Genomic DNA, 144,179 nt, shown 5'->3' on the forward strand with positions numbered 1-144,179 from the left:
TAAGTGTCTGAGACCACATTTGAATTCAGGTCTTCCTGAATTTAAGGCTGGTGCTCTATCCACTGTACCACCTAGCTGCCCCCATTGTGGATTATTTCTAATTCTTTAGTAGAATCTCTGGGGTTCTCTAAGTATATCATCATATCATCTGCAGAGTGATAATTTGGTTTCCTCATTACCTATTCTAATTCCTTTAACCTCTTTTTCATCTCTTATCTCATCTCATTCATATCATTCATCTCATTTCTAACACAGTATTGAATAGTAATGGTGATAGTGGGTTTCACTCCTGATTTTATTGGAAATGATTCTAGTTTATCACCATTACATATGATGCTTACTGATGGTTTTAAATAGATGCTACTGACTATTTTAAGGAAAAGTCCATTTATTCCCGTACTCTCTAGTTTTTTTAATAGGAATGGGTGTTGGATTTTATCAAATGCTTTTTCTGCATCTATAGAGATGATCATATGGTTTTTTATTACTGATATAGTCAATTATGTTAATAGTTTTCCTAATATTAAACCAGGCCTACATTCCTGCTATAAATTCTACTTGGTCATGGTGTATTATCCTGGAGATGATTTTCTGTAATCTTTTTGCTAATATTTTATTTAAAATTTTTGCATCAATATTCATTAGGGAAATTGATCTATATGTCTGTATCATAAAAGGAATTTGCTAGAACTCCTTCATTCCCTATTTTTTCAAATAGTTTATATAGCATTGGAGTTAATTGTTCTTTAAATGTTTGGTAGATTTCCCATCAAATCTATCTGGTCCTGGGGATTTTTTCTTAGGGAATTGATTAATAGCTTGTTCTATTTCTTTTTCTAAAATGGGACTATTTAACCAATTTACTTCTTTTTCTGGGCAACCTATATTTTTGAAGGTATTCATCCATTTCATTTAAGTTATCAAATTCATTGGCATAAAATTGGGCAAAGTAACTCCTAATTATTGCTCTAATTTCCTTTTCATTAGTGCAAGTTCTCCCTTTTCATTTTTAAGACTAACAATTTGATTTTCCGCTTTCCTTTTTCTAATCAAATTTACCAACAGTTTATCTATTTTGTTAGTTTTCTCATAGAATCAATTCTCAGTTTTATTTATTAATTCAGTAGTTTTTTTTTTTTTTTACTTTCAATTTTCTTAATCTCTCCTTTTATTTTTAGAATTTCAAGTTTAGTTTTTGATTGGGGGTTTTTCATTTACTATTTTTCTGGCTTTTTTTAGTTGTAAGCCCAATTCATTGATTTTTCTCTTTCTCTATTTTATGCAAGTAGGCCTCTAGAGATATAAAATTTCCTCTTATTACTGCTTTGGCTACATCCCATACATTTTGATATGTTGTCTCATTATTGTCATTCTCTTGGGTAAAATTATTAATTGTATCTATGATTTGCTGCTTCACCCATTCATTCTTTAGGATGAGATTATTTAGTTTCCAATTACTTTTTAGTCTATTTTCCCCTGGCTTTTTATTGAATTATTATTGCATTGTGATCTGAAAAGGATGCATTTACTATTTCTGCGTTTCTGCATTTGAATTTGAGGTCTTTATGTCCTAATATATGGTCAATTTTTGTATAGGTTCCATGAACTTCCGAGAAGAAGGTGTACTTCTTTCTGCCTCCATTTAGTTTTCTCCAAAGATTTATCATACCTAACTTTTCTACTGATCTATTTACCTCTTTGACTTCTTTCTCATTTATTTTATGGTTTGATTTATTTAGGTTGTCTAGTTGGATTCTGCTCCAACCTTTTACCTTTACTCTGTATGTATTGCCCTGCTTCAAGTGTGTTTCCTGTAAACAATGTATTGTAGGATTCTGGATTTTAATCTATCTACTCTCAGCCTCTACTTTATGGGGAAGTTTACCCCATTCACATTTATGGTTAAGATTACTAATTCTGTATTTCCTGCCATATTGCTAACCCTAGATTATGGTTTTCTCTTTTCTTTTTCCCCTTTCCTCCCTCTCCAATATTAAACTTATGAGCACCACTTACCCCATGCAGCCCTCCCTCTTTAAAATTCCCTCCCCTTAAGTCCCTCCCTTTTTCTTAAACTTTTCTCTTTCAATTTCTGTATTCCCGTCTATTTATCCTACCCCTTCCTTTTTTGCTTTTCCCCTCCAACTTTTCAATAAGGTGGAGAAGTTTCTCTGTAAACCAAATGTCTAATTTTTTTTTGAGTCAATTCTGATGAAAGTAAGATTCACACTATGATCACTCCCCTCCCTTCTTTCCCTTAGATATAATAGGTTTCTTTTGCCTTTTCATGAGATGTAGTTTCTTTCTTTTTACCTCCACTTTTCCTTTTTTTCCGGTACAATTTCCTTTCTAGCTCTAGATCCTGTTTTTTATTTATTTATTTTTATTATAACAGTAAACCAAATTATACATATACTTTTTTGTATACCCATTACAGAAATACAGTTATCAAGAGTTCTATTTACTTTTTTTATGCTTCTCTTGAGTCTTATATTTGAAGGCCAAACTTTTTGTTTAATTCTGTTTTTTTCATCAGAAATATATGAGATTCACCTATTTCATTAAATGTCCATCTTCTTCCCTGGAAGAAAATGCTCACTTTAGCAGGGTAGTTTATTCTTGGCTTTATACTAAGTTCCTTTGCCTTTTGGAATAGCAGATTCCAGGCCCTTTGATCTTTTAATGTGGAAGCTGCTAGATCCTGCTAGATAAGTTATCTTTATTGTGGCTCCTCAGTATTGAATTGGTTTTTTTCTGGCTGCTTGTAGTATTTTTTCCTTGGTCTGATAGTTCTGGAATTTAGCCACAATATTTCTTAGAGTTTTAATTTTGGATTCTCTTTCTATAGGTGATTGGTGAATTCTTTTTTCTTTTTTTTAAATTTTTTATTATATATATTTTTATAATATTATCCCTTGTATTCTTTTTTCCAAATTATCCCCCCCTCCTTCTACTCCCTCCCCCTGATGACAGGCTATCCCATACATTTTACTTGTGTTACAATATAACCTAGATACAATACATGTGTGTAAATACCATTTTCTTGTTGTACAATAAGCATTAGATTCTGAAGGTACATGTAACCTGGGTAGATAGACAGTAGTGCTAACAATTTACATTCATTTTGGTGAATTCTTTTAATGTCTATTTTACCTTCTGTTTCCATGACATCTGGGCAGTTCTCTTTGAGGATTTCCTGAAAAATAGTGTTTAGGCTCTTTTTTTCATCATATATTTCAGGAATTCCAATAATCCTTAGATTGTCTCTCCTAGATCTATTTCCAGGTTGGTTGTTTTCTCATGTAGGTACTTTAATTTTTTTTTCTATTTTTTCATTATTTTGGTTTTGCTTAACTAATTCTTGTTGCCTTATTGAGTCATTCATTTTCATTTGTTCAATTTTGAATTTTAGTGTGTTATTTTCTTCATTTACTTTTTTTAAAATTATTTTTGTATTTGTCCAATTGAATTTTTGAATGAATTGTTTTGGTTTATGGAATTTTTTCCCATTTCACAAATTCTGTTTTTAGGCAGTTTTTTTCTTTTTTTCCTTTTTGCAAATTTTGTTTTTTTAAGAAGTTATTTTCTTTTTCTGTTTCAGAAAAAAATCTGTTTTTCTGGGAGCTGTTTTCTTTTTTCAGTTTATGAAAGCTATCTTTTAATAAGTTATATGCTTTTTCCATTTCACTATGTCTATTTTATGTTGCCTTTTCCAGACTTACTAGGAAGGCTTTCATTTCCTTTCCCTATTTTTCCTGTAGCTCTCTTTTAAGATCCTTTCTAAGTTCTTCTTAGGAAAGCCTTCTGTGATGGAGATCAGGTTATTTCATCCCTTGGAGCTTCATCTGGAGACAATCTTCCTTTACTTTACTCGAGGTTTGAAATCTGTTTTTTTCTTTCACCATAAAAACTGTCAATTGTTAGAGTCCTCTTTATTTTTTTACTCATTTTTTTTTTTAAGATAAGTTAAGGTCTGCCTTTAGGGCGGGAGAGATTTTCCAAACAATGGCAGCTGAGCTGGATCAGTGCTGATTCATTCCTGGTGCTGGCTCTTCCAAAGCAATGCCCTGGGTTCTGTGCTGTATGCCCTGGTGTTTGTGGTCAGCTGCCTGGGGCCTCTCTCTCCTGCTTCTGACTGAAGCAGAGCTTCTCTGGTCGCTGCTTCCTCCCACAAACTCTCTGCCCCAGGGAAGTCACACAGCCACACTGAAACTGCTCTGCCCCCAGGCTGTGCTCTGTGCTGCTGGTGTTTGTAGTCAGCTGTTTGTGCTTCTCTGCCTCTCCCTGTTTCTGATTGAAACAGACCTTTTTTGGCAATCTTTGAAGTTATCTTCTGCTGATAATTTGTTGCACTTCCAATATTTGTTGATTTTGCCTGTCCAGAGCTAATTCAGAAGCTGAATTTTGTAATTATTGTGAGGGTTGTAAAAAAGATCTCCCCCATCTTGGATCTGCCTCGGGAAGCCCCAACAATATTGTTTTAAGAGTAACTTTAAATGAATAAATTATTTTGACTAGTATAAGTACCCAAATTAAAGGACATGTGAAGACAACTGCATCCAGAAATAAGTATAGAATAATATATGTGAGTATACATGTACATATATATGTATATATGTGTATATAATATGTTTATTACATATAATATATGTATGTAATATATAATATAATATCTGTATATAAGCATATTTACTTACTTGTGTCTAATGATAACTATCTCTAGAATAGGGGATAGTAAGGAGGATTTCCATGACAATTTTGTAGAATAATTGAAAGGAATAAAAAGTTGTACATAGTATATTGCTGGTTCATATGCAATCATCTTTTTATTGTACCATTATAGACATGCTTGTTTTGTTCTATAAATTAAAATAATATTTAAAAAAAAGATGCTAACTTTTAGATCTTTGGAGTCAATGATATTCTGACTCAGCAATACCAGTAGAATATTTGTATTGAAAAGGTGGGCTTTTGCTCTTTTGTTCAATTATATGAAATGAAAGGCTTTTGCAAGAATAAAATCAAAATATCTAGGATAAAAATGGAAACTATTATCAATTGGGGAAAAATAAATTGTATAAAATATGTTATCAAGATCTGATATACAAGTTACAAACATGCATCTTCCAGTAACTATGATATCAAAACAAGTTATCGACAAAATTTTTTTTAAAAATAAAAGTTATGGGAAGGGAGAAAAGTTCCCAGAGATATTATCCAAATCAGATATCATGGAGAGTAGCAGGAATAGCATAGGAGAAAAAAATTAGTGGGCAGGACCAGTCTTTGACAGGAGATGATATATAAGAAAAAAAGGCAAATAAAATAATAGCAATAACAAAAATTGGATTACTAAATGAAAATATACTTAGTACGGATAATACATAAAGTGAAGTACAGATTTTTATCTGGGGAGGTAAATTTATCTTCCTAGGTGTCATCAAGTCTTATAGGATTAGAGGGCAATATAGTATGTTTTAAAAGCTATACTAATTTGGGAAAATCCAGGGATCAAAGAGGGAGAGGTGGTAGATTTTTAAAAGAAAGATTTATGTAATGATCAACAGATTGCTGAAAAGAACAATGTTGCATAGAGAATACACAGAAAACCACCTGAACAAAATAAGGAAATACATAAATAATTTTGAGAAACTTATATAATATAGTAGTGATGTAGAACTTCAATTATCCAGAAATAGGTACAACTTTTAGAGCACCATTTCTGCCAAAATCAGAGCAAATGATACTTTGCATTTTTTTTCCCTTTTTTTGTGAGGCAACTGGGGTTAAGTGATTGGCGTAGGATCACACAGCCAGGAAATGATGTCTCTGAGACCATACTTAAATGCAGGTCCTCCTGACTCCAGGGCTGGTGCTGGATCTACTGCACCCTCCAGTTGCCCCTTTCTTTGCATTTCTTAATGATCCTTTCATTCTTTAAAAGCTGGGGGAAATGATAAGATAGTTTCTACTTTTTAATGAACTGACCAAAAGGAAGATCTGGTTGCTGATGTAGAAAAAATGGGACTTGGAGGGAAGTGACTATTCTATCTTGGAATCCTTGAGAGGCAAAGAGAGAAAAAGTAAATGTAGTCTGATATGCACCCTAGATTTTAGAATAGGATATTAAAAATTAATCAGAAGCATAAGTAGTATTCTATATAAAATTTTATAATGCAAATATTTAAAAAATGAAACTTGGAAGACCCAAACAAAAATGCAAACCCTATTCTTATTTCAAGAAAAATACCTTTAAAAAATCCTATCTTGTTAAATGATTAATCTATCAATATTATATGAAGAATATACTGGTTCATTATTAAAACATCAAATGGCATCCTAAGATCATTTGTTGTCATATTAGCCTTCAAGTTGCTACTGTTGTTGCTATTTGACATTTAGATATTTAGAGGTACAGTGTGGTGGCACAGTGGATAAAGGGCTGGTCCTAGCATCAGGAAGATAGAGTTCAGAATCTTGACTCAGACATTTCCCAGCTTTATAATCCAGGACAATTTATGTAAACCCTCTAGGCTGTTGGTAATTCTCTAGAAAAAGATACTGATCTGCATGAGCAAGGGAGGCTTCTTCACTATAGAGTTCCCTATTTAAATCACAGCTCCAGTCTCTTCTTGTGTCATCATTATCATCCTGCTACTTAGCACAATATGTCCTTTGTCTTTTCCTCTTCCTAAACCAATTTCTCTCCTAAATTGGCTGGATTTAGAGTTAAAGAATGTGGATTCAATCCTTCGTAGCTATATCATTGGGAGTGAGCCCCTTAATTTCACAATGGCCTCATTTGTCCTATTTAAAAAAAAAAATCGGACTTGGACTTTTAAGGAGCTTTCCAATTCTAAAGTTTAAAAACTTAATGAATCTGAAAGATACCCTGAAGCAAGTTGTAGCTACCTGCTACCCTTTGCTACTTTATTTAACCCATTATCAAACACTGTTTTGATGAGCTTTTCCTTTTTCACTAATACTAACAAGAGCCTTTTAGTTTCCTTTGGAATGATGGCTCTGCCAGTCTATGCAAAACCAATGTTCCCTGAAGAACTTGGAGTTTATTGAGCCTGCATTCTGAAATGGTTTGCAGTAACTCTGTCCATGAAAGGATTTACCATGTGTTCTGAAGTGATATTGTAAAAGATTAACAAAATGTATTTAAATGGGCACCACATTTCCTTTTGGATTGATCTCCCTGCCTGTGCTTAAAGCAGGCTGATTCTGACATGTCCCAAAATAGTTATAACAAACTAAAAACAAGTAATGAAATTTAGAGAAAAACTTTAGAACCATCTTATAGAGTAGATTAGCAATGTGCCCTTTAAAAGGAGTATGTAGATAAGGTAAAATATTCTCTAAGAGTAGATTGGAAAAAATGTAATTTTTTTTCAGTCATAAAAGAGGTACATAGAATTCATACTATTAAAAAGATCAATCGTCCATCTCATCCAATATTCTGTCTTCCACAGTGGCCAGGCCAGATGCTTTAGAGAAAGCCATAAAAATCCATTAACATACCTAATTGTAAAACCTTGTACCATGGGAGATATATATATTTTTTTCCTGACCCCAGTTGGCAATCACCCTCTGCTCTGAATATTTAACATTTTTGTCTTTAAAATATTCTACAAAAGATAACTAATTTATCTCTTTTCCTCCTTGGGGTTTATTTATGCCCAGTCATTGTACCTCCAACCTCCTTCTGTGAGCTTAACATTTTATACTTTTTAATCTTTCTTGAAATTGTTATTTTTTTTTCTGAATGTAATTGACTGCTTTTTTGAATGACTTGTTTTTTTCATTTAAGCATCATTTGTTTTATAAACATCACGGGATCCTATAGGATAGGGACTATGCCTATATATTAAGATGAGGTTGTTTTTGTTTGTTTTTGTAGTTAATAAAATAACACTTGAGGTATTTTTTTTAACAAGTTATATAGTATTTTGGTAGTGGTATGGAAAAAAGTACTGAAATTTGAGTTAAGGGTTCTAGTTCTAATCTTACTATATACTATTTGTTACATGTGTGACCCCAGGCAAGTCAGTTTACCTTTATGGATCTCAGTTTTCTCCCTTGTAAAATGGAGACTAAATTTCTAAGATCCTTTTTAGCTTCAAATTCCATGAAAAAGCTGTCTCAATAGAATGGTCATTACAATAATTATCCTTGTTCATCAATCAGGTAGTCAATCAGCCAACATTTCATAAATGGGTATTATGTGCCAGTCTGGGTTTTAGGTGTTAGAAATACAAAGATACCAAATGAAACACTTCCTGCTTTCAAGAAGTTTTTAATTTAACAGAGGAGACAATTAGTACACACACACACACACACACACACACACACACACACACACACACACAGAATCTATTTTAAAATATGATGTGGTACCCAAAATGGGTATAGAAATCTATCTTACTGTGAAGGAAGGTGATATGAGAAGAGGGAGGGGTAATAAAAGAGAGGGCATAGTGGAGGTAGGGGTGGTCAGAAGCAAAACACTTTTGAGAAAAGACAAGGATAAAAGGAGAGAATAGAATAAACACAGGGAAATATAGGGAACAATAGTAATTGTGAAAACAATTTTGAAGTAGATTTCTCTGATAAAGGCATTATTTCTCAAATGTACAGGGAGCTAAATCAAATTTATCAAAAAAATAAGTCATCTCCCAGTTAATAAATGATCAAAATATGAATGATGCTTAAAGGGCTATGCCATATGCATATACTTTGACCTAACAATAACACTACTAGGTATGAATCCCAAAAGAGATTTTTTTAAAAAGGAAAATATTTATAGCAGCTTTTTTCTCAGGACAAATAATTGAAAACTGAGGGGATGTCCATCAATTACTGATTGACTAAATAATTATGGTAAGTGATTTTGATGGAATATTATTGCTCTATGGGAAATGATGAGCAGGAAAACCTGGAAATTCCTCTCTGTTTTTTTTTCAATTGGGGTTAAGTGGCTTGCTCAGAGTCACATAGCTAGGAAGTGTTAAGTGTCTGAAGCCAGAGTTAAACTCAGGTCCTTCTAACTTCAAGGCTAGTGTTCTATCCATTGTGCCACCTAACTGCCCCCAAGTCCTCCATGATTTTTAAGAAAAGTGTTCTGTGTACAAAATATTAGCAATGTTGTGGGATGATCAGCTGTGAATGATTTTGCTGTCTTCAGCCATACAATAATCCAAGACTACTCTGAAGGACTCATGATGAAAAATGTTATCCCTACCCAGAGAAAGAACTGATTATGTTTGAAAACAGATCGAAGAATACTTTTTAAATGTTTTTGAGGGTTTAGAGGAGAGGCTGGAGAGATCTATGTTTTCTTAAGAAATATGACTTATGGAAATGTTTTGCAAAATTTCACTTCTCAACTTTCTCTGCTCTCTGAGAGGTTTGCAGATAAGACTCCATCTTTACTCCTCCCAATTTCTAATTTTAAATCTACTCCAGGTGTTTTGTCCTTGTGTTTGTTGGTCACAATAGGCTTTCCCACACTCAATCTAAATCCCAGCTCTTTTACTTTGACAACTGCATTAGTGCATCTGTATTTTGGTTGCTATACTCCAACCTTACTTCATCTTGTCTCATCTAAATTGATACTGTGTTCCTGGCCACTTGAAAAAATTAAAAGTTGTATTAATGCCTTTTTTGAAAGTCATTGTAAATAAGGAAATAAGTTTAAAAGGATTATACATATTTAACCTATTTCAGATTTCTGCTGTTTTGGGGAGAGGGAGGTAAGGGAAGGACAGAGAGAGAATAAATTTAGAACACAAAGTCTTACAAAAATGAATGTTGAAAACTACCTTTACATATATTTTGAAAAATAAAATACTACTGAAGAAAAAAAAAGTCATTGTAAATTTTGGTTATACTCCTCCTTTCTGCTACCATTTACTTCAGGATAGAATCCTCCTTTGTAAACAAATGCAGCTGTTTGTGTGTGACAATGTATTAAATCCTTTTCCATCATAGTACTCTGTCTGCCTAGAGGAGGGAGACTTGTTTCATTATCTGTTTTTTAAAACCATTATTGGATTTTTTAATAAAGTTTGGCTTCTCTGTTGTCATTTTGTACAGTTTTTCTATATTTATTTAAATGTGCATTTGTTCACACAAATATGCTCGTGTTTTTAAAGAGTTCCTAATATTCTCCATACAAAGATATTCCATTCCATTCATCTAGTACCATTTTGTTTAGTCATTCTCCACCTCATGGACTTCTATTTTTTCCCCTGTTATTTGTTAGCTCCTGTGATCATTTTTGTACCTTTCCTCCCAATGTCTTCCTTATGATTAAGGGGATATGCTGTGTGTCAATGCCTTTCCTCATATCATCTTCTATTTACATTATTGTGAGGTGATTAAACATATGATTAAAAACTGGATGGGTATATGTGCATTCCATTGAGAAATTTCCATACTGAATCCTGAATCCTAAGCCTGAACTTGCCTTTAGTTAACATATTCTTGTAGTTCTTACCACAGAGCAATTTTATCTTTTTGTGACCATTATAGAATGAATGAACAAGTGCAGCTTAGAAAACAAATGCTGCTATATACCAGTGGGACTTGAGCTCTGGTTCTACTACCTACATCAGACTATTTCATTCTAACTATATATAGTCTACAAAAGATCTGTGGTTATTTTTGTTAATAATGGATATGCATGTAATTGCATAACCCCCCTGAGACATCTAGATATTAGAGAGCTGGCTTTAAATGTAGGAATGTTTTCATCTTGTTCCTTACACAAACTGTGTGAGCCTGGGCATGTTACAATTTCAGAGTGTCTTCCTGATATTCTTGATATGACTGTATGTTGTAGATACTGTTGCAAGTTGGGAGAGTTTTCTCATCTGGAATTCACTATACCAAAAAAATCCCAGTCTTGGTCACTGTTAAAGAATATTATAATTATTTTATCTCTCAAATAGTAAGTTCCTTGAAGAATTATATTGTTTGTTTATATATATATATGATTCTCTGGCTGGGACTAATTTTCTTTGTAAATAGTAGATCCTTAGTTAAAAGAGGGTGATTTAAACATGGGATCTCCTAATCCATTTTGAGAATCCCTGCAATCAACTTGAAAAGTTTAACGTTTATCTGTAAACCATAGTAATTATTCTGATTATCTCCCAGCAAGTGGGGATTCCCTTAAAAATCACAGAGTTTTAACATCTAGAGTTGTAAGGAACCTCTGTATCCAGCTAGTCCAACTCAAGACTGGAAAGGAATACTCATCTAACTCCAATGAGTTTGATCAATTGGCTTCAGCTTAAAGACCCTCCAATGAGGGAAAACTACTATCTCCTAATATAACCTGTTTTATTTTTTAGGCAGCTTTAATTATTAGGAAGTTTTCCCTAACATCTTACCTCTATTTGCTTCCTTGTTAGTTCCATCTATTGCTTGTGGTTCTGCCTACTGGGAACAACTGAAGGATTCTAAAGTCTTTCCATGCGACCTTATCAATATTCCAAGATCAAATTTGGTCTATGAGTCAGAGTGTGGGGTGCAGAATGAAAAGGGATGTGTGTTATTTCTTTCTCCTAGAGACATAATTAGGAATGTTTTCATAGGGGAAAGAGTTGGGAATGTATATGGAGGGAATTGTGTGAAGAAATGGTGTTGCTTGTTGAATCAATGAAAAAATGAATGATAGGCTGACTGTAGATGTAGTTGAGAGAAGAAAAGAGGTGCTTCTTGCAATAAGAAACATGAAGTGATCCCTGTGGATGATAGCCCCAAGGCTGTTAAGCATACAACCTGGTTGTCAATAGAGAACCATGAGGTGAAGTGCAGGGAGAGCAGTCACTTCAGGGAGAAAACCACCACTCATGGTTTCCCTATGTCATTACCATGGGACACAATCGCTCTCTTCTCAGATGTTATTATTCCTGAGATGTTTGCTTCTAATTTATTTTATAAATTATTGGAAGGAAGAGTTTGATTTGCACGTATACCCAATTTAGCATAGTTTGTGGAAGTAACAAAAACTATTCAATGACAATATCTGAGTGTATAATGTTTAACAGAGGAAAATAATGATTTTAAAGATTAATTATGATATTAATATTTTTCTTTTTATAATTTAATTGCAATTTCTTCTTATTGTAGATATTTATTTCTAAAGGCAAATGCATATTGTAAAAGGTGATAACAAATTGAAGAACGACAGATGCAGCTCAAATCCTTCATTCCTTTGCCAAATAACCTGCAACATTAGGTCCCAGTATGGAGTCACTGATGTTGGACCTTCTCCACAGAGCAAGAGGAAACAGTTGTTGAGTTTCTAAGACTTAGTGCTCCAGCAAAGAGGCCTTGCAGATTATGTCCACAACCCTCTCCTTTCACAGATGGAACCGTTGTGCTCAATCTCTTTGGTACAGGACTTTCTCCTTAGTGACAGAGATGAATGGCCTGTAGTGCCTAAGCAGCATCGTGATATTGGCAAGAGTGCTTTCAGAGAAATGGAGAAAAATCAAACTCTGAAAGGGACCATAAATTACAACTTAATCCCATTCCAACAGTTAAAGGAAGGAATAAATATTCATAGCCTGCTAAGGTCCAGGCTAGCTCCTCTGAAAGGCTCAGAATAAGTCTTTGTCAGGATAAGCAAAAGTCCTAGCCCTACATTAGAAAGATTAGAAAAAGGAAATTAGATAGATTAACTGCCTGGGAGAGAGGGTTTGCTTGTATTTCTTCCGAAGGAGACAGAAAAAGAGAAAGACCTCAAAACAAAGGAGAAGATCTAAGAAACATCTGACACTGAAAGAGCATGGCTAATAAAAAGACTGTTAAAGAACTTTAAAACCAGCAGGAATCATTGGATTTCCTAACATAAGATGAGACTAATGGACAATGGACTTATGGACATTTATAAATTCTCAATTTATGATTATTTGATCATGTTATTTGTTACATACTTCTAGCATGTATTATGCTACTATGTGTTTATGTAATCTATATAATTATGTGCAATACCTCCCATATTGATGGATTTAGATTTCAAGGTCATGACTACCCTATGTTCTAAATCAAAAGAAAGGGGGAGATGTTAGGTTCTTAGTGCTAATGAGATAATGAGATATTAAGTTTTTACTAAGTGCTAACTCGGTACTTAACAATTCTCTGGTTCTGGCCTTTAAGGGGAGTTTTGAACTTCTGGGGAGGAGCTTACATGTTTAAGAGGAGCAAGTTCATTGGTTGAAGTATTTTTCCCACAAGCCCCTGAGGAGTTATTCCACACCCATTCTCTGGGAAGATAAAAGAAGAAGTTAGAGTCTGGAAAGTCAGTTCTGGATTGGATCAAGGAGAAGACTTCCCGTGGATTGGCAAGTGAAGAGGACAGAGAAAAAGATTCACAGAGAAAAGAAACCTCCTCCCAGAGAAGGAGTACATCTGAGAGATGATCAGAACTTTACACTAGCCCAGCCCCACTGGCAGGAATGAAAGCCTCCCTCTGAGGAGGGAGAGGGGTGCATCTGGATGACTGGCCATCACTGGATGGGCACTTCTCTACTTGGGGGGTGGGGAGTAGGAGTGGGATCCTAACCAGATGAGGAAAATAAATCTATTGTTATTGTTATGGAATCCTTTCAGTAGTTTCTTCATTACCTCATTTGGGGTTTTCTTCCAAAAGACTGCAGCGGTTTACCATTTCTTTTTCCAGCTCATTTTACAGATGAGGAAACTGAGACAAATAGGGTTAAGGGCCTAGGCCAGGGTTGCAGAGCTGTTAAAGTGTGAGGGTGGATTTGCACTTAGAAAGAGGAGACATCATCCAGGCAGTAATGGGCAGAGCTAGGATTCAAATCCAGGGCCTTCCCTGGATTAACCTTTAAACCTGACTTAAAGTCTGGAAGACTTCGATTCAAATATTGTCCTATACTTCTTAGACGTTTGACCAGACAAGTCACTCTCTGTAACTGAGGGCTTACAGCTCAGAAACTGGGGGACATGCAGGGCCCCATAGGTGCTGCTCCATGCTCCCTGGCCCCTCAACATGGTGATCTCTGGATGCATAGGGCTGGAGTCTAAACCTTCAGGGCCCTGGAGGTAGGGGAGGGTGCTCAGCGATTAAGCAATGGGGGGGGGGGTGTCAAGTTCCTCCTTTTACAGAGGAGGAAAAGTGACAGAATGACCGGAGAATTTACGGGAATTGCCCCATTACTGAGTTGATTAGAGGCAGAACTCGAATCCAAAGCTCAGAACCCTGAGGGAGATCAGAGTGACCACTCCCTTGCCCCCCACCACAGGAGCTGTTGTGACCCCGCCCCAAACGGGAGCAGTTCCCTAGCCCTTCCCAGTTCCAATCCCCACTAAAACCGCTCTACGGGGGCCGGGCAGGCCCAGCCTCGATCTCCGCGGAACTGCGCGGCCTCAGCTCGGGAAGCGCCCGGACTTTTGTCGGCACCGGACGGAGGGACTGACGGAGGTCGGACGGAGCACGGCGCTTCCGCCGTCCGCTTCCTTGTTGCCGGGGACCTGGGAGCCGCTGTTGCGCCCGGGCTCGCTGCTCCTGCCCCTAGTCTTGCAGAAGCCTGGCTCGGGATCCGGGCCCAGGAGATGTTGCCCTGCACGGTGAACATCAAACTGTCGGCGCGGACGCTCACTGGGGCCCTTAACGCCCACAACAAGGCGGCCGTGGACTGGTAAAGGAGGAGCGGAACGGGCCGGGCCGGGGAGGCGGGGCCGAGACCTGAATCCGAGGAGGGGCGGGGGTGGGGGCAGAGGAGTAGACCCCCAGGCCTCCTACGTCAGGAAACTAGAAGGAGCTCTTATTAAGCGCCTAAGGTGTGCTAGGTACTGTGTGCCGCGCCTCTCTGATGTTCTCTCTTTCGAACCTCAAAATCACTCCGGGAAATGGGTGCTGCCTTCGTCACCTTTAAATAGTTTGGGAAAAGGAGGCGGTGACAAGCCTCGGCCCTTTCAACCCTGCACCGCCTTGCTCCAAAAATTCAGCGTTTCTCTCAGCATAGCAGTGGACAATTTCATCCGAAAAGGGGAGCCTCTGGTCTGGCCCCTATATTTTACAGATAAAGAAACTGAAGCCCAGAGAAATTGAGTGATCAGCCAATCAACAAGCCTTTAAGCTCAGCCTTGTGTTAGGGATTCCAACAATGGTCAGAGAACCCCCCCTCCCTCCCAAGAGGGATCCCGGAGAGTCCAAAGGGAGGTTGTAAAGGTCCTAAACAGAGAACATCTGCAAGCAGATGGGGTGTTCTCCCAAATAGGCGCTCTCCAGTTTGAGGTGAAAGTGACATGTCTGCTGAAATACGGACGGACCTGGTGACATTTTTCCTTAGCAAGACTTTTTTTTTTTTTTTTTTTTTTGGTAACTGAAACAGAAATTGACAAAGTTACTCATCCTAGAAACATTGTATAGAAGAAAGAGTAAGACAATGTTGTTCTTAATACGTGCACATGGTTAGGACTTCTGAGTTTGTTGACCCAGGAGTGGTCAATTTTTATTTTATTTTATTTTAAATGGTCTTAGAGTTAACGATAGGAGAAAGTTTAATTTTATTTACAATTTTTAGAGTGCTTAGCTTCACTCTGATGTTTCATGTTATTTTTGGTTTTGTTTAAACTATAATTCTAGTAAGCTCAGAAGTTGTCAGGCAGCAAGCATTATAAAGTGTTTCCTATGTATTAAGAACTGTGCTAAGCTCTGTAAGTACCAAAAAAAAAAAAAAAAAAAAAAAAAAAAAAAAAATAAAGGCACAAATATGGCAGCGGTGCTCAATGAGCTACATTAATTTTTTTTTCTTTTGTTTATTAGGGGTTGGCAAGGTTTAATTGCTTATGGATGTCATTCCCTTGTGCTTGTAATTGATTCGAATACTGCCCAGACTCTTCAAGTTTTAGAAAGGCATAAAGCTAATGTTGTCAAGGTAAGTCAAACTTGAAGATGATTTCAGTACATAGCATGTTCCTTAAAGTTGCAGGTATTTTTGTCACTATTATCTTATCAGCCTGTGTTCAATATCAATCTGTTTGAATTCATATTAGACCCACCTGTGGGGCATCCCATCTTTCAAAGTGTAATTGACTTAATGTTAATCTAGGTTGAGTGAAATGACAGTCCTTAATGAGTTAGACTTCATGCTGTTTCAAAGATGATTGAAGGCAACAATGCTGCTGATTCCTCAACTGTTTTTGCATCATATCCCTCCAATCCCTTTCTCTAATATTATCAGCATAGTAACACTGTTTCATGGCAACACATATTTTAATTCCAAAAGTAATTAAAAATTAAAAGTAAGTGTTTAATGGTGCAAGAGAGCAATAGAAAATACTGATTTGAAAAGATTATCTGGATGAAAGATGAGTTTGAGACCACTGTACTTGGTTTGTTATTGTCCAGTGTGTAGTATATCTATAATACTTTAACATTTTAACATTTATAAACCCTTGTTATTATTAGTAGACTGATTTTTAGGCACCCAAGATTTTACTCTGGGGAAATAAACATTATGTAATAACCCATTTTTCTAGATCTCTGCATATTTGATCCATTAAGACAACATTTAAACCATTTTGGTTGAAATCTTTCACACAATATTATGGTGGTAACTTTCTTTCCACACAGTTCCCCTCTAAAAGTGTTAGGGAATTAAAGAGTTATTTGAATTATATTTGTTGTTCACTCAGGGTCATAGCTATGTAGATCGTCTTTATGCTGCTGAATCAGTCAAGTAACAGGCATTCAATAAGCATCTGGTATATTTCAGACAGTATAGTAGGTGTTAAAAGAAACAAATACAAAACTAACAGCTCTTGTCCTCAAAGGGTTTGTATTCTGCTAGGTTCAGGGCCTACATTATATTCATTGGTTATACACTAAATAAATGCAAAGTAATTTGACATAGGAAGCAGAAGAGGGTGGTAATTAAGTTGAACCTTGAAGCAAGCTAGTAATTTTCTAGGACAGAAAAGAATCCAGAGAATATTCTAGGCATGGGGGGCCAAGATCCTATGAAAAGAGATATTAGTGGCAGATAGAATGTCATCTAGGGGAATAAGTAAACAAATTTGGCCACAACCTAGATTTTTTTTCCCTCCCAAAATATTGAATGGATATAAGTGGTAGAATATACATGGGAAGACAAGTTTTTAGGGAGCAGAAAACTGCTGTTTATGTTTTTTTATGTGTTTTGCCAGTTGTTTTGCTTTTTGGTTTTTTTTCCTAAAAAAAATTCAGAAAGAAATTCTGATTAACACAAGTGGCTTTCAATTAATTTAGATGTTGTTATAGTCTTATTTAATTGGTATATTTGAATGTTCACTTGAATTTGAGTAAACTTCACCTTGATTTATTGCTATGTACATTTCACTATTTCTCTTGAGGATTTTAGCTTTTGAGTAAAATAATAAAGTGCTATCAATAGTAAAAGTACATTTCTTTAAAGATAGACTCCATCTTTTTGTTCATTTTTAGTAATTATTTTACAATATAAAATTGTTTTCTAACTCGGTGAATTTTTCAGTAAATATGGTATTTAATCCAGAATATAACTGTGATAATGATTTGATTTGTTCTTGTCACTAGGTTAAATGGGCCAAAGAAAATTATCACCATAATATTGGCTCTCCATATTCTTTGCGCTTAGCTTCTGCTGATATCAATGGGAAGATCATTGTTTGGGATGTGGCAACTGGTGTTGCTCGATGTGAAATACAAGAACACAACAAACCTATTCAGGGTAGGTAGGAAAATTTGTGTTTGTTGCATATATATTTCTCTCATAATAGAATTTTTGTTCCTAAAATGTGAATTGTTTTATCAAGGCCTTTCTTTCCATTAACATTATTGTAGTCATTGTGTTTGTTTTCCTGACTAACTTTTCTTTACATCAGTTTTTGTAAATGTATCTATTCATTAATTATGTTCATAGTTTCTTAGAACACAGTAATATTCCATTACTTGGAGTCCCTAATCATTACGCATTTATTTGTTTTTTTTGTGTTTTTGTTTTTGTTTTGTTTTGTTTTTTCAATATCCTCATATGCTGAGGTAAATATTTTATGGTGTGTAGAACCTTTCTTTTTGCCACTGACATCTTTGGAGGAGAAAGTAACATTTTTGTCACTTTCTTTGTGTAATTCCAAATTTCTTTCCAGAATTTCACAGCTCAACCAAAAATGCATTAATTTTTATGTCATTCCACAAATACTCCAACAATCAGTCTTTAGTTAGCTTTGTCAATTCACTAGATATCAGGTGAACTTTAGGGTTGTTTGGATTTGTGTATTATTAGTGATTTGGTGAATTTTTTATATGTTGATAGTTTTTCATTTTTTGATAACTATTCCTTTTATTTACTAGGGAACAGCTATTTGTCATATACTTCTATTAGTTTTTTATATGTCTCAGATAATCCAACCCTTATTAGAAATGTTTGATGCAAAATCCTAAGAAAAATAAAGTACTCCAAAAAACATCCTATGATATATCTTTTCTGTGGTCATCTGTTTCCCCATCAATTAAATGGGGATGATTGGACAATATGAGTTCTAAGATCTCTTCCAGTGTTATCATTTGATGTTGTAAAGTTTAATAACTTTTGTAGTCCTGGTATTATAGCATCCTATTTTATTTTTTGTTTTTTTATCATAGCTTTTTATTTACAAGATATATGCATGGTTAATTTTTCAGTTTTGACCCTTGCAAAATCTTCTGTTCCAATTTTTCCCCTCCTTCCCTTCACCCCCTCTTCTAGATGGCAGGTAGACCAATATGGTAAAGTATATGTCAAATGTAATATATGTATACATATTTATACAGTTACTTTATTTTGAAGTAAATTTAAGTGAATTGGAATTATTTGCTGACTTGAATCATCTATTGTTAGTTCCTTTCTTTAATAGGGGATAGGAAAGAGTTAACCGTGTGCTATTGTCAAGTTACCTAATTTAGGAAAATAAGAACATTTATTCAGTTCTTGATTTTAAACTAGTTTTCCTGTGAAAGTTTGTTGAAGTGAGTATACATGCAAATAGAGAGAGAACACAGTCCTCAAAAGTGCTATAGGGAGAAAAAAAATTAGATGGCTGTGCTATACCAGGAGGGTATTGACAACAACTTATCAAAGTCTGTTAAATTTGGATGACATTAAATCTTCCTTAGTATGGATTTCTGTTTATTACAAGTTAACTTTACATTTCAAAATTCTAATAGATTTGATATTTGATTTTTAGGAAGGTCATAAAGATTTTATGTAAAACCAGATTATAAAGACGAATTAGAAAAATAATCCTTTTGGGGGCCTGAACCTGTTATTTCACTGATTTAGGAAATTCCTTCCATGAATGCAAACCAGCTCCTGCTTTCTAACAAATAGTCTTTCAGTGTTTCCTTAGGAACCAAGAATGTCAATGGTTTGTTCCAGGTTACCTGGATTTCCTCTTCAAGACCAGTTCTTTGTCCTTTGTGCTGTCATGCTTCTCAAAATAATTTAAATGTTATTTATTCAGACATTTTTCTCCTATGTGATGTCTATAGACATGCAATGGTTATGGAATCAGGATGCTTCCCGAGATTTGCTACTTGCTATTCATCCACCCAACTACATTGTATTATGGAATGCAGACACTGGCACCAAACTTTGGAAGAAGAGTTATGCAGAAAACATACTTTCTTTTTCCTTCGACCCCTTTGATCCTTCACATTTAACTTGTGAGTTTTATTTATTTGTCTCAAAGAATTAAGAAAAATATTTTTTTATAAAATATTTGTCTCAAAATACTGATGTAACTCTTAAAATGACAGTAACAAATTGGAAGAAGTGAGGTGGAAGGTGGATGTATGTCTATGGCCATACTTTAAAGAACTCTTAAAGTACATAACAATGGTTTTTTAGTTTCAGGTTTTTTCCATATAACTCCTGGGTTTTGATAGTTAAAATACAGTGCTGATATGCAGTATTTTAATAGTTGCTGATAAAAAAAAAAAAAAAAAAAAAAAAAAAATTGGGCCACATTGACACTGTGTTGAAAATTTGTGTTAGAAATAAAATACCCAAAGAAAAAACATTGTAATTTATCAACTGAAGATAGTGTTTATGCCAGTATTTCCAATTCAGACTTAATTAAGTTCATTTTTCATGGCTTAGGAAGAGCTGAGTCAGTGGTTTCATTTGGTCTTAATAGCTGTATTTAAATTGAATTCCTTCAACTTTTATCCTTCCCATTTATACTCCTAGCTTTGAGTTGTTAAACAATTGTATGTAAGAAAGTATAAACCCAAATAATTTTCTTCCATACTTTAATTGTGCTCATTACTTTAAGTGTTGATCTAAGATGCCTATGATTAAGTTTTGCTGAAAATATAGCCATGGAGAATATTTCCCTCTGAATTTGGAAGACTCGGAATGTAACATTATAAGCTATTATCTTGAGTGTTTATCTTGGGATCTGTGAATCAGTACATGGGTTGACTTAAATTTTTCAGATTTTGAGTAGTGCTTTTCATATGGACTTTGTTACTGTAAATTATCCTTTAAAAAATGAACTTAATTTTGTGCTTAACTGCTGACTAGGGATTTTTTTTAACCCAAAAACTTTAACTACCAAATGTAATAATCATTATGTTATTTTATTTTTTTTGAAATATTAAGGCAGTATTGCACAATATTTGTTTATTTTTTTATTTGTCCTATTTGTCTTTAAAAAAAAATAGAGACTAAGGAACAAAAATGCTGCTTTGAAATACAAAGTATATATACATAAGTCCATTAATTAATTTATTATTACAAAACCAAATTGTTAGTCTTAGTCTTTGTGTGAAATATATAATGTGTAAATTATCTTCTGCATAGGAGCTTACATTCTAAAATATCACTTTATATTCAGGTTGGGAAATATATTGAGGAAATTATGAAAATCAATGTGCTGTACTAATTTGCTAAAACAGTACTTGTTTAGTACTAATTCAAATTCTGCAAGACATTACTTAGAACATACTCTGTGCTCTGCTGGCTTCTGAGGGGTATATAAAGAGTCCTGACCTCACAGAGTTTATAATCTGGTCCATAGTCCATAGAAAACAACAGGCATTGTTAGAAATTAGGAGGTGAGAAAGGTTCTAAGAAATCTATAAATGAGAGGAGGAAAAAAAAAAACCACATCTGATTAAGAGAGGGGATTAGGAAATCAGGGAATTATTTATTCTTTCAGTAATCCTGTAATTTTTTTTTAATATGAAGAATGGGTTTATTAGAGCTGATTACTTTGGCCTCTGATGAATTTTGTAACAAATCACCTATATCTCTTTAGTTAGATGATACTTTTGCTCTGAAATATGAAGTACCAATAGACTTGTCTAATTAAATTTATTATTACTTCCCTTTCAGCATGATACTGGAATAAAGCTCTGGTTAACTGGTTAACACCTTACTGACCATTTTCCTTTTCTTAATTCAGTACTCACCAGTGAGGGGATTGTATTCATCTCAGACTTTTCCCCATCCAAAGCTCCTGCCAGCTCAGGGAAAAAAGTTTACATATCTAGTCCACATTCGAGCCCAGCTCATAACAAGGCAGCTGCAGCCACAGGTGCCAAGAAGGCTCTCAATAAAGTGAAAATATTAATCACTCAAGAAAAACCTAGGTAAGTTCTGTGTTTATTTAGTACTAAGATACATTCAGAAGTTGTCTTTTTTTTTTTCTGAGTTAATATTGATTTTCTTCCTTTTTTTTCCCATTCTCTTTTTATTTATTTATTTATTTTTATTTTAAATCAACAAGGGAATTTTTCTTATCATTTTCTTATTTCTTATTTATTTGTAATTTTATCTAGGACATATTTTAGTGATGACACAAGATTTTAAAATGTCTTATTCACGAAGCAGATGAAGTATCAGACATTAAAGTGTATTACAGTGAACTCTGAGGGATCCGGTTTATTCCATGATTTCATCCTCTTACACTATATGTTTTGATTTAGAAGAAATGGAAGGAGATTTCTGAAGACTTTTCAGGGGCATTATGTAGAGATAAATAATCACGTATCTGGAAGTTGACTTCCTGCTACCTTTTGGATCAAATACAATTCATCTGGTTTTTGGAAATTCTTAATAACTTAGCTCCACCTTCTTTTCCTTCCTTACTTTGATTTCCTTTTACACAATCTAAGCTAGCTTATTATTTCTCACTTCTTGCCTTGTCTCTTGGATTCATTGACTGTCCTTCATGCTTGGTTTTCTATAAAGATGCAGACTCTGCAAAAGAATGCTGAGATATCAAAGAAGGAAAGGCAGTCCACTCTTGTGTGAGGAAAAATATGTGTAGTCTTGTTAGGATTTGTTGGAGAAGTTTAACAGTTTTTTCATGGGATCAGCTGTCCTGAGCAGCAGTAGGACAATAATGTATCCCTACACCTGCTCTGTAGGGATGAGTTGGACATAGAGAAACAAAAGAAGGAAGGCAGAGTGCCACAGATGGCCCTGGGCCACATGCAAGTTTTCTTGTGGGATAGTTACAGATACTTTGGCTGTTGATGTTCATTCAAAGTAGTTTACCTTACCTGTGGTCTCATAGGGCCTTCTCACGTTCTGGCCCACACTGTATAATTGCACTATCTCTTCATCTTTCCCTCTTAGCCTTGGGTTTGCATGCAGTTCATTTCAAGCATGAAAACTACTTTCTACTTTTCATACTTGTATTTTTCCTGTGTTACTACAGCTTCATGTACTTTCTCCTTTAATTTATTTTGGGGTATATGTGTGTGTGTGTGTGGTGGGACTATTTCATTTAAGACTTTATCCCCAGCAGCAGGCACAGTGATGACATTGAGTGTGTGTTCAATAAAGGTTTGTTTGGTAGGGTAATTACATCATTGAACCTTTCTTACCTACGTAGTAAATAGGGCATGTAGTTTTGACTTACTATGATAGACTCTAAAACTATATAAAGTAGCATGATGAAGTAGAAAGGTCTCTAGATTAGAAATCAAAACATTTATATTTTGTTACCTGCTCTACCAATCACTGTTTAACTGGGGTTATCTTGGGTATAACTACTCTATACTTTCTTTTTCTTATCTGTAGAATGAGAAATACTGAGCTTTCTAACTATAAAAGTCTGTCTGTTCTAGAAATTTCCAAATTTAGTTCATCTTACAAACTTGAAATATCTTACTCTAGTTAACTCAAATTAAATGATGAATGTTAATATTGAATTTTGCAGAAATTATTTTATTAAAAGCAAATACTATGACACTTTATATTGTAATATTACAAATAACCATTTAAAGATGGTATAAAATTATTGGAAAATTTTTGTCATCATTGATTAAGGTGCCATCTTGTGGTTTAGAGAGCTTTTAACTGCATTTCATAGTCTTCATTAGTGTTATAACAGAAATAGCAAAATTAAAATTTTTTTGGAAACAATCTCATAGTTTTGTACAAATCCTTTACAATTGAAGATACTGGCAGAAGTAAAGCGATTTACTCAACATAGTGCTTAGTGGTGGTACCAAGCCTAAAATAAAAACCAAGTCTAGTGACTGCCTAATTTCCATTTCAGGACATGCTATTTTATATATTTAGTATGGTATCTCTAACAGGAAAATTTGTGTGTGTGTGTGTGTGTGTGAGAGAGAGAGAGAGAGAGAGAGAGCGTCCGTCTGTGTGTACACATGCATGTATTATAATACATTTATCAAATTATAAAATAGTACAAAACTGAACTTTGTGAATGCCATTATTATATATTTTTTTTCTTATATTTTGTTATCTTTACAATATTATGATACTTTTAAACTTGTTAAACAGTAGTGCCCTTGTAGAAATACAGAAAGGTATACTCTGTCATGAAATATAATACATTAGTTATTAATTTGATTTTTTGGTATGCTGTTACTTTTGTAGCATTGGATGCAGACCCATACTGGGCCATTTTCAGGAAGTACAATCTGTAATTCATGGTTTATATGGTTTATATGACAGGAAGCCGAAATTACATTTTAAAGTTTTTATCAGTTTAAATTAAACCTTTGGGATATGGTAATATGTTCAATGTGGATATTTTATTTTTCAGTGCTGAATCTGTGACACTCAATGATTGTCTTCAGTTGTCATACCTACCTTCCAAAAGGAATCATATGTTGTTGCTTTATCCACGAGAAATTCTAATTCTTGACCTTGAAGTGAACCAGACAGTTGGTGTAATTGCAATAGAAAGAACAGGAGTACCATTTCTACAGGTATCTATTCTAGTTTGCACTTTTATTTTCCATAGCTTTACATGAAATCAGTATTTTTAATCTTCAAAATTTTTTTAAATAAATATTTTAATCTTATAATTTTATAAAATAAATATCTATTTTTTTACATTTTCTTTTCTTAATAGAATTCTCTTCTCTTCCCTTCTGCCCGGCCTGCCACAGACTTTTGCAAATTGACCAGAGAAAGATTGTTAAATGCTTACTATGCATTAGGCCCTATACTAGTACTTGGTATATAAATAAAGGTAAATAATAGTCCCTGCTGCCCAGAAGAGGCAGAAGCTCATGTTCTTATTAGGATGCAACACACAAATAAATAGACATATACAAATATATATATTGAGTCCATGGAAGCTAATCACAAAAGGACTGGGATAAAGCCTTTTGAGGAAAGTGGTATTTAAGCTGAGTTTTATAGAAAACCAGGAAAGCTCATGGATGCAGGAGATGGAGAAAAAAAGTAGGAATGGGGCAATCACTGCAAAGAAATGAGGATGGAGGTGGAATGTTAGGCAAGAGAAACAGCAAGCAAGCAATTATAGCTGGATTATTGAGTGAGTAAATAGGAAAGTTGTAGGAAGATGCCAGGTTATAGAGACCTACTTCTTCAAACAGGCATTTATGTTTAATCCTTAAAGAAATTGGGTGCTATGAGCTTATGAAATAAAAGGGTGACATGATCAGACCTACTGTGCTTCAGAAAATCATTTTAGCACATGGATTGGAATTACGAGAGACTAGAGGTATACAGATGAATTGGAACTCTATATTCCAGTAATCTTTGAAAAAAAAATCTTAAAGGGAGGAAATTCAGAAAAACCATTAACTCATCAGACAGATTAGGCAGTATCCTAACCCATAGTCCACTTTCTGCAAAGAGGATACAGTTGTGGTTTCCTAACTCTTCCAGGGCTAAGCTTGGTCATTATCCATTATTCAGTTCTTTCTATTTATATTAAATTAATATTTAAAAAATAAAAAATGTATATTTTGTGACGGAAATGTCATTAGCTATAATTTTGGATTCATTATACATTCTTTGGCTACCCACAATATGTACTGCAAATGATACATGAATGTGAAAAATGTGATCTTATTAGATGGGAAATTTCTCATTCATATATAATTTAGTAGAGAATTCCTAGGAAATTGAGCACATTAAGTTTTTAATGATTTGACTTGAACCATAAATCTGATAAGTGTCAGAGGCAAGTGATAATGCCTACGTTTTCTACTTTCTCTCACATTTTTCTTCTGGTTATATTTGGTTGTTGAAATTTAATATAGCAAGTTTGTTACTTTATCTTTCTTATTCTCTGAAATTCTCAATGAGTTTATGTTGCCCTTGAAATAACCTATTTGGGAACATTAAGTTATTTAAGTGGTATTTATTAAACACGTGGATTTAGAAAGTTTTTGTTTTCAGGTATAGTCTCTGATAGTTATTATCTTGGACCCTGGACAAACCATTTAACCTCTGTACACCTCAAGTGATTTCCTAAAATTTATCTGCTAATCATGGTTCAGTGAGAAATTTTGATAATGGAAGGCAGTATTACATTGGAAATTTCCCATACTGAAGAATAGGAATATTTACATATATATGTGACTTAAATTAATTTTAAATATATATTAAAAACTTGAACTTTTTTCTTTTTTTGGTTGATCTATTTAGAATAAAAAATAACTAATGATAAAATATTTATGTAGTACTTTAAGGTTTGATAAGTTCTTTACAGATATTATCTCATTTTATCTTCATTGCAATTCTGATAATTAGATACTTCTGTTATCTCTATTTTACTATTGGAGAAACTGAAGCAAACAGGCTATGTGACTTGCTTGTGTGGCCAGCAAATGTCTGAGGCAGTATTTGAACTTGGGTTTTTCTGTTTCTATGTGCAGAGTTCTGTCTAGTTATTTTTATTTTTATAGTAAATATAGTGTCTAAAAAGCTAAGTTAATCTACTGTTTTGAGAAATAAATGTTAAATCTCTTATAGGTAATCCCTTGCTTTCAGCGTGATGGTTTATTTTGCCTACATGAAAATGGTTGTATAACTTTAAGAGTTCGAAGATCTTATAATGCTATTTTTGGTACTTCAAATGAAGAGTCAGGTAATATTATGTAACATATCTATATCTATATCTATACATATTTGTGTATGCATCTCTCTTGAAGTATTCATATATATATATGTATATATGTATGTGTGTGTGTGTGTGTGTGTGTGTGAATTACTTCAATTTTACTTTACACTTTCTGCTCTTGGACTTCCTTTTTAAGACATTTCCATTTGAGAGTAACCTAAGTGCATAAGAAAAAAAGACAAAGTGATTGTTAATTCTATTGTTGCAGAATTTATTGTTAGCAGGATTGGGCACTTTGTAGGGTCTACAATTGTTAAGTTTTATAAGTTCTTATTTTTAGAATGAAGATTGTAAAAATGTGTGAGATCCATTTTTTTATTAAAAACCTCTTCTGATGCCCCCTGATGATGTGAGGATGGCCCTAGGTCCTAATGAGAATATTAGTGGATCCCAACACAGCCTGAGTCCACTAAGTTGGAAAAAGATTGAAAAGAATTCAGATCTAGCCTTATGATAGTATCATCACCAAGTTGGCTGCAGGGCAGTTAACTTTTCAGCCATTGAAATTCATGAAGATTGTTGACTAAGGCTTAGAGGTCTTACAGTAATGAAAAATGCAATTCACTAATCACTGCTTACTATTATTTGTTTTAAAAAAAAATTTATTATCATGAGTTTTTCATTCAAGTTGTTATTTCAAAATTTAAATTTGTTATATATCCTTAGTATGTGTAATCTTTCTGGGAAGTCACTATAAAATTGTAGGTTTTTAAAAGTTAAAATTTTAAAAAAATTGATCATATTTCTGTTTCTATTGATATTGTCATCAGATTGAAGTTGTTTATTTCTGGAATAATGTTATCATTTTTTACATAAAGATCCAGATCCAGTTCAGGAGCTAACTTATGATTTGCGAAGCCAATGTGATGCAATTAGGGTGACCAAAACTGTTCGTCCATTCAGTATGGTGTGTTGTCCCGTTAATGAAAATTCTGCTGCTCTCATTGTGAGTGATGGAAGAGTCATGATATGGGAACTGAAGTCTTCTGTTTCTTATAGAAACTTTCGTAACAGGTAACTTAATTCTTAGACTTATACAACCTTTTAATGTTACTGTTGTTACTTCAAGCAGCATTATTACTACCACTACATGATAAGTAAAATGCACATAATGATTTCAGTGGGAATAATGAAAAACACATTTAGGTTTTGGAGTTTTTTTTTTTTTTTAATATAAGCAAAAGAGCCTGTGGATAAAATGGATAAGCACTAAGGGAAAACAATTCCCCCAAAATAGCGTTAGGGCAATAATCTGGAATTAATCATTTTTTTTAGTTACTATATATCATATGAGTTTCAAGTTATTTTGAGTTTTGTAAACTTTTAACAATTATTTATTTGCAGCAGTTCAGGTGCATCACCTTTATATTCACCAATATCTTTCTGTGGAATTCCTGTAGGAGCATTACAGAATAAACTTCCAGACCTTTCTTTAGATAACATGATTGGTAAGTTTTTGTTTTTTTGTCCTCAACTTTATTCTGGGCTATGATGTGTGAAGGGAAAAGTCAGTATCACCACTTCTGCATAATTATATATAAAGTGAAGGGTAGAATTTGGAGAACTAAAATATATAAGGGTTTCATGTTTAGTGTATAACCAAGGTATGAAGTTTTTAAATTGGAAAATGCCTACATTGTCATAAAATGGAATTTGATTTGTTAGAATTGAAATTCATTAACAAGACAATCATGACATATAACATAGTTGGGAATCCAAAAAACTGAGCTGTAATACTTTTCCGTTTGTCTTTAACTAGCTCTCTGAAGTTAGGTAATTCTTTTCACTTTTTTGGGCCTCAATTTCCTTATCTCCTTACTGTGTTTGTATCCAGGCTGAGCAGTATGTGGAAGGGGCAGGATGAAAAACAAACATCTTTTGAAACCATGTATTATATAGGGCCTTAGGGATCCAAAATCAGAAAATAGAAAGGATTCTTTACGTTAAAGAACTTGTTTATACCAGATAATTTGTGTAAAAGTACTTTGAAGCATTCACAAATAAAATCTAATATGATATCTCAATTATTCTAAGATGTTTTTAGCTAATATGGCTTAAGTTTTACAGACATGAAGTGTTTACTATTAGCAAACACTTTGTTAGGTTATAAAGGAAACTATTTGTTAAAATTATAACTACAAAAAAGAGACTGAGCAGTTTTAAAGAATTAAGTTTTATAATTAAGCCTGTCATTAATAACATTGTTTTATGAAGACAAAATTGTATCGCAATTATTTTTAGAGCATTTCTAATTTGGAAAAACACTTCTGCCAGAAAATTTTAGGAGAAAGAAAAAAACATTTTTAGTTGGTTTCTGGGTAACAATATGAAAATTCTTTTTAATCTGCAAACTTAATTTTGTATATATTAGATAGTTATATACTTTATTGGAAGGCTCCCAACTGCAAGTATAGTAAAGTTAATGTGCTAATATTTTTTGCCCCCTTATAAGCTGTGAATATTTAGGAATCTTTATTCATTATATTTATATTTTTTCCTTAATTTAATATTTATAGTCCATTATTATTATCCATATATATTTAGTTATATTTGGAATTGTGTAAAGAATCACAACTAGCCCCAAAACCTCATCCTGTCATTTCTGTTTGTATTAGTGATCAGTTATTGTTACCCTAATTGCACTTTTTTCTAAATTGCTAGACCAGAAGCTTTGGATATATCTTTGGTTCTTCTCCCCCTCCCTCAAACCTTACACTGAGTTAAATTCCCAGTTCTTGATGATTTGATCTCTGCTGTGGATATCTTCTCTCTTCCCTCCACTCTATTGCCACTTCCTCAGTTCAACCCCACTTTAATCTCATGGTTAGCCTATCACAATAATGTTCTAATTGTTCTCCCTACCACTTTTTTCCATCCCAGATAATCTTTCTGAGCTCAAGCACTAAGGTCATGTTTGCATTCAAAAGCCTTTAATGTATCATCCTTAACAAACAAATCCATTACTTGTTAGCCTTCCTTTAAGGCTTCCCAGGATCTGGATCTAACATAGATTTTTCTCCTTGCCTCTTCCTATTCCACTTATGAAAGTCAAGCTGCAGTAAAATTTATTCAGCTTCACATTCACCACATACCTTGCGCCTTCTTGCCTTTACACTTTCATGTGGGTGAGACGAATTGATCATACCTCTATTTAACTGCCTATCAAAAATTCATCCACAGCCAGAGGTTACTTTTTTTCAGACCTCAATAAAAACTTTTATTTCTTGTGCCCTGATTACATTATTTAGATATTTTTGTAATTTATTTTAATATAAGATTTTTGTATCCTGCTAGATTTTAGTTCCTTAACATGGTACTTTATTCAGGATATCTGCTTGATAAATGTTGAATTGAATATTACACAAATCAATTTTTTTCAGAGAAAATTGTCCTTTCCAAATGAATGAATGAATGAATGAATGAATCTATATATCATAAACCCACAGTCATGATGTAGCAGGTTAGTTTTTTTCATGTAAACATTTATAAGACTTAGGTATTAAAACAAAAACAATTTTTAAAGCACAAAACAGTGCAGTTTATTTAGCAGTTCTTGACAATACAATTTATTTAAAAGCATTAATTAAGAAAGGCTTTGTTACTTTAAAACATTTTAATTATAACTCTTAATTAAACCTTTAATTTGCACTGTAATGTGTACTCTGATAATGGAAAGCATTTTTTTTTGTTATTTAGTTAAAAGCATTGGACTGATTTATACTCATTCAGTAAAGACCATCAAAATGTAAACCACCATGATATGTTTAAGTGCAAATCCTTTAATGCAGGGAGAATAGAGGAAAGTTCCCTAGTATTAAAAAGTTAGATTCAATGCTGGGAATACCTACGTTATATACAGAATGGCTTTCACAATATATTCTCTATTTTCTGATTCTCAGGTTTGAGTTAGAGATTTTTTTTTTTCATATTTTATGTATAGGTCACTCTTTAACTAAATTGCCAAATTGTCAGCATCTCTCTCTCTCTCTCTCTTTTTTTTTTTTTTGGTGGTTGTTGTTATTGTTTGTTTTTTTAGTTGATCTCTGGTTTTGATACAGGAGTAATTTGTGATAATCATTTATTATATGTTACTTTAAACATGTAAAAATAATTTTTTTTAACTTCCCACAGTTGTTGGGGAAGGGTTTTCTTTTTTAAACTTAGTTTTATTTTTTGATGTTTTGGTTATCTGGATAATTGAAATATTTATAATGTACTTAAACTGGTATATTTTAAGACTCAAATAACAGCAATATCTTTAGTGTATTATATAAAGAAATGTCTCATTGTAAAATTTTAAATTGTAAATAGTGCAAGAAACATAAAATAACAGATCCTTGACACTTGGACATACAAGGACTAAAATGAGTGTTTTCATTTGGATCTGCTTTTATCAGTTGAATAGATTGAAGTTCACATAGTAATTAGCTTTACAAAAACTAGTGCTTATCCCAGCTATATTTCTCATACCATTTATTATTTTATCCCAATTTCTAATTTTTTTCACTGATACCTTTCTTTATTGCTCTTTAGACTAAATATTCCCAATTCCTTCATTTGATCTTCTTGCGATCTTGAAATTCTTTACTCTGCTGATTTTTCTTAACTAACCTGTCAAATATTTCTTTTCTAAATTGTTCTAAACATAGGCTTTAGATATGAACTGATAGTAGTTAGCTGTAGCAGTACTATCAGTCTGCCCTCAGTCCTTGCCAGGAGACATAACCTTGTGGTCATGAAAAGGGACAATGCTGGGAGGGACATTAAAAATTATCAGATTAACCCATTCATTTATTAAATATTAAAAGTAACTTGACCAGGGGAGTCATAAAGCAAGAATTTGAATCCTGGAGGGATTATAGGGGATGCTGATGGATTCTAGTTGGCAGTACTATAAATATCTTATAGTTATGCATCCTTTGAGGCTACCATGTAGGCAAGCAGTAAATAGGTCCTTTGTGTAGAATCTCTTAAGACCCTACATGCCTTTTGAATATTCTAAATTCTACCTTTGTAGAATACCATTTTCTTTCTGGAACATAAAATTTATTTTATTGGCAAGTTAATTTTTTTTTTTTAGGTCAGAAATGCTTATAATTAATGGGCTTTTGTTTTGATTGTAAATCAGGGCAAAGCACAATTGCTGGAGAAGAGCACCTAAGAGGTCCCACCTTGCAGGAAGTACATTTGAAATTTCTGCTTACCGGACTTCTTTCAGGGCTTCCTTTGCCTCAGTTTGCTATCCGTATGTGCCCACCACTTACCACAAAGAATATAAAACAGTATCAGCCACTGCTTGCTGTTGGTAAGTATATGACTAAATTTTTCTTGAGAACACTTCCAAATTATATAATATATGTGGAATATGCTTAAAATTTTTTTATAATTTATAATTAAAATTTTAAAATATAATTTATTTTTACATTCATTTTAAATTTTGATTTAAATTCCTCCCATCCATCCCCCACCCCCTAAGAAGGCAAGGAGAATGATATTGATTAATTATATATGTAAAATCATGCAAAACACATTTCTATATTAGACATCATAAAGAAAAAGCAAAAAGAAAAAAAAGCTAGAACATTATACTTCACTTTGCACACAGAGCGTTCATCAATTCTCTCTCTGGAGGTAGTTTTTTTTTTGTTCGTTTGTTTTGCATTTTTTTAAATCATGAGTCATTTGGAATTGTATTGGATCAGTTTATCATCAGCATAGCCAAAACTTTCACAGTTGGTTATCATTACAATATTGCTGTGATTGCACAATAATCTCCTAGTTCTTCTTACTTCACTTTGTATCAGTTCATCTAGGCCAGAGGTAGAGAACCTTTTTTCTATTACGAGTCATTTATAACATCATTTATAGGCCATATGAAATTATCAACCTAAGGAATTCAAGCAAGAGGAGATTGTTGTACCTATGTGACTTGGCAGGGTCTGACCAAGTGATTTCACAAGCCTTGTATGGCCCACAGGCTGGATGTTCTTCACCTCTGATCTAGGCTTTCCCATGTTTGTTTGTTTGTTTTTTCCGAAATTACCCTAATTTGTTATTTCTTATAGTGTAATAGTACTCCATTGCAATCATATTATAACTTGTTCAACTATTCACCAATTCATGAGCATCCCCTCAATTTCTAATTCTTTGCCATCACAAAAAATAAATTGTGAACACTTTGTGTGTGTGTGTGTGATTTTCCTTTTTTTTTTTTTATCCTTTTTAAAAATTTCTTTGGGAAACAGACTTAGTAGTTATATTGATGAGTCAGTATGCATAGTTTTAGAGCCCTTTGGGCATAGTTCCAAATTGTTCTCCAGAGTGATTGGATCAGTTTAGAAGTGTATTAACAGTTTAGTAGTGTACTTATTTTTGCATTTTTCATTTTTAATAGGTGTGAGGTAATGTCTTAGGATTACTTTAATTTATGTTTCTTTGATCAATAACAATTTAGAGCATTTTTTCTTATTACTATAAAGTTTTGATTTCTCATTCTGAAAACTCAATATAGATATCCTTTGTCCATATTTCATTTGGAGAATAGTTCTTATTTTTACTTAGTTTTCTATATATTTGAGAATTAAAGTCTTTATCAGAAAAATTTGCTGGAACATTTTTTGATATTATTTTCATTTTCTATAATACTTTCATCAAAATGTAGTTTTCCTGATTGTCTCTTTTAGTTTTATTTTTTCTTTTCTTATCTTTTTTTTTCAAGATCATGATTGTTATCCTTGTCTTTTTACTTCAGATGAAGCATAACAGATTTTGCCTTAGCCCCTTATTTTAACTCTGTGTATATCTCTCTGTTACAAGTTTGTTTCTTATGAACAACACATTTTTTGATTGTGGTTTCTAATCATATTGCTATATACTTCTGTTTTATGGATGAGGTCATTCACATTAAGATTACTAACTGTTCATTCATTTTCCTCCATCCTATCTTCATCACCCACCCCATATTTCTTATGTCCTTTGCTTTTTATTCATCTGTTAGGTAAGATAGATTTCTATATCTGTCTATCTATGAGTGTGTGTGTGTGTGTATGTTTTTTGTCTTTGAATTAATTCTAATGAGAATAAGATTCTTAAAACTTTACTTTCTCTACCTTACATTTCCCTCTTTACTCTAAAAAGTCTTCTTTGCAAGCTGCTTTTAGGTGAAAAAAAATTTCCCTATTCTCTCCTTTACCTCAGTTTCCTTATCTATAAAATGATATAGAAAAGAAAAAAAAGCAAACTATAGCTAGTATTCTTGTCAAGAAAGCCACAAATGGAATCACAAAGAAGCCATAAAGTCATGGACACAACTGAAAAAAACAACTAAATATCACAGTTTCAAAAAGGAGTTACATGTATCATCTTACCATATTGGAATGCAAACAGTTAAACTTTATTGAATCTTATAGGGTTATTGCTTTGTGCTCATATTATTATACTCTTGAATCTTGTCATATTTTTGTTCAGTTCTGGGCTTTTCATTAGGAATGTTTCAGAGTTCTCCATTTCATTAAATGTCAGTTGTTTTTTCCCATGAAGTATTATACTTTACTGAATAGGTTATTTCTTGTTTGCAATCCTAGATTCTTTCCCTTTCAGAATATCATTCTAAGCATTTTGAAACTTTAAAGTGAAACTGCTAAATCTGTGATCCTGATTGATTCTACAGTATTTAAATAGTTTTTTCCTGACTGTTTGCAACATTTTCTTATTGATCTGAGAGCTTTAGAATTTGGCTATAAGTATTAACAGTAGTTTTCCTTTTGAGATCTTTTTCAAGAAATGATCAGTAGATATTTGATATTTGACCCTTTGAATCTAAGATCTTAGGACAATTTTCTTTTATAATTTCTTGAAATATCATCATGGTTTCAGGGAGAGCAATAATTCTTAAAGAATCTCTCTTTGATCTCTGGTTTCTCAATCATTTGTAATTACAATGAGGTGTTTCCCATTTTCTTTTTTTTCTTTTTTTTTCATTTTTTTGATTTTGTTTTATTATTTCTTGATATAGAGTCATTAGGTACCATTTGCCCAATTAAAATTTTTTTTTTCTTCAGTCAGCTTTAAGGAGTTCTTTTCGTCAGTGATTTTTTTGTTTCTTTTTCCATTTTACTTGTTATGCTTTTTAAAGTTTTTTTTTTGTCTCTTTTACTAAGCTATTAATTCTCTTTTAATATTTTTCTTGCATCATTCTCATTCTTTTTTTCTGTTTTTTCTCCACCATTCTTAACTCTTTCACTCTTCCAAAAATTCTTGCTGATGTTGGGTCCAGTTAGCATTTTTTTTAAAGCTTTGGTTTTATCTGGTTTCACAATGTTGTCTTCTTCTAATCTTCTTTGCCACTGTTCCAACTTTTTGTAGTCACATTCTTTTTGTTATTTCCTCATTTTTCTAGCCCTGTTTCTTTGACTTTGACTTTTGAAATTTATGTTAAAGTCTGTCTCTTTTCACCTGGCTGTAAGGAGGCACTATCCCAATCTTTAGGCTTTTTTGTGCTACTATTTTCCAACCTAATTCTGGGGGTTCTGCAAGTTCTCAATACTTCTAAGGTGGAATGATCAGGGGGTATTCATTGCTTTGCTAGTCTGTGCCTGTGGCACTTAACCCAGGATGGGCCCTTGCTCCCCTGCAGGCTCAAGCACTTGAATTCATCTTGGCCCTGAAATTGACCACATCCCTTGCTCTTTTGTAGCCACAGATAGGGGACTCCTCTCTGCTTTAGAGCTGTGACCAGGGCCTTAACCCCTTGTGACTGACCACAAGTACTCCTCTCCCCTGGTACTGTGACCCAGAACTGCTGTGGGTAGCAGTGTGGTCAATCAGCACCACCTACAGGTAGTGCCAGGAAAAGGTCCTCTAGGATCTCTTCTGACTACTGTTGGATCCCTTTTCTGTCTACAGAAGCTGCTGCTGTAGTAATAATTTCCAGAGCCCACAGCTGGTGCACATGGGCTGGCTTCTGCTCCTGAAGTGTCTTAGGCCAATTAATGTTTCACTTTGACCTATTGTTAACTCTTCTCCAGAACTTGACTTGAGGAGATATTTTTTAAAATGTTAGGAGAGTTTAGCTTGATTGCTGCCTTTACTTTTACTATTTGCTCCTTCTGTTTAGATGCTAAAAATCCTTTATTTTCTGTAGGGAAAAGTATATATATATATGAGGTATTTTAAATAGCAAGAAACTGGGGATAGAACGAACAAAATAAAATGACTTGTTTTAAATGCTTCAGTTCTATTTGTTTTTTTATTTCTCAACTTTGCCTCCTTCTCCTGTCCCTTTTCTTATCCCATAAAAGTATGTAACTTTAAGTCTTCTGTTTGGAGACTAATGATAAGAATCCCTTGACATCTTTAATTTTCTGAGTATTTGTGAAAATAGTATACACAACCGTGATTTCTTGCTAGGGATTGCTAGGTTATTTTCTCCCAATGCTAGAATATTATGTAATACATTTTTAATTTCTTATAATAACCTGAGAGTGAAGTGTTTCTATTATGCATATAAAATTTAAAACTATTGAATTTGTATGAAAATGTAAACTTTTTTTAAGCATGCTTTTAGTTGGCTGCAGGCTTACTCAGATATGAATTTGTGAAATTCCTTAAAATGTGATTCTGACCACATTTATTAATCATTAGTTTATGGTTTACTGGTCAGTTCAATTATATTAACATTTCAATCTTCTTGCTATATTCTAGTCTCTACTAGATTTTATCTTCTCAAAGTGACTTGAATTTTAAGATTTTACACTAATATGTAAAAAGTTATTTTCAAATATGTATCAAAAGTTAGTTATAAGAGAAATTCTGTGATTTGTAAACTCAGCATTTTTTCATAGAAAAATATAATAACTCAGTTGGAGTTGGAGACTTTTATTTTAAAATGAATTTTATTGTATTTGAGTGCCATGAGATATAAAATTATTTATTGACAACAAGCAAAATTATTTATAACAACAAACCAAAAGAATAAATCCTTTAAAACATGGCCCAAATTATTTTGTTTTATTAAATTCATTTAAGAGAACAGTTAGAAGTCATCTATTTAATAACTTATGAAACTATTCTGGGACTTTTGACACACACACACATCAAGACACACCACCCATCCTATATTTATATATGTATGTGTATCTCTATACATATATACATATATACCACGTATGTCATTAAAGCCTTGAACTCATTTGAATATGTGTTTCATTTTTTAACTGAAATTTTAAAAAGGTCAGCATTCTTTTTTCAGTATTGGAAGTTAGGAATTACTTTATCATAGTACTAGCCCAGTGTTCAAATAGATTTGTGATCTACTCAAGTTTAGATGTTCCTTCCATCTATACAGATTACAACACATGCACACCATTGTGTATACCTTTTATACATGTTCTATCATAAATTGGCTATAGGGCATTTACACATTGCAGATATATGTTTGGTGTCAAAGTACTAGAGACTTTCTTCCTTTTTTCTTGACATTGTGAAGATAATAGTGGAGCACCCTGATGATCTCCCTGCCTGTTCTTTCCCTCACTATTTCATCTCTTCCTTTTTTGTGTTCTATTGATGACTTTTTTTTTTTGCTTATTTTCTTTGAAGTTTTTCTTGGTTATATGCTAATCTTCTCAGACCCATTATGTTCTCTGTTGTTTTCTGTGATGCTCATTTTCAGTGTTCAGTGATTATAATTTTATTTTATGTCTTGAAGCCATACAACATACCTATGTTACAAATGCTAATATATAACATTCTATGCTTTAAAAATTTTAAAGATATATATGTATGATTTATATTGAGTTTATATTATAATACTATATTGATTTCATGAGAAAAATAAGTAAGAAAAATTATTTATGTCACTGCAATGATTTTACCATGGTACTTCATAGATTCAACAAGAGAGCTAAATTTTTGCAAGTACATAGCGTTTTTACTCGTAGGATATGCTTCATTATACATCCAACAAATAGTCATCAAGCTTTTGCTTGAAAACATTTGGTGGAGGGGAATCCATTGCTCTTCCAATGCAGCCAGTTTCACTTTTGCATAGTTCTCATTGCTTAGCTTTCGCTAACATCAAATCTAAATCTTTTACTTATTCTTCCCTTTTCTGATCAATGCGGCAAACAGTGCAAATCTATTCCTTTTTCTGTGTGAAAACCTTTTAAGTACTTGAAAAAACCTATCTTATATTAAGACTAAGTCATCTCTACTATTCTACCTTGTTGAAGTAATACTTAAATGCCATGATCTTGGCCCTTTATCATCCCAGCGATCTTTAGATTATTAATGCCCTTTCTAAAAAATTGGCAACTAGAATTGAACACAGTACTCTAGATGTGATCTGGTGAGGATAGCAGGACTTTTTATCTTTTTAATCATGGTTTCAGTGCCACTTAATGCCACCTAAAAACTCATTAAGTTTTTTTTTTGGCAATCATGCATTACTGTTGACTCATATCTAGGTTGCAGTACTCTAAAACCCTGAATCTCTTTTAAATGAATTTAGTATGTATCAGTTCTTAGCACATAGTAAGTAATATATAATGATAGATGTTATGATATAGGCATTATTATCTCATATAATCTGTTATTGATAAAGACATCATACTTTTATGATTGCTACCTCTTTTTTCAACTGTTTATTAATCATCCCTTTAATGATGAACTCAAAAATGTTGCCAGAAATCCAAATCAGGTTCATTGATTTATAGTTCTTAGAATAAAATCTCTTCCCTTTATTGAAGGGAAGAGAACAATTTATTAAGCACCTTCCTAGGCACTTTGTTGGGCATAAGAGATGCCAAGAAAAATGATGATCTCTTCTGTTAAGGAGCTAACAATCCATCAAGAAAAACTTACATAGACAGTGTGTGTCTGCTCAGTCCAGAGTTAATAACATCTTTTGAATGATGAGAATGGAAACCAAATTGCAAATGGTAGAGCAAAGGTGACAGATATATAGCTTTTTTTAATAAGTTTTTTCTATGAAAGGAAGACATGATATGTTTGGTACCTTGATGGGTTGACTTTTGGGGAGACTTGAAATCAGTAGAGAAACAGCTAGATCATGAGTCAGGCAACAAGTAGTTATTATTCGCTTACTATATGTGTCAGATAGTATGCTAAGTGCTATGGATGGAAAGAAAGGCAAAAACTTTGTCCCTGTCTTCAAGGACTCATAGTCTAATGGATAAGACAACATGCAAATAACAATGCGCATACCAGATACAATCTGATATAGAGGGATGAGAATCTCATGGGTAAGATTTTAGCAGCTAGGATGAGGAAAAGCCTTCTACAGAGTGAACTTTGAGTGAGTAGTAAAGGAAGCTGAGGCACAAAAGGGAAGAGAATCATTTCAGTCAAAGGCATGATGTCAGGATTTGGAGGAATAGCAGCTAGGTTGGGGGTAATTAGGTGATAAAGTGCAGGGAAGAAAGTGAAATGTAAAAGTAGACAGCCAGATTAAAGAGACAGATTAGAATTGGGGGCAGTCAGAACAGTATTTATCCTTATAAAGTTCTTTGGCTTTTCTCTCATTCTCAATGAACTCTCAAAGATCACCAATAGTGGCCTACTAGTCACACTTAACTATTTTCTTTTTTTTTATTATTTTATAATTATAATTTTTTGGACAGTATATGTGCATGGGTAATTTTTTTACAGCATTATCCCTTGTACTCACTTCTGTTCCGAATTTTCCCCTCCTTCCCTCTACCCCTTCCCCTAGATGATAGGCAGTCCCATACATGTTAAATGTGGCACTTAGCCATTTCTTAATAAAATATTAGGAAATTTACTGTGACCAAAGCTTTAAGGCTTATTATTTGTTATGAATTCATTTTAAAATTTTAATCTTTGCAATAATTACCTGCAGAATTATGTTATGACTGTTTGGACAAATGCGAAAATTTTCCTAGAGGACAACATAAAATAAATGCAGAAAGACTAGAACCAAATAGCAAAATGGGAATTTTTTTAAAAGCTTAAAGCTTTTGAATCAGTATAAGATCTTGATATACTTTGAATTAATATTTTAAAACTTCATTGAGACCCAGCTCTTGTAGTACTCTTTAAGTACTTCAGCTAAGTTCCACTTTTGTTTTCAGACAAAAAAAAGAGAACATTTTCTCTGTAGTAAAATTTGGAATAGTGGGGGTGATGTGAAAAGTTATAAAGCAGTTAAATGTAGAAAAAGAAAAATCTTTTATTTGGAACTGAAGTTAAAGGCAATTAATTTTTTTTTGTTTTCATCATGTTTTTAGGCACAAGTAATGGGTCTGTATTGGTATACCATCTTACCAGTGGTCTATTGCACAAGGAATTAAGTATTCACTCGTGTGAAGTCAAGTGAGTATATTTTTTTGGGGGCAGTTGAATTTTTTAGAGTTAAAATCACACCAAAAAATGGAGACTTTGGGGAAAAAACTGAAATGGGGGGGGAAGAAGATAAGCTCTTTTTAACCATATTGAATGATCTTCAGTAGTAAATAATATGCTCTAATTGTGGGATCAGAAGTCTAGAGTTGGAGGGGCTAGGCCATCTTCTTATTTTAAAGTTTAGGTGATTGAAATTAAGTTCAGGTTAGAATTAGAATTTGTACTTGGCCTTTCTGACTCCATATCTACTACTCTTTCCATTGTCATTTAATAAATAGTTCATTATAAATGTTGACTTAAAAATACAAAAATCTTAACTAAAATTCTTATTAATAAATAAGCTCTGATTGCTTGCTTGTTCATGACACATTGTACTGTTGAGAATTTTCTTAGCTTTATTACATTATTACTGTTATTTAAATTTATTTTTAGGAACTTTTTTTTTCCTAAGTAAAAATCATCATATGTCTTTAGTTGACAAACATTTAGTGGTTTTTTCATTCTTGTGATGAGAAATAGTGCTGTTTAATAAAATATTGACACCAAATAAACCATATTTAATGCAAAATAATGACATTTTTTATTTTATTTAATTCAGTCAGTTAGCTTTTATTGGTGATTTTTTTGTTTCAATAGGGTAGATAACCTCTTTCTTTCTTTTTTTTTTTTTTTTTTTTTTTTTGGCAAGGGCCATTTGGATATTTATAATATTATTTGTGAGCCCCACAACTTTATCAACTTACAGAGTTCAAGCACTGGGAAGTTGTACCTAACTTTTCAGTTCACTATCTTCTATTGATTATGCATTTGATTTCATAGGCCTTATAAATGGCCTGCAGGCCAAAGGTTCCCTATTTCTTGTTTAAATGCTGTTGGAAAAGGCTTATATGAATGAGTGAATGAATGAATGAATAATGGGCAAGATGAATGAAACATTTCTTAAACTCTTAATTCTATACACATGTTTCTACACTACTTATTACACACAGTACAAAGCACTGTGCTTTTAAACATTGGGAATACACATAGAAAAGCCAGACAGGGATCTGCTTTATGAGAGCTCCTGTTCAAATGGGGAGATAGTACATGTGGAAGATTATAAATGCAAATCAGATGGAAAGAGTAAGGATGCCTCTCTTTTAATGTCATTTCCACTGATAAAATCCCATCAATGTCTGATGTTGGTCCATTTATTTTTGGACTGGAAGTATTTCTATTCCAGATGCTCTTGACTTTGTGGTGGTTTAATTCTGCCTGGCACTTGCTGCCTCTTACCTCTCCCTTAGAATGTCTTTCTGCTTTATTGAATTTGCTTTCTTGCCCTCACAGTGTTATTTGGTTGTGAATTGGTGGGAATAGGTGACAGCTGCTTCATAAGTATTTGCTTCCCCAGATTGTGGCTGGGGGAAATAGGATAAATAGTCCAAGGAGTGCTGTCACTCTCAGGACTCTTGTAGTCTATCATCCTGTTGTTAGTAACTATCTTTTTATCTATCCTTTTTTATAGTTTTTCATAAAGACTGATTCTTCTTCTAACTTATTCTCCCTCTAATTGATCTTTTGTCCCTTTCCCTCCTATTTTCCTTTTGAGTGCAATGTGTTTCTTTACTCACTTGTATGTTTTAACATTCTTCCTTCTTTTGATCCATTCAGATACCAGTGAAGTTCAAATATCAGCCACTCCCTCCACCACTTCTACTAATATAAACTTTATTTGCACACTCTTACTATGTGAAATAACTTTCCTAACCTTCTTCCTTTGTTCCTATGTCAAATTAATGTATTATTTTCCCCTCCCATTTTCTTAAAAGATTATCCAGACATAACAGTTACTTCCTCTTCTAATTAATTTTCTTCAAGACCCCTTGATAAAGGTAGGATTCAGGGAGGACACATATATCATCCCTCCAATTTAGGATGTAAGCAGTTTTCTTTTAGTTCTTTATAATTGCTTATCTTTACTTTGTTCTGTTCCTCTTGATTTCTGTGTTTGAAGTTCAAGGTTTCTGTGCAGTTCTGATCTTTTCTTCAGGAATGCTTGTAAGTCCTCTGTTAATGCCCATTTCTTCCCCTCCCCCCTTCATAGTATTATACTAATTTTACTCGGTAAATTATTCTTGGCTCCTAGGATGTGTACTAGACTTTCTTTTCCTTTGCAGTAGTAAAAATGTGTGTGATCCTTACTGTGACTTATCAGGACTTGAGTTCTTTATTTCTTACTACCTGCAGTTTGTTTTATTTTTATTTGAGTGGAAAGTTGTGGATTCTAGCTATAATGTTCCTAGGAGTGTTTATTTTGACCTTTCGGAAGTGATTAGATCCTTTCTCTGTTCATTGTCCTTTGGTTCTAAGAGATTTGGACAGTTTTAAGATTTCTTGAAATGTCTAGATTCTTGTTGGTGATGGCTTTTAAATAGTCCAGTAATTCTTAATTTTTTTCTTTTCAATCTGTTTTTTAGGTCAGTTGTTTTTACTGTGAGATATCTTATATTTTATTGTATTAATTTAATGGTATTATTCATGGTGTCTTTTCAATTTTTCAGACAACTAAGAAATTGGCTATCTTATCTTGATTGTAGCATAGTGCTCTGTTGCTTCTAATATTAGTTTCCTTTTCTTGTGTTTGGATTTTTCCTTTCTTATCTCTGCTTGAGTTTATATTTTCTCTAAGAAGATTCCTGAAATATTACTGGAATCCCGTCTAAGCCAACATCCTGTGAATAGCATTAGTTTTCTCATGTCTTGTACAAAGAAGCCAAAGCAGCTTTATGCTCTTGTCATATCGTACATGTTCTAGCAAACAGTGTTTTTTAAAAAAGGCATATACGTTTTGGGGGCAAACATAGAAAAGGCTTAAAACTTTGCTCTTAACCTTCACTCATCCTGCATGATCAGCTTTGACATAGAATGAATAAAAAACTGCCATTTTGCTTTTGCAGATATCTTTGTACCTGATGTATTTGTCACCAAAGAACAGGAACTGAAACCATTTTGATCCTTGTTTTTTTTTTTTTATTCTGTGTGGCATTCATTTTTAAATAAGAAGTGGATTGTTTATTTTGGATATGGGTGTGCCATATGATTCATATTTAAATTAGAAATCCTAGTCTATACTCTAAAGCAGATCTATGGAAAGAGCTGCAATAGGGGGAAAAAAGCATATATGTTAAAAAAATAATCCTGACTTTAAAAATCTCTAACCCCTTTAAAAACCCACTTAATTTATGAAAGACCCAAATCTAACTGCTGCCTGTGAATAGTGTGTTCTGATATCTAAAAGCTGAGATCACTATAAATTTGATGAATTATAACTTTCTTAACTTGGTTTTCTCGCTGCTTTGTAAATGAATGGTTAGGCTGTAGAATTCCTTTCAAAAATAGCCACTGCTTAAATGTGATAATATATATTCAGGAGAGTAAATTATCAAGTACTTTCATTTCCCCAAAATAACCATTACATCTAGCAATATATGTAGTTAGAAATAACTATTTAGCTAACTGTAGATAAGTCATGATTACCCCTAATAATTAGAAATAGAACATCATGGATATAAACAAAGTCCATAAAAAATTTATTATTTTCCTAAAGTCTATTAAACAAGATTTGTTAGCAAGAAATTTTATTACAACCACATCATTTAAAGTGGTAACTGGGTAAGAAAGGGGAGACCCTTTTCTTGTCACTCTTGACTGTGATACAGGACATAACCACTTATTCCTTCATTTGATCATAACTTTATTTTTCTACCCCCTGAAGTTCTAAATAAACAAACATATATTTATTACATAAATATAAAATATATTTAAATATAATATATATATAAATATAAAATATAAATATAAATTATATTTTATACAGAGAGGGCTACATAGACTCTTTATATCCATGGATTTCAGACATGAGTTTCATTGTTTTGCACAATTGAGTATGTAGTGTTTTAAGGCAGTGATGTCACTGTTAATTAACTCAGTCCCTTGTTGGTATTGGGTTTGGCTGATGACCCTCATAAATACAGATATTGCTTATTTGTTGTAAGCAAGACTATCTGATATTTTGCATTTTATAGACAAAATAAATCCCCAAATAACTCATTTTCAAGTGAAATGTTTCAACAGGAAACTAGGATAGGGAAAAGAAAAGCAATGAACAAAGGCAAATTTACAAATAGATAATCCACCAGAAACGGGAAAACTTAGAAGAGCTTGTTAAATTCATTATGCCAAGTAAAGAAGTTTTTGTTTTTTTTTTGTTTTTTGTTTTTTTAAATGCAGTTGGGAGCACTGTAGATTCATGTGTAGGAAATGGACGATGAAAACAATGTTTTTTAGGAAAATTGGCCTTGGAGAAGAATAGAAAACTGAAGTGAGGGTGATGGCTGTGCCAAATGTTATAACACTAATATAAAGCAACCACCTTGTTTATAGGTTCTCTTTCTTTTCCCCCTTTTCATGAGAAAACTAGGATTCAGAGACAGAGTTACTTGCTCAAGATAGATAGCTAGTGGTGAAAGAGACCTTCAGCCCCCTTGAGACTTCTAACTTCATGTATGTGATATATAACTACTCTCACCCCTCCCACCCAGACCAGACCACCCAAAGCACCCCATAGAGTGCACTTAATTGGCCTAACTACTTACAAGGGCTCTCCATTTCTTTTTTTCCTGAGTGTTGTAGATTGTCTCAGGTCCTTTACATGGGTATGACCTATTTCTTAACAAGCATTTTAAATGTTCATCTCGGTTTATCACCATGAGCTTTTTGGTTAGTTCCAAAGCCTTGGTTAGGACTCTTCTGACTCTTTATGACCCTATTTCTCTTTGAAAACTTTGCCCTTATGAAAATTACTACACATTTTGTATTTCTTCTTTAACTTTCATATTATCCAACTGCTTCATTTCAGTAAGATTCCCAATTTTAATAAATTTTATCAGCCTGTTCTCAATATTTCAAGAAAAAAAAAAAAAGCAATTGGGAGTTCCTGGCAGTTCCTGACTAGAGTCTCCACTGAAAAATGTAGTGATTTTCATGCAGCTTTCTATGTCTTGACCACTATGGACTTAATGATGGAGATATTTTGTTGTTATATAGAGAGATATTTTGATTAGAAATAAGCTCATCCTATTTTGGAAAATTATTGTTAATGGGATTTCTAAATACAAAGATCACATTACTATTTATTTATATACAGGGGGGATGAAGTGTATGTGTGTGTATCTGTGTCTGTGTCTGTGTCTCTGTGTGTATATGTTTGCTCTTGGGTAAAAAATTATTTCCAAATTGCTTTTCTAACTTTAAATATCAGATCTCTCTGTTTGTAATTTCTGTAGAGGTATTGAATGGACAAGTTTGACTGGTTTTCTTTCATTTGCCACCTCAACACCTAACAACTTGGGATTAGTGAGAAATGAACTACAGCTCGTTGATCTTCCAACAGGTTTGTACTTCTGGTTTTCTCTCTCACTTTCTCCCACCCCCATCTCCCCAATTCACATGTATATATAACTTGGAGAAGATAATACTTAGGAGGCGTATGATAGCTGTCTTTAAATGTTTGAGATGCTGTCATATGGAAGAGGGATTAAATTTATTCTTTTTAGCCCTTGTTGGGAGAGTGGAAAAAAAGTGAGTGGAAGGTAGAGAGGGGCTTACATTCATCTTCATGTCAGGAAAATCTTGAAAAAGGGAACCGACTGCTTCAGGAGATAGTAAGTCCCATCTCCTTGGAGTCTTCTAGATATAACATTTTGTTGGATATATTACTCTGAGGTATATGATTTTTGACTTTCAAATGTTTGATCTGATAATTTTAATTCTAATACTGTAAAATCAAAATGTCCTTTAGAAGTTTTAATAGCAAATAAAGATAACTATATTAAAATTTAATACTTATAAGTATAATTTAAGATATATAGAAAATTATAGGTAGGGTCATGTTGAAATGTTTTATATTAGTAAATTGAACATAAGAAAAGAAACCACAAAACCAATGGAAGCATGAAATTTTTTTTAAAAGTTTTTTTTCTAGATAAAGCTTTGAAAGTATAAGAACTTTGATTTTTAATGGTGATGAGTTATCATCAACATTTTGAGATTTTTTTTTTCCCTGAGGGAATTGGAGTTAATTGACTTGCCCAGGGTCAAATAACTAGGAGGTGTTAAGTGTCTGAGACCATATTTGAACTCAGGTTCTCCTGAATTCAGGGCTGGTGCTCTATCCACTGCGCCACTTAGCTGCCTCACACTTTGAGATTTTTACAAACTTAGAAATTAAATTCTGAAAACCAGAAAAAGAAATGAAGACCTTGTTTTCCATGGCAATTTATTTCTCTTTAGATATTTAATTTAGGTATTTTGAATGTTCTCAATTTTTACGTTGCCATTTAGTACTTTTTTAGGAAGTAGAAATTTTAGTAACAGAAAATAGAAAGAGGAAAGATAAGCAGAGATAAGAAAGGATCTGACTAGCCTTTTATATTGTAAGTCTTAAATTTTGTCTAGACTTTTTTTTCCATAAACATATATGTGTCACAGGCAGAAGCATTGCATTTCGTGGTGAGAGGGGCAATGATGAGCCAGCCATTGAAATGATTAAAGTGTCTCATTTGAAGTAAGTATGTCAGCCTGAGCAAGCTCTTGTGACATTATAGTTAGATCTTGTATTGATGTCATTATGAATATAGCAAGAGCCTAAAGAACCTATTTGTTATATTTCCAAGATCCTTTAGAAAAAAACACCGTGTTTTGTAATTTTATTTTAGAACATATTATGTTTCTCAAAATTTTTCATTCTACGGAATGATAATCATTAGGACAATTTGGTCTTGTTATTATCTTAGTTTAAAAACAACAGCTTTGTCTTTACTTTTTTTTTTTTTTTTTTTTTTTTTTTTTTTGATAACTTCTATCATAATCCCCTGTGTGGTACCTCATTATTTGCTGTAAGCAAATTCTACAGTTCTAAATTCCCACAAGTTTTGAGTGCTTTAAGAAGAGGTCAAGGGAAACCTCATAATCAAAAATCACATATTCACATAAAGGCTTATTGGTCCCTTCTTTAGTTGTGGAATTGTGATCAAATATTGGATAGAAGGTATTAGTTTAACTCCTTGTTGTCCCACTTGCCATCCCTGTGAATTCATAAAGTGTCCCTGCCTCGTTAACAGTTTCCAAAATTTCTTATTTCCTTCAAATATAATATAAGATTTTTGAGAGTAAGAACTGTTCTTGCTTTTTAATTTGAATCCTATGTACTTGGGATACAGTAAGTTCTTAATAAGTGCATGATCACCCTTTCTGTAAATTAGGTTCAAAAGCACTTTTAAAAGTCACTCTCTGAGTTACAAGTTTACCTTCAATATTAATGAGTTGTAATAATGTTAGTCATTATAGTTATTTTTAAGACTATTGGACTTAAGTTATTTTGTATTTTTACTTATATATTTCTATACAGTAATGTTAAGAATTTTTATGTCCGATTTAATTTGTTATAGACAATATTTGGCAATTGTATTCAAAGATAAACCCCTGGAGTTATGGGATATCAGGACCTGCACACTCTTGAGAGAAATGTCAAAAAATTTTCCCACAATAACTGCTTTGGTAAGCAATTGTATTTATAGCTGTATGTTAATAAGGTGATTGGACTTCTATGTAGGAAATATTTATATTTTATGATATTACTTAAATTCGTGATGCAATTTATTTTTCTATAAATAAATTGAATTTCCAATTGTGAATAATATATACTATCATTGTTTTCCCCAGTGATTCAGGCTTTCAACCTAGTTGTCATCCTTTGATTTCTCATTCTTACCCCACCCCCATATCCAATCTTTTGCCAAAACCCATAGTTTCTAATTTTGTAATTTCTCTTGTATATGCTCCTATTCTCCTTAACACTGTCTCTACCTTAGTTTAAACTCTTATCTCTTCAGTTTTGGACTATTGCAGTAGGCATTGGTCTGCCTGTTAATTTCTGCACACTCCACACTATCCTTCACTCTGCTATAAAGTTCATCTTCCTAAAGCATAGCTCTGACCTTGTCACTCCCTTATTCAGTAGACTCCAGAAGCTCCCTGTTACCTTGAGTCAAATATACAATTCTTTTGTTTGATTTTTAGAACCCTTTGCAATTTTCCCCTTTCCTATCTTCCTGTTTTCTTATACCTCATTTCCTTCACATGCTTTCCATCTATTAACACTGGCCTCCTTGGTTTTCCAAACGTATGACTTTATATTCAATCTGTGAGCATTTATACTGATTGTCCCCCGTACTTGGAATTCTGTGTCTGACCTTATTTTTCCTTTGGTCTCCTTCAAGTCTCAGCTTAAGTCCCATCATCTGTAAGAAGCCTTTTCCAGTCCTCAATCTTTCTACTTTCCCTCTGAGATTATCTCTAGGTTTTATCTCTATTATCTCTCTATATTATATTATTACTTATATCTCTTTATATATTATTATTAATTCTGATTTATTTGAGATCTGATTTATAAATAATTGTTTGTATGTTATCTCCTCCATTATTTTGTGAACTCTCTGTGGATGAGGTGGTTTGTATTGCTTTGTAATCCCCAGCTGCTTAGCACTTGTCTCATAGCAGATTGTAAATAAATGCTTATTATATAAATCAGTGGTTATAAAGCCAAAATAGAAAATTTTGGATTCTTTTAAAAAAAAAGTAATAAGTAAACATGTCAAAAATAGGCACACAAAGCTTTTCTAGTATCTGTAGAAATAAGGCAATGTATAACATTTCTCATGTCCAATTTCCTGACAGGAATGGTCACCTTCTCACAATTTAAAGAGTTTAAGAAAGAAACAACTTGCTACTCGTGAGGCTATGGCCCGACAAACTGTAGTTTCTGATGCAGAACTTAGTACTGTAGAATCTTCTGTGATCAGGTAGGATTCATTGTCTCATATATATTATTTCCTAATATAATCATCATATATGTTTAAAGATACATTTGAATTACATACCTTATTTCAACTTAGAGTATTTTATTTAATTGATTGACTATTTACTTTATTTAATTCATTCTTTAATCTGTCCACTAATTTCAGCACGTTAGTGTAATGGATGAATTTTTTAAATCTTCATACACATTTTCCTTAATATTCACTGCTTTTGCTTGCCAAATAGAAAAAGAAAAAAGAGAAACATTGCCATGTGCAGAGCAAAACATAAGAGAGGATTCAAAATATAGCAATAAATTTCCATTTCAAGAAAGCCTTTATAATGAATATTGTGTATTGTCTTCAGAGCTCTCCATCATTTCTTTGCTTTTTTGTAGGTTTTCTTTTGTTCTCTGCTATGTATTTTTTACTTTATTCTTTTTCTCCCTTCCCCAAGAAGGCTACAATTAAGTGTGGGTATCGACACACATATACATACATACATATATACATATACATATACATATACATATATATATGTATATATATACATATATACATATACATATACATATATATAATATATATATATATATATATATATATATATATATATATATATATATATATATATATATATATATATATATATATATATATATATATATATATATATATAAAATCTGTATACATCTTATTGTCCTGTTTTCTGAAGATGAATGACATCTTTCTTCATAAGTCTTTTCAGATTTTCCTAAATCCATCAACTCATCATTTTCTATACCATAGCAATATTCCAACCTTATACTTTCTAATTACTTTAAATAATTTAAAACAATATTGATTAATATAGCTGACATACAGTATAGTTTACATACCATCTGAAATTTCATTATGGTAATAAAGATATAGGAAAACATTTTCTAAATACATGTAAACATAATAAACTCTTGGGGGAAAGTCTTAATAATGCAGCTCTTATTATTACTTTAGTAGGGACTCTTTTGTATTTCAATTAGTAATTTTTTTTATTGCAATCAAGATCAACATTGATATAATGTTACATTTAGGTTAGAGAGCTATAGTCATACTATATGCTTTCAACAAACCTTAAAACTAGAGGAGATTATGATGAACAAGATGTGTTTTTGAATTTTCCCTGGGACCTGATTTTAATTTATTGATTACAAAAGCAAACAAAAAAATTTGTGAAAACCTTGCAACAAAAATAAATTATTGTGTCCTTTATCAAGAGGGCAAAAACTATTGAGAATTGTAATAATAATATTCTTTTGTATAGTACTTTGAATTTTCCAAAGCACTATTTATTCCAATTGTGTGAGGAGGGGAACCAATACTAGTGTTTCAAAGGCTTTGCCAGTAGAGTGCTGATTTTCATAGCTGAAAATGCTGCAAGTGTGGAAATACCACCAACCTGGAAATGCTGCAAGTATGAGCCTACAAAGTACAAAAAATTTTACCACGGAAAGGTTGGCAATAGGTCATAATTTTTTTGATTGTGGTCATTCATTGGTGTGAAATTCTGCCATTTTTACACCACTCTTTTGCTACTTATCTATAACTGTGAATCATGAAGTACCCAAATCTCGAAAGTAGCAAAAATTGCAGAGGCCCACTGAAAAACATGTGGTAGGCATTGATAAACTTCAGGTTATGGACAGTAATAACTAGCTTGCAGTTAAGTGTGAAAGTCTGTTTACAAAATCAATCATGGAGGAAAAGTATAGAGGATAAATAATTTGGATATTGCATTGGTGCCCAAAACATTCAGAAAACCAGAAGGAAGTAGCAGTGTTTTAGATAGGTCCGTTGAGGATTGACTGAAGAAAAACATGGAGAAAAGTCAGGCAAGATGAAGTGAGAAGAAGTTACAATCTATATATTGCTATCAGGAATACCTGCATTGATGAATTCATGTATCTAAGACAAATTTTGCCAGTTGTCATGAATTTGAAATTTTATTTTTAAAAGTTTTATAATATTTAATTCATATTTTATTACCTCAAAAGGTAAGTATTATTATACAATGATATGTGCTTTCATGAGTGGACATTCTTTCAGGAGTAACTGATCTGTTTGCATGTAGCTTATAGGAATTTATCACTGGCCATTTATCACTGAGATTTTTTTTTGTCAGCAGGAAGCATCAATAGAATTTCAATGGAAGTTATTTATATCTATCATATCCTATCTAGCCATATACACTTATTTCGATTTAATTTTTTTTTACTTTGTGGTTTATATATTTACTATGTTTAACACAAGTTCATGATATAAACACTTAATGTTATATTAAGGAAACCATTACAGCTATATTTATTTATTTTTTTTTAACCTTATAAATTGAAACATATCTTTGAGAAAGCCCCATGGGATAGGATGCAGTCATCTCCATCCATTTCCCTTTGGGGCAGACCAAAAGATTCAGAGAATATTATATAGTTATACTAGCACTTAATTTCATAGTTTCAAACTCACAAGGAATCTCAGAAGCTGTTTAATCCAACTTGAAAAGGGATCAGGAATTTCTACAAAATATCCAATAGATGGTTATTAAACTTTTCATCAAAGATGTTTAGTGTGAGGTATTTTCATATCTGCCAGAAACATTCATGATGGTCCCAGTAATAATCAAAATTCATCACTTAAACTGTTTTAGTAGCTAGCTTTCTTATCATGATATGACTATTCTTTAATAATGATGGTGGGCAGGAATTCATTTACATATGGTTTCAGCTTTTTAAATTTTTTTTTTAACTGTTGATGTTACATTATAAAAAAGAATTGCTTTTATCTTGTTTCTATCTCAAAGCTTGTTGCAGGAAGCAGAAAGTAAATCTGAACTGAGCCAGAACATCTCTGCCCGGGAGCATTTTGTATTTACTGATAGCGATGGGCAAGTTTATCATCTCACAGTTGAAGGCAATTCAGTAAAGGACAGTGCTCGAATTCCTCCAGATGTAAGTCAAACACTTGTTCTCAGTTTTCATTTCATAGTTGAGAATAGTTGCCAAAACTTACTCAGTTTTATGTTTAGTAAACAATTATAATTATAAAATTGAAAAAGTTATTTTAGGAAATTTTTTAAATTGTAACTGACTAAACTTGATCATGAAAGAAAGTACACTTTTGATCAATCAGTAAACTTGTATTAGATGTGTCATATCTTTCAAGTGCTATGCAAGGTGATGGGTACAGAAAAACAAAAATGAAATATTGTCCTCCTTTAAGGGTTCTATTCTGTTGGAAGAAAAGGTAGATGAAAAATATAAATGAGGTCATTTATTTCGAGGCAGAGCAAGAGAAGCACTAGTAGTTGTAAGATGAGGAAGTCTTCTGTCTATGATGGCTTTGAATTGAACTTTGGAGGAATTCTAAGAGATATAAAGATGAGAAGGGAATGAATTGTGTGATTATCAGCAACATTTTAAGTTCTTTCCTACTCTGTCCAAAACACGGTTCTGGGTGGACAAAAAGAACAAAATGATCATAGTTGTCATTTAAGTTCTTAAAGCAATTAAAATGTAATATTATTTCTGATAGTAATCAGTCAAATACTTTTATGTTAAGATTTTGTGGTTTGTTTTTTTTTTTTTTTAACTCATTTTTACTCCCTTTAGCATTGGCTTTTTATGGCCTTAAAGACACTTGCTTTGCCTGGTTAAGCTCCTGATAAACCAAGGGGTTAATTCTTGTTTTTACTTATATCTTGCAAGCTAGTATTTCCAAGCTTTCAAAAGAATTCAATAAAAGCTTTTTTGTGAATTGAAGCAAAATGTGGTAATTTTTAAAGTATAGAAGAAAAAATATGCACAAAATATACATATAAACATTGCTGTTTAAAATATACTCTTAGAATGGATGTTTAGAGATTATTCCGTTTAATCTCATTTTTATGGTGGGGCAACTGAAACTTAGGTAACGGAAGTGAATTGCTCACAGTCCCCTGTAATGTTCGGGCTAGCTTTCTGTAGGATCTTGGGACCAGCCCAAGTCCTTGATCTTAGTGGAAGAATGAAGGAGGCAAAAGAGACACCAGGAGGCTGGTCAAAGATGGAGTCTGGAATCTGGAGCCTGGAGCTTGAAGTCTGAAGTCTTCTCTGGGTCTGTGGCTGAGAGTCTTCTATGTCTGAGAGAGACTCCCTTAAATACCTCAATATGATTATATCACTACAGCACACTGAGCATATGCAACTATTATATCACCATATCACATCACATTAAGTATATGTTTAGAGAGCCATTATCTCACATTGAGTAGGTACTTAACTGTAAGCACTCTGCTATCCTTGATTCAAGTATACCTTTTCAGAGTTACAGCCCTCTACATCTCAGACTCCCCCTTTACATCTCCTGCTTTCTTTTGTTTTAGAACACAGGTCATCATGCCCTTTTAGACTTCTCAAGAAGGGAGGTTAATGGGGAGACAAATCAGATATTGTTATCAGGTGTCCTCTGGGCTGAAACTGAAACAGCTAAACATAAATCCATCAGCATGGGAGGTATTACATTAGCACATAGTAATATAACTCAGGCTAGTAGTGATGTAGCAAACAACATGATTCAATATAGTGATATAACAAACAATATGAATATACATGTTCATAAGTCCTAGAAGGAGGAAATATAAATAACAATCACACATACATCTCCATCAGCTCCCAAGAGATAGTCCAAAACCAATCTATTGTCCATTTCTTCACATTTCAGGCAACAATAATTCCTGCAAATTTGAAGTCCTGCAACAGTCTTTTTATGTGTTAGGGAATCCAATGATTCCTTTGGGTTTTAAAGTCCTGCATCAGTCTCATTAACAATTTTTGATGTTCATGAGTCAATTGCCATAATTGCTATGAACTTTCTTCAGTGGTGAGCATTGTCAGCAATGGAACCACCTGATGTTTCTTGGGTCTTCTCCTTTGCTCCGTCTCTCTCCGATGGACAAGGTGAATACGGCTCATAGGCACCCGTCTGATTCCTTCTCCATCTGTGGAGACAATGCAAACCTCTCCCCAAGCAGTTAACCTATCTGGTCCCTTCCATTCACCAGTTTATGAATCTCTCCACATCATCCGGTGATTATCTAAAGATAGTGGAGCTGCTGGCACTGGATACTGCCCTTCCAGTGGGTTATAAAACCTGTCTGCTGGAGCCAGTTAATCTTTGTCAAAAAATTAATAATATAAAGAGCTAAATTTAAAAGTTCTCTAGGGCGCAGCCACATACATTTGACACATCCCAAGTGTAGAATCTGGAGTCTCAAGTCTTCTCTGTGTCTATGGCTGAGAGAATCTTTCTGTGTCTAAAACTCCCTTAAATACCCAGTATGATTACATCACTAAAGCACACTGAGCATGCGCCATTATATCACCATATCATAAAGTATATGTTTAAAGAACCATTATCTCACACTGAGCTGGTGCTTAATTATAAGCACTCTGCTGTTCTTCATTCAAGTATATCATTTCAGAGTCCAGGTCCTCCACAATCACTCAATTTGATTGGCTTTAGAGTTGAGACTGGACTAGAGTTCTTCCCAACTCTACTAAGTTTTTTTTTCCCATTTAATGATACAATCCTTTTTTTTTTCCCCCTAAATGTTCATCTACACATTCAAATTTAATCTGAGAAACCCCAGAAAATGATTTATCTTGATGTTATTTTCTAGGTTATTTTTTCATGTTATAAACTCTAAATAATTTAATAGCCATTACAATATCAACTACGTGGATTAATTTGGAACCAAAAAGTTCTTGAATTTTCTATCTACATTAAAACAAAGGTAGGGTGGCATAGTAGAAAGAACACTTATGTTATAATGGCTAAGTCATTTAACTTCTCTGGTCCTTAATTTCATAAGATATCCAATGAGGGGAGTAGCCTTGAAGCACTAGAGAAATGAGTCATTATTCTTGCTGTCCTATTCTTCCTTAAAGATGCTAGAAGGACTGAGGAAATCACATGAGCAGCCTTAATAATAACCATAAGTTAACATTTATATAGCACCTACCATGTATTATGCACTGTGCTAAATTCTTTACAAATATAATCTCATTTGATCCTCACAACAATACTTGGGAGATCCAGTGCTATTATTATCCCCATACTGTAGATGAGGAAACTGAGGTAAATTAAAGTTAAGTGATTTGCCTAGGGCCACCTAGTTAGGAAATGCCAGAACCCAGATTTGAACTCAGTTGCCACAATTGTTAAATTACTTACATAATTGAAGGAAAGAATAAAAGTCCTAAACTGCTGTGGGTAGAGGAATCACTTTAATCTGTTTGCCTTTCTTAATTCACATTGTGAATCTTAGTAGCTAAATAGCTCTTAGTACTCTTAGTTTTTAACATGAAGGGAATCCCTTATTTACTATATTGGTTTTCTCTTAGAATTGTAGCCATGCTTTTTATTTCTGTGCTACTTTATTTGGAAGTAGAATGTAAATGCAACTTAATGAAATTTAGTAATTTAGTTACTATTTTGGAATTAAAGAGTTCCTTGAACCAATATGTAACAGCATTAGAAATTCAAATTTCTTTATATGTCATCCTTTCTTTTCCAAAAGAAATTCAGGTTGACTGAGATAACAAAACTTTGCTTATTTATCTCTCTCTCAGTGGTTTCAAGGGTACCTCTGTTCTGTCTAACAGGTTGCCTTATTGCTCAGATAGCTTTATCAAAGAATGACTAGCTTTTCAGGGCCCACCCTCTGATTAGAGCAGCTATTTAGAAGAAAATAGTTTTGAAGTAGAATAATCAAGGCAGGAAAAAGTAATTTTAATTGGTCATTTTTATGTCTTTGAGATCAAATGAAAATATTTTTTAGTGAGTAAAGATGCAGAATTTAGATGATGAATGTTTTAAATCTAATATAAAAGTATAACATTTTAATGACCAGTTTTCAATATTTTTTCCTTTAACATTGTGTTCTTGAATTGAAACTTTTCCATACTTGATTTCAGTTCAGAGCTTCAGACTAAAGCAGATTAAAAAGTAAGGGGAAATTTTAGTATATTTTGAATAACCCAGAGATGTACAAGTTTTATTTGAAGGTGGAATGAATATGAGAATATAATAGTTCTAAAAAGTAACAAAACATATATCTTAATTTTTGAACTTTATATATTGCAAATGGATATTTGACAAAAAAATCATTAGTAATTATATTATTCAGAGGACTGTTTCAGGGTTCCCCCTTCCCATCATTAGCACCAAGAAAGTATAAAATGAAAAATACACATTTTAATATTCTAGTTTGGGAACTTATAAAAGATAACATTTGATATTTTAAACTTATTTTCTCTTTTTATTATTTAAAAGTCTATTTTTTAAAAAAAGAAATTCTTAGTTTTGTTATATTAATATACCCAGGAAACAAAAACCAAGGCTATCTGGGTATCATAATTTACCAGGTTATTCAGAACTCCATTTAATAAAAATAGTATCACGTTTTAAATTGCTTGTTGAATCTTTTAATGTTGTGTGTGTGTATGTGTGTGTGTCTGTGTGTTTTTTGCTGAGGCAATTGGGGTTAAGTGATTAGCCCAGGGTCACATAGCTAGGAATTGTTAAGTGTCTGAGGTCATATTTGAACTCAAGTCCTCCTGATTCAGGGTTGGTGCTCTATCCACTGTGCCAGCTAGTTGACCCCATTGTATATTTCGAGGTAGTTTTTTTTTTTGTTTTGTTTTGTTTTTTTTTGTATGCTGGTTAAATGCTATTACTAGGTTTCCTTTACTCACAACTTGGGGGAGGGGGGTCTTGTGTAAATTAACTAGTAGTAAGTCAGTCCGCTTGGAAAATTACTTGTAACTGAAAACTTGGGAAGGCTTCTAAGCCTTGAAAGTGTTAATCAAAACCATGGATTTGCATAGGTTAAATGACTCACACAAATACATTTCTTTTCTTAAACATGTTTTATTTAGTTCTTTAAAAAAAACAAAACTTATTGAAACTGTTTCTTTAGTTTTAGTTTGTTGCTTACTTACTTGAGGTTCTTTTGAGAGTTGTCCGGAAAGATTTAATGACACAAGTTTTCTCCATTAGATTATCTTTGCAAGGTATAGGCTAGCAGTTCCTTAGAAGATATGACACCACCAAATTTTATATATATTTTTGTCAGTTAAATATCTTTTGTATTCATAAAACCTGTTTTTTAGTTTGCCCTTAAGATGGATTTGATTTTCACTTTTTATTTTTGGTGTAGATCATATTTTATGGATAGTTTTGAGTTTATAGTGCTAAAGGTAACAAACTATGAAATGGTAAGTTGTTTTACTTTTCTTACCCCATCTTAAGGAAGAGTCATTTTCTTCTTCAAACTTATAGCCCAGAAACTGATCTTTCAATTTATACAGATCTCATTTTTTGTTTGTTTGTTTTTGTTTTGTTTATTAGAGAAATCTATGAGCTGTGTATAGATGTTTAATAGTTGAAGCTTTTCTTTGAGGAATTTGCTGGTTCTAGGTATACTTTCCATTACGGTGTTTAAAAAAAAATAATCTTTGTTTAAATTTTATTAAATTATTTTTTTCACCACATGATGGATCATCAAAGTTTTCAAAAATTTTCTTTGTGATTATTCTACAAACATGATGTTTCTTTGTTGTTTTTTTTTTTTTTTTCCTCAGGGAAGCATGGGTAGTATTACATGCATTGCTTGGAAAGGTGATACATTAGTTCTTGGAGATGTGGATGGAAACCTAAATTTTTGGGATTTGAAAGCCAGAGTATCTAGGTATTTATAATTGTTAATTTTTTTAGTGAATTCTTAGATACATAAAAAGTAATTTTTAAATTTGTATAATAAATGTAAACTTTTTGTTTTGTGATTTGAGAATTTCATTCTAGTTCAGAGTATTCATGGGTATATAGAAAGTAGCTTTTAAATTTGTGTATTTGTCCTACAAGAATGAACATTAAGTTTGATGCTTTGTCACAACTCTTTGTCAACTGATGAAATGAATATGATCTAATAATACCTTAACATTGTTTTTGGAAATGTCTTTGATCAGAAGTTTTATGAGGGAGTAGTGATATTCTTTACACATAGGAATATGCATCCCTTTAACTAAAGTGATGGTCTCCCTATTAGGGAAATAGAATCTACCACTGATCTGTTTATAATTCTATGATATTATACTGATAATTTTTTAAAACATTTTTTTCAGAAATATAATACACTCAGGTTAATTGTGCTTATTTTGTTAGAGGAATACCAACACACCGAAGTTGGGTGAGGAAGATCCGATTTGCTCCTGGTAAAGGAAACCAAAAATTAATAGCTATGTATAATGATGGAGCTGAAGTCTGGGATACTAAAGAAGTATGCATCAGTTTTGTTATTTTCTCTTCCATACTTGTGTGTTGTTTTTATTTAGCAAAGCTAAAATGTAAATACAAGAAGCTCTTTCCTTTTTACTAAGTGATACTTAAATATATAAATAAATATATATATATAAATATAAACATATATATATGATTATTTGATGAAAGCTATGTTTTGTCAGATTTGTTATGTCAGATTTTTATTCTTTCAGTTCTTAAAAAAGATTAATTTTATAGTTCCTTTTCACTCCAGATAAGACATTCTCTCTATTGTATACCTGTCATTTAGTGTCTATTCTAAGGATGATAGAATGCTAAAAGACAAGGTAATTTTAAGTTTGCCATGTATAATTTACCGTAGCTACTGTTTTTAGTTGCTTTTCATAGAACAGTTGATTTAGTGTGCACATCTTCATCATATTAAGGGTCACCATTACATTCATTTTTCAAGGTTCAGATGGTGAGTAGTTTGAGAAGTGGAAGAAATGTCACTTTTCGAATATTGGATGTGGACTGGTGTACATCAGATAAAGTGATCTTAGCATCAGATGATGGATGTATTAGAGTCCTAGAGATGTCAATGAAATCAGCATGCTTTAGAATGGATGAGCAAGAATTAACAGGTATGTAGAAGTCAGTTACTGGTACATAGTACATGATTTAATGCCTTTTCCTTTTTGCCTTGGGCTACCATCTTTTAGGGAGAAATTTATTTTTTAAGGTATATTGATTGATCTAGGCTGTTTTTAGGAATGCTTAGTTCCAAGTGATGTATTGATGTCAATGCAAATTAATGTTTCTGTTTTTGAGTAGCAGTAAAATTTTAAAATGTATAATCCAATAAATTTTATATAGCAACTCTTTTAGATATCCCTTCCTTGAAGTGTTTCATTCTCTTGCTTTGTAAGACAAGTCACTTATCTAAATTTAGTGTTAATGTTTGAACTAGATGACATCCAAAGCCTTTTGTAACTATGATTCTATGCTGATTGACATTTTAAATATTGGCCTTTATTTCCCTTTTGACTGGAAATCATCAATATGATATCAGCAATTAATACTGTACATCATAAATTTTAGATCCTGTTTGATTTTTTGAATAAATAGCTAAAGCAAATATTTTCCGCAGATTTTGGTTATGTCTTACTTTTTGCAATTACCTTGCAATGTACTTGCTATTTATACAGTAACAACAATTACACAGATTGTCATTGCCATTCCTATATAAATTGTTCTTCTAGATTAGTTCACTTCCCTCTATGTCAGCTCATACTATCTTTTCAGGTTTTTCCAAAATCATCTCCTTCATCATTTCTTATAGCGTTATAATATTCCATTGCATACGAATAATTTATTTTGCAATTAAACAATTCATGGGCACTCTTTCATTTACAATTCTTTGCCAATATAAAGAATATAAAGATTGTCTTCTTTTGCTTTCAGATAGCTCTAATATTAGTGTCATGGGGTTAATGGATATGCAAAGTTCAGTAATTTTTTGGTCTTGGTTCCAAATTGCTTTCCTGAGTGGCTTGACTAGTTCATAACTCCATCAACAGGGCATCCCCCTACAGCCTTTGGCTTTTTACTTTTTAATCAACTTTCTCATTCTTGTGGTTATAAGAGTGAACATCAGGGTGCTTTAATTTGTACGTCTTTAATTATTATTGATTTGTAGATTTTTTTTTCATATTATTTACTACTAGCATAGTTTTCCTCCACTAAAAACTACCCTTTCAATATATTTTGACCATTTTTCAATTGGTGAATGCATCCTATTCTTATGAATCTGAATCAGTTCCTTATGTCTTGGAAATAAGACCTTTATTAAATAAACTTAATGTAAAGGTTCTCTCTCCCTACCTCCATTTATCTGCTTATCTTCTAATTTCAGCTTCATTGGTTTGGTTGAAAAACTTAAAATTTTACATAATCAAAATTCTGATTCTATCTATCCTTTTGGGATGAACTCTTTCTTTATTCATAGATCCAATGATAGGTAATTCCTTCCTCCCTTAATTTGTTTTGGTTGTCACACTTTATGTGTAAGTCATGTACCAATTTGAAGCTTTTCTTGGTATAGAGAATGCCATGTATTTATCTAGTTTCTACCAGGCTGTCTTCCAGTTTTCCCAACAATTCTGAATTCCTACTCTAGTAGGAAACAACACTAGATTGCTCTGCTTGTTTGCTTCTGAATATTTTGTACTTTATTTTATTTAAACCTCTGTTTGTTCTCAGCATTCAATGACTGATGATTATTGCTTTGTTGTATATTTTGAGATTTTTTTTACTGCTATGTCCACTTCCTTGTCACTTCTTTCCATTATTCCTTTGACATTCTTGGCATTTTGTTCCTCCATGTGAATTTAATTTTTATTTTTCTTTTCTAGCTCTATAATGTAATCTTTTGGTAATTTGCTTGGTATTTCCTACCCACAGTCAACTATTTATCTCAAAATCTTTTTGATTCTGTCTCCATCCCCTAATATCTAGCCGTTCTTCCCAGATTAATGTCATCTGTAAATTTTCTAAGTATTCCATCTACATGTTTTTCCAGCTATTTGTTAATTACTATGTTAAAAACCTTAACTAGCACAGTGCCAATAACAGATTCTGGGGCACTCCACTAGAATCTCTCTCCTTAGAGAATCTTTGAATCATGTTGTTCAGGTGGTTGAGTCTCTGTAACTTGATTATCTTCTCGTCCACATCACATGAATTTTGTCCATAAAGGTGTCATGGGATATTCTAGCAGAATCCAGCCTTTTGCTACTCTTCTAATGACTGTCAAAAAAAAAAAAAAATATGCTAGTTGGTATCACTTGTTCTTTAATCTGTGTGCTCATTACCTTTTTCTTTGAGGATGTTGACTAGCCACCCATTTGAGAATGGACTTTTGCCAAGAGTCATAATTAAACTCACTGCCGTATGTTTTGCAAAGACTATTCTTTCCCATTTTGGAAATTGAAATGTTTTCCCATTTCCTGGCTTGTGTTATATATCCTGTTTCCCCCCATCTTACCTTGGGATATCATTTGTCTGGCCCTTGTGACCTGAGTTTGTTGAATTTTGAGACTTTCTTAATTATATCCTTATTTTATCTTACATGAAATTGATGTTCCTAAAGTATTTCAGGTTGTTTCATTCTTCTGCCCTAAAGACTTCATTAGTGCCCTGCTTTCTTCAGAACAAAGTGTTAACGTTTGTTTGACATATTCATCTCTTCACAGTCTGACTATTATATCTTTTCAGGCCAATTTCACATTACTCTTCCTCACTCGCTCTTTTAGACAAAATAGCCTACTTATTATTATTCTTTGCATATTAAATTCCATATCCTCTCATCCCTTAACCCCCAAGATTGTCTCCCAAGGCATGGAATATGCTTCCTTCTCCTCATCTTATTCCAGGATTCAACTCAAGTGCCAGAAACCTTTTTTCTCTTAGTTGGTAATACCCATACCTCTAAATGACTTTTTTATTTATTTTGTATTTACTTTTATACATGTTCCTTCTGGATTAATTTAAGCTTCTTGATGGCCAGGACTTGTCTGGCACCTAATATTTGCCTTACTAAATGAATTCAATTTTCCTTTGAGTTCCATGGAGGAGGAATAGGAGGAGGATGTTGATGACAATGATAGAAACAGTAGTTACATTTGTAGAACACTTAGCTCACAACATTTTGAGCAATTAAATGTGATACTTTAATGTCTTGAATGGAAAATTAAAGTCCAAAGTTGTAAAAAGAAATTTACAAAACTAACAATTAGTTGCTAATTGTACAGGGAAAAGGAAATTTTAAAATCTAGTCATAATGTCTAAAAAGCCTGCCTATACATCTTCCATCTCAAATTTGAATTGAAAAGCCTCTGAGTCTAAAACAGTTTGTACTTAACTTATCAACTGACTATGAAATGGGAATTCATCACATTAAGTCATATTTAATGCCTCATTTTAACATCTGACATATTGTCAAGCTGGAGATTATATTTTTTTTCTTCTAAACTTTTCCTAATTTAAAAATGCATTTCCATCAAAGCAATTTTTGAACTTATTCAGTTTCGCAGCCCTAACTTCCTATTATTCCTCACCGCAAAAAGTTGAAGTGGAGTGTATACAACACACTATATTTTAAAACCCATATTATACCCAGTAAATCACAAAAGATAAATAATAGCCCATTTAGTTTAAAATAATAAATATTTCCATATATTTAACCCAGAGGGTTTCATTTATTCTTAGATAGTAAGAGTCTTCATACCAATTTACTACTGTCCATTTATCTGTTTTTAAGTCAAAGATGAATATACTTTGAGATGAATTATTGGGAATTTTGTATTCACATCAGAGGTTTTGATGCATGTTCTTTTAAAAATTAAGCAGAATAATAAGGAACTAAAACAAAAGGTAGTTTGAAATTATTAGAGTCCTGTCTTTCATTCTAGATCGTAACATCTTCTTTGATCCTGATTTTCCCAAAGAGAAGGACAGTAAAGTCCTGAGAAAAAATTGTTTAATATCCTGATATTATATAGACATATTAGTCTAGAAAATTTCAGAATTCCTTAGGCTGTCACTTCTAGCTATGAAAAGTTGTAACTTTTTAAATATGTAAAAGCTGTTTTAATATTGTCTCCTTTTTATGCAATGGCTATAGAATATTAGGGAGAGGGAGGACATGTTTAATATAGAGTTTTCACAAACATGGACTTGGCTTCAAGGAGTATTAAAACATAACATTTTTCTCATTGGCAGTGATCATTTATTGGAGTAAGGATTACTTAAATGAGGCTTGTGGTAATCATATTAACTTTCCTATTGGTAATTGCCTCTATTATTGTCCTTTTGGAGAAACAAACACCAAAGCTTTCCTTTCTTCCAAATACTTCCAACTGCAAAGTTACTTTTTGGCATAGTGGTGGAATAGTTACTGTTCTCTCTGCCTTTAAACCTTGATATTTTAGATTTAGATTTAGATATTTTAGCATTACCTTCATTTTAGAATGTTTAATGCCTTATAAAAGGCATTAAAAGGACTAGGAATGATTTAGACCCCTTTTTATTATTTTAGTTCTGTTATTTTCTAACTTGGAAATGCCCTAATGGGTGTGTGGGTGGGGGGCGCTGGAGGAGTGGCTATTGTTTTTATTTTTAGTTGCTTATCTCTATACTTGAAAAGGAATTTTAGGATTACTGTTCTTTTCTTTGGGAGAAGAGGAGTTAGTAGGGAAGGAAATTATCATTTTCATTTTGTCTCCCAGTAATGTACCATCAAAAAACTTTACTTTAGAGAAGTAACAATTATTTTATTTGGAAAGAAAACATTTTCTACTTTTTTTTTTTAAATAGTTAAATAATTAAAATAATTTTTAAAAAATACTTAACAATATTATACTTCACACTATTAAAATATTTAGAAACTTTACTTTATTTCCCCGGAATCACTTTATTTTGTTTTAATACATCACAAAATATAATCTCTCTCTTTCTCTCTTCTTCCTTCCCATCTTATATCCTTCCCTCCCTTTTTCCTTCTCTCCATCCTTTCTTCCCTCTTTTCCCTCTCCCACCCACTGTCTGTCTGTTTCTCTGTTTCTTCCTCTTTCTTTAACATAGCAGCCATTGCTCATCCTTCTATTAAGATAATAGTATGTGGTGTATGTATGGTTTTCTTTGAGCAGTGTCAAGTAATTTTTTTTCTTCAGGTAGAATGCCATCTCCCAGTTAAAAAACATTGCCTGATTTACTGTTAATCGTACACAGCCACTTCATGTCCATAGCAACATATAGTAATTTTTTTCAAATGCCAATATTTCATTGCTAGTTATGTTAATTTTTAAGTTGGTGTTTTATCCTGAGTTTCTACTAGATACTTATTGGCAACATCCAAGATAAGAGTTATTTCCTGAGATCTTAAAAATCAATGAATGTTATAAAAATGCCTTGGGTGGTGAGATAGCAATGTTTGAAACAATACATTTTTAAAAATCAACATAGAGTTTTAACTACCAGTTGTTTTCAATCTTCCTAACTTCTCTAACAGTACCCTGAATAAGAATTCTAACTAAGTGTGAGAATAGTTTTCAGAAAATTTAGGTTATAATATCCATAAAGATACAGCCAGCATGTTGTATAACTTTAAATGCTTTAATAGTCTATATTGGTGTCATGACAGCAAATCCATTATAAAAGAAAACAAATCTATGTAGAAATTACAATATATTAATTTAGAAGTTTATTCAGTCAATAAAGAGATTTAAATTTTGTTAAATATGCAGTAGGATGTTGCATGTCTAATCTAATACTTTAAGAGCTACCCAAAATACCAATGCATGGGTTCCTAATTTTTTATAACACTTTACATTATGATTTTGCCAATTATCCATTGAATCTTTCTTTGTGCATTAACCATTATTATCCTTAGGAATATTTCTTATTGGTTCAAGGAATTTAGTGGATTTATATGATATGAAACTCAGCTTCATTAGTGAAAGAAAAAAATGCTAATTCAATCTTATACTTCATTCAGCAAACATACAGTATACACAGTAAAAGAAATGCCCATCTATACTGATCCAAAGACATCTAGAATATTTTGCCAATTTTGGGGTGTGGCACAAAATATTTTTAAAGGGGCCTTGTCAAATCAAATTTGTTATCCTAAAAGATAACCAGGAAATTGAGAAATTGAAAGGAAAAGTTAAAAAATAAAAAATAAAAAACAACAACAAAAAAAACCCTCCAGGCTGCCCTGAGGAAATAAGACATTGAGGATTATATGGTTTACAGTCTTCAGATATTTAAAGTTTTTTGATATTTATCTAATGGTAAAGAAAGTAGATTTAAGCTGTAGATACTCATAGAAAGGCAGATTTTGGCTTTGTCAGTGGACAAAGTTCAGCAAAACACTGAGTTTCACATTATTTGAAGTGTAAGTGGGTGCTAGTCAACCATATATCATCTCTACAAGCTAACATATTTAATGCATTGAGTAGAAGATAGGTTTTACTTAGGCCCCTTAACTGCTTTTTATTTATTCTAGATGCAGTCCACTCTCAAAAATATCAAAAAGATAACTTGGTCATAGGATCAAATAAGGGCTTTAAAAAAAAAAAAAAGAAAAAAAGAAGTGGGGCAAGGGCTTATTTGTAGGACCAGGGAAGGAGCTAGTAGGTAGGGAGAGGTAGGAAGATGGTGAAGATAAGAGACAGCAGAGATGATAATAGGAACAATAAGTTGGAGAGGTTAGAAGGGGATGAATCAAAGGGTGTATATACAAGAGTTTGCTTTCATTTGAGCCTGGAGATAAGGAGGAAATAGAAGAAAATATCTGATTGATTTATTTTGAGAAGAGAGAAGAGGGAGCTCTCGGAGGCAGTTGGAGATTTAGAATTGGAATTTACAGGACAGATATGGACCTGAATAAATAAATTTGAGTAATCTATAAAAATAATAATTGAAAACCATGGAATAAGATAGGCTTATCAAAGGAGTATTTGTAAAGAGAAAAGAATGTAGCTGAGGTCAGAACTATGGTGAGGGGGAATATTTCTCATTTAGGTACTGAGAATAAGTAAAATCATTTTAAAAAAATATAGCATGCACTCATGTGACAAGCATTGTTCTAAGGATTAGGAATATATAGAAAGAATGAGATAGAAAAATAGTGGAATAGGAAGGAACAGTATCATGGAAGTCAAGGGATATATCTATCCATAAAGACTAAATTGAGGCCATCTCATCCTCTTTCAAGTTCAGTAACTTGCTTGTTGTCTTCCTTCTTCTCTCTCTTCTGCCCTTATAACAAGGGACTTCAGCATTCATGTCAGTGATCTCTCAAAATCTTAACCGTTCAATTCCTTAAGTCTCCTCAAGCCCCATTACCTACTCCTCTATCTCAGCCATAGACAAAGATGTTTATACCCTGAATTTCACCACTTACTCTAAAGTTTTTGTTTCCATAATCAAAAACTTCTCTGTCATATACTATCTGCCATTCAACCTTTTCCTATTATTCCTCCTAAAATTTTTCGCTCTTCATTATGACCTCAAATTCCTCTATTCCTTAGTACTTCTCAGACTATTCCTCCTGATTGGACAACCTTTTTATCCCAGTTTCAAACATATAGTTAAAAATTCAACTTTGATCTTGAATATCTTGAATGTTTGACTTCACTTCCTCCTCACACACTGCTGAATGGAGCTAGAAGAGATCACACAACTGAGCTAATTGGCTGCAAAACATATTTATATTATCTCCATTTGGGCTTTCACAGAAACAAGATACTCCTTTTATTCTTCCCTAATTGATTATTATTTTTTTAAATATCTTTTTATTTACAAAACATATGCATGGGTAATTTTTTCAACATTGACCCTTACAAAATCTTCTGTTCCAAAATTTTCCCTCTTCCCCCCCCAGATGGCAGGTAGTTAAATATGTTAAATTCTATGTTAAATCCAATATATGTGTACATATTTATACAATTATCTTGCTGCACAAGAAAAATCAAGTCTAAGAAGGGAAAAAAAAACTTCAGAAGGAAAACAAAAATGCTATGTTGTAGTCCACATTCAGTTCCCCTACTCCTCTCCCTTGGTGTAGATAAAGATGGGTCTCTTCACTGGAACTGGTTTAAATCAACTCATTGTTGAAAAGAGCCACATTCATTAGAATTGATCATTGTATTGTCCAGTGGTTCTCAGACTTTTTAAATAGGGGGCCAGTTCACTGTCCCTCAGACTGTTGGAGGGCTGGACTATAATAAAAACAAAAACTCACACTCTGTCTCCGCCCCTTAGCCCATTTGCCATACCCCAGCGGGATGCATAAACGTCCTCAGCGGGCCGCATCTGGCCCGTGGACCATAGTTTGAGAACTCCTGGTATAGTCTTTTTTGCCTTGTACAATGATCTCCTAGTTCTGCTTATTTCACTTAGAATCAGTTCATGTAAGTCTCTCCAGGCCTCTCTGAAATCAACCTGTTGGTTATTTCTTGCAGAACAATAATATTCCATAAATTCATATACCATAATTTATTCAGCCATTCTCCTATTGATGGACATTCACTCAGTTTCCAGTTTCTGGCCACTACAAAGAGGGCTGCCACAAACATTCTTGCACATACAAGTACCTTTCCCTTTAAGATCTCTTTGGGATATAAGCCCAGTAGTAACACTGCTGGGTCAAAGGGCATGCACAGTTTGATAACTTTTTGAGCATAGTTCCAAATCACTCTCCAAAATGGTTGGATGTATTCACAATTCCACCAACAATGTATCAGTGTCCCAATTTTCCCACATCCCCTCCAACATTCTGCATTACCTTTCCCTGTCATTCCAGCCAATCTGACAGGTGTGTAATGGTATCTCAGCGTTGTCTTAATTTTCATTTCTCTGATTAATAATGACTTGGAGCATCTTTTCATATGACTAGAAATAGTTTCAATTTCTTCGTTTGAAAATTGTTCATTTATCAATTGGAGAATGGCTTGTTTCTTATAAATTAGAGTCAATTCTCTATATGTTTTGGAAATGAGGCCTTTATCAGAACCTTCGAATGTAAAAATTTTTCCCAATTTATTGCTTCCCTTATAATCTTGTCTGTATTAGTTTTGTTTGTACAAAAGCTTTTTAACTTAATATAATCAAAATTATCTATTTTGTGATCAATAATGATCTCTAGTTCTTCTTTGGTCTCAAATTCCTTCTTCCTCCACAGGTCTGAAAGTAAACTATCCTATGTTCTTCTAATTTATTTATAATCTCATTCTTTATGCCTAGATCATGAATCCACTTTGACCTTATCATGGTATACAGTGTTAAGTGTGTGTCAGTGCCTAGTTTCTGCCATACTAGTTTCCAATTTTCCCAATTTTGGGGGGGTCATTTTTAAGAATTTTTTTTTAAATAGTGAATTCTTACCCCAAAAGCTGGGGTCTTTGGGTTTGTCAAACACTACATTGCTGTAGTTATTGACTATTTTGTGCTGTGAACCTAACTTATTCCACTGATCAAATAGTCTATTTGTTAGCCAGTACTCTAAATGTTTTGATGACCGCTACTTTATAATATAGTTTTAGATCTGGTACAACTAGGCCACTTTCATTTGATTTTTTTTTTTTCATTAGTTCTCTTGAAATTCTTGACCTTTTGTTCTTCCAGATGAATTTTGTTATTTTTTCTAAATCAGTAAAATAGTTTCTTGGGAGATTGATTGGTATAGCACTAAATAAATAGATTTGTTTAGGTAGTATTATCATCTTTATTATATTTGCTCCAAGAGCATTTGATCCCTAATCGATTCTTTATTCCACCATCCATGGAAGCTATTCCAAATATTCTATCTTTTTTTTTTTTTTTTTAATCAAGTCTCCCACAACTATTATCTCATCTCAGCTTAGAGTCTAACTTGTTACTTCCCTGAAAAAAATTGTTTCCAAGTCCATTGTGCTATTGTTCCTTTCCCTGTTTCTTCATCTGAGAATTCCTTGGCATCATTCTAATCTCTATAGAGATGTATGTAAATGTAATATAGAGGTAGCCCTACATAATAATCTTCAAAAAAAAATTAATTCTGAACGTAAAAAAGAGTATCACATAGCATAACATATAACAGAACAAAAAAAATTCATGGTTTCTTGAATTTTCATTTTATACTACTTGCTTTTAAAAAAATCATATAATAAATTACACCTATTAATTTTAAAACTGTCTTGTTTATCTATACTTCTTTCTGAACTTCTGCTCATTTTGAAAAAAGTGTTTCAGTATCCCCCTTTTTTTTGCTATCATTAACTTCTCCTTGTCCTCAAAAACCAAGAGAAGGGGGGAAAAAAAGCCCCAAATCTGTGACAAAACCAATCAAGCAAAATAGGTCCTTTGAAGACCTATGGTTGGTCATAGCATTAAATAAATTAGTTTTTAACTTTTCAAAGTTGTATTTCTTTATAATCTTGTTGCCCTTGTATTAGTTGTTTTCCTGATTGTCTTCACTTCATTTTGTATCAGTTTATACTGCCTAAAATTATTTGAAGCAATATTGTGTCATTGTTTATGGCACAAGAATGTTTTTTGTTTTGTGACATTCACATATTATCTGTGCAGCATTTCTCCAACTAAGAAGCAATTCGAAATTATCCTCTACCATTTAGGCTTTTTTCCTTCTTTTAATCCTTCACTTAAGATCAATTATTTTGTTTTGCTTGAGACTGTTCCCTCTTTAATATTATATTTATTTTTAGCTCCTTTCAACTATCCTCACTTGTTTTCTCTCGTTCAGTTTGATGTGTTTCTGCACCAGATTGTTTTACATTTAATTTTTGTTTGTCTCAGATAAGAGAATTTCATCATATGCCTCCACCTCCAAACTCTTCTTCCTTATTTCTCTTCTCTTCTTATCCATTCCACTTATGACAAATTGCAAGTTTCAACTACTTCTTCCTTCCTAACATAGTATACTTTTTACCAACTCACAGTCCCCTGGTGTTTTATTTAAACTCACTCTACATTCATTATTGTTCTGCAGGGATACTTGTTTCTACTTAACTCGTCATCATATAGCCAAGTTCCTCTTGATTCTTGTGTTGTTACTTGAGATTTCATACTCATTTCCTTTCATCAGAAATTTCAAAATCCTCTAATCCGTGAAAAATCCATATCCCCCTTCTCCCACACATACTGTATAGTTATTATCTGTTTTCCAGAGTAAAAAAATTTTTTTTTTAATTTATTTAAGTAAACCTATTGCTTTTGCCTTTTGGAATATCATTTTTTTTAACTTTTTTTTTTTTTTTTTGCTGAGGCAATTGGGGTTAAGTGACTTCCCCAAGATCACATAGTTCTCCTTCCACACAGCCTGTGTGCAGCAGATATGTAATGTTTTAACTTGAAAATAGTAGAGGATGGACCATGTCCAAGGCTTCAGAGGTTTCAAGAAGGCTGAGGTCACAGGAAAGGACAGATATGTTAGAACAGGCCTTGGCAGTAAGAAGACCCGCTGCTTTCTCAGAGGTTAGCACATGTGAGAGAAGAGCAGCAGAGAGATACAGGAATGAATTGGGGGAGGTTCTCAGTAATGGAGGAGATGAGGTTTCTATAAGAGCTGCAGTTGGCAGTGGAAACTTGAGGGAGAAAGTTTGTACTAGCTTCTGATGGGAGTGAGTGGTTGAAAGGGCTGTTATGCAGCCTTGCAGCTTGTGTCAGGGTGATGGCATTTTTAACTGACCCAAAGCGTGACATCCAGGGGGCGTTCAGCTGCATAGGAGGTGGCCCGGGCATGAGGACTGATAGCAGAGGGAATGAGCATGACGGGAGTGAGCACACAGCTGAACTGGGGAATTCTGGAAAAAGAATGAAGAGCAGAACATGAATCCGGAGGAAGAGCCACAACCTAGGAGACTATGGAACGGCATTGAGGAGCCAGAGGTCTAGATGAGGTTCAGGAGGAATGAGAGACCCTAAGAGAGGAAAAGGCAAGAGATTGGGAACAGAGAAAGTCATTCAGGATCATGGTGATCTGGTGTGTTGTAGGTCAGTGTACAGTAAAATGGACAATAAAGTGAACAGTCACATCACATTTCATTTAAGAGATCTCAGGATTAAAAAGTAGTACAAAATGGAAGTGAGAGTGTCATAAGGTCTATAAGTTTTGAGGACTGAGTCTTTTTCAGAGTATACTCTTAAATACATCAATTTTCTCATGTAAAATGGGAGAAATATGCTATCACAGGTACTCTGTGAGGAAAGCACTTTTTAATTCATAAAGAGATATGCAACAGTATATTATTGTTGCTATTAAGTTTTTTAAAAATAAATAATTAACTATATCAGTACCATATAAAAATATGCTAATAAATATGTTATGAGAAACAGTGTGGTGAAATAGACAGGGGCCACCCTTGGGATCAGGAAAATCTTGATTCAAGTCTTCTTCTGACACATCATGGGTGTATGAGCATGAATGAATTGCTTAACCTTTCACTGTCACAGGCAAAGATTATAAGCCTTGATTATCTGTACCAGTAAAAGATATTTCTACATTTGGGATTCACACAGATATGGACAAAACAATAAATATGTCATCAACATTGAAAAAAAGAGGTTTGATTACATACATCAAGAAAAGTTATTTTTTATTTAGCATATTAATGTGCCTTTAGAAAGCCTGTGTACAAGGTGCTATCAATAATAATTTAAATGCCCATTACCATTTTGTCCTTAACTGTATATATTTTAACATTAAGAACTTGTGTGTAATCTTTACATTTGGAAAAGAAAGCCTTTTGTTTTCTTTCAGAACCTGTGTGGTGTCCCTATCTCCTTGTTCCAAGGGCTGCCTTAGCCTTAAAAGCATTCTTGCTACACCAACCATGGAAAGAACAGTATTCTTTGGACATTTCACATGTGTAAGAAATGCTTTTATATTTTCATTTTTCCCCCTGCTTTTATTCAGTCTCTGAAGGAATTAATAAAATTGGCCTACAAGAAATAAAAAGACTAAAGAAAATAAAGTAGTGAAATATAAAATAGTCTGATAGAAGTTTGGGGACAAGATCAAATGGGAATTTTGAGTACACATATTGCTCTTGGATGTTTGTAGCTTCATAATATTGGGTAGTCAGATGACTTAGAATGCATGGAATGGAGTGAGTAGGGCTAGTGAAGACTTTGTAGACTAAAGAAAAAATGTTGGTCCACTTACTAAAATGGTGAATAATATTGAATAAATATTAAAATATTTATTAAAGTATTGAAATTGATTTTGAGGTTAAGTATGCCTTTATTTAATACCTATAATATTGGTAAATAATATGGAAGGTACAAAGACATAAGAGTGAGTGCAAAGACATAACATATGGGATAGTAGAGGTTTTTCTGAGTGAGTCTCTAAATAATTTATTGACATAGAGTGGATAGTTGCTTATTATCCACAGAGGTATAATGAAAATGTATCTGGTCTGCATGAAACAGACAATTTCTTCTGTAAAATTCCATAACAAAAATTATGTTCTGAGTGCATTTTTTCCCATAAGGCAGAAAAAAGGGTTTATTTTTGCTAAAAGACAGATATTAAAATTGTTAGCTAAAATTCTTAGGGATAGAACCAAGATGGCCAAATAGAGCAATCACTCAGCTGGATTTTCCTAACATTCCTTTCCAAACATCTTTATTTATTTATTTTCTGGTTATACATGTACATATATTTAAAAAAAAAAACATATTTCTTTATGAATCATGTTGGGAGAGAAAAATCAGAACAAAAGGGAAAAACCATTAAGAGGAAAAAAAAGAAGGAAAAAAATGTTTTAAAGTGAATAGAGCATGTGTCGATTTACATTCAGTGTCCATAGTTCTCTCTCTGGATGCAGAAGACATTTCCATCCAAAGTTTGTTGAGATTGCCTTGGATCACTGAACCACTGAGAAGAACCAAGTCTTTCATAGTTGATTATCACACATTCTTGCTGTTATTGTATACAATATATTCCAGGTTCTGCTTGTTTTACTCAGGATCAATTCGTGTAAATATTTTCAGGTCTTTCTAAAATTGGCTTGTTCATCATTTTTATAGAACAATAATGTTCCATTAATTTCATATACCATAACATAGTCAGCCATTCCCCAATTGATGGACATCAGCTATCAGTTTCCAAGTCTTTGCTACCACAAAAAGAGCTGCTACAAACACTTTTGCACATATAGGTCCTTTTCCCTCTTTTATGATTTCCTTGGGATCCAGATTCAGTAGTAACATTGATAGATCAAAGGATATGCACAGTTTGATAGCCCTTTTGATATAATTCCAAATTGATCTCCAAAATGGTCATTTCCCAATTCCAACATTCCAACATTAGTGTCACAGTTTTCCCACATCCCCTCCAACATTTATTATTTCTTTTCCTATCATCTTAGCCAATCTGAGAGATATGAGGTGATATTTTAGAGTTGTTTTAATTTGCATTTTTCTAATCAGTATGATTTAGAGCATTTTTTCATATGACTATAGATGGCTTTTAATTTTTTTTTTATTGTCTGTTCATATTCTTTGACCATTTATCATTTGGAGAATCCAAACAACTTTAAAATAATGCCTCAAATCAGTTTCTGAAATGGCAAAGCCAACAAAAGATCAGAGTGAGACATTTTTCTAGTTCAAGGCAACTTAGGAGGTCAGAAGGAGAAATCTTTGATACCATAGTGGAGGCTAGTGAAGAACTCATGTGTGAAGAAGGTGGCCTAGCAGTACCACATTTCAAATTGTATTACAAAACAGTAATCTTGAAAACAGTCTGGTACTGACTAAGAAATAGAGTAATGGATCAGTTGAATAGATTAAGTACACAATACACAATAGTAAATGACTATAGTAGTCTAAATGTTTGTTAAATCCAAAGATCCAGGCTTTGGGGTTAAAACTTTAGCATTTGACAAAAGTTGTGGGAAACATTGGAAAACTGTTCGGAAAAAAACTTAGCATAGACTAACATCTTAAACTGCTTAGCAAAATAAGCTCGAAATGTATTACCAGTTTAGCTATAAGCATATTGGAGAATATGGAAAAATTTACTGTGAGATCTATAGAAAATGGAAGAGTTTATGACCAAATAAGAGAGAGAGGATCATGGAAAATAAAGTGGATTGATTGCATGAAATCAAAAAGATTGTGCAGAAAGAAAATTAATTTAGCTAAAATTAGAAGGACAAGAAACTCAGGGAAGAATGTTTACAAAACATTTTTCTGATAACTGCCTCATTTCTCAAACATATAGGAAACTGAGCCAAATTTATAAAAAATATTAGCCATTATTTAATTAACAAGGGATCAAAGGATATCACAGATAGTTTTCAGAAGAATAAGTGCTATCAGTACGTCAAAAAATGTTCCAAATCACTATTGAATTAAAAATTAAAACAGCTTTGAGATATCACATCACATCTATTTGATTGGCTAATCAAATGACACACACACACACACACACACACACACACACACACACAAATAAATACTGAATGGAATATGAAAAAATTTGGACACTAATATACCATTGCTGGAGTTGTAACCTGATATAGCTATTCTTTACAACAATTTGGGACTGTGGCCAAATGGCTATAAAACTGTATGTCTTTTGACCCATCAATACCACTAATGGTTCTATATCCCAAAGAAATCAAAAGGAAAAGAATCTATATGGACAAAGGTATTTATAGCAGCTTTTTTTTTTTTTTTTTTTTGGTAGTGGCAAAGAATTGGAAATTGAGGGAATACGTATCAATTTGAGGAATAGCTTAAAAAAAAAAAAAAAAACCTGTTATGTATGATTGTAATGGAATACTGTTATATTGTAAGAAATGATGAACCAAATGGATTTCAGAAAAACCTGCACAGACTTTTATACAAACCGATGCAACGTGAAGTGAGCAGGAGTATATTGTACATAGTAATAGCAATATCATATACTGATCAACTGTGAATGACTTTGTTGTTCTCAACAATATAATGATCCAAGATAATACCAAAGGACCCAAGGTAAAAAAAACAACACAAAACAAAACAAAACAAAACAAAAAAAAAAAAAAAAAAAAAAAAACAACAGACAAAAAAACCACGTCCTTTCTACCTCCACAGAGAAAACTGGTGAACTTTGAGGCATATTGAAGCATAATTTTTCATTTTCTTTTTCTTTGTGTATGTTTTCTTTTGCAACATGGCTCATATAGAAATATGTTTTGCATGATTTCACATAATCAGTATATTGTTTGTCTACTCAATGGGCGGTAGAAGAGTAGGGAAAAGGATAAGAATTTGGAACTCAATTTTAAAAAAATAAAAAAAAATTAATGTAATTGGGAAATATTAGCAAAGTAAATAAAAACATTTTTTAAAAATTTAGGTAAGATTGAATAGTTTAATTTTTTTCAAAACTATACTCAGAATGTTCATTAGAGACTACAGTAACATTTCTTTTTTTTTTTTTTTTTATAGCTTTTTATTTACAAGATATATGCATGGGTAATTTTTCAGCATTGACAATTGCAAAACCTTTTGTTCCAACTTTTTCCCTCCTTCCCCCAGATGTAAATATGTTAAAGTATAAGTTAAATGCAATATATATATACATATCCATAGGGTTATTTTGCTGTACAAAAAGAATAGGACTTTGAAATAATGTACAATTAGCCTGTGAAGGAAATAAAAAATGCAGGCAGACAAAAATAGAGGGATTGGGAATTCCATGTAGTGATTCATAATCATCTCCCAGAGTTCTTTCGCTGGATGTAGCTGGTTCAATTCATTATACAGTAACATTTCTAAAAACTAATTTTGAATATAATCTGAATTCAGATTTTAAAACAAGAATTCCCGAATTTCTTATCTCTAATTTCAATAAATATTGTCCGTTACTGTTAGATTATTTTCCAGCTATGATGTCATTCTTCCCATTCTGTTAAATCTGTTACATAAAAAAATTATGCAAAATGAGATAAACAAATCACAGAATTTGAAGAAGAGCAAATAATTGTTCCACTCTTCAGCTAGAGAAGAAAATGGAACCCAGAAAATAATAGGCCCTTGAATTTAACTTTCATTCCTGGAAAAGTTCTAAAATGTCTTCATAGGGTTTGTTAGTGAACATTTAGAAAATTTAGAAATTCTCACAAAGAGTCATCATAAACCAAACTCCTTATTTCCTTTTGTTTCTACACTAATAGATCAATGTAGAATCCTTTTCATGACATATGTGCCTTTTGTGAATTCAAGAGCCCAATAAAAATTTTGCAGAAAATAGTTATTAACATTTTCTTTAAATGGGCTTTTATATGAACTGATTATATACCTATATAAGTTAAGAATTAGATAAATGTAACTTGTAAGAAAATGCATTAACTTTAAGTCTTTTCTTCAGTGATTATCCAGAAAATGAAGATGTTAAAAATCAACTTCAAGAACAATTGAATTCATTGTCTAAGTAAGCATTCTTTAAATATATATTGTTTGAATAATAAAACTATGAAAGAACAAAGCAGGATAATTTTTTCCCCTAAATTTTATGTTATAAAAAATAATCTGTTCCTTGAGAACCAGCTTTTTTTTTTTTTTTTAAGAAAGCTTCCTTTCATATTTCTGCTGTAACAGAGAAATTTATATTAAGCAAGTTAATATTACATTATTAAATTGATCTGATAGTATCAGCATAGAAAAAGATTTATAGAAAATTAGTAAAGATAAAACCGAATTCACTTTGTTTATCATAGACATTATCTTACAGAATTGTGTCATTTAGTAAGCTGATCATACTCAGATTTATTGGATTTTATCATTCAAAATAACTTATTAATATCGGTATCTAGATACTAATATTATATTTGAATATTAATGTAGAATTTGAAAAATCTATGCCCCTATGTTTGACTTAGATTAATAAAGTCTAAAACTCTTATTTAGTTGTATTAACACTGTCTCTTCTCCAGATAACCCAGAAATATTCAAAATAAATACTGAATGTTACTTTTCTATGCATATTCTTTGCCTGAAAATTGTCAAAATCACAACTATTAATAGTAATTGTATTATTCCTATAATTTGAATTTTTTTTTAAATCATGAATTTGAAATATTTCAACAGTTAATCAGTGTGAAGAGAGTCTCATAGCACCGTGAAGTAATTTATAGGGACTACTATAGCTACCCTAAAATGTTCATGCCAGATATAAGTTATCCAGTGGGCAAAGTGTGGAATTTTATAAATATCTTTAAGTGTTTAAAAACTCTAGTGGCATATCAAAGTTAAGGAATAGTAATTTCTGTCTGTTTCTCAGGTACTGAATATTTTGCTTAGAATTTTTTACTATAAAAATATATCTCTATTAACTTATCACCAGTTCTTATTTTTCTGCTTTTTACCTCAAATTCTGCGTCTTATATTGGTTTGGCTTCCTATTTGCAGTGACTTGAAGAGGCTCTTACTTGATCCTGAATTTACAATCTTGCAGAGATGTCTACTTGTTGCCAGGTAATATTTGTATACTTGATGGATTTTCTGTAAACTTCATGCAAGACACAATAAATAATTTTCTATTTGTTTTTGAGCTTTTTTAGGAGCCATAGTATCCAGAGTTTGATAGAAACTTCAAGTATCAGGGGCAGCTAAGTGGCACAATGGATAGAGCACCAGCCTTGAATTCAGAAGGACCCGAGTTCAAATCTAGTCTCAGACACTTAAGATGTCCTAGCTGTGTGACCCTGGGCAAGTCACTTAACCCCAGCCTCAGAAAAAAGAAGAAAAAAAAAGTATCATTTGACCCAGTGCCTTCATTTAGTTAAAGAAGATCTTAATCCTACTGTTAATTTAGAAAAGTTATACACGAATGCTATTCATTTTTATTTTATTAATTTCTGAATATCTACCCTCCTTCTACTACCCAGAGGGCTAGCCTTTTTAATAAAGACTTAAAAAGAAAAATATAGTTAAATCAGAAACACTTTGAATATGTCTGACATCATTTGTAGTATTCTATACCCATAGTCTCTGACCTCTGCAACAAAGTAGGATAAATGGATTTTCTCACCCCTTTTTAGGAGTCAAGCTTGGTGATTATTATTAGACAGCATTTACTTTCAGGTTTTTTTCTTTTTTTCTTTTGACATTATTTTCCTGTTCTTACTTCAGTCCATATCATATAGGAAACTTCTCTGAATTCTTCATATTCATCATTATGCAGCAGTAGTAGTCTATTATATTTTTGCGTGATGATTAATCATTCTCTAATCATCGACTAATTTATTTTCAGTTGAATGCTGTCACAAAAAGATATGCTCTGAATATTTTGGTGATTGTAGCATTTTTTCTTTCTGTTTATGATTTCCTTTGGGTAATGTGTTTAACAGTGGAATATCTTGAGTCAGTAGATAGGGTTTTCAGTCACTTTCTTAGTATAATTGTAAATTACTTTCCAAAATAGTTGGGCCATTTCATACCTCTATCAATTCTGTATTAGTGTGCCTGTCTGTATCAGCATATTCCTCCAATATTGAATTTTGTGAAGTGAAACAACTTCTGCTTCTTATAACAAAGGAAACAAACATATGTCTTGTGTATTAGAGGCATATAGGATGTAATGTTTTTGACTGGAGGAAAGGAATGCAATTAAAGGGATTGGGGAAAGCTTCTGTAAAAGTTGATGCTTGAATTCAGTCTTGAGAGAAACTAGGCATTAACAGAAGCAGGAGTGAATACGGAGGGTACCCCAGGCATAAGGGATAACGTTGAAATGGAGATCAGAGGTGGAGTCTTATTTATGAAGAACATTTGTCTGAGGATAAATTTGAACTCAGGGAGATGAGTCCTCTTTATTTCAAGCCTGGTAAATCTATCCACTGGTGCTAACTTTTTTTTTTTTTTTTTAATCATATGGTCAATTAAGGAGTAATAAAAGGATTAACTTGATTTAGCAAGGATCTAGTAGATATTAGACAATATAAGTAGTAATAAGTAATAACAATAAGTAGATAACAAGAGTACACTTATCCCATCACATTGTGGGGATTAGGGATATGGTGACCCAACGAGCTGAAAAATCTATGTAAAAGTTTTTGGTCCTCCTTTCATACCAGAGAAGGAGTCTGATTTTTTTCTTTTTCTTTTATTGAATATTTACAGTACCTTATTATAAGACTTGGGTTAAGTATTTGGTCATAGGCTCTGTTTTATCTAATGGTCTTTGCATGTTGTCCATGGTTTCCACAAAACTCCCAAATTCCTATTCCTTTTGCCAGTCTGCAATAAATTTAAACCACAGTAGCACAGTGGTCACAGTGTGGAAGGGATACCTGTAACAACACAGAAGGTAAATGATAGGAGTAATATAGGTCTGGTCTTTTGCAAAGAATGAGCAGCATTGTGATAATTTTCTTTTTCCTATTTATATTATCATTATTACATTTCCAGTTTACATTGCCTTACATTGCTTTATTAGCAAAAATCTAGACTATTAACAACAAATAAAGACCATTTCATAAGATGAAATGTTGAGAGGAACCTATAAATTCCACTTATCCAACCTGCTAGTTTTAAACATTAGAAAATGAAGAATCAAAAGGTTAAATATCTTGTCTGAAGTTAGACTTGTAATATATGGCAGAGATAGGATTCAAATCCTATTTTTCAAATTCACCCCACTTTTCCATTAATATTGCATCATGTTTAAAACAGAAATCTGTATCTTGAAAAGTGATCATATATAGCCTTTTGCAAGTTTAGCTTCTTGTTTAAAAGTTTCAGTATAAGGTTCATAATACAAAGTAGTGTGTCTGCTTTCTATAAATAATGTAACCACTAACTCAGGGAAAACTATATTATAATGTGAAATTAATCTACTCAAAGTTGATAGTTTTCTAAATTTAAAAATTTGCAAAACCTTTTATACATTTTTAAGTTTATTTCTCACAACAATCCCATGAGATAGGTACTGTTAACTCCATTATCCTCTCCATTTTGCAAATGGAGAAACCAAGACTTAAAGAGAGAACAATTTCCTTTTTTTAGATACACAGCCAGAAAGTATTTGTTGATAGAAATTAGCCCAATTCCTTCCACAAGTCCTGTACTTTTTCAACTGTAAATGAATTATAATCAATTATGTATGTTTAGCTATAGAACTCTGTTAAAAGGAAGCATCCTTTTAACACAGGGAGAGGCAAGAATTTAAACCTGAAAATAAAGGCAGACAGCCACAGACAAATAGGGTGTGTTTAAAATACTTGTCATTCTCATAGCTACCCACCATGTCAAGATATCCATTGAATATTGTGAGGGAGTTCTGTTGATCTTAGCCCTGGAGTGTTGTAGCGTCCTACATTGCTAGGTGGTCTGAAGGGGCTAAGTCTTCATGAAAATTTTTGTACATATGTATCTGTACCCTGGCTTTGATTTTCACTTCTCAGGCTATATGGTGATGAATCAGAACTGCATTTCTGGACTGTGGCTGCCCATTATTTGCACAGTTTATCCCAGGAAAAATCGGAGAGCATAACAGACACTGATAATATTTCCCTGTCTCAGGAAAAAGTGACCAATCCACTGGATATTTGTTATGACATACTCTGTGAAAATTCGTATTTTCAGGTATTGTTGTTTTTCTTTCAAATTCTTTAAAATTATAATCTTGAATGTTTATAACTTTGCCAGTAGACTTATAATAGCCTCCTTGTTACTTCCTTGCCTCATCACTTTATATTTTAATCCATCCTCCACTTAACTACCAAAGTGATACTATTAACCATATTACTTCCCAATAAACTTTTGTGGTTCTCTTTTATATTTATGGTTAAATATGAACTCATCTGATAGGCATTTAAAAACTTTCACAAGCTGATCCCAGTATTGCCAGCTGTATTGCACAGTATTTCCCTTCATACACTCTTTGGTTCAGCCAAACATACCATTTCATATATATATGTGTATGTGTATGTGTATGTGTATGTGTATGTGTGTGTGTACACACTTATGTGTGTATATATTGTCTTCCCTTGAGAATATCAACTTTTTGAAGGAAGAGACTATATTATCTTTGTCTTTTTTCCATAGTGTCTGGAGCAAAGAAGGTACTTAGAATACTTGCTGATTGATTGATTTTTATATCATAGTCGTTTCCAGACAGTCTCCTATCACCCACTCCAATTGAATCCTAATTTGTCCCAGGGAAAAACAAACAAAATCAACATTTTGATCAAAATCAACAAGATATAGTATATATCTCTTTTAATGACCCTGATTTTCAAATGTTTAACTCAAAATTTTCTTGCAGTTTTCTTTCTTTAGATTACTAAACTGAAATCTACTTTTCTTGACTTCTTTGAAGTTTGCTGGTTTTAAACTTCATTCTTATTCTAGAACTAATTAAGGCTTTGCCCAACATTTTTATGTCTTCTTTGTTCAAATTCTATACAAACCAGTTTTTTCATATGGGGACTAATGCTCTCAGTCTTTTAACAGTTAAGAAATCAAAGAAACATTTAATAAAATTGTTTCAGTTACCAAGTGCTATGATTTTTATATTATAATATTGATGGTCTGATGTATTTGTGATCTAAGTTTCAGTAAATAATTTTATTCTATAGAAATTTCAACTGGAAAGGGTTAATCTGCAAGAAGTAAAAAGGTCAACTTATGATCATACAAGGAAGTGTGCAGACCAGCTCCTTCTTTTGGGTCAGGTATATGTACTTTTAAAATTTTGTGAGTGTTTATGTTGAGTAAAATTATTTCAAGATTGTACTTTTCAAAATTTGTTATTCTGCATTATTGAAAACAAACAAAAAATTTCCATTATATCATAGAACAGAAAAAGAGGTTTATATATGAAATTATTATATGTGTGGTAATTATTGGCAATTCACTTAACCTTTCAGTCTCAGTTTCCTTATTTGTGTCTACCCTACAAGTTTGTTGTGAAGATGAAATCAGATAATAATAAAATACTGTGCAAATTTTAAAAGCACTATATGAATAATAGCTTTTTGGGGAGCAACATCATCCCCGTTTCCTGCTAAAAAAGGAAAATACAATCCATATAACAAATAAGTATAATCTCAAAAAATAAATCCACAAATTTTCCATTTCCAAAAATGTATCATTTGTACCTTGGGTCTATCACCTCCTGTCATATGTCTGGGGTTGTGACTGGTCATTTCATTGATCGGATTTATTATTACATCATTCCAAGTTGGATTTTTTCTTATTTTTCAGTGATGTAACCCCTAATTTTTCTCATTTTACTCTCCATCAATTTGTATAAATGGATTTCCCTGAAATAAACCTTACATATTAAGAATGATAAGATCTCCTCTTTACTATATCTTCCTTTTTGATTAAAAATGACTGGAAATTCGGTTCTGATGGAAAGTAAATCTATGTAGTTTAATGAGAAGATATTTTTCTTACCTATTCAAAATCAAGGAGAGAGACAATTTGGCAAAGAGTCAGGAAGACCTGTTTCATGTCTTATCTCTTACATTTACTATAGGCAAGCATGTAGCCCCTCAGGCAGATCTCTAAGATTTTAAAATAGAGACAAAATGCCTGTCTACATCAGTGGTAGAAATGCTTAGTATATGCCTTCAACCCCCCCCCCCCCCCAAAAAAAAAATTGTTTAAATCTTTTGGCTTTTAGTTTTTCCTTCTTATGTAAAAAGAGAATTATTTGTTTAAACATTACATTCATTTCCTAATATATACTTTCCACTTTAAATGATTTTCACACAAAACTGAACATTAGTTGCTTTTGGGTCCTTTGTAAACTTAGGTATGATATTTATTCATTAACTTCAAATAAGTGACACCATGTTTAGTTCCATTTTTGCCTCGATAAATAAAATATTTTTTAAGACTAAGAGTTCTCTTTTAGATATACTCTTCAACAGTCATTTAATTCTAAGTAAGAAAGCTCACATTACTAGGAAAATTCTCATATTTAGAGAAATTTTTTTCTTTATTTATTAGACAGACAGAGCTGTACAATTGCTTTTGGAAACCAGTGCAGATAATCAGCACTATTACTGTGATTCACTGAAAGCTTGTTTGGTGACAACCGTCACCTCATCTGGCCCTTCTCAGAGTACCATTAAGTTGGTTGCTACCAATATGATAGCCAATGGCAAGTTGGCAGGTAAGCTGTACTGTATGTGTGTATATCATATAGTCCTTCATCCATTGTTCTACAACCTAAAAGTCTGGTAAACCAACACATTTGATTGTGGCAAAAATGTTTGATTAAAATGATTTTTTAAATCTATCTTTTGTGTTTATATACTTGGGGAAAGAAACAAAAAGACATCCTAGAAAAAAGTCATTATTCATATGTGTTTGTAAATGAAAAACAGCTATCCTGATGGCTTCTATTTTTACCTTTATATAGACTCCATCCATATTCGTGCCTTTTCAGTTGCTTCAGGGGAGTAATAGTGACAGTATTCTAGAAATTTTCTTCAAACCTCGTCTTTAAATTTCAAAATGGAAACTAAAGTGAGCTACATGGGCCCTTAGAATCTAGCAAAATGTTGGTTTTAAACATACAATGAGTTTTCCTTATTCCAAGAAATAGGATAATTTTAAAAAAATTTTTATTTGATTTCTTCTTATAATTTAATTTTCCAGAGGGAGTTCAGTTACTCTGTCTCATAGACAAAGCTGCTGATGCCTGCCGCTATTTACAGACATACGGTGAATGGAATCGAGCAGCCTGGCTTGCAAAAGTAAGTAATTAATAACTTAAATTACTATCCATAAAATTTCATTAAGCTTTTGACTTGGGATATTGAAATATTTAGTGCTGAAAGCATTTTGTGCAATTATATTCTTAGCAACTTTCTTCCTAACTCTTGGAGTCTTCTGATTATAAAAATGTGTTTCATTTCTCAGAAATGGTATAATTGTCACTACTTTCAATAAAGAATAATAATGAAATGGGGGCACACTGAACTTGATTGAAGACCAAGTTAGTTTTCTCTGTAGTTGTCTAGAGTGAGATCTAGTTTCATGTAAATACCTTCTTCCTTTTGTTTTACTTTGGGCATCTTATAAAGGTTCGTTTAAATTCAGAAGAATGTGCTGATGTTTTGAAACGTTGGGTTGATCATCTTTGCTCTCCACAAGTCAATCAGAAATCAAAGGCCATCTTGGTCCTTTTGTCCCTAGGCTGCTTTACAAGAGTGGTGGAGATGCTGCACAGGTAAATCCAGGAGTGTTTTAATCAATTCTTATAATTGCTCATTTAGTACGTGTGGGTTCTGAAGCAAATGTTTACTTCCAAGTAAATCTCAATTCAGAAGTTTTTTTTTTTTTGTTTTTTTTCCCACAATCTAAGTATAAAAGCATTTTGAAAAAATAGGACTGAAATTCAGAAATATTTTGATAATGAATAAAATTGGTCCACATTGGATAAAAATTAAGAGGTTACATCTATTTCTTTAGCACCTTAAAGCTTCCAAAGCACTTTTCTAGAGAATCCTGTGAGATTTCTACACATTTTATTATAATTTCCATTCTACAGACAAGGGGATTGAGCTAAGGCTTAAGATAAATGGCATAATCTGGATCAGAACTAGAATTCTAGTTAAGGTCATTAGTGACGCCAAGTCTAGCATTATTTCTGTTACAACTGTGTATTGTAGTTTTCAGAAGTATAGTGTAGGCTAGGCACAAATGGGATTCCATTAGTATTGGCTTTGCCCAGATGAGGAAGCACCCTCTACCAATTCTGACTGGCCCTTCTTTGTATCTCAGTTGCCTAGAGAGCTGAGAAATTCAGTGACTTTCCCACATCAAAGCAGCCAGTGTGTGTCAGGAAGACTTGAGCCATAGGTCTTTCTGGTTCTGAGAACTAACCCTGCATTGCTGCACATTGCCTCAGAAGTAACTACATTTAGGGAGTAAGCCAAACTACACCGAAACTAAGTTGGAGACAATGTGGCACTCTTATTGGATTCTTAAGTAGGAGTAACCATCATTTCACATTTATGAAAAAAGTAAAAAATTCCGTAAGAATTTACTGAGTGCCAGGTGCTGAGAACACAGAGAAAAATGGGACAGTCCCCAAAGCTCACATTCTAATTGAGAAAAATTCATGAAAAGTATCTAGTTCAGCTGTAAGGCAGAGAAAAAGGCCTATTTCTTTTTAGGATGAAGTAGCAAAGGAAGATAGCTGGTGTTGTCTTCTTTACTGTTTTTCTATTGATAACACCATCCCCATTGCTGATACTGAACCGTTTGGCTTTGGGGACAAAAACTTTTCTGAGTCAGCAGTAGAGGGAGCCACATATTAAGTGCTTCTCTTGTGTGAAGTCCTGAGTGATGCTACCTGGCCTATTAAGTGAAACTGGAGGAGAAATTCTTATAAAATATGGTATTCTCCAGTCTAGGCTTTAAGAGAGAGCTGAGAAACTATTTGATTAATAGTTTGTTTTTTTTAGGAGAAACATCTCTTGCTTAAAGAATAGTGACTAGAAGACCTCCCCCAAACAGAGTAAAGGAAAAGAGTTTTCACTTAAACAACCAAAGTTTTGTGTAGCGTTACCCTTCACAGAAATGATTTGTGGAAAGTCTTTGTATAAGTATGTGGGATCATGTTCTGACTTCACCCATCCCTCTACACTTCTCAGCTGAAGGGTCTCAAGTTGAATACTAACCCCCTTTTTTTTAATTTGCCAGCATGAGGTATTTTGATAGAGCTGCCTTATTTGTTGAAGCTTGTCTAAAGTATGACACAATTGAAATAAATGAAGACACAAATATCCTTTGCACTGGAGTGTTTGTTTATGTTGTGGGTAGGGGGTGATAGAAATGAAAAGTGCTGCTCATTTTTTGTCTTCAGAATTGGTACCATGGATTATATTGGAGAGGGGGCCATACAGTGTACTGATACACAGGGTACAGCCCGAGTCTTGGCTCTTCTTGGGAAGACTTGGAGAAAGAAAACACTGGAACACCCATGGACTCAAAATGCTAGTCAGGGGCCTTAAAAACAGTTTGCAGGAAGCAACAAAATACAGGGATAAGGTCTTGTTTGGTTTTCTTTTAGCATAAACATAGAGAAAGCAGACAAAGAAATACAGAGGACGGGTTGACTGTATGGCTTTATTGTTTTTGTAAACAAGTCATACATAAATAGCTCTGGTTAATGAAGCTTCATGTATTTTTCTGAGAAATATGTCCCATTACTTTTTATTCTTAATATTGGGATAAATAAGATGTTTTATAATTAATCATATCCCAAATAGTGAAGAATTTGAGAAGGTAACAATGTTTTGAGAATTTCTAGGCCATGCTAAACAATTATTCATTTTCTCCTAGAGTTATGCTTAATTTCTTTATTCTGCTGCAGTCACTTTAATGTTTTTTTTTTTTTTTCCCCCCGAGATGGAAATTATATATTTTAGAGTAGTAGTACTTTCTTGTCTTTCTCAATGTATTTTTTCACTTTTTGGAATTTTTTGGATGTAACACCTCTAGAAATTGGTAGAATAGAGGGTGTTTGATTTATACCTCTGAGAAACTAACCCACTGATTTCCCCAAACTCCAGCTCTTGTCTTATTTTCAGTGTTTGACTGCCTGGCGTTGTGATCTTTTGGAGAAGACATGTAAAATGTCATGAGTAATACAGATATGTCTTCTTCAAAACACCACTTTCTGGAGCTTTAAAATGTTTTCCTACTCTTTTTTTTAACCCACTCTTAAAAGATAACTGAAATATACTCATAAATATCTATTACCCTGCATTCTCAGTTTTCACTTGTTTCTTTTCCCAAATTTTGCTTAAGTGTAGCCTATGAAAGCATCAGCAGGTATCTATTCCTGGTAGAATTAACTTTGAATTCAGGAATCTTACTCCAAATAGCAGGGCTTCTTATAGTAAAAGCATGTTTCTAGCAATAAGTATTCTTGCAAGTGTTCATCTGTATAAATGACAAAGTGTATAAAACACAACTGGGCAGATTATCTTGTTCATTACATCTTATTGTTTCTAGTCTTTATAAGAATTATGCTTTAAATGATCATCATAGTATCTGATATTTAGTTTTCTATATTCCCTCTGTAAGATACCACAATACACACCATCTGAATTGCCAAACTTGAAATGATATAATCTTTTTTTTTATCATCTATTACTATCATCTCTTATTTTTATGCCACTATGCATGCCTATATGATCAAAGGGTTCTGTACAATGAAAATCATGATTACAAAATGCACAATCATTGAAGACTTTTTGCCTTTCTCCAAGGTTTAGAACTTAATGGTGAGCCCATTTTACCTTTTACTTCCTTCCTTAACCCTGGTCCATACAAAAACTAATTCTGGCAGTATATGCAGATTATGCCCGAAGTTTGAAGAACCTTGGTTTTAAACAGGGAGCTGTCCTTTTTGCCTCGAAAGCAGGAGCAGCTGGTAAAGATTTATTGGATGAACTGGAACAGCCTAAGACTGAAATGACTGAAGAATGACAAGTTTATGCACACCATAAAAATTTGGCATTGACGAGAAGGTAGATGGTTAAATTGTCTTACCATTAGTCATAGTCATAATTCAGAGGATGATGAGGATGCCTTCAAAAATGTATCTTCTTACAGAAGTTGTAAACTGTACTTGTATAGGTGTCTTATCTTGTTATAAAGCTATATATGTAGAATATTACATAAGGATTTAACTTTTTAGGACAACTTCTGTATTCTATGTTTATTATGTGAAAAATATAAAACACTTCAGATTTTGTGACTATATTAAAGGTTTATAAAATTTTGGAAAGACCTAAAAATCCCTGAAATATTCTTTTTTATTTTAAGAACTTAGGGTTCAAGAGACAGGGTCTGGTATATTTAAGAAACTATAGTGAAAGCTCTTAGGGAAAATTAGAATTCTTTTGCACTGTATATTTAGATCTGTATGTGCTTGTGTGTATGTGTGTGTTTACACAAACGTGTGCATACATGTGTATCTGTGTATATACATGTATATGCACATGGGCATATACATATACCCCAGATTAGGATCCCTAGAAGAAAAATATATTTAATAAATCGGATTCACCAAAGTATCATAGCTTTTTTTTTTTTTTTTTCCTTGAAAATATATTACCCTTACAATTATTTTAGTTGGTGCATTTGGTTTTTGAGCATCATGGATTCTCATAGCTCAGAAATCCATTTTGCCATTGAAGAGCATCTTTGAATTTTTCTGTTTAGCAGCATAGATCTTTTGGAGGGAGTGCAACAAGGGAGGGGAGATATTGATATTTTTCCGTTGTAAACATTCTTTTCAAAATATTTTTTTTCTGTACTTAAGATATCTTATTTTCTTTGTTGTTCTTGTGTTCTTGATGCTTTATTTCTCAAATTCTGAGGCACATTTGTGTTCTTTTTACTTATATTTATAATTGACAGGAATATTTTGAAAGTCAAATATGTCTTTGGGGCCATTAAAATGTCACACTCAAACTGAATAGAAAGTAGAGCATTGACGTTTTTAGTTAGGGATTATAATTTGAAACAATTATGATTTTAAAAATCTTTATTTTAAGCAATTGTACAAATTTCTATATTATAGCCACTTAAAATCAAACTATTTCCTGTGTTAAAAAAAGATGAATTTGAAGTTATCTAGTGTTTGAGAGTTACATATGTTTTTAACATTGTAAAAGGATTTTTTTCTTTTATGTGAAAATGGTATTTATCATAAAATTAAAATGTTAACTATATAATGAAATGATCAATTCATAGTTTTTTATATACATTCAAATGTAATTTCATTTCTATAAATAGGAAACTTAAATGTTGTAGCTTTAATGTGTTTTGTCTTCCTGCCAAATGCTCTGTATACCATAATGTATGTTCCATTCACTGAATTACTAACAAAATCTATCTAATTATGTTGTGGGAAAGATGAATACACAGAAAAACTTGCCTTAAGGATTTACTTTTGAGCAGCCCGAGGCAGTGTTAGCCTAAACAAAGAATACTCAGCAAACCCCTTGGAATATTTTTGGATGGAGTCTATCTCTACTTTATGCATCATCTACATATGACAGAAAAAATGATTCTTTTAAAATATAGTCTGTATTGTGCATGATTGAGGAGTATTTAGCATTGAGTTATGTTTTATACCGTGGGAATCTTACATGTATATTTTGGATTTCTAGTCTTGTGATGATGTCATGTTCAAGTGACCTAATTCTTGAGGTCTCTGTATTTTAATTTTGTAGTCTGAGCAATGTACTTTCATTTAATGTTCCACTTGAATCACAGTCTTCTATATGTGATATTGACAGTATTAAATCATTGCAAAGATTTATTTAAAGTCACATACAAAAATAAAAAAGTTAATGTCAAAACCCTTATGTTGTGATTTAGGTTAATGCATTGAAATGGGGAGATCATCTCATTTCTCTTTGTTTCAGCTAAACAGATGGTTTTTCTGCCCACTTTTTGAATCAATAAATGGTCAAAATACAAATTCCATTTAACTAACATTTTGATTTCACACATTTGGTGATATTGCTAAAGGACAACACAAAAACACAACAGAGAATTCCTATCCTTTCATTAGTACAACTTTTTCTGTAACTCTTTTTGCCACAAAGAACCCAGTCTCTAGTCTCCAATCTCAAATCCATTCTTGGAATTAATAAAGATTTCATCTCTACTGTGGTGCAACAGTGATTGCAATTCCAAAATAAAAGGATTTGACCTACAATTTATAAGAATATGGTTTCCTCTATGTGTCCTATTCCTAAAATTTCTTCAGTTACTGCCTTGGAAGACCTTATAGAAAGATGACAACTGTATGATTCACTAAGTATTTGGGGCCAGCGATTAGTTTCTGACATCACCAAATCTTCCAGAAAATCCTATGTCCAAGGAATACTTAGAACTGGTGATTTTTTTGGTATGTTAATGTGGATTCAGTGTCATATAGCAGTAGAATTCATAAAGATGTTAGTTTTGTTTGTTTGTTTGTTTTTGTTTTGTTTTGATTCCTTATTCCCTAAAGAAGGAGTTATGTGGTACTGTTGACTATGATAATTTCAGCCCTTAAATCCTACAACCAATTCTATGGCAATTAGTGACAACATAGAAAATAAAAATGGAGAACCTATGACCAGGCAGTAGTGTGTTGTGCCAACACTTTCCAAAGGCCTGATTTGCTAGCATATTTGTTATTACTATTGCACAGATAGAAAACCAAGTTGCCTGCAAGGATGGTAGTACCATCTGCAAAAACAAAAATTTGGAAGAGGCAAAAATAAATTATTCTCGTTTCAGAAGCAAATGGAATATCCAGAAGGAAAGGTCAGACGGTCCCAATAAACAGAGTAAAATTGGAGTTCAAAATTGGATCTGGATTTGGGACTCGTTGATAGAGGTGACCAACCCATAGAAGATGATAAGGATCAATGAGAAAAGGTATACAGAGAAAAAGGCCAAATATAGACCTTTACAAGGTTAAGATGGGAGATAGACAATAGTCAAGTTTTAGGCTCCAGAAACAGGTTGTCATACAGTAGACCTAGGAAAGAGAAGAGTTATGGAACTTTCTCTTCTCCCTCCTTCCCAGAAAAGATTATCCAAATTGTTAAATGATGGGAATTAGAATTTAGAGAATGAGAGGAAAGGAAATATAGGGAGGAGTTAGAGCATGTGAAAATAAGACATGAGTAAAAATTTATTTTTTAAAAGTGTCCAGGAGGAAGATTTGGTCAATAGTTGCTGGCAACTCAAATGGGATGAAAGGGCATTGGGTTTGGTAACTGAAGATATTGCTAAGATCAGTTTCATTTGATAATTGTAATTAGACTCAAGATTGTAAGGGGTTGTAGAATGAGTGTTGTTGTTTGTTCTTCCTTTTCTTTTCTTTTTAATATTTATTCTTACAAAAAGTTTATGCATAGGTAATTTTGCAGCATTGACAGTTGCAAAATCTTTTGTTCCAATTTTTCCCCTCCTTCCCCCAGATGGCAGGTTGACCAATACATGTTAAATATGTTAAAGTATAAGTTAAATACAATATATGTATACATGTCCAGACAGTTGTTTTGCTGTACAAAAAGAATCTTTGTCCTTCCCTTTCAAAGAGGACCATGACATCAGGGAGATGAGGCCAGGACATGCGCTTAAATTGGATTTCAGTGAAGGAGGGCTGGGCCAGGTCTCCTGCCTCACCTTCCCTTCTATCTGGGTCCAGTGGCCAGACAATGATTCGGGCTGTGGCCCTTTTAAGACTCCTTACTGATTCCCAACCCCTATGACTGACCTTTGATTCACAAGTCCTGGTAAAAAGCAACGTTTTGAATTCCAATGGAGATATCTGGGCTCTCACAGCCCCCATTGAATTTGAGCTAACTTGGGCACCCCCCATTCTAATAATCTGCTCAGGTTTCTCAACCTCCACCAAGCAAATTCTAGCCCTAGCTAAAACCCAGGGAGGAACTGACCTGGAACTGCACCCATAGGCCCCTTTAACCAAATAAAAGAGCCTAGCTGGAATCATCTCTTTGCAGAGGGTTGAAACATGCAAGCACCATGCTTTGCATCACAGACTCTCTGTCCATCAGACTTTCTGGTGTACTTCTCTCTTTATCTAACACCTTTTACTAACCAGACTTTAACCTCACTTCGAAACCCTACAATAAACCTAATGAGGGAAAGGAAAGGGGGAACTCCATTTCTCGGCGCATAGATAGTAAGATAATCCCATGAGGCGCAGTGTCCCAATGAGTTCATATCCAAGTAGATGTTTCATACAAATCAGTTTGTTTTTAAAATGCCCAATGCAAATACAATCATATACAGAATGTCTAATTCCACATAAGAGAATTCAAGAAGTTAGCAGTTAAACTTTTAGAAATAAATATAAATCCATAAAATATGGATGACATTCACAGAAACTCTGGCTAAGTTTGAATATTGCTCTTTCCCAACCTTTTGGCTTCAAAGGACTCAGAAGCTTTGCTGGATGTGTCCTAATAGCAGGGAGGCCCTGTCAAGGTGGGTGGAGATAGATTAGTTAATCTGTTCAGTGGAGTTTATTGAGAGGCAGTAACCGGACCCCAACTCTATAGCCTTAATTCCCTTTAGGCATCCCTAAGAGAGAGAGAAATATGACAAAAACTTATTTCGCCAGAGCTGTGCCATGACGTCTCAATGAGCAATGCTTGGCTTGAACGTAGAGCTCCAGACAGTGTCAATCAAGTCCCAGGAAATTGAGCTGTCCCACCTCACTGATAGAGGGTGGGGGTTTGTGTTACCTCATGAACAGTAAATCAGGAAAACTGAAATAGAGGCAAGAGCAATATTGGAGTAAGTCTCTAGAGAGATGACATAATCTGTGGAGACAGTATCTTGATAAGAGATTCCCATAGCTTGGGATGGGAGAGACATTCTGCTATTCTGAAACATAAGATCTTATCAAGTATTCTGATAAAGAGGCAGGGGGAGGTTTTGCAGACCTAAGAGGCAGGGAAACTGAGGCAGGACTGAGTCAGGATAATTAGGGAAACTGAGTCAGGACAATAAAACAAACAAACCAGACTAAAACTAGAAAATGCAAGGACTTGTGGCAAGGACCAGTTTCTCCCCGATAACCCCAGAATTATTAGCATAGAACAGCACTATTCAGAGAGACACAAGCCTCCCTGTTTGGATCTTTGCAGTTGGAGGGCATCTCAGCCAGAGATGGACAGTCTTTAGGTCTGTGGTCATTTGTGCATTTAACTCAGTCTGCTGTGTAGCAGTGCTCAAGGCAATCCTGCTGCCCTGAGGAGGCACCCCAAGTCAGGGGCTCCGAGAGAGAGACAAAAAATGGAGTTTGAGAGTTCATTCTCTCTCTCTCTCTCTCTCTCTCTCTCTCTCTCTAGGGAGGACAGATTTCTGAGTAAATTATGCAGTTAGACCAAGACAGGCTACCCCAAACCATTAGAGTCCTGAGGTAGAAATGCTGAAATAAAGGAACTGGGGTAACAGGGGTGGTTTCTCAGCTTTTTCTCTGTATACCTTTTCTCATTGATCCTTATCATCTTCTATGGGTTGGTCACCTCTATCAACGAGTCCCAAATCCAGATCCAATTTTGAACTCCAATTTTACTCTGTTATTGGGACCGTCTGACCTTTCCATCTGGATATTCCATTTGCTTCTGAAACGAGAATAATTTATTTTTGCCTCTTCCAAATTTTTGTTTTTGTTTTTGAATCAATAAATGGTCAAAATACTGCCTCATTATGGGGCCCATAAATTCCTTTACAAGGCACTCCTGCGCCGCCACTAGACCTCATTTAACTCTATATCCTTGTGTTGAATTCAGAGGTTTCAGGGGAGCTCCATTTGACTTCCTGTACCCCGAACCTAACACTAGACCTCAATTAACCCTAATTTCATTTAGGTACCCCTTATCTAGATGTCATCAATAGCTCAAGACCTCTGGAAATGGCCCTGGTTGAAATGGGAAACTATGGCCTTTTTTAAGCTTAGGTCTTCAACAGATCTCCATTTGATTGAGGCCATACCCATTCTGTGATTAAGGCTGGGTAGTGATTGAGGCAAAGAATCTACTCTTTCACCTAGTCCTAAATCCTCCTCCTGCCAAACTATCTAAATAAATCTGGGAGGGATAGGCCCTCAGGGTTTCTAGCCAAAACATAAATGATTGCTATTTACTTTCAATCTGAGTCAATTGGGACCCAAAAGGTGACCAAATGGGGCTTGGCCTAAGACTATTGGTGGCTAAAGAGAATCAGCTTGGCTTTGGTTTAAGGCCTAGTCCTTAAGAAAGAAATCCAGCCAGTAAATCCTAAATTAGTTTAGGAAGGTTCAGAGATGCAAAAGAAAATAAATAAAAAATGCTTTTAAGAGTATCTGTAGGTAAGGATATGATACCTTATGTAAATAGAGGGAGAAAAGGGAAGGAAAAAAAGAAGGGAAGGAGGGGAGAATTGTTGTAATTAGTGATACATAAGGAAATAGGAGTTATGTAGATGTTTTTATTAATTTTTTCACCTTCCTTTCCAAATATATCCCTCACCTTTGCAAAGAGCTATTTGTTGTACAGTTAAAAAGAAAAATGAGTTCAAAACTAAAATACACATTAAATCTGTCTAAATGATTGATTTTTGTTTTGAATCAGTAACACAGGCCTGAAATAAAAAGATTATTGATAACATGTACATAGTGCTTTAAAGTTTTCAAAATACTTTATAACTATTTCACCATTTGATCTTGGGAGTTGGGTATTACTTATTCTCTTTTACAGATGAAGAAATGGAAGCAGAAAGGTAATGTTACTTGCTCAGTATCACCCAGTTAGTATACGATGTAGGATTTTAATTTGAGATTTCTTGACTTTAGATCACAATGCTGTCCAACTGGTACCACCTGTGCAAGTACACTGTGGCAAATACCCAGTAGAGATCATGAACTACAGATTTGTAATGGCAAGATTATATTTAGCATTCCATAGTTTAAAAGTAGGAGCTGTTATTGATTTTCCTTTAGTGTCTTATCATTCCACAAGTTCTAAAATTCCCTAATCTCTTCTAGACGAGGTTGTTAGGAGAGAAGCAATTTGTAAACTGATATAATCCATTTAATGCTGCAAGTACTTGTTAAAACTCCTTTTATATACCAAGTACCATGGTAAAGCTGGGGATATGAAGCAAAAACTGATGAGGTGCGAGAATTGAGGTTAAGAGATCCCCTAACAGCAATGGGATCCCCTTGGCCAGTGATAGGCTTTGACAAAGAATCTTTAACAAACCCCAATGAATACAGGCAGGAGGTTTGTGACAAAGAATGGGATTTATTTACACTAAGGAGACAGTTTTCATAGTGGGCCTTTCTGACTAGGAATTTGGCAAAGGTAAGTTAACACTGTGAAGAAAACATCTACAGCAGTGGGCAAAATCCTGTAGTACTTCTGCAAAGATTTGGGGTTCAGAGTTGACTTTTATTTAGCCTTCTGAAGCTTTTTCAGGGTTATCCCAAGCCCAAGCTGGGAGCAGTTGGAGGGATTAATCTCCAATTCAACCGAAGGTGGTGATTATGCCCCTGACCAAGCTATCCAATAGAATGAGACCACTTAACTTGGAAAAGGTGTTGTCTGGGAAAGGTGTGCCCCTCCCAGGTGAGAGCATGAGACCTGGAATCACCCTTCCCCACAGTTTAAAGGGAACACAATTTCAGAGTTCCCCCAAAGGTTAAAGGGGACACAATTTACATCAAAACAAAATATCTTTTTCTCCCATGTTCCTTTTATTCTGTTAAGGTGTACCCGTATTCTTTCCCTTTGCTACACTACTATTCTACACTGGGCACCCTAAGGATGCTAATGTACAAAGCTGTGCATAGCCTAAGGCCATCCTGCCCCAAGTGTCCCTGCTGTATTACCCTCCCACCTTTCCATCTTTACTGACTCTTACAAAGCATTGCTTGGACACATCCCATAGGAAGAAGTAAATAGTGTTTGTCATTCTCTGTAACCCAATCTTTGTCTATTCTCCCCTAGAAGAAAATAGGGTCTGGTGCCATTGTATTGCTCCTCCCAGGGAAGAAGATTCTTTGTATACACATACAGACACACACACACACACACACACACACACACACACACATGCATGTTCACACACATAGGTACCAGCTCAGGGATGCTACAAGTAAGACAGTGTCACACATTTCTGAACTGCAGCCTCACAAGACTTATTTTTTCCCTTGTACCTGATACCTATAGAATAGATTTTTTTTTTAAATATTGGTGCAAAAATATGTTGAGACCCTGGATATCTTAGAATCAGCCAGAGTCAGGATAAGCAAAAGTCTTTATTCTTGGTCTTTTGGGGTCAGGGTCAGGGGATTAAATCTAGGAATATACACACCTCCTTCCTCTCTTTCCACAGCCAAAAGAATGATCCTCCTCCTACTCCACCCACTGATCTCTCCTCCCTTCTCTCACCACACCCACAGACCGAGCCAGCACGGAGAGTAGGATCATTCTCCAAACATGTTAATAGACAATTGTCCAATTAGTAATTAGCCTTAAGTGCTAGGTTAAGTGCATCTGCTCAGTTCTAGCCCTTTACAGAAATATTCCTTCAAAAATCATCAAGTGTTTTCTTTAGTGTATATATATTGTTACTTTTTGCTATGAAATTTTCCTTTAACAACAGTAATGCCATCGAGGCTGCATTGCTGTGATTCCTGTAGTATAATAATATGAATCTTAACTTTGAAAGTTTGAGTGGGTGAGAGCATTCTAAAAGTTAATAATTCTTCAGGGGCAAGGATGTCAAGACAGCAACTTCGTAATTCCAAAACTCCATCAAGAGTCCTTGACAAACTCTATGTTCTATCCCAAAAAATCAAATGGAGCCTTTACTTCATAAGTAGTTCTCCTCAGGACTGTTAATGCTGCCTACTTAAAGTGGCCCCCCCCCCCCCCCCGCTAAAACTTTGAAACTATTCTCTGACTATGGTTTCTATTAAATATCATAAATGTCTTTCATCTTGTTTGCTTGTTCAATTCTTAAAGAACATTAGGAGAGGCGTGAAAATGAGGTGTTATAAGACTTGGCAAGCAGTGCCAGACAGACTTCAAGAGGAAGGTTTTTGTAGACCTTGAGTATCAATCCTTGATTTCCCATTAAATAACTGAGAGAATGGACAACTACAAGGGCCCGAGTCCCCAGGATACAGTTTCAGAAACTTTGAGGCTTCTGCTGAGCTGTAAGACACTAGAAAAAGTGGCTTTGTCCATTAAGGCACCATTAAGAGTACAAGAGGCAAAAAGTATTTGGGAATGAATTACCTGGTAGTGTTTGGGGGATAATTCTAAGATTTTCATCAGAGTTAACAGAACTAAATACAGTCAAGAATGGAGACTTAATTCACACTTTTGCATTAGAAAGTCGAAATTGGATAGGAAGAGCTGGAAAGAATTTAAGACAAAATGAACAGTCAAGTGAAAGAGATTCTCCATTTACTACCTGGAATGTAAGACCCTTTTGAAGGAATGATCTTAGGAAGTGAAGGGGGTAAGAGAATTGGTTGGATATGGGTTAGAGAAAAAAAGAAAGAGAGGTTCTCTTTCATAACAGGGGGTTTTGAAAACATTAACTGTTCATAGGAATTCCTAAGTATGAAAATGACCAAAAAGTGGGATTTATCACCCAAACCAACTCATTGTTGCCTTGTGTGTATAAACTTTTCTCCCCTGGTCAGAACTTGGAATTTCACTTAGCAGGGAGTTCCTATTATGCATATTATCCCCACTATTGTAGAGCAGTAACTCTCAATAGTTTAATAACTTTTGAGAGTTGCTAGGGGCACTGATGAAGAGTCACTTACTTGCCCATGATTATAGTAAGAATCAGCAGAAGTTACACTCAAGTCTTTCTGACTCCAAGGCTGGTTCTCTATCCACTGTGTGAAAAGCAACTTCATGTAGGGGATGAAGTGCCAGCTTTGGAATCCAGAAGATCTGAATACAAGTGCTGCACCAGATCCCGATTGGTCTCACCATGATATATTGCTTATAAGTTCCTAAAGCACAAGAACAATTAGCATTGGTACCCTCAATGACTACAAGATAGGTATCTTAATTATTTATCCTAATAACTTTCTTCTTAAGAAATAGCTATTGATAAAAAAAAAAAAATACTTTGACACACACACACAAAAATTGCTTGTCTGAAAACATATTAAATAAACTTATTTTTCTTCTTGATATAATTTGCTTTTCTAACCTATCATTCCCCAAAAAACACAGGCTTCTTTGAAATTAAAGAAAAAGTTAAGCAAAACCAATGGGTAAAGCAAAACTAAATGGTTCCATTTGGTTGTTGTTGCAACATAAGCACCCATAAGTTCATTTCCTAGAGGAAGTAAGTGAAGAGGGGGATAGTATTCAAAAACTGCATGGATCAGAAATTGTTTCATGTGCCCTGCACATAGTGGGTGCTTAATGTTTGTTGAATTGAAAAAGTGAAAGTTGCTTCAACTTGCCATGATTTCATAAGGGGAGTATGTATCTCGCATTTTGATCAAGCTAGAGTATGGAATGCTACAACACACTGAACAGAAGAATCATCAAGTCCTATATACATATGTAAATATGTTTCTATACGTATGTTTGAAGAAGGAAATAGCAAACCACTGTAGTGTCTCTGTGAAGAAATCTCAAATGGGGTCATGAAGAGTCAGACATGACTAAAACAACAGCAATAATAAAAAGGAAATCCCCTCCCAAAAAAGTTGAACAATTAATTAATCTATGTTCTACAAAAGCAAAGAAATATTTAATAATTCTTGAGGATATCTCAGAAATGACAAATGGTAGTTGTTTTGAGTTATCAGAGTTTAAATAGACTTTTCTCACTGGATTCTATAGAAGTTTCTCATGTTAATATTAACATGTAATAATATAGCTACTATTTTATAGTGTGCAATGTGTTTGGCATTTGTGTTTCCTAATAATCTTATGAAATATGGAGATCTGGCAGTATTCTCCTCATTTTACTGACAGGGGACTTGAGGTACCCAGAGGTAATATACAGCTCTGGAGTGGAAAAAGCTGAGTGTAACTCCACTCATTCTGACTCCAAAGTCAGTATTCTTTGCACTGTCTCACAGCCATGGTCAGAGAAAACAGTTCAAGTCGTGTTCTTGGCATAGATGTACTGTAGGGTTCTGTGCAAGGCACTTTTCATTAGTTGCAAAGGAAGTACTTTGCTGCAATGTAAAAGTAAGTTTTCCCTCTTGAAGGGCTCTATGCCAGTGAAAATATAAATTCAATCTAAAAATTAAAAATCTGAATTTAATTGGGAGAGAATAATAGAGAGATGATAGCTAAATAAACAATGACTTATGAATGGATGTTATGATTAAAAATAGTTCTAATGTTAGAGACAGACATGATATAGAGCTATAGATAATGATAAATGGACAAATAGATGACAATGATAATAGATAGATAGTAATGGATAGATAGTAATATATGAACAGATTGATAATGATATTAAAAAGACATAATGATAGGACAAATATAGGGATATATATGAAATAAGCAATTCAGTGAGTAATTTAATTCAGATATATAGTCAATAAATGTTTAGCTATATGGTAGCACGTTGGGATTTCAGTATGCATCCCTCACTTCACTTTGCATCCCTCTACAACAGTGCTTAGTGACATAAACTTAAAACGGCCTTGTTATAATGTATACTTCTTGAGGACAGACACTTTTTCATTTTTGTCTTTGTATCCTTAGTCCCTAACCTTCACAAACTTAGCTTATCATTGCACATGCTTATAAATGGGAATTGAATTGAATTAAAGCAGGCATAAGTGGATCTTGAAGATTGTTCTAACTATTCCATTCTATGCCTTATCAGCTTCCAAGTGTTAAAATATTGTTACCAATAATAATTTTAAGAATTTGACCTCTCATAAAAGATGACAAGGTAATGTTATTGAATTATGTTTTTTTTCACAAATCATTCTGTTATTTCAGAGACTACAGCAGTGGTATATGGAAATTATTCACTATGTCCAAGTTTACTTTATGCCAGAGATGCTTAAACATTAGTATGGTGAAAGAAATAAGGAAGATTGCATGGTAAATTTATTTAGAAAACTAAAGAAAAGCAATCAATTAATAGTTTTGAAAATTAATAGAACATAAAGTAAGTCCCCCCTAATGTTGACATTTCTTTGTATCAGTAACAAAAATCAGGAGGAAATTATAGAAAAAAGTCCCATTAAAAATTAACTACAGAATGCATAAAATATCTGATAGTCAACAAGACACACCCAAGACATAGAAATGTAATCATCAAAGTCTTACCATAATTAAAGGATAATCTTTTTATTTCAAAGTTGGGCCTTGCTAATAAAATTAAAATGATACTACCTAAATTAATTTATAGGTTTTATGTTGTGCCAATGAAATTGCAGAGAAGACTAGAAAAACAAGAATTAGAAATATTTTAACTTCATTATCTCAGTGATTGAAAAACCTAAGAAAATAAATGATATGGGTAAGGATTTTCTATTTAATAAAAAAAAACCTCAGGGAAGATTTACAAAGCAATTGGGCAGAAATGTAGATTTAGATCAGATCTTATATACTACAAGAAGTACCCAATGAATATGCATTCTAAATGTAAGTGCAATTGTTATGCTATTCTCCTCCCATTACTCCCCTTCCTCCCCATCCAGATAAAGATTTAAGTGGAAGAAGCTATTTTTCATCACTATGGCTAGGGGGAGAATTTCTAAGGCAATGGGATAGGTGAGATCATAAAAGAGAAAATACATATTTTCCCCTATATTAAATTTAGGCATTTTTGTACAAACAAATTAAACACAGCTAGAATAAGAAGAGAAGGGACTTGAGAGGAAATGTTGCTAATTTCAAATATACTTTAATTGAAGGGCATTGAGTATTTATGGAGCACCCATTCTTTTGCAGAGAGGTATGAATGTCTCTAAGATGGGAGTGAGAGGTTTGGTACAGAGTTTAACAGACAGAGAGGGTCTTACAACCTAGAAAGGTGATCCCCATTTAAACTAGAAAGGTGATCCCCATTTAAACTAGAAAGGTGATTCCCATTTAATCTTAAACTTTGGAATTCGCTTCTGCCTTAGGAAGCCCAATTTTGGATTATTACCATTGCAACTGGGAAGTGGAAGAAGAAAGACAATGGGTGAGATTCAATCATGTTATTTGCTCACAAGATACTTGAAACCAAAGATTTAAGAAGTTTGGATTTGGTGATTTTTCAGTTTCACAGCTGTTCTTAAAATTGTGTGAGGGGCAGGTAAGTGGTGCAGTGGGTAGAGTGCTGTCCCTGGAGTTGGGAGGACCTAAGTTCAAATGCAGCCTCAGATATTACCTGTGACTGAGCAAATCACTTAAAAAAATAAAATAAATGTATTGTATATGTGTGCATGTGTATTGTGCTCCTGTTGTAAGCTTCAAGTGATTGAGTGCTGCTAGGGACAAAAAGTAAACTTTATTGCCTTGGCTATATCTTAAGAAACTCATTCCATCTGCTTCCAGCAATTCTTCTCCATGAGATTTCCCCTGTCAATGTTAAGCAAGTCTCCTCCTGCCTGACAGAACTCAAACCATTATTCTCACTTGCATTTCTAGTTTCAACTCAGATTCATGTCTCATGCTCTCTGCCCAGTTTCATTTTGCTAAGTAAGCTCTGTCTGATGAATAAAAAGTTTGAGAGAGAGTTTCTGGGTAATTAATCATTTTATTAGTCATGCTAGCAATAATTAATAAAAGGGTCAGTGACACTCTCAGATACCAAAGACCCAACAAAAAGAGGATGTTTGGGGTGCAAGAGTCAACTCTGTTTAGTTAACAAGTAACTGAGAGAATGAATATTATAATGAGAGGTATGTTTATTCTAATTAGGACTGGGGGACATGACTATGATTCAGTCTTGTTTGAAAAGATTTATCTGTACTATATTATTCCATGGAATGGAATAAATTATATCTGTCCATCAGTGTGTAAGCTCTTGAAGGCAAAGACGTGTATTAGCTTCTCTTTGTATCCTAATAGCTAAGCTCTGTACCCAGCACAAGCATTTAGGAATTAACTTTTAAATGAATTACCCAAACCTATGCAGCTCTAGCAAAGGCAAAACTTGAATCAAGTCTTCTAATTTTTGAAATCCATTTAACTCTTTCCTATACCATGCTGCTTTTCCCAATGAGATTTTTATACCAAATTTTTGCTTTCAAAATTCAAGTTAAATTTTCTTCTCTTCAAAGAAAAAAAAAAAAAGGAAAAGGATCCACATGTCCAAAAATATTTGTAGCGACTCTTTTTGTAGTGGCAAGAAACTGGAAACAGTGGATGTCATCAGCTGGAGAATGATTGAATAAGTTATGTTTTTGAATACTATGGAACGTTATCATTCTATAAGAAACAATCAGCAGGATGATTTCAGAAGGGCCTGAAGAGACTTACATGAACTGATACTAAATGAAGTGAATAGCACCAACAGATCATTGTACACAGTAAAAAAAATTATGTAATGATCCATTCTGATGGACACAACTCTTTTCAATAGTGAGGTGATTCAGGCCAATTCCAATAGACTTGTGATGGAAAGAGCCAGCCGCATCTAGGAGGAGGACTATGAAACTGAGTGTGGATCACAACATAGTATTTTCACCTTTTTTCTTGTTGTTTGCTTACACTTTTTATTTCTTATTTTTTTCCTTTTTGATCTGATTTTTCTTGTGCATCATGATAATAATTCATATGTATGAATTCTATATATTTAATCTATATTGGATTACTTGCTTTCTAGGAAGAAGGAAGGGGAAAATTTGGAACACAAACTTTTGCAGGGTAAATTTTGAAAATTATTTATGCAAATATTTTGAAAATAAAGAAGCTTTAATAAAAAAGAATTATGAGAAATATTTTTCTTCTCTCCTACTACTGAATGAGGTAGTATAGTTTAGTGGGTAATGTAAGGGATCTGGGTTTAAGAAGACCAGTTTTCAAAGCCACTCTTGGATCATTTAGTAGCTATGTGAGCATGGAAAAGTTAGTTGAAACTTGAGACATCTAAACTCTTTAATCTAGATCTGTTTCTGGAAGCAGCATTGCATATTGTAAAGAATAAATGTTCCCTTATAGTTCAGTTAATGACATTTATATAACATCTTTCTATTATTGCATGTCTTCTACCTTAAGGTCACTCTCTCAAATGGCCTCAGTATTGAGGCAGTACATTGCTTCCCACTTCCCATTATCCTTAGATACTTTAATATTTATTGTTGAAAGTTCAAAATGTTCATATTGGTGACTCCTCTAGAAACTTGACTTCTTACTTCCTTAACCACTTTGTGCCAATAACTTCATTTTCCACCCAACTTCACACACAAATACGTGTAGCTCTTTCTTAGACATCATTATTTTTAAAAGCTGGAACTTTGAAAGTTAACTCTAATTACAGCCTTCTATTCTTCCACATGTTCCATGACCTTAATCAAATCATAAGATACTCTTCACTCCTACTGAAATCTTGTCTCTTTACTAAATACTAATCTAGACCTTTTCACCTAGTTTTGCTTTACTTGAGTTAATCTTTCCTTCATCACATAGTCTTCCACTTTGATGTTTCACTAGCTACTATATTACAATCCATCCAGTTCTCTTCAAACTTCTACCATTTTCAATAGAATTGAATTCCTTGATAATATTCACCATCTGATATCTCTGGCCCCTTTTTCTAGTACAACTAGGAATTGGTGGAGAATATCACCAAAAAAAACAAAACAAAAAAAACAGATTAGGTAGGGTAGACATTACCTGCTACAAATTGGTATTGTACAATTTCAGCTAGCTGTTCATGGCTGTTTGATAATTTTCCTATGCTGCCCTTATTGATGCCCTATCTCATTTCCAACATATGTTCTAAATCTTTTCTTACATCTCCTTCCCAACCTTATTCTGAGCCTTATGCTAACTAGCACAGACTAGTTTCCTATTTCACTGAGATTATGTCCATCTGGTATGAGTTCTCTAAGACATTTTTTCCTTTCTCAAACCTTCTCAGTATCATTACATACTCTCTTTCTTTTCTCTGATCATAGAAGAGGTATTTCAACTCCTCAGACTAATTAAATACAGATTCAGTCTACCTAATCTTCACCACCAGAAGGTTAGACACCCATGTGATAAAAATATTCAGCTATAACAATTTATAAAACAATATATTATGGTATAGGGTGTTACAATCTGAATTAGTAGCAGACATAATATATTTCTTAGCTATCTCAACATCATATATCTAGAATTAGAAGATACCTAAGAGACCATCTAGTTCAACTCTTCTATTTTATAGATAAGGAAGCTGAAACCTAGGGAGGTCGGCCAAGGTAAACCAATAGAAAGCATCAGAAGGGCTTTTGAACTCATCTCTTCTAATTCCAGAACTAGTGCCATTTCTATTGTACCAGAAGCTTTGATGAATGTACATATTTTGCTATCACATGAAAGACAGAATAGGAGTAAAATACCCTACTTCGAGCCAGTATAGATGGCTTTGAATCATTTCATATGATTCTGAAGAAAGTGAGTTGTATATACATCTATCACCTATGCCCTTTACCATCCTCTCATGCCTTGTATAGGATTTTGTTCTAGTCATTCATCTCTGTCTCTCATTGATTTTCAAACTTTACTCCTCCATTGGCTCCTTCCCATCTGCCTGCCAATATGCTAATGAAACCTTGGACTTAAAGTTCTATCCATCTCTCTTTTCTTTTTGGATGGTACATAAAAATTTTTTTCAATATCTGAAGCCTCAGCATTGTCACTACTTATTGTTTCCTCAAAATGATTTCTATTCCCCACTGGTCTCTCACAGCTAACCTATCAAATCCACTTTTTTTTTCTAGGCCTTCATTCCTTTGATGATGTTCCTTCCATTTTCTTTGTGTAATTCTTTGTTGCTTGGGTTGAATACCTCTACATGTTTCTCCTTGCCCTTGGAGTGACTTTCAACTTTAGTTCTTCAGAGTCTGTCCATAATTCTTCATTTTCCAGCTTCAGTGGGAGAGTATTATTAGATGAGTTTTTATTTTAGGGAGATGTTTGAAGTCATTAAAAGTAAATTACAAAACCTATTCAATTCTGAGCCTGTGTCTTTGTCAGTACATAGTGTTGGTCCAAAACACATGTACCAGTAGATTTGTTTTTTGGGTTACTCATCAAACTGCATTTGATTGTCTAGAAAATGAATATTTTCTCCTTTTTTCTTCCATTTCAATGGCAAAATAGACCCCATCTCATATTATTACTTTTTATATACTTTTGTTTTTGGCCATATTGCTTTCCCTCACTCAAATGTGCCACATACCTTATAGCCTTTGTGTCTTTTCTCTTGATTGCCCATGTCTAAAACACCTATCTTTTCCTTCCTGTTAAATTCCTAATTATCCTTTAATGAAATGTCTTCTTCACTTTTAATGAAATGCCCTTCCTTGGCCCTTCAGATCTGGGTTCGTGTCTTATTCCATTTCTAAACTGAGGCAGGAGTTGTATTATGTAAACTTTGCATGTTCCTAGCATCTGGTGCAGTGATTTGTACCCTGTAGGTGCTAAATAAACAGTTGTTGATGTTCAGTATTCAACACAATACAATTCAAATGCTATGTAAAATGACTTTTCCCCCTACTTTTTAGAGAAGATTTAGGCCATCCAATGGGAACTCCAACTCCCAACTCAGAATTTCACTCACTTTCTGTTTTCCCCTTGTCACAGAGGAGTACATGCTGTGGCTTGGAGAGGAGATAATCTCTCAACAATTGTGCTGATGGAACTCACAATCTGGCTGATCCCACCAAACCCAAGATATTTTGATTATAACTCTGCCAGTGGACTGTTGGTTGTCCAAGGTAAGTTCAAAAACTGTGTTGGCCATCACTTGATGGAGGGAATATGTCATCTGTCAGGATGTCAGGAGAAGGATCCATACAGTTAAAGTCCGAATCCTTTGTGGCATATTAAGGTAAAAGCATCTCTGATTTAAAGGTGTACCTCTTGAGAGGTGGCCAAGTATGTGTCCTGCCTTTGTCACACTGATTTTGTAACCTTGTCTCCAGGCAATCTTCTAAGATGATACATTGCAGAACAAGTCTATTCTGCAGGACCGGGGGGAAGTTTCTTCACCTGAGAATTTCCAGTGTTCATGAAATTGTGTCCCCTCATTCCCTATGGTGAGCCATAAGTGGTGATATGCTAGTAAACTTTCAACAAGATATTGTCTGGAATGGGAAATGCATATAGGATATCCTTATAAGTGTGTTCTGCATTATTAAACATTTTCTCCTCTACTGAAATCCAGACAATGAACAAAACAATAAATCAAGCCCTTATTTGTAACTTTTCCAGTTTCTGAAGTGTAAATGCTCACAATGAAAAATTTAACAATTGGCTCATAAGAGATGGTTCAAGGTGGCTCCAATGTACTCTTGGGTAATAGCATGTTTAACTTCAACTTTAAATTTCCTCTGAAACACTTTAGGTGAAGAATCATTCACCAAGTCACTGAATAGTTTGAAAATTGGTATCTGAATGTGACTTGCCAATGGCCTTTGAAGTTACCAGAGTCCTTCTCTCTCTTCAGAGCAGAGACTGACTGGCAGCAGCTGCTGAAACCTCCCCCTCTATCTCTTCCAAGTCTTGGATATTTGTATTTTATCCAGCTTAGCTCATCCAGTGTTGGGAGTGAGTAGAAAGATAAGACACAGTTGAAAGAGTTTACTTTATAAGAGGAGTTATATGATATGCACATCAATAAATAGCATACAAAGTAAATGAGGAAACATATGAGAAATAAAAATATAGTTCTATGAGTTTGTAAATTTGGGCAGGAGAGGTGAATAAGAGAAATCTTCATGGAGGAGGTGCCATTTTATCTGGACTTTGAGTAACTAGAACATAATTTTGGATTGATTCTTCTTTGTCACCAGGCTCCCATTTCCTTTGACTTTTGTATATTTCTAATCTAGGTTATTGAAGTGCTTAGATCACCCTCATTCAAATTGTAGAACATAAAAGAAAATAATGAAGATTAAGAAAAATAATTCTACTTCCCATGTAAATTTATGCCCAATTATACCTATTATTGCAGTAACTCTGTGAAGCTTGAATCTTTCCCAGCCCAGTAAAAATATTTCTTGTCCTTCCTTGACTTTACCTCCTCATAGTGAGTCCAAAAAATGTACTTTATCTGAAGACAAAGATATGCTAGATTAAGCTTGTACTGACACTCAAGAGCTAATTGTTAAATTTTCAGTGTTTCTACACATAGATTTCACCAAATACCACAAATTAGGGCTTTATTTATTGTTTTATGGATTGTCTAAACTTAAGAAATTGATGAAAAATATGCTGATAATACAGACTAACCTTAAAATTGTGTCCCCCATACATTTTTCTTTTCAAAGCCCTGGTTGTTAAACATTTCACTGCTCCAAAAGGGATCATTTTTCTCAAGATTCTAGAGCATCTACTTCCAGAACCAATCTACAGAAAGATGTCTCAACACAAAGGAGAATGGAAATAGAATTATAGAGAGGATCTGAGGGAAGAAATAAGAAACTTGGAGTATCTCATTTAAAAAAGTGAAAGAAGGCTAGATTAGGTATAAGAAACAATCTACAAGAATCCAGGTTCAGATACTTACTTCCTGTGTGACCTGAGGCAAGACCCCCTTTATTTCTCTGGATTTTGGTTGCTGGGCCCTGATCACCTTACTACAAAATATTTGCCCATTTGATTGATGCTCTGAGGTCACAGAGTATAACTTTTTCTCTAATTTGCTACCTTTTCCCCTCCTAAATGGTTTAGAATTTCAGGAGAGTTTCTCCTGGTTGTAGGTTAGTCAGATGCCTTTTTTCTTTAGGAAACCCTTTCCAATTAAAGCCTGCTTTTGGGGCCCTAGAGAAGACTGGGACAATTTCATTTGAAGGAAGGCCTGACCCAGGTCTCTTTGCTGGAGCAATCTTGAGGCTTTCTGTATTAGATAAGACATTGGCAGAGGAGATTGCATTTCTAGGCTTGAACTTTTTGTTAGAAACTGAATATTTGTGTTAAAAGTGTGGGTCGCTGACCTTTTAAATATTCACTATCATAATTAACTCATTCTTCTCTCAAGTTTCCCTGTTCACAGGTAAATTAGCTTATAATCAGTGTGAAATTCACCAGCCCCGATTTTCTGCTGTGGCCTATTGATAAAGGCCAATATAATCCCCAAGCTGTGCCTCTGTACTTAATTATTTGGACTGAAGTTACAGTAAGGTCCTTGAAGGGGTATCTGGGTTGAGAAAGGAAAAAAAATGTCCAACATTCTAATTGCCCCTTTTTGAAAGTAATTAACTAGAAGATTATTCTTATTGATTAAAAAAAATTTACACAGTCTTTTTGTGGGGTGAGAGGACTTATGATTTGATAAATTTAGGAAACTTCTCAGCTAATGCAGATCATCAAGCTTTCTTGTACAAAATATAGTCTTAGATGACTGATTTGCCCACTAGGGTCAGTTTTGCTCAGGCAAGATTTCTTCTGAAGCCTGTTCACTATTCATTTGTGTATAGGAGCAAATTATTCAGGGAAAATAAATGTTGGTTAGTGACATAGCTTTGAATCTTTAAGAAGATAAGTGATACATTTGTCATTTTTGAGTCATTGAAGATATAGTCAATTCTTTGTGAGCCCATTGGGATTTTCTTGGCAAATTTATTTTACTGGTTTTCCATTTCCTACTCATTTACAGATGAGGAAACTAAAGTAGATAGGTTAATTGACTGGAGCAACTAGTAAGTGTCTGAGACCAAATTTGAAGTCAGGACTTCCTGATGCTAGATCTATTGCTCTATGCACTGAGCCACTTAGCTGCCCCTAAGTGAAGAATGTGGTAACATAAACTAGAGAAGAGAACTAAAGGATAGCAGAGTGTAGAAATCACCTACTCTACTCTTCTTATTTTGGAGGAAGAAACAGACCCAGGGAATGAAAGAAAAATGACCTCTGAGGGCCCTTACAACTATGTGAATCTGATTGTGGGACTTGCTACTCACTGGCAGAGTTGGTCCTAAAATGCTGGTCTTCCCAATTTTCTTCCATTGTTTCCTACTATTACTCAAAGGCAGGAACTGCTGAAGAATTTAGCCAGTAGAACTATGGTTAGGAAACATGTCACTACCTGAGTTGGAGGTGGAGAGGAAGGGAAAACTACCCAAAAGGACCTTGAAAGGCTTTTGACTTGGCGATATTTGTTAAATTAACTAAGCTGGTCAAACACACATGCAAGTGTTTTAGAAACTTAATTGTCAGCTGTTGTGTAACCCTCTCATCCTAAAGGTTTTTCCTTTTATTGCGTAGATAGATCAGAGGATTAGGCCCTTTTCCTCTCCTTCCATTTCCTTTTTAAAACTTCCTTTGGCAAAAGCATAACGCTTTTTATTTGAATAGAATCCTCAGAAAATTTAAGAGCAGGAGAGTTTACTTAGGATAATTACATCCTGTATTGTGGCTGGCAGATCCAGAAAAAATATTTTTAGGAAAGAAAAAAGGCACCATTTCAACTTTTTTTTTTTTTCTCCTGCTACACTAAGATTGCTGCATTAAGATTTGGTGCAAAGATGAATTCACCTAATTCCAGTTTTTATGTCTTACAACTAAGGGGGAAAAAAGCATCTTCTTCCTTTATATATATTTTAATTATTTGGAATGACTTTCCTTCTCCTTTCTAAATATTTGAGCCTTATATCTCCTCTTATGAAGTATTTCAATTCAGCAAATATTAAGTGCCTATATATAGAGAGGACAATGTGCTAAATCAGGAAAGATACAAAGTTTAGATAAGACTTCTGTCCCTATTGACTGATTCTATTACATCCTTAGAAAAGAAGAAGCTTGTGTTGTCTTCCTCCTGTAGACTTTTACAACACTCTCTCTGCACTAGTCAATTGTTATTTAGCATTGATATTATCCATATTTTCATTTGTATTTCTTATCTTCCCACTAGACTATTCCTTTGTTAATAGCAAGAATACTGTCATATTTCTCAATGTTGTTCTTGTTGCCTTACCCTAACAGCCTATACACATTAAATATTCACTTTTTAAAAAATTTTGTCAACATTGTCAAATGAATCAGTGAATGACTTTTTACTTGAATATTCAAAGATCCATGATTTTCTCAGTGTGGGTCATACCTCACTGATGCAGATTATGGTCCTTTGAATTCTTGGTGAAGTTATTATGGCAGAAAGATTTTTTTACCCCTAAGTCAAATGAGGGATGAACTTCTCCAGACTTAGGCTGTTATCATATGACACTTTTCCTTTCCAGAAAAGAAGTCTGAACCTGTACCTGATGCCTTTATAACTTGATAGAGCCAGTTAGAGCTTTTATTCTTTTTTTCTAGAATCCAGAATATAATCTCCTAGAACCAAATAAAGCCTTAGAGAGGGTTCTGTGAACAAATAGATGCTCTAATAGACAACTTCTCAATGAAAATTCATTTGTTGGATTTCAATACTCATATATTCTAATGATGTGGATCGCAAACCAACCATTCCTTCTCATCCTCCTAAGTAGAAGAGATATTCTCTTCTTCATTTCTGCCTAGAAATCCTCCACTAGAGGATAGAGGAAAACTTTGCTAGAGAATCTTTTCCTCCATTTTTAAAAATATAACATAGGTACATGCAGTTGTTCTTATTCTTGCTATATGGAAGCTTGCCTCAGTTTCTGATCATACATCTTTTTGTTGATATATTTTATGCCTTTCTTATGCAAAATTCATTTTGGTAGCATATTACAGTAGACTTGTGCCCATCATACTTCTCTCCTTTTGCCATTTGAATCATCCACCATTTTAATTCTAAACAGGTTGTAATGTTCAATGTTTTACCTGAAAGAAAACATGAATTAGTGAAAAACATTTATTAGGTAATTGCTATGAATTTTGTGCTAAGATCTGAGGATAAAAAACAAAAACCAAAACAGTCCTTACCATAAAAGAGTTTACACTCAAATATTTCCAGAAGGTGACTTATAGGGGAATTCTGGTCAGAGAGGGATATTTTGCTTTGGAAATTGAAAGGGAAGGTAAACAGAGCTAAAGGAAAATAGCATTAATTTGGCCAGGGTTCTAGAAAGATGGATTTTATGTCAAGGAGAAGCATAATGTGACTGAAAAAGCTATACAACTTTCCAAATATGATTTATCCAATCCTTTCCTATTTAAATTCTAGGTCCAGGTCGTTGTCTATCTACAGTGTTTGTTGAATATATATATATATATATAAACTACATTGTCTAGATAAACATTGTTCATGCACATTTTATTTTCTTTCTTTTTCTGTGCTGATTAGATAAGATTTAGTCAAATTCTTTAGAATGGTGGAGGATCCCAAACAGAAGTAATGTCATCTGTAAACAGAAACATCTATAATGGATATTAATTTCATTTTAAAAAATATAGTATTTCTGTTTTTCACAATTACATGCTAAGACAATTTTCTGCATTCATTTTTACAAGATTTAAATTCCAATTTTTTCTCTCTCCTCCTTAAAACAATGGGTAATTTGATCTAGCTATATGCTATAATGTAAAACACATTTCTATATTAGTCACAGTTGTGAAAGAAGAAACATTTCAAAAGAAAAAAAACAAAAAATAATAAAGTAAGTGAAAAAAAGAATGCTTCAATCTTTATAATCTATTTGTTCTTTATCTAGTTAGGTGTAATGTTCAGTCTAGCTTTCTAGAGGTCCTTGGGATGATCCTGAATCCTTGGTTTTATTGGAGGAGCGAAGGAGACAGGACAGCCAGCAAGAGGCTGGTCCAAGATGGAATGTATCATTTCCAGTCCTTCTCATCCCTCATATAGCTTAATACAATTACATCATTACAGCATACTGAATATGTGTGAACTAGAGCACCATTACATCACCATACCAAGTACTAAGTATATATGTGAACTAGAGAACCATCATCTCCTCAATTCCACTGAGTTAACACCTTGTTTCAAGTATACTTCTCCACAGTTCTGATTCTCTACAGTTATGAATAGTGTTTTATTTTATGAGTTCTTGAATTGTTGTATTACTGAGAAAAACTGAGTCATTCATAGTTCATCATCACATAATGTTGCTAATGTTGCTGATACTATGCACAATTGTTTATTTTATTTTATTTATTTTTTTTTTGGCTGAGGCAATTAGGGTTAAGTGACTTGCCCAGGGTCATACAACTAGGACACATTAAGTGTCTTGAGTCCAAATTTGAACTCAGGTCCTCCTGAATTCAAGGCTGGTGCTCTATCCATTGTATTACCTAGCTGCCCTAAAGACTTCCCACCCCCCTGAGGCTGGGGTTAAGTGACTTGCCCAGAGTCACACAGCTAAGAAATGTTAAGTGCCTGAGATCAGATTTGAACTCGGGTCCTCCTGAATTCAGGGCTGGTGCTCTATCCACTGCGCCACCTAACTGCCCCAATTGTCATTTTTTTCTCATTTCACTTTGCATGTATTTGTATGTCTTTCCAAGCTTTTTTTTTTGAAGTCTGTAGATTCATTTCTTACTGTACAGTAGTTTTTATTCCATTGCATTCATATGCCATGGCTTGTTCAGCCATTCCACAATCACCCCCCAGAGTTCCAATATTTTGCCACTACCAAAAAGGCTTCCATAAATATTTTTTTCACATATAGGTCCTTTTCTCTTTAAAAAAAAAATTCTTTGTGATATAGATCTACTAGTGCTATCATTGGGTCAAAGGGTATGTCCATAGAGTAGCTATCCTTTGGATGTAGTTCCAGATTGCTCTCTAGAATGTTTAGATCATTTCACAGCTCCAGCAAGAGTGCATTAGTGCCCTAATTTTCTCAATCCTCTCCAAAATTTATAGATTTTCTTTTTTTTGTCATATTAGCCAATCTGATAGATAGGACGTGTACCTCAAAGTTTTTAAATTTGTATTTCTCTAATCAAAAATTATTTAGAACATTCTTTCATATGCCTATAGAATGCTTTGATTTCTTTAACTGAAAACTGCCTGTTCATATCCTTTGACTGTTTATCAATTGGGTAATGACATATTATAAATTTGACTCAATTCTCTATATATTTGACAAATGAGACCTTTATCAGAGATACTTACTTTCTCATCTTTCTGCTTTTCTCATAACCTTTGTTGCACTGATTTTGTTTGTGTAAAAGTTTTTAAATTTAATGTAATAAAATTATGTATTTTACATTCTGTAATACTGGGAAAATGGTGGAGTAGCTTGATAAATTTCAGGCTCTCCAGATTTCCCCCCAATGGAACATATTTGTACCTTAGGGCAAACATAGACTGGTAAAAAATCAAGAAGACTTGGGGCAGAACAGGGGTCCTCCTGATACAACCTGAGAAGATGAGAAGATAGATCCAAGCCCAATGATTAACCTGTGTAAAGTGCAAACATCTCCAGGTTTTCTCTTCAGAATCACGCGGTGGGGAGCCCTGGGACTAGCTGAGTGTGGCTGGAGCCTCAGCAGAAACCATAGAATCTTTCATCTCCTTGATAGCTTCTGGAGTCTTGTGGGGTCTGAGTCCAGGTAGACAAGGGAACCTTGGCTGTGTGACAGAGAAAGGGTCCTGGGAGAGAGAGAATCAATACACCCATGAGTGCAGAAGCAGTGGGACAGGGAGACTACCTGGCTTTGGGCATTTGCTGGAGGATGGAACTCTTGGTTTGCGGTTCCCAGACAGAGGGGAGAGCTGAGATGAAGCCCGAGGCACTATCTCCCCTACCTCAAGATTGGAGATGCTTACACTGATCCTTTTATTTTTTAAAAAAAAAATGAACCTGCAAAGAAGAAAGACCTCACTATAGAAATATACTGTGGGAACAGGGAAGACCAGAGTTTACCTTCAGATGAGGACACTGAAGTTAAAAAAAAAAAAAAAAAACTATCTCAAAGAATAACACAAAATGTTCCTGGCTCCCTGTCTAGAGAGAATATATAGAAGAACTCAAAAAAAGAATTTAATCAAATGAGAAACTTGAGGAAAAAAATTAAAAAATAAAAACCATCCAAGGAGAACAAGAAGATAATGGAAAATAAGTTAACTAACCAGAAAAGGGCATACAGAGTTTTAAAGATGAAAATAACTCTAAAAATTAGAATTGAGCAACAGGAAACTTTTTTTGCTTTAACTGAAACAACAGATTCTGCTCCCCCTTTACCTTTACTCTGAGTGCACCTCTCTGATTCAAGTATGTTTCTACAATGTATTGTAGGATTCTGGCTTATGATCTATCTGCTTCCATTTTATGGAAATATTCGTCCCATTCACATTCACAGTTATGATTACTGTGTATTTCCTTCCATCCTGTTTTTGTCCTCTTTTTGTCCTCTTTCTCCTTTAACTATTTCCATCCTTCTCAGTCTTTTGTTTCTATTATTTGCCTCTCTGATCTGCCATCTTCTGTCAGTTCTTCTCTCTCTCCCCTCCACTACCTTTTCTTCATCTTCTCTTCTTAATTGTCTGTTGGGTAAGGTAGATTTCTATACTCTCTTTTTGAGCCAATACTTATGACAATAATAGTGAGTGGCCCATCAATCACCCATCTTCCTAAATGTCAAATAATTTACCTCATTAATCTCTCCCTTTCTTCTACATCCATCTCTTTCTTTCTCTTTCTCATCTTTTAATTATTGTTTTTATGTCATTTCCTCAGACTCACCTTATATTTGTACTTTCTGTTTATGTAGTCTTTTTAAGCTATGCTATTCTGATATTTTCTTTATGAAAGCTTGAAATCCTTCTATTTCAGTAAAAGACCACTTTCCCTTGTAGTTGTACTTAATTTCAATGGGTAGGTGATTGTTGATTGTAGTCCTAGATCTTTTATCTTCTCTAAATATCATGTTTCATGACCTCTGATTCTTTAATATTGCAACTGTCAATTCCTGTGTAATCCTGATTGTAACTCCCTGATATTTGAATTGTTTCTTTCTGGTCACTTGCAGAACTTTTTCCATAACCTGACAGTTCTACATTTTGACTGTAATGTTCCTTAGAGTTTTGGGGGGGATGTTTTTCCTGAGGTGATTAGTGGATTCTTTCACTGCTTGCCATCTGGCACTTTTCCTTGATATTTTCTTGAAAGGGACTGTCTGGGTCCTCCTTTTGATTGTGGCTTTTAGGAATTCCAAGGATTCTGATATTGTCTCTACTGGATCTATTTTTTGCAGGCCAGTTGTTTTTCCAGTGAGATATTTTACATTTTTTTTTCCATTTTTTCAAAAAAATTGTTTTATTGATTCTTGATGTCTCATGGAGTCATTAACTTCTACTTGCCCAGTTCTAACTTTTAAGGAGTTGTTTTCCTCAGTTAGTCTTTGTACTTCATTTATCATTTAGCTAATTCTACTTTTTAAAAGTACTTGATTGTTAGTTGGTGCTAAGGTGGGGTCCTAATGCTCACGTCTGGTGTGTTGACTTTGCCTGTTCCACCACACTGCAACTCAGTTTCTCCCATTGGTTTGCTTGAGATGAGACTTGCTCCTAGCTTTCTGGGACACTTTCTATGTTCCCCCTGAGTGGGACAGATGTCTCTTGCTGATCTTCCAAGTTTCTTGGGCTAAAAGATTGTTTCGCTCTGTCTTATGCTAGTTTTGCTCTTCCAGGATTTGTTTGGGGGGTGTTATTTTGTAGTTGTTTGGAGATTATGGCTCTTTACTACTTATTCTGCCATTTTGGCTCCTGGGAGTTCAATCTCTGCATATTAACTTTAAAATAGCTCTCCTTTTGATTATCAAACCTTCATACATTGTTTTCTGAGAAAGATGGGGTTCTTTATATAAAGTTATTGTTGAAATGACCTGCTTTGACCTCCCATAAATAAAGTTTTTGGTGCTATTGGTTCCACAAAATTCTTTTACTATGCTTAGAAAAGAATCCCACAAAAATAATGAAATTCCTTGTTAGTTGTACTTCATTTTAATCTTGGATCTTTATAGAAGAACTCAAATGAGGTCAAGGACAGGTTCACATGCCAAGAGGTGATAGCCTTACTATTGCCAAGAGGTTGAAATATCTATTTGCATCTAAGTGTGTTATTTCGAGTTGGGCATGTTAGCATTAGACAGAGTAGCCCATTGAATGTGAGCCTGTTCAAAGGGGTAAATGTAAACAGGATGTGAAATTCATGACAAATGCTATTGGTTTCAAGAGTCCTTCTTATTAGAGGACTAACGGAAGACTGATTTTTATTTGATCCTGACAAATATTAAGACTGCTATCTTTCATGAAATAAAAAGATTTGGAGTACTTCTTGAACTTATTTGAACTTGGTTGTACAAAATGATTTACTGCCTTTTTCCAAAGATAAACTAAATCTTTTATATCTATGAGGCTCCAGTTTATGCCATGAGCATTCTTTTTTCATAAGGCTTGTAATTTTCATAAGGAGGAAAAAAAAGTGTCAGTACTAGAATCATCTCTGGTGAGATGAATTAGTTTTATTTTTCCATTTTATGGAACTAGAAGAATAAGCTAACCTTACAAATACTCACCAGCCCAAGAAGAGTAGCAAATTGTCACTTTCATCATCATCACCATCACAGGTAATTATGTAATAAAACTTTACATACTTTATTTCATTTAAACCTCACAATGGCTGGTTAGTTGACTATTGTCCTTTGTTCTTGAAGAGGACCAAAATGTTATCATTATGTTGAGGACAAGGTACAGTGTGTCTGATAAGACTAATTCTAACTCAGGAGGCTCCGCCATATATATACCCTACATATATAAATGGGGGGGGGGGCAGAAATGTTTCACAAATAACTGTGGGAAGTAGGTACTCCCATTATCCATATTTAACAGATGAGGAAATAGAGTCTCAGACTGATTAAGCAACATACTCATGGTTGTATAGATTGTCAATATAAATGTGAGTGTTTGAACCAAGTCTTCATAACTCCAAGATCAATCAGTCCTTTCTGCTATATCATAGCTGTTAACTAATTTATTGCCAACTAATTAATTAGCAGGATACAATCTTACTCCATCAGCATTCTAACTTTAACAAACTATTCCTTTTCATGAATTTTATATTATTGTCTAAGTAGATTACTAATTGTTACCATTTTCCTTCTTTTGTGCATTTTAATATTCTTGCCCTTCATTCTGCCTATTATATCCTCCTCCTCCATCTCTTCCTGTTAAATTAAGAGGAAATGGGAGGGAGGTAGAGACACATACTTGTTGATTTATTGAGGAAGGCCTCAAGCATGTTGTATAGAAGCTAGATTCATTAAAAATGTATTAAGAACCACTATATTAGATAAAGTATACTAGGTCAAAGGAATAAAAAGACATTCTCTGAATTTAATAAACTTGTACTGAGTAACTAGAAGGAGGATAGCATCTTCAATCAAAAAGCATGAAATATGGAGAGTGGGCACGTCTGAGGGGAAAAATAATTCTGTTTTAGAAAGAATTATCCATATTAAGTTTAAGATCCCTTTAGGGCATCAAGGTGGAAATGAGCAACAGGCAATTGGCTCCTCAAGACTTAAAAGTTCATGAAGGGAGAACTATCCTATGATATATTATGGGAGAAGAACAAGAGTCAGACAAGATGAGGAAACATGGTTGGTTTGCAGTCTGTATAATTAACGGTATTGTCACAAATCCATTGCATTATTGAAGTATCAAAAACTTCTGTGGATGAATGTGATATAGAGCAGAATGAGAAACAATACCAATGAGTCTGAAATTAAATAGCAAAAATAGCAAATATAAAGTCCTTGCTCTAGAGTAAGTAAATTTCCCCTCTCAGTATTATTTTATTTTTCTAATTAAATGTAAAGATATCTTTCAACTTTCATTTCTGTAAGATTTTTGTATTTTAACTTTTCCTCCCTCTTTTCTTTCCCTTTCCCCATCCCAAGACAGCAAGCAGTCTGACATAGGTTATAAATAAACAGTCATTTTAAACATATTTCCATGTTTGTCATGTTGTGAAAGAAAAATCAAAACAAAAGGGGAAAAACCATGAGAAAGAAAAATTGAACCAAAAAAAAGGTGAAAATAGTATGCTTTGAGCTGCATTTAGTTTCCATAGTTCTCCCTCTGGATCTGAATGGCATATTCCATCCCAATCTATTGGAATTGTCTTGAATCACCACATTGCTGAGAAGAGCTAAATCTATCATAGTTGATCATCTTGCTGTTATGTACAATTTTATTTTTACTAAGCATTTTCTTTACTTATTTAAAATATTATTTTGAGGACGGGTCCATAGGCTTCACCAGGCAATTAAATAGAGCCCATGATACAGAATAAAGTAAGAACTCTTGGTCTGAAGCAAGGCTTCTTATCCACTTGCCACCCATTTTTGATTGAGAATTTTTAAGGGGTCCCTGATATATAGGTACATAAAATAGGCATGCACATCAGACAGTAATTATAAATCATAATTTTATGGCTAAGAAACTTCTGTCTACAAGAAGAAGTATATTCTAATAAGGAAGTAGCTGTTTCTCTTCCAGAAAGAAGACGTAGTACAAGAAAGATTGTCTTGTAAGGGAAAGAGGAAGATGATTGGTGGTCACTGATGACCTCCTGCTTAGCAGTGCTAACAACCATTTGTTGATTTGACATTTAACAATAATGAGGTTTTCTTTCTTTTTAGGTAACTTAAGGAGAATCTACCAAAGTCTGTCAGACTTTATGATTACTATTCATTTTTGGTGATTCAAGCCAGCAGAGATTATACTAGAAGAAAACTATGAATCATTGCTGAAAATTATAAAATTTTGGTCAAGAAATCGAAAACCACAAGGGCACAATTGATGTTTTCTTTTGGGAAGCAAGTAGATGATTAAGATGATGAAGTCTGAAGATAGGTTTGGGATGTTTGCACATAGACTGCAATTATATTCAGGGTGGTCTTTTCACTTATGCTCATCACTACTACTTAAAGAAAAGAAATCTAAGTATTCCCTGAAATGCTGTTTGTTATTGTCTTTGGGCACACAATGAAAGCAACTCCTTTATTTGTCTTTTGGGGTAAAGTTTTCAAGTTGTTCTGTTTAGCTGCATCTTCTTTATGTCTGCGAGTTTCAGTGAGAGCAAAAATTTCTACACTGGTGTGGCTAAAGTATATCAATTCATTCATCATTGTACACATATTTTTAAAGCTCATACAGAGCCTATAAAGTATTCATCACCTGGTGGCCCACCTGTTGTTGATGAGCTAGGTAGGCTGGTCCTTAAACACAGGTGTAGTCAGTCACTGAAAGCTTTAGGGCTTGAAAACTTGTCAGAGCTTGTACTTCTCGGCAAAGCTATGTCCTTGGCTGCCCCAGTGAAGTAATGGAGGAAGGCTCTCGAAATAATGTTAAAAAGCTCAAAGATGCTGTATTTGGAGTCCACTGACCTGAATTCAAACCCTAGCTTTGCTACTCACTAGCTATAGCATGGGCAGAATGATTTATGACTCTGTTTCCTAACTTGTATCAATTATCCCAGAATTTCTAGCTCTAAATCTCAGGAGTTTCAGTTTTTTGTTTTGTTTCTTTTGTTTTTTGTTCCTTTAAAAAAACCTCTTCGCTGCAAAAATTATTTTTCATCAGAGAAGGATGTGGGGAAAGTGACAGGTTGGGAAGTATAAATGATTCTATGATTTTTAACAAATAGGTTGAGAGCAGTCAAGCTTTTCCTACAGCAGATGGCAGGAGAGATCCGGAGATGTAGCTGTGTTGCTTGAGAAATGATGAAGAGGGAGAAGGGCCAATTAGTACAGAATGGGGAGGGGGTGCTGGTTAAAACATCTGGAAAAACTGTGATATAAATGGAGAAGCCTTTAGTAAAATTTATTTACATAGGGGAAAATACATGACAAGTTAGAAAGTTAATAATATTAATAATAAATATCAATGGCTCTGTCTCTTCTTTTTCTGCCTTTCTCCTTCCTTCTCTTTTCCTTTTTTTCTCCCTTTTCTTTCCTTTACTCCCTCCCCTTCCTTTCTTCTCTCTCTCCCTCCTTCCTTCTTTCTCTTTTTCCTTCTTTTTTTGTCCTCCTTCCTCATCTCTTCCTCCCTTTTCTCCTTTTCTTTCTCTTTACCTTCTCTTCTTTTCCTATATTGTGCTTCTAACTGTTAAACTCGCCATATCTCTTTGGGTGATTACAATTAAAGTTGGAGAGGAGAAACAGAATACAGGATTTCATCAGAGAAATAAATAACCAGGTCCCCAAGAGAGAATGAGGGTTAACTGCTGTGCTAGATCATATGTTTCACTGATATCCAAGAAATGTTAAGAGGGCTAAAGAACGTCTCCCAGCATACTGGGTAGAGTCTCTGGGGAAGATTTATGGAATTAGCTGAATAAGTACCTCACGATATGGGTAGGCATGGAGGGGCTGTGATCTGCCAGGTTGGAAGGGATGCCCAGATTGATGAGGTCATAGATCCTTCATACTATCAATGTACTGAAGTGCTATATACTGTCTAGAGTGCCATTTTAAAGCACTTTTTTATTTTAAAAACCTTTGATCTCAAGATTGCAGACAGTTGTTCTCATACAGCTTTAATCCCCATATACCTTTTCAAAGTAGAGGAACAATAATGGGAAATTCTCACATTTCATTGTAGAAGCTAAATCCCTAGTTAATGAAAATGAATAAAACACCCTGATCATGTGCACTGGTTAGAAATGGACAGCTTTAGATCATCCACTGTACGTATATATTGTGGTTTTTTTTCATATTTTTAGATAATTTTCCTTTCATCATCCCCTGAATTTCTTTCAAAATTAAAAAAAATCCTTTTTTGTAAATCTAAGCATCCAATAAAATTATTGTAGAGAATCTTTAAAGTACAGCCCATAGATCTGACCACTGTTTTAATGGAACATGAATATTCCCAGATTAGAATCATTATACTTAGAATTGGAAGGGGCTTCTGAGCTTGCCTAGTAGAAGCCCATCTTTACTTTTTTTGATTTCAGTCATTCTGTTCTCATCATTGTAACCTTAGAGTTCACTTTACCTTTTTCTTCTCTCTCACTTTCCATATCCTATTGGGTCCTTTTCCATTCCATTTTCAAAATAAGTCTTAGACCTTTCCCCCACTTTCCTATCAGTCAAATATCATGTATCACACTACAGAAGGAGGATGCAAAGTTGACAATGAAACAGTAAGCAACCTTAAGATATTCTCTTTCAGATATGGCAATATGTATATATTTTCTTTTTTATGTTTTTTTATTATACCTTTTTATTGACAGAACAAATGGATGGGTAATTTTTTAACATTGTCCCTTGTACTCACTTCTGTTCCAACTTTTCTCTTCCCTCCCTCCACCCCCTCCCCTAGATGGCAGGCAGTCTCATACATGTTATACATGTTAAAGTATATCTTAGAAACAATATATGTGTGCAGATCTGTACAGTTTTCTTGTTGCACAAGAAAAATTGGATTCAGGAGGTAAAAATAACCTGGGAAGAAAAATGCAAGTAGTCCACATTCATTTTCCAGTGTTCTTTCTCTGGGTGAAGCTGATTCATTAATCAATTGGAACTGAATTGGATCTTCTCTTTGTCAAAGATATCCACTTCCATCAAAATATATCCTCATACAGTATTGTTGTTGAAGTGTATAATGATCTCCTGGTTCTGTTCATTTCACTCAGCATCAGGGCATGTAAATCTCTCCAGGCCTCTCTGTATTCATCCTGCTGGTCATTTCTTACAGAACAATAATATTGCATAACATTCATATACCATAATTTACCCAATTTCTCCAACTGATGGACATCCGTTCATTTTTCAGTTTCTGGCCACTACAAAAATGGCTGCCACAAACATTTTGACACATACAAGTCCCTTTCCCTTCTTTAATATCTCTTTGGGATATAAGCCCAGATTTTATTATTATTATTATTTGCTGAGGCAATTGGGATTAAGTGACTTGCCCAGGGTCACACAGCTAAGAAGTGTTAAGTGAGAACAAATTTGAACTCAGGTCCTCCTGACTTCAGAGCTGGTACTCTATCTACTATACCACCTAGCTGCCCTATATATTTTCAAAAATAAGTAAAAGATAATTTGGGCATTTGGGGTAAAGAGGTCCTCATGATCATTCCCTCCCCTAGCCTTGACTAGACAGTAATGGGAGCTTCATCTCACATTTTCCTGCCCAAATCCAATCTATACATTTTTTCAATGTGTAAAATTTGTTTGTCTCAACAATCTTATTTGCTTATAACTTAAAATGGCCAGAATTTCCCATTACATCCAAGGCCATCTGTAGTTGTCTTTATATCTGGTCACTGAACCCAGATGTCTCTGGAGGAAAAAGTGAGGCAGATGATTTTGCACAGCCCTCCCTCACTTAAATGCAATTCACTTACATGAATTGCATCTCCTTTCTGATGTCATGGTCTTCTTTGAGAACAAAGGGCAAACAACAACTTACTTATATGACCTATATACATATATATAATATCTATATGACCATAAGAGTCATAGATCTAAAATTGGAACATAATTCAAAGGCCATACAGTCTAACTAGTCTTTTTGTTTTACAGATATGGAAAATGAGGTTAAGTAACCCATCAAATTTACTCCAATAGAAAATGTCACAAATGGAATTAGAAACCATTTTTTCTTTTTTTCTTCTGTTTTAATATTTTCCCCAGTTACGTGTAAAGCAATATTTTACACTTGTTTTTAAAACTTTGAGTTCCATATGCTCAAAGAGTTATCAAACTGTGCATACCCTTTGATCCAGCAGTGCTATCCCAAAGAGATTTTAAAGAAGGGAAAGGGACCTGTATGTGCAAGAATGTTTGTGGCAGCCCTCTTTGTGGTGGCCAGAAACTGGAAACTGAGTGGATGCCCATCAATTGGAGATTGGCTGAATAAATTGTGGTATATGAATATTATGGAATATTATTGTTCTGTAAGAAATGACCAACAGGATGATTTCAGAGAAGTCTGGAGAGACTTAGGTGAACTGATGCTGAGTGAAATGATCAGGACCAGGAGATTATTATATATTTCAACAATGATACTGTATGAGAATGTGTTCTGATGGACGTGGCCATCTTCAACGAGATGAACCAAATCAGTTCCAACAGAGCAGTAATGAAATGAACCAGCTACACCCAGCAAAAGAACTCTGGGAGATGAATCACTATATAGGATTCCCAATCCCTCTATTTTTGTCCACCTACATTTTTGATTTCCTTCACAGGCTAATTGTACACTATTTCAAAATCCGACTCTTTTTGTACAGCAAAATAACTGTTTGGGCATATACATACATTGTATTTAATTTATACTTTAACATATTTAACATGTATTGGTCAACCTGCCATCACGGGGAAGGGGTGGAGGAGAAGAAGGGGAAAAATTGGAACAGAAGGTTTGACAATTGTCAATGCTGTAAAATTATCCATGCATATATCTTGTAAATAAAAAGCTATAATAAAAAAAAATCATTCCCAGCAGTGCTATTGTTAGGTTAAATGATATGATTTTTTTAGCCCTTTGAGAATAGTTCATATCTTCTAATCATTTATCAATTGAGGAATGGCTTGTATTCAAATTTGATTCCATTCTCTATAGATTTGAAAATTGGGGCCTTCATCAGAGAAACCTACTTCAAAATTATTTTCACAATAACTACTGTTAATCAATTCTCTCCTTTCACCCTGTCCCTCTGCAAAAGTTTTTGCTTTTTACCATTCTCTCTCCCAATATGACCTTCTCTTATTCTCCTCCCCCCCATTCTAGTATCTCCTTCCCCTCCTATTTCCCTGTGGTATGATAGAGTTCCATACCCATATTGAGCGTGTACATTATGGTCCTCTTTTAACCAATGCTGATGAGAATAAGGAAGAACTCATTTTTTTAACCAATGTCAGTCTATACCTCACTATACTGCTCTTCTTCAACCTTCCCAATTTCCTGCATCTCCAAATACATGCTGCCTTCTTTTGCTTATACCTTCCTCTGTTAAATTCCCATCTATGTTCCATAGCCTGTTGCTAATAATTCTTCCTGAAAAAAGTCTTGTATGATTCTTCTTTCCACTCTATCTTTTGTCATTGTTAATAACCTCTGTTCACATCTCACAAAACATTTTGTTTGCACTTCTCTCATACATTTATTTCCATGTGATTTTAGATATTACATCTATCTCTTATTTGTCTTGGCATTTGATTGTAAGTATATTGTAAGGTCAAGAACTTTGCATATCTAAATATTGTGTCCCCCTTTCAAGTGACATTAGTGATCTATACACCCTGTCACCCTGTATATTATGAATGCTTTGATGTTCCTATATCTCTGTTCTCTTCACTTTGCATCAATTCATAGTCTTCCAAGATTTTTCTGAAGACATCCTACTCATCCTTTATCATAGCACAACAATATTCTATCACATTCATATATCACAACTTATTCAGCCATTCTTGAATTGATGGACATCCCTTTATTTCTAATTCTTTGCCACCACAAAAAGAGTTACTACAAATTTTCTTGTACATATAGGTCCTTTCCCCTTGGAGTATAGACATGGTAGTGGTATTTCAGTGCAGTTTCATATCCCTTTAGGCATAATTTCAAATTGTTCTCTGTAATGGTTAGATTAGTTTACAACTCTACCAACAAAGCATTAAGATTTTTAATAGGGATGATTGTTGTATTTTGTCCAAAACTTTTTCTATATCTATTGATATAATCATATGATTCTTTGTTGATTTTGATGTTGATATAATCAATTATGTTTGTATTTTTCCTAGTAGTTAAGTAACAACATTCCTGACATAAATCCAGATTATCCATAATGTATTATCTTTGTGATTTGTTGCTCTAATTTCCTTGCTAGTATTTCATTTAAAGTTTTTTGTATTAGCATTCATTAGGGAAATTGGTCTATAATTTTCTTCCTCTGTTTTTTTTTTCCTTTCCTAGGTATAAATATCAAAACCATATTTACTTCAGGGAAGGAATTTAGTAAGATTCCTTCTATACTTTTTTTTTTCAAAAAGTTTTTGTAATTTGAATTAATGGTTCTTCAAATGTTTAATAGAATTTGCTTATAAATTCATTTGGTCATCTGGCCCTTGATTGCTTGTTGTTTTTCCCTCAGGGAGATCAATGGTTGCTTATTCAATTAATTTTTCTAAAACAGGATTAAATACTCTATTTTCTGTTGATCTGAGGAATTTATACTTTTATTCTTTAATTTCATTTAGTTTTATTGGCATATAATTTCGGCAACATAGCTCCTATTGCTTTAATTTCATTTTCTTCTTCTTCTTCTTTTTTGTTTGCTTTTTTCCCCTGAGGCTTGGGTTAAGTGACTTGCCCAAGGTCACAAAGCTAGGAAGTGTTAAGTGTCTGAGACCATATTTGAACTCGGGTCCTCCTGAATTCAGGACTGATGCTCTACCTACTGCGCCACCTAGCTGCCCCTTTAATTTCATTTTCATTAGTGGTACCTGTATCATTTTCATTTCTGATATTTGTAATTTAGTTGTCTTCCTTTTTAAAGTCAAATTAGTTAATGATTTATTTTTTATTGTAAAATAAGCTTTACTTTTATTAGTTTACTTTTTATCTTCAATTTTATTAATTTCTCTTTTGATTTAGGGATTTCTATTTTGGAGTTTACTTGAGGAATTTTAATTTATTTTTCTAATCCTTTTAATTGTATGCTTAATTCTTTGATCTGTTTTGTTTTCTTTTTTATATTGATATAAATATTTAGAGAAATACAATTTTCCCCAACTACTGCATTAGATTCATCCCACAAATCTTGGTATGTTGTCTCATTGTCAACATTATTAAAGCTATTGATTGTTTCTATGATTTGTTCTTTAACTCACTCATTTGTAAAGATTAGATAATTTAGTTACCAATTAATTTTTAATTAATCTGTACTTCAAAGTCCATTTATTGAATGGAATGTAATTTTATGCATTTTGGTTTGAAAAGGATGTATTTAATATGTATGCTTTTCCACATTTATTTGTAAATATGTATATATTAATATGTGATTAATTTTTGTGAAGGTGCTTATATGTAAGCTTATATAGCTTAGAAAAATGCTCATTTCTGTTCTCTTGTAGTAGTCACCAGAGGTCTATTATGTCTAGCTTTTCTAAAATTCTATTCATCTCCTTAATTTCTTTATTTTTTTTATGTAAGTTTTAGAGGGGTAAATTTAAGTCCCCCACTAGAATAGCTTTACTGTCTATTTCCTTCTATAATTCCTTTAACTTTTATTTAAGATTTTTGGAAGCCATGCTATTTGGCGTATATGTATTCAGTATTGATGTTGTTTGTGGTGCCTTTTAGTGAAATGTACCTTCTCTAATTATTTCTTTTCATAACTTCTAATTTTGCTTTTACTTTGTTTCAGATCATGATTTCTGCTCCTACCTTTTTCATCTCAGTTGAAGCATAACAGATTCTGTATATGTGTCCTATTTAAAACGTGTCTCTTGTAAACAACATTTTTGTTGCATTCTGTTTTCCAATCCATCCTTTTATCCTCTTCTATTTAATGGGTGAGTTCATCCCATTCATATTTAGTTATGATTGCTAACTGTGCATTTTTCTTCATCCTGTTCTCTTGTATTTATTCTTTTCTTTTGTTACCTGTGCCTCCTCAAAAGTCTGTCTTGCTTTTGACCTCTGCCTCCATTAATCTATCCTCCCTCTTATAAATTCTTCTCTTTTTATCTTATCCTTTTCCTCTCCTTTTTCCATGTTAGGTAAGATAAATTTCTATATCCAACTGTATGCATATCTTCCCTCTATGAATCAGTTCAGATGAGAATAAAGTTCCAACATTGCCTGTTCTCTTCATCTGCCATTTTTCCCTCCATTGTAAACATTCTTCCTATCCATATGCATAAAATTCCCAAGTACTTTTTTAAAAAATGGCAATTCATCATAAAACTAACTAGACTAATTGGTGTCCTCTACTGTAGGCCACTTCTCCTCTGAAATCATGATCTCATTTGAGTCCTTTTCCTGACTGACAATCTCCTTTTTTCCTTCCCCTTTACCTTCTTCCTCCCTCTTCTTCCTCCTCCCTTCATCTCAACATAATCCTGATCCTTGTCTGAGTTCCTTGTCCATCCTCCTCCTCTTTGCACTTTGTTTAACTACCTTGTCTTCATCCTCCCTCCTTCCTTTGTCTTCTTCCCCCCCTCTCTTTCTCTCTCTCCCCTCTCTTTCTCTCTCTCCTCTCTCTCTCTCTTTCTTTCTCTTTCTCTTTCTTTCTCTTCTCTCTCTCTCTCTCTCTCTCTCTCTCTCTCTCTCTCTCTCTTCTCTCTCTCTCTCTCTCTCTCTCTCTCTCTCTCTCTCTCTCTCTCTCTCTCCCCCTTTAGACTTTATCTCACATGTAGAGAGAATAGAGATAATTGCAAAGTATATTAAATATACACGCATCTAGATATATAGGTATATATTCATAGTTGTTACATAAATCAATATGGCATGTGGAGAGATTCCAATAAGGAAGCAAATGTTGGCCAAGTCATCTGATACATACATTGCTTCTCCTCTCCTAAAACAACAGAAGTTGTGTGTTTTTTTAAAGTTTCCACTGAATATATGCTCACTAAAGAGAAGGAGTAGAGAGAGGTTCCATTTAACATTCCTATGGGGGTGGCATCAACCATAACTCTATATCAAAAGCTGCTTGATACAAATTAGCTATGGATGTACTCCATGACTAAGTACTGCAGATTTCTACTCTAGAATGAAAGTTAGGACAAACGTGCTATTATTTTGTTATCTCATTATAGGAATAATTCAACAGAAAAAGTTGGTTGAGAAAATTGTTCTAAAAATATGGGCTCTTCCAGCTGAAGGTTTCTTCCCTATAGAGTCTATGAGAGGTCATTAGCTTCTTAAGCTGTGCAACTAAGAAAGATAGCACAATTGATCTATATAAATCTGCAGTCTGGACTCAGCAAGAGAACCATAAGGAACTATACAAGTTCAAAAACAAAACTCCTCTGGGAATTGTTACCGCTTACTCAGACAAGGATGAAGGAAAAACTTCTGAAGAAATTTCAAAGTATTGAAATTCTCACTACCAAATCAGCACCATGCTCTACCCTGAATCCAAGTCAAGGAGACAAGACTTTTCATCCTTCACAGACTGAACAAAGCTCACAGAGGTGGCACAAAGTCCACTTGTTGCCAGAACATGCATTATTCACACATTCACTGAAGCCCAGTTTGCTCAGGTAGAAGAAAGGAGGCATTGAAGGTTAGAGCAGGAAAGAGTACTTCTGCTTGACAGTTTACAGAACTTCTTACTTCAGAATATGCTTGTATATACTTGTCCTGCTGGCAAGCAATGAATTGTTACTTGGCTGGCTTGTTAGGAGATTAAGCTTTAAAAAAAAGATGAAAAAAAGTCTTCAGAGGAAAGATTGAATATAACTGGCCCCCTAGGAAGAGGCAGCAATAACTAATGGGCACTACATCTGTCTAATTAATCTTCTTGTCAACAAAATGGTTATTTAGCTGTGCCAACTGTGACATCACCCCACAAATATGTTAGCTTGGTTACTTCTAAGCATGTAAAGGATTAAGTTGACCCAACCCAGCATATCTCAAAACGACCTGTATGTTCCCTGTGATTTTGAGTCATAGACTACTGTTAACCAATGGTTGAATTGAGGGGGAAAAAGATCCAGATTGGATGACAAAGGACTCTTGGCATATTCTTGAGAGCAAATGGGGAGGGGATTATGGGAATTTGCTGTATATCTTAATTCAGGGGCCTGTCCTTCACTTTTCAAGATTGCCAAAGTGATGGGATTAGCTGGTCTAGATCCAGATTATTGGTAAGAATCTGGGAATTGGCTTTAGTTTCCTTGTATGTAAGATAAAGACATTGTAGTAGATAATCTTTAATGTCTTTTCCAAATCTTGAGATTCTAGAATTGTTCAATCCAAATATTCTATGAAGCCCTTAGGTTTTCTGATTTCAAGGGGCAAGAAAACATCTTCATTTTTACATGAGAAAGAGCTAATCATTTAGCTTACATGGGAGTACCATTTTACAGATTAGGAAACTGAGACTAAGAATGATCAAGTTGCTTTGCCATGTCACTTGGGTAATAATAAACAACAGTCAGGATTCTGAGTTACTTTGACTCCAAATCCAGTATTCTTTCTCCTGTGCTATGACCTAGAGTCAGAAGTTTTCCCTTCCCCATTGTGACCTTTCTCACATTTCTTCATCCCTCTGGGTAACATTTTCTCTATCTCTAAAAGGGTCTGAGTGAAATGACCTTTAAAGTTCTTTCACATTTTAATCCAATATGATTGACTATGCCCAGTCTGTCTAAGGTAACCAGGGAATTCCAAGATACTTGATTTAGGATTCCAAGAAAATAACTCTAAGCTTCTCATCTTCCTTAGAAGAGATACTGACTTACACCAGAAGTAAAGATAGAAAATGAGAGGATTTAACTCTAATACCACAGAGCCAATAAAGTAAGGGGCCGATAAAGAATTTTAATCACAGTAGTCATTTTGCTCCTCCTTTTGAAAACATGTATTCCAGCAGGGAATGAAAGGATTACTTCCCATCTGGCTTCATCCCCACCTCAGTAGAGTGAGTCTTTAAGAAGCTTCTGCTCCTTTAGGAATGTCCAGAATTATCCAAAGTCAGCCCAGCTTCATTAGGAGAGGTCCCTATACTTCTACTCAGAAGCCACAAGATGGCAATGTTTCTGAACCTTTTGCCTGCTGCTGCCCAAATTAATTGGCAGCTCTCAAGGTATTGTTGCATTTCTGAAGGAATAAAGGTCACTAGGCTTCAATCCAGAGATTGGAAAGGGGCTGGTTCGCATCTCTCTCCCCTCCCCTCCTTGTAACACCATCTTGGTTGCTTAAGTAAAACTGTGCTCTGCTGCCTGATGAGTTTTAGCTATAGCAGAGATGCTCTGGGATAATTAGGGGAATGGTTACAAGTTTGTGCTGCAGTTTTCACCCTTGACTCCCCCCACTGCTAACCTCCAACCCCTCCCCAGTCCAGGCTTGGTAAAGATTATTCAGGACAAGCAGCTGTGGGAAATGCATTGATTACCCTGGCTCGTTCAGTCCCTGGCAGAGAGAGAGCAGCTTTGTTTACTTTTCACTAGTAGTTGTGGTACAACTGACTTTCCCTCATTCTCTCACTACTCTTCTCTCCCTGCCCCCCAATTTAGTATCTGGCTAGCTGGAGGCAGCCCAAACCAGGAAGGGACAGAATAACTGAACCACATTCCTCCTCCCTGGGAACCCACAGGAGGTCAGTGAGCAAGTACATACCCCTTTAGGACTTCTGTCTGGCTGCTTCCTAGTTAATTAGTAGCTAGGGTGGTCAGTTATCCACTTTATATTGGAATGTAAATCATTTCCCCTTTCCACTCCCTACATGGAAGAGATGTGGGTTCTAATCAATAAAGTAACCACCATTTCCAACTTTGTTGCATTCACTGGACACATTGCCTAAGAAAGTCTCCACATTCTATCAGATCCAGGAGCTAAACACAGAGTTAATTCTTAGAACTGACAGGTCTGTATTTTCAGGTTTCTTTAATAGATATCTACATGTCCATATAGAATATGTATAACTAGTAAAGAAATACATTTGCAAAAAAAGTATGGGTGTAAATGAACATAACCATTTTCCCCCCATTTTAATCAGCTAAGATTTCATGGTTAAAAGGAAATACCAAATTTAAGGATTCCTCTAAATGGATAACTCCTCTGCAATTTTGTTGCCTGGGGGCACTGAGAGACTGGGTGACTTGCCTGCAGTCACCCAACTAGAATTCTTTAGTCATCACCTCATTTTGCTTCTATTTGAAATTTAAAGCTTTAGAATCCTTGTCTAATCAGAGAAACAAGAATATTGTCTCTAATATAACACAATGAGGTGCAATACAATTCATATAATACAATTAGTTGAAAATGGAGAACTATAATGTGAAATTAGATTTAAGCTATAATCATCCCTCAAAGGAAATAGGATCAAAAATTTATTTTTTGTCCTCACCCATTCAACCATTATTTATTCAGTACCTACTGTGTTTCTTTAAGACACTGGGCTAGAGAGTGGGAATACAAAAGCAAAAAAGAAAAAATGTCTCTGCTATGTGATGTTCACTATCAATTGGCCTGCTTGTTTAACTGTGAGTTACAACCCCATTTGGGGTCTCATAACTAAATGTGAAGGTTATGAAATTATGACATTATCTATAATTGTTTGATTTGTACACCTATTTTATATATCTATATGCCTAGTATCATGAAATGATGAACTTGATGGCTTATGGAACCGAACATTTTATATATTCCCCATTTGTTTGGATCACTTTTAATAGAAAACTGTCTCTTTAAACATGTATAAATATCTTAAAAGATGAGTTTCATCCATATCTTATAGTGAGCAATTGACAAAAGAGAATTTGAAAAAATGTTTTTAAGGATGAAGGGAAAATTATAGAATTAGCTAGTAGGTTATGATTTAAAGGATTTTATTGATATATTGTTGGATCCTGCCATTGTAGTGCTCAATTTCCCTTGCTGAATAATTTTTAATTTCCCTCTTTCTAAGAAAATAGTCAGCAAAACTGATTGAGTGCTCTGAGTGCTATTCCAGGGATTGTCATGATGGACTGGTTGTTGAGAAAAAACTAATTGTAAGATGCTCATAAGTTACCGTTAATTCTTATGAGAAGTGATGCTTCCTAAATAAAGTGAAATGTTACACACTTTTTACAAAAGGATAAAGAACCTTTGTAGTTAATCATGGGGCACTCTTTTATCTTCCCAGCATAAGCCTTTCCTTATAAGGGTCAGTCTTAGAAACATCAATCAATGCTAGGTTCTTCAGCTGGAAAGGTCTATGGAGCCATTTAGTTCACTACCTTATTTTTGAATAGGAAACTAATTCAAGGAGGGAAAAGACTTTTCCTACTTTATCCATCTGGTAAATGGATGATGCTGGAAATAGAATCCAGGTATTTTGACACCCAGGCCTCTGTTTTTCCTACCATTCCATACCATTTGCTCACTTATTTGAAATAATATCAAATGTAACAAAAATTCTAATAATCAGAAATAGGAATTAGACTTATAATATGGGGAATTCTTAAGTGGAAAAAAATTCCATCTACCACTGCAGGTCATCAACTTCTCTAACTTTAATCTTCTTGAAGTGTTGGCTAGTTTATTTCTTGAAGAGTTAATGATTTATCCAAGGTCACATAGCCTCTGAGACTCCATGGCTCCAAGGCCAGCTCTTCCTCCATGGTGCTATACTGCCTCTCATTTACATATGATGTAAAGTTTACAGAATGCTTTTCTGATGGCAAGGACTAAAGTATTTGTCATTATTTTTGTTGTCATTTTATATATGGGGAGCCAATATGACATGGTGGAAAAATAGCTGGCTTATGAGTTAGGAATTCTTTGGTTCAAGTCATTCCTCTAACTCATATTGGCTGTATGACCCTGAGCATATCCTTGCAGCTCTCAGATCCCCAGGCAGCTTTACAAATCTTAAGAGAAGACCATGGGCTTCCTGGTATTTGGTAGAGGGTATACAATAATTGAGGCAATTGAGGCATCAAGAAGTTAAGGAGGTTGCCCCAGCTCATACAACTACTAAATGTCAGAATCAGGAATCCACTGGACTCTTCCACCAGGTTAGCTTCAGACAAATGAATTTTTCATCAACAGCAATTCCTGAAGACTTTGTATTAAATTACAGGGAGGTTGTAATCACTTGATTTGGGATCCAACTTTCATTCCACTGCATTATAGGTGCCTGCTTGTAGGCAAAAGGGTCATAGGATAAGAGACATAGAAATAGAAAGGATTTAGACTATGTATTGGTTTTTATTTTAATGGAAATTTGACCAGTTTGCTCACTTTCCTTAAAGATCTTCAGCAGGCAGATAGGGGACAGATTGCAAGCAAGGGAAGGCATTAAAGAAAAGGTTGTAATTGCCCAATCCTTTATAACTTGTGATAGTTGCTCTCAAAAAACTACTTGTCATAAATTCAGCCCCTCCCCACAGAAAGAAGAGCTTCTGGGAACAGCTAGCTGATTGCTAAACATAGCTCTTTTGCAAGATGAATGTAGTGAAACTCTGCTTTGCTCATGCCTTTGTCTTGGTAATAGGCTAACATTCTTGAAGGATGGTTTTCCCCTTAATATTTGTTCTGCTTACTATCCTTTTAAGGTCCTTTCCCTCTCTGAACAGGCACCCATATGCATTGTCTCAGGTCCCATTATGCCAGGGAGGGAGTAATTGCATTCTCTGCTGGCAAGTGGAGGTCAAGTTCAATAATTAAGAACCACACCAGTAACAAGAGAGATGCCTGTGGTTAACATGCTTAGGAAAAGATCATTTGATGCCTCAGGACAATTACTGACTGACGAAGTACTGAAAAAAAACAACAAGTTTTACTCTTTAATATATTTTCAATGTAATGAACTACTTGCCAAGTGTCAAACACATTTCAGTATAAACATACCACTCCAATCTGAGTTTTATTTGTAGATATCAAACCACATGCTTTTTACAGTATTTTTAAAAATAATAACTTTTTATTTTCAAAGTATATGCAAAGATAGTTTTCAACATTCACCCTTGCAAAATCTTGTGTTCCAAATTTTTCTTCCTTCCTTCTTTCATCCCCTCCCCTAGATAGATCCAACATAGTTTAAACATGTGCAATTCTCTTCTAAACATATTTCCACATTTATCATGCTGAACAAGAAAAATCAGATCAAAAGGGAAAAATGAGGAAAAACAAACAAGCAAGCAAACAACAAAAATGTGAAAATACTATGTTGTGATCCATATTCAGCTCCCATAGTGCTCTCTCTGGATGCATATGGCTTTCTTTAGTAAGTCTTTTGGAATTGGCCTGAATCACTTCATTGTTAAAAAGAGCTAAATCCATCACAGTTGATCATCACATAATCTTCTTGTTGCTCTATACAATGTTCTCTTGGTTCTACTCACTTCACTTGGCATCAGTACCTGTAAGCCTCTCCAGACCTTTCTGAAATCATCCTGCTCATCATTTCTTATAGAAAATAAAGTTATATTACATTCATATATCATAATTTATTCAGCCATTCACCATGGGCATCCACTCAGTTTTCAGTTTTTTGTCACTGCAAAAATGAATGTTACATATATTTTTTGCACATATGGGTCCTTTTTCCCCTTTTATGATGTCTTTGGGATGCAGACCCAGTAGAAAACATTGCTAGATCAAAGGGTATACACAGTTTGATAACTCTTTGGGCATAGTTCCAATTTGTTCTTCAAAATGATTGGATCTGTTACTAACTCCACCAACAGTGTGTTAGTGTCTTAGTTTTCCCACTCTCCTCCAACATTTATCATTATCTCTTCCTGTCATACATTATGAAATTTTATAGGGATGTGATATAGATTCACATGTGAGAACTTCTTTAGTTCTTAAAGAAGTATTCTAAAAATAGAAAAAATTAATCAGACTTGTAATCACATAGTTATAAGTAACTTGTCATATAGGACATTCTATCTTTCTAACAAAAATTATTATAAAGAAAAAAATTGAAAGATGAAATGTGGCATCTTATTCACTATTGTTATATTGTTTTCTGTATTGGAAGTGGGTCAATGAGATGTGATCTGGAATAGTAGATAAATAATTGGCCTTGGTTTAAATTTTCCCTGTTTCTGACACTTACTTGCTGTGAGTCCCCCTTTTCATTCCTTAAACAACTTTCTAAAACCAGGAATTAGAGAAATATTGCTGATATGCTTCAGTAGAGGTCTTTTAGGAATGAAATCTGGGATCTGGACACACATTCATGAGGAAGGGGATGAAATTGCTCTGATTATTTTCTTTTACTGCCATAACCCAAGTATCCAATGAAATCTTCTAAGATCTTTTGTTTGCTGTTGCTTAGGGGAGACTGGATTGGTGAAAAGAAGGTTGAGGCAAGGCTGTATCTGAGCTTCAGGAACTGTTCTGCAGAAAATATAGCACAAGTGCCTGCTTTAAGGAAGCATGTCTCCAAGGCTCCCATCTCAACTTCACCCTTCAGGCAGTCATAGAGTCTTGAGTCAGCATTCTCTCCACCACCTGAGTCCCCCTAAGTAACAACAAGAAAAAAGCTCAAAAGACTTAGTTGGAAACCAAGATTATGCTGCTACTCCAGTGTCAGTGATTGTGGAAGTGACCCTGGTTTCTAAAAGGCTTTCCAACTGGAATAAAAGCTCTGGCAATTGGTACCACCTGGTTTTCAGCCACAATCACTCCTGAACATCATTAATGGTACTAAATTGTCAAAGGCTTGTGATTAGCTGTGGTGATAAGGGACTTCATTGTGATGAAACTGCAAACTCATCAAGAACTGAAGTAGTATAAGAAATAGACATGTCTAAAAGAGGCTCTTTGCAGACAAATACTTTAGGCTCTAGGCAGTTTGTCATTTTTACCCCTTCCTTCCAGAAAAAAAGCAAATAAAATATTATTAGTATATAAGAATATACCAAAAAACAACTTCCAAATACAGATTCTGAGTTCCACATGAATGGAAATGTTATGAGATTAAATATATTTCCTCTCAAATTGGAATTTTGCTTCCACATTTCCTGGTAAATTAAAGCCACTCATTAGCTACCATGGGTTCCCATTATGTACTCAGCAAAATCTTTGCTCCATGACTATCTTCCAAATTAAACTTGGGAGTTTCCAGGAAAATTCCAACAAATGTTTAAATCAGTCAAAAGTTAAACTAAAGGAAAGAAAAACAAAACAAAACAAAAATACCTTTTCCTCTCTTAGCTTTTGCATTTCATCTATGGGGCAGTAGGAATAGATTGCCTTTATCCCTGGGATCTGAGAGGGTTTTTCACAAAAGGATAAGGCTGAGGGAAATGTAACATGTAATCTGGACACAATTGAGGCCTGTTCAGGAAGTTATACATGCTTCGTTATACATGGAATCTGAAATGCAATTTGAGTTTTTGGCCTTTGAGATTCATCTAGTCTAGCCTCTTTATTTTATTAGAGAAATCTCTAAGAACACCTAGATGGCTCAGTAGGGTTTGGAATCGAGAAGATTAATCTTCATGAGTTCAAATATAGCCTTAGACACCAGTGTTGTGACCCTGGACAAGTCACTTAATCCAGTTTGCCTCAGTTTCCTTATCTATAAAATGATCTTGAAAAGGAAATAGTAAATACCACTTCAGAGTTTTTGCCAAGAAAACCCCAGATGGGGTCATGAAAAGTTGAACACTATGGGAAACCACTCAAAAAGAATACATGGTCAGTTAGTATGAATAGGCAAAGATGAATAAGTTTTATTTTTAGGCCATAGTAATTGTATTTTGGCTGTTACCAGAAGAATATATGTTATTGATCCTGTGAATAAAGGTACAATCAAAAGTAGCTACTTTATTACTTGAATGGAATCATGGTATTATTATGGGAATCCTTCTAGTAATACTGATTGCATCCCACCCATGTCTTTTCTAACTTGTCTTTGTCTTTTCAGAAATGCTGTGGTCTCCTCCCAATTTTTAGAAACTTTTCTTGAGCTCTCTCAACTGCTCTTGGATACAATGAAGGAAATGGGTTACTTCATTATTTATCACTTGTGTAATAATGGCTAGTCATATACCCTTCTGATGACATCCTTTACCCTGCTATTCCAGCACCCTACACCCTACTCCCTAGTCCTTCTCTAAGATTTTGCATTTTTATGTTGTTGCTTGCTGTTATGTTGATCTACTGATTCAGATTATCTTTTTGCATCCACACTGTAGCCCCTTATCTCTGCAACTTGTTGCCAATTGTGTGACTGTCAAAATACAGTCTGATGTAGAAAAGTATGTAAGGTTATCTCTTCACTCTTCCCAACTTTATCAAGTAGATTGTCAACACAGAACCAAGTTAGTCTTATAAATATTTTGTAGAAATGGAAGCCTAGGCCAAAGGATGTGTGGTAATATTAAAGCCTATGGCTTTTCCTAAGCAGTTAGTGTCTTCTTTTATGTCAGATATTTTCAATAGTTTCCTCAATACCTTCAAATTTGTTTCTTCTGGTTTTTATACCCTGAAGATGATTCTACTGAATTAGGACTCTAGACAAGATTTCTATTGTTTGTTTCTTATAAATTTATCATCTTTGTTTCTTCTTTAGCATGTAGCACAATGAGGTTCACATAGTGACAGGGAAAGAAACCAGACTTGTGACTTTATTGACATAAGGAACACCTATATGAAGAAACTCTTAACTATCCATGCAGGTAGAAACCTTCTCTGCTGTGCAAAGAAGTTAAAAAGTTGTCTGTGGTGTCAAATTCAAATAGAATCCTAAACATTTATGAATTAATATGATCTATGTTGTATTTTCATTTTGGCAATCATTTCCAAATTAAATTTTAATCTTATTAGGGAGTAGTTTTGTAGGTCACAAGTGCTCAAAGGGAGTTTGATTTGGACACTTCTTCCTAGTGCAGGGTTTCTTAAACTTTTTCTACTTATGACTTCTTTTCACCAAATAAATTGCATGACCTTGGGTATAAAGGTTTTCAGATAGGTATAAAATTCAAAATTTACTGATAATAAATGAAAAAAATATTTGAAACAATTCTTTGGTGTTTATATAGTTTTACCATTTATTAAAGATTAAAGTAAATTTACATATTAACAAAATGTATGCTTGTTCAGTTTTTATACAAATAATTAAATCTCAACAGAATATTTGATACCTTTTACTGTTGCCAAATTTTTCATGACTCTGGACACTCAATTATGTGATGCTATGTGGAGTTGAAACCCTTAATTTAAGAAACTTTGTCCTAGAGCATTGAGAGAGTCATGATTTGACTAGAGTTACACAACCAATATGTGTCAGAGGTAATATTTTAACCTATGCCTTCTGACTCCAACATGAGGTTTCTATCCAATATAACATATATCCTGAAAGAACCATACATAGAAGACATTTATTAAATATTTGTTGAATAAGTAAGCTAACTTCATTACTTTTTTATAGAATTGATTGTTGTTTCTGAAGACAACCAATGATATGGGATAGTTGAAGTCCAGTGGCAAGAAAAAATCAGGAAAATTGGTGATGGCCTGGGATGCAATGGATAGCCTTGGTGTCTTCCCTGTCTGACCAAGTTCTAAGTATTCCACGGTACCTACTTCAGCCGCCTTCATGGCTGTTGGAACAAATTGTTCTCATTTGTTCATTCTATTAGGAGGAAATCTTCACGTGTTTGGAGTAGACATCCCCCTAAGTCACTGATGTTGATTATTCCCAACCTGGTTTAGCCCCTTTGCCGAGACAGTTTCCAAGGCTGTGGCCACTATTCATGCTATGTCTTCCTGGAACCACAGGTAAGAGTTGTTTGAAGGTGAACAACAAAGATGGATGAGAAGCTCTGAAAAGTACTAAACTCTCATATCAGAGGTGCTAGTCCTCCCCAAACACCCTATATTCCCCAGTGTTAGGTTGCTAAGTAGATAGATAAGACTACAGAGGGTTTATCTAGCTATCACTTAAGTATTTGACTCAGCCAGAAAAACACTGGTCAAGCTATAGAGATATTAGTTAGGTGATATAGCTAGGGGGATCTTTACTATGTTCAATAATTTTAGGTAAAAATATTGACTATTGATTATTGTCAATAAAGAAAAAGATCTTTAGTAGTTTGTTACTGGTTCTGTACTTATTGTAAAGGCATGGATGAAGATGCAAAAAACATATTTATTTACTGTTTAAGTGGCACAGATTGAGGTAGGGAAGGAATACTGGTAGTAGTTATTGTTAGCCAATTGGAACAACAAAAGCAGGATTAAAAAATCTTCATGAGCTGAGTAGATCAACCAAAATTAACAAATGAAATTTAATATAGACAAATATGAAGCTCTACATTTAAGTAAAAAGGAAAGTATTATTTGAGTATAGAATGTGAAAGAATTTGATTACCACTGTAAAAGTACATTACCTTTTCTGTTTCTCCAGTAATATTAAGAAATATATATTTAATTGGTCTAAAAACCTTTACAAACTTGTTCTATTATGTAGGTTGGATCAAGAAAAAAAGACTTTCTTCTTAAATGGATTATGGATGGCAACCAAACTTTTCTCTTCTTGATTAGATTTTTGATTTCCCTGTTTTCTTAAGCAATTGGCCTGTCACCCACTCTAGGGAAATGTGTTCTAGTGTTAGTCAAAAAGAAGTGAGATATTGATTTCCACAGAAAGCTTTTGCTTTGAATCCTTGAGGGGAGAGTGACCAAAAAAGAACTTAATGACTGTAGTTAACTCAATGTTAGTCCAATAATTCTTAGATTGTCTCTCCTAGATCTATTTTTCTAGGACAGTTGTTTTTCCAATGAAGTATTTTACATTTTCTTCTGTTTTTTCATTTTTGTTTTGTTTTGTTTTGTTTGCTTGATTCTTGGTGTATCATTGAGTCATTTGCTTCCATTTGTTGAATTGTAATTTTTAGTGAATTATTTTCTTCAGTTAGATTTATCTCATTTTGCATTTGTCCAATTGAATTTTTAAATGACTTGTTTTGTTCTCTGGATTTTTTCCCATTTCATAAATTCTGTTTTTCAACGAGTTAGTTTCTTTTTCAAATCTATTTTGTAAGGAGTTATATACTCTTTTCATTTCATTAAATCTATTTTGTAAGGAGTTTTCTTCAGATAATTTCTGTGTTTCCTTTTCTAAACTCTCCTGCAATGTTCTTATTTCTTTTCCCCATTTTTCTTCTAGCTCTCTTTTAAAATGGACCAACTCATATCACTTTCATCTGGAAGATTCATCTGGATGATGGACTTCATCTGGAAAAGATTTGCCTTTAGTGTCCTCACAGTTTTACAGTTTTAGCTCTGTTTTTTGTTTTTCTCTTTCTCCATAAAAACTATCTAAGGTCAGAGGGTTTTTTTTGCTCATTTTTTAAAAATTGAGGTCTGCTCTTAGGGAAAAGGGGAGATTGTCCCAAGCTTCCTCTATAGGGGACAGCTTTACCCTATCCTGGATCAGTGCTGCTGACTTTCTGCCTGTGTTGGGTGGGCATAACCAAGCCCCATGTTATTCTGGGGTTCAGCAACTCACTTTTTGCCTTTTATATTTGTATTGTAAGTATCACAGCTAATCTGCTGATACATTGGCTTCTGAACCAGGAGAGTAGCCAACATTGCTCTATTTCAGCTAAGAACCTACTGGTAGATTCCCCAGCACAGGGATGCCACACAGCCCTGGGTCATTGTATAGTGCTCGTCTGCTTCCATCCCCTTCCTTCTCCCCCTTTTACCCCTTACCCAATTGAAACAGATCTTACCTGAAGTTCTTCCAAAATACCTTCTGCTGGAAATGTATCCAGTTCAGAGGTTTAATCTGATGTGGATCTGAGGGAAGTCAGAAAGAGTTCAGATAAAGATCAGTCTACTCTCTGCCATCTTGGCTCCACCCTTCCCCATGTCTCTCTGAAATAATTTCCTTCATAATTTCTTATAAAACAATATTAGTTCATCACATTTGCATTCCACAACTGTTTTAATCATTCCCCAACTATTGGGTACCCTCTCAGATGTCCATTTTTGCTAGCTTAAAAAGAGCAAATAAATGTTTTTCTATAGCTTTGGAACGGTTTTTCCTTAGAAATAATTCTTCTGTTAATATACTTACCATACTAATTTTTCCATTCTCTCTTATTTCCTTTCTTTACTATTCCCTGTTGAGTGAGATGTATTTCTATACCCACCTGTATAGAATAGGATGTAGGGTGTAGGCATATATTCTTCTTTCCTTTGTCTAGTTCAGGTAAGAGTGAGGTTCAAGTGTCATTCTCCCATCCCTCTTCTTTGTTTGTAGATAGATAGATAGATAGATAGATAGATAGATAGATAGATAGAGATAGATAGATAGATAGAGATAGATATAGATATATCAAAACTGGTCTTTTCATGGTTTTTCATATAATTAGACTTCTTCTATGACCACTAATAATGAGAGCATTCACTGGGACACATGTTTCTCCACTCCTGTTGGCACATAATCAGTTTATTCTTGTTTAGTCCTTCATCATTATTTATCATGTTCACCTTTCCATGCCTAACTTCTATGTTCAAAATTCAATATTTCTACTCAACTTTGGATCTTTTAATCAGAAATGCTAGAAATACTTTATTTCATTAAAAATCGATTTCCCCACTGTGGGATTACATTCATTTTTTTCTGGGTAAATTATGGTTGGCTAGAAGTCTATATTCTTTCATTTCTGGAATAGCATATCCCAAACTCTCCACTCTTTATAGTGGTGGCTGGTAAATAGTGTATATTTCAAACTCTAAATCTTTCAGAATTTGAAATCTTTCTAACTACTTCTGGTAATTTTTCTTTGACCTAGAATTTTTGAATTGTGATTATAATGTTCCTGAAATTTTATAATTTAGGATTTTCTTTAAAAAGCTGGTGACCAGAATTCTTTCTTTTTTTGCTTTGTTCTTGCTCTCTGGTTATAAGAAATTTGAGAAGTTTTCTTTTTCTATTTCTTGAAATATGATATCTAGACTTTTGGTTTATAGCATTTTATACATTAATCATAGCATTTCATTTATCTAATTATCCTTACATTTTTTCTTTAACTTTTCCAGGCCAGTTGCTTTGTTTTGAGATACTTTGTATTTTTTGTTTTTATCTTTGGACTTTATTTTTATGTTCCTTGTTTTTTCATGGAATCATTGTCTTCTCTTTAGTCTATTTTAATTTTCAGTGAGTTTGTTGGTTAGGGAAAGTTTTGTTTTTTTTTAACCTATTATGCCAAAACTATTATTCCACCTTTACTATTCTTTCCTCCACGTTTCTCATTTATTTATTCTCATTTTTCCTTTAAAAATCACATTTTATTGACCAACAGATTAAAACAACTTTTAAAAAACTTTTGCTTTATCTCTTCTGAAAATTCTAGTTGAATCTTTTCCAACCTGATTTTTTCTTTTAGACTTTGTGATATTTTGAAGTCATGGTCATCTTTTGAATTTGTGTCTTAAATATCTCTGTCAACATAAAAGATTTAAAAAAAATTTTTTTGCTCATTTTCCCAGCAAACGCTCTGATTTTTTTGGTGGAAAGGTTTGGGCCAATTCTGTTCCTGCTTTCTTTAAACTGTAATCTTATTTTAGAATTTCAGGGATAGCTTAGGCTGGGTTCTTGCAAGTGTTCAGGACTTCCATAGTAGTCTAGTCTAGAGTAAAATCCTCTTTCTGTCTTCAGGGTTTAAGATCTATAAGTTCTTGCCCTAGGTTTGGTTTTGAATAGAGTAATATTCTCTTTGACTTAGCTAATATAAGTTTGCTGAAAAGTTCTGCTGGTTCTGAATTGTACATTCCCCTTTTGTCTGGAATTTCTGCCCTAATTTTTCTTAAGTAGACTTCAGAGTGGGCTAGAAGCTGATCAGCTCCTGAGATCTGACCCACACTGATGCTTCTAGTTTCTGAATCTGCTCTACTCTTGATACACAGCTCAGGGCCTATGGTTGAGTGGGGGCACATTGCCCTCTTCATTTTGCTGTGGATCTGTGAACCCAGATTAATTAATTAATTAATTACCCAGGTAATGAGTGGCAAAACTTCCACTTAGCACTTGTGCTTAAGGTGCTCCAGTATGGATATGATACCTCCACTTGCCATGATATACAATATTTCCTTATAACCTCTCTCTGTGCTGAACTCTAACCTCCTAAAAAGGCCCATCTTTAGTGCTCTAGACTAGAAAAAGAACTTACAGTGACTTTTCCTTGGATTTCTACATTAGGATTTGATCTGGTGTATTTTCTAGATCTATTGGAAGAGAAAGACCTCATAGAATTGCTTTTTGCTACTCCACCCTCTTGGTTCTTCCCCAATTAATGTGAAATAAATTTGTTCCTGGAAGTGTTGTACCTAAACTGTAGAGTACAGTATTAATAATATTTTTCTTCAATGATTTTCTTCACACATTTGTATAAATGACTTGGTAATTTTAATGTACTTCAAAGTCATTTTGAATTAACAGTGTGCTATGAATGTAAAACTCCCCACTGAAACTAATTCAATTTAACAAATATTTATTATGTACCTATGATTCTCAAGGTACTGTGCCAGAAGTAGGAGGGTACTGAACCAGGAAAGTGAGTGATAGTGTAATTTACACTGGTAAGGCCATATTTGAATTACTGCTTTCATTTCTGGGAACCATTTTTAGGAGGGACACTAATGAATTGCATCCAGAGTAGGGGAGCAGAATGATGAAGAGTTTTAAAACCAAATCATATTAAGAATGATTAAGGAACTGAGGATATTTAGAGAGAAAAGAAAAGTCTAAGTATTTTTATGGCAAGGGGAGGAGGAAAACATATGTGACAATTATCTTCAAATATTTGAGGAACTGTCATAAATAACAGCATTATATATGCGTGTATATTTATATAATAGTTTATATATTTATATTATAGTTATATCTGTTTATAGTTATATATAACTATATGTACTTATATATAAATATTCACAATATGTATCATATAGTCATATGTAATTTTATATGCTACATACTATCTAATTATACTATGCATATTATATGCATATATATGTGTATGTGCATATGTGCAAATATGTTATACATTGCTCCAGAGGGCAGGACTTCTCTAAAGGAAGAAATATTTATTGCTGGTCTTCCAAGAAGAATATGGGATCACAAGTTGTTTTTACCCTCTTTACACTTATAAAAGAAAAGCAATTCTTGGAAGTGAACAAGTTGTAAAGAGATTTGTGTCTGAGCTTAAATTTTGTTTTTTTGGACCACAGTTCAAATATTAAAATGGCAGAATATCATCATAGAGAGAGAATTCACCTAACAAATGATCATAATTTTGAATTTGTTTTGAAAATATGATGAAAAGGGCTTTAGTTAATGAAGAGGAATGGGAAGGGAGATAACCTACTAGGCACAATACTATGGAAAACAGTGTACTGCCATACAGGAAGAATAGCCTTTAGAATACACATATAAATCACCAGAGATAAAACCCAAGAAAGAATTCAGCAGTGAGGACCAAAATGTTAATGTCTATACATAAATGCACAAAGTAAAACTAGCAAATAAGATATCCTAGGTCTAAACTAAAGAGGCAAATTTAACTCTAGGCCATCACTCAGAACTGGTAATGAGTCTAGTCTGCTCTTTATGAACTGCAGATTTGTTCCTTTTATATAGGAATACTGTTAAATAACTGGGAAACTATATAGATCCCTAGTGGGAAAGAGACTCATTTTTGATGAGTGGGAAGGGGAATTGTGCATATCTTTGATTGTAGATTATTATAACTTGTTTTGAATTTTTGAAAAGTGGGAGGAAAAATTGTTCATACCTTTGATTGTTGATGGGTTACTATAACTTGCTTCTATTATTTTAGTTTTCTGTAGGATGAAGTAAAAGCTGTTCTATATCTGATATTAGGAGTTTGATGCTCACATTGAGTCTATCACGTTTTTTTTTTGCGTGTAAGTCATGCTCTAGGGTCTTTGCAAATTTTGGGCTTACATAGGAGAACTGCTCCAAAGTATAGATTCTCAGATACACTTTGGGACTTCTGAACAAGAAACTTTTCCCATAAGAACTGTATCGTTTGATTGAATCACTCCAATGGGGAAATGAGAGTAGCAAGATTCCAGTTTATTGGTCTCCTATGTCATGACTTTAGACCTTTTAGTGATATTCCAGATTTTGGGTCATGTAAACCAGCTTCTTCTTTGTCCAAGGGGTATGAAACTTTAAAATTCTGCCTCTTGATCTCTTTATTCTTGATATTTTATTTCTCTTGATTCAACTCCCAAACTGATGCTGCCAAAAACAACAACAACAACAACAACAAAAAACAAAACAAACAAAACAAATAAACAAACAAAAAAACCCAACAACAACAA

The 144,179-nt window shown here is 33.9% G+C and overlaps 1 protein-coding gene across 1 annotated transcript; it reads left to right on the forward strand.

Annotated features, from left to right (window-relative positions):
- Positions 1 to 14,444: 14,444 nt before the first annotated feature.
- On the forward strand, positions 14,445 to 89,289 carry WDR11 (WD repeat domain 11). Its single transcript, XM_074295739.1, has 29 exons — positions 14,445 to 14,681; positions 15,812 to 15,923; positions 17,582 to 17,735; positions 19,535 to 19,708; positions 21,454 to 21,640; positions 24,073 to 24,238; positions 26,262 to 26,376; positions 27,228 to 27,423; positions 27,754 to 27,857; positions 31,538 to 31,714; positions 39,678 to 39,762; positions 45,120 to 45,226; positions 46,324 to 46,399; positions 47,283 to 47,391; positions 48,571 to 48,695; positions 51,523 to 51,670; positions 57,344 to 57,450; positions 57,924 to 58,038; positions 58,492 to 58,663; positions 71,344 to 71,452; positions 75,952 to 76,014; positions 76,992 to 77,057; positions 79,988 to 80,168; positions 81,164 to 81,259; positions 82,545 to 82,710; positions 83,199 to 83,296; positions 83,627 to 83,772; positions 85,251 to 85,330; positions 86,887 to 89,289. The coding sequence occupies exons 1-29, from the start codon at positions 14,596 to 14,598 to the stop codon at positions 87,042 to 87,044; spliced, it is 3,678 nt and encodes a 1,225-aa protein (XP_074151840.1). The 5' UTR covers positions 14,445 to 14,595; the 3' UTR covers positions 87,045 to 89,289.
- The last annotated feature ends 54,890 nt before the right edge of the window (positions 89,290 to 144,179 follow it).

The sequence above is a fragment of the Sminthopsis crassicaudata genome, chromosome 2, assembly GCF_048593235.1.
Source record: "Sminthopsis crassicaudata isolate SCR6 chromosome 2, ASM4859323v1, whole genome shotgun sequence".
NCBI lineage: Eukaryota > Metazoa > Chordata > Mammalia > Dasyuromorphia > Dasyuridae > Sminthopsis > Sminthopsis crassicaudata.

Bases quoted from the DNA above. Each gene is read 5' to 3' on its own strand.
- WDR11 (XM_074295739.1), top strand. From the start codon at position 14,596: ATGTTGCCCTGCACGGTGAACATCAAACTGTCGGCGCGGACGCTCACT. The intron at 17,736-19,534 runs GTAGGTAGGAAA...TGATGTCTATAG, and splicing joins ACACAACAAACCTATTCAGG to ACATGCAATGGTTATGGAAT. The intron at 48,696-51,522 runs GTAGGATTCATT...TCTATCTCAAAG, and splicing joins GTAGAATCTTCTGTGATCAG to CTTGTTGCAGGAAGCAGAAA.